A 144,179-nucleotide genomic window follows, 5' to 3' on the forward strand; every position below is an offset into this window, starting at 1 on the left:
GCTCCATTAGCTCCAACACACACCAACTTCTTGGGAATTGTCAAGTCATCCATACCAGCAATTTCATTCAAAGCTTTCTTAGCTTCCAAATATAATTTTTTTGCTATTGAATTGCCCCTCATTTTACGAACACAGAGTAGATGAGCTCGACGGACGTGTTCTTTTACGGTATACACATGCATACAAACCCAAGCAATGTTATCTACCACAGTAACTTCATCTATGGATAATGAAATGAAATTTGACTCTTTTACACTCTCTTATAAATTTTCCTTTTCCACCTCAGCGAGACAGTTTTCCATTTCCCATCCAGCGTTTATCGACCAATGTGACATAGGATAGTGAGGAACATTCAAAAAAGATAATAAATTACTAAATTCTGGGAAATCTTTCATAGGACGCCCTCTCGACATAATATGAAAAATAACACTCATTTGAACAGTCTTTGCTAGGTTTGTATCTTTCGTTACATGTTCAAGCCTAGCCTTGATTGTATTTCCAAATCCACTATTATGAATCAGTGTCATTTTGTGGTTATGCTCTTCATATTCCATGACATACTTAACATGAAGACATTCTTCCTTTGATTTCCATCTTACTACTCGTGTTTCCTTTTCATCTATGATCTGTTTTTCATAAACCTTACCAATATGCTTTTCTATGGTGTCAAGCTTTAGCTGCATCTTCTTCTCTCTCTTAGTTTTCCAGCTACAAATCTTACACCTGCATTCTATTGGTTGTTCATCATTGTTTGGGACCGGTTCAATGAATGGGTACTTTTCTACCCAATCAATCTTAAAACTCCTTGTCATCTCCCACTCTCACCCCAGTTTTACTTTCCTTTTTCTTTTCTTCCTACCAACATCATCTTCAGTACTAGCATTTTCATTCACCAATGGTATCTCATTGTGTGTATCCCTTAGAACATCTTCTGCCGTGTCAGTATTGCCATCCTCATTTGATGCATTTAACTCAATGACAATCCCACCTTGTGGTACTGGTGGTGGTGAGCTACTGTGAATGGGTTCTGCAACTGTAGAGGTTGATGGACCAAAAACTTTGCCAATTCCAAAAAAGACTTTATGGTACTATCTTTAAGTTTAAGTTTTGGGCATTTTGATGGCCTCCCAATCCCTTCAGTTTCACTGCCCTGAGGAGTCTTACCCTTGTCTGACATCCCAATCCCTTCTCACCACCTTGAGGAGTCTCACCCATGTCTGACTATGACATCTTGAGTCTTGACCTCTCACTACTAATTAAACATTAAAACTAATACTATCAACTATCAAGTATGAAGAAATGATTACTCACCTTTATGCCTTCTCAATTCTCTGAATCGGGAATCAGGAATGAATGCTTGGGCCTGTGTTGTAGGATTGTAACTCTGGCCCTTCGCCCTACAATGAACTTTGACTTTCCAACTCAATTTGTAGAATGCGAATCGAGACTCGAGACTCTGAGAGCTCCCAATTTACTAATCAGACATGAACAAATTGTAAGAAAGAGTGTAAGAAATAGTGTATTTATAGCAATCCATGATTGCATTTTTGGCGAATTGCGTGGGGCCCGGGCATCACAATTGCTAATAAACATTTAATTTAATTGCATTTTTGGTGAATTGCGCGGGCATGCAATGAACATTTAATTTAAGCGGAGCGAAATGGGTCCTCGAATGCTTATAATGTTTTATTTGATATTAGCGAATTTGGCCGATGCATGCAATGAACATGTAATTTACCATTGGCAAATTAGGTCCTGGGTACGTGGTCGTTTAACTATTGCTGGCGAATAGCAGAGGTGATCTAATACCCATGTCCAAGTGATTCTAGGCGAATATTACGGGCATGCACGTTGATGGGGTGTGGTCATTGGCGAAGCCAGTTTCAACAGTGTGTCGTTAACCCCAAAATTTCGGGCGATTTGACCATGATGGTGCCCAAGACTATTCATGCAAAATTCGCCAATTGGTGAAGATTCACCACTAAAAAAATCTCTGGAAAATGGATGAGAACATGCTCCAAAAGATCGAAGACCCCTTGGAGTTGGCCAACAAACTTGTGGAGCATGAATTGGAAATACTTGAGGGAGTCCTGCCTCATGTTTTTAGGGACTACATTGATATTATTAGGAATACAGAGCCTTTGGCTCATATGTCTCATGCTTCCACATCTAGCATCATTCCATTCACTCCTTGAGAGGATTATCCCTGGTTATGAAGAGGATACACCGATATACTTGGCAATAGGACAACTGAATGTCTGAGAAGTGGCTGACATTAGATTCCGGGAGCATGAGGATTTCATTACTGATAGTGACTTCATTGATTCCAAGGAGTTCATTGCATTCCTCCATCAACATAAAGGATCTCAAATTAGGAATAACATGAGAAATAGTGAAGAAGAGTAGCAACTTCAAAAGTTACAAGAGGAGATGGATCTTGTGATGAGAGAAATGACATCTGAGAAGGGAAGACAATTGCTTAAGGAAGCTGGTGTGCTATTATACTTTGGATGGGACATGAACTCTGTCTTGTTGTTTAATGGATTCCTCAAGAAACAGGACCCAATTAGGCAAATGATGCCAAAAGAGATTGATAAACTCTTTAGAGGATCAGGATATGATCCAGATCAGAAGGCTCTTCTACAGTGGGCTATCTATCCCAAAGATAAAAGACCTATATTGGTTGATAAAGAAGAAGCTTTTGGACATTTGATGGTGCAACAAGTTGGAAAGACTAACCCTAGAACAATTGCCAAACTAAATTTGGATGTCTCTAAATTGAACCAATAGAGTTTCTGGTCCGAGAAAATTCTACATACAAAAGCCTATGTGAGAAAACTAATGAAGAAAAATAGAGGCTGCAGGCAAGATTGCTTTAGATTGATATAGGTACCAGTCAAACAGGGATGACATACGGTGTTGAAAAAGATGCCATGGATGCCTTGACAGATGCTATGTATTGGAGGAACAGGGCCGAAAAGACATCTCGGCAAGTAGAAAAGGTACAACAAAAGATGGATAAGTTGATTCTGGAGATCATTGAACATAGGTTCAGAAGTATGATACAAGTTGCAGAAATCTATTGGAAAACATACACTGGAATAGTCAGAGCTTTGAAAGAGCATGAAAGGCTCAGGTCTCGGTTGGAAGACATGATGAATGACAACAGTCCGATTAATCTAGGTGAGAAAATTGAAGCCGAGGCTTACTTGAAGTCCCATGATGAATTGACAAATCAATTAAGGAAAGAGCTTCAGAGGCTGGACGATGGGAATACCCCTAGGGTGCCCTCTTTTTACAGTAATGGTGATTTAGTATTGTTGGAACAATGGAAACAAGAGTTCAGTGATGAGAAGAATCGAGTAGTAGCAGAGTTGGATCAGGACAAAGAATTGTCACTCTATGTTGACCATATTCTATCCAATCATTTCCAGACAAAAAGTGTCATGAGGACACTAAACAATGACATTCTAATGTATAAAGATGATAAGAACATTGAACACATAGGAATGCTGAACTTTTTTATCTCCCACTTTGTTAACAAAAGTGTTAATTAATAGTTATGTGCTAAAAAGCCACGATGCTTGGTGACAATGTATACCCTCATTTATACCCTCATATAAATGAGGGAAATTTTGTAAAAATAAGGATCATTAGAGAATAAGTAGAATATAGCTTCAGACTTACTATTGTACCATTTTGCGAACATACATAATATAATCAGTATCTTTCCTTTGTGTATATGCTATGGATTACTGCATCTTTCTGCAGGCAGTTGCTTGTGATATTATCTAAAGGGGATAAGGTTACTTGCGTTCTTCTAGTAAAACTCCGTGTTTCATATTGTGGATTTGAATAAAAGTTTTACTTGCGAATATAGTTTTTTATATAGTGTGTCTGCATATTATCTCAATCATGGTGCACCTGCATATGTATATAGTGTTGTTTATAGGTGGAAAGCCTAAGGTTCAATGTCAAACTTGGTTTCTCTGATACCATATGTAATATTTCATTAATTCTATACTTAAAGAAAATAAATTGTGATCTATATTAAGATAAAAAATTGAGCATTTCAAAATAAAACATAACTACTTCAGTTGAAGGAGAAAACTAACTAAATGTTCTTCAACATAATAAGAATCTAACTAATTTATCTAAAAGGAAGGTAATCTTTCAACGATAAAAAAATTGAACAAATATTATTAAGCTAATCAATATGAGAAAGGAATTCGAATGGCTAGTTTCATCACTTAGATAAAGAATCACCATCTTGGCCAAGGTTTTAACATTGCAAGCACCAATGCGTTGTTAGTGTTCACCTCCCTTGCTTGACTTGTACATCCAATTCTTGAGCTCAACAAACTCACTAGTTACCAACCATCTAAACAAGCCATCTGCTTAATGTGTACTAACAATAATGGTTATTAATGACCATCATATGATAAATAGCATACACTTGAGCCAACTAACTCACTGGTTTACTAACCAACTATCTAGTGAACTGCTTAATGTCTACTAAGAATAACGGTCATAAATGACCATCATAAGATAATTAACATACACTTGAGTCAGTTGATTCATTGGTTACAAAACTTCTAGGTTTAGCTGATCCAATTCATTACATAACAGTCTCATGTCTATTGACATTAACAGTTTACAAGGACCTTCATGGGATTGTGACATAACCTAACAAGCCAACTACTACAAATCCCCTATCTCTAACAAGCTTCAACTATCATCATGGAATTAAACCTAATACAACATTGGTTCCCTTATTTAGCTAAATTAACACATCATATTATGACTCAACAAAAAATACGGTTCTAATATATTTTTTTGTCTTTCTATATTCCCAAAAGTATGCATCTAATTGATGATAAGAATCCTTCTTCAGGTCTTGCAACCATGGAGACTGGTTATAATCTGATTATAACTGATGTGCATTGATTCCAAGATGAACCATATTCGGTTGAACTATGAGTTAAGAGTGGAAAACAAATAAACATAGAATAGCTACAAATTATAGCAAGGTATTGTGACTATAAGATAGAAACCATCCTAGGAGCCTCCAATATATCAAAAGTTGATAAAGTAGCAAGCTTACTGGACAAAGACAGTGATCACTATAAAGTTGCAGTCAAGTTCAAAGCATTGATTTGTGGGAACAAAGGGTTTCATATGGGGATAGAGCAGTCTCATGAAATATCATGATAGTCATAATCATAATCTAAAGAGTAGTCAAATCTTCAAGATCGATTGGTGATAGTGCAGTCATTCTATTGAGCATCAAATCTGAATTAAGTAAAATATCTTGATTTGAGAAATTAAATCATAGAAGCCATCTCTCTTTAGAAGAAATCATCATTTTCATTGATACCATAATAACCCATAAGTTATCGAACAAGTCTAAAAGCATTCTATCAAAGTATTTGAGATTCAAACAGTATCGATGAGACCCAGTGATGTCTCATCGATATAAAAGGGGCATCGAAGAAAGCAAACGCCGATCAACTTCAGAAAGGACTCATCGAAGACAGTAACTCCATCGATAAAAGATATCGAGGAAAGTGGAGATGGTTCTCATCGACAAGAAAAGGTCTTAAAAGATATAACACTATCAGTGCAAAAAGACTCACCAAAAGAGATGGTCCCACCAACAAAAGGTATCAAAGAAAGTAGAGGTGGCCCCCACCGATGAGAAAAGGCTTGTGAAGAAACAATATCATCGATGCAAGATAAAGAAGATTCACCGAAAGAAGCATTCTCATCGAAAAAGTGATATCGATAAAACAAAAGAAAACTACATCAATGAATGATATAGATAAGGATATGAGTTTTGATGGGAGGACAAAAGAAGTCACCGAAGTCCAATGTCTCTTCAACATGAAACCCGACGGATAACAAAAAGATTTTGATGAGAATATGAGTTTCAAGGAGACTAAAAGGCATGTCTCTGATACACATGGTTTCATTGATAGAACTTTATTGGTGGAAGATGACAAAGAGAGGATAAAAGGGGCTTTGGTGAGACAACAGACCCATTCATCGAAGGAGCATAGTGATATCGATGGAAAAATCATTTCGATGGAAAACTAAAGGAAGTCACTGAAGCCCAGAGTTTCTTCAACATAGAAAGGGACCGATGGATACCAGATAGGTATCAGTGAGGAGATGACAATACTCAATTTGTTTATCTTCCAGTTTGTTAAACAAAAAATGTTGGTTACCGGTTATATGCCGAAAAGCCACAACGCTTGGTAATAATGTAACTGACAGACTCATCAAGAGGTGGTGGGTTTAAAAATTGTCTCATAAGTTTACACAATAAGTCCTAAAGAAATATAAAGACTTTGTAGCCCAAACAGCGAAGAAAGGCACTAGTCATCTATAGAATACAATTCATCAGTTCACATTTCATTTTAAAGCAATAGGAGTAGCTGAGTAGGAAATATAGAGTAGACTATAAATAGTGTATATACATAAATTTCAAGCACAGAAATCGAATAATTTCTACAACAACAATCTTGAACTCATCTGCTATATCTCCATCTTGGCAATTTATGCCATTCTCAGATGCATTAGGTTAGTCTCAGTTGCTAGAACACAATTTGCAACATGCATTAAGAGTTGTCCTCCTTACAAATAGTGCAACATTAAAAAGGTATTATCAAAGCTACAACGACAATTCAAAGAGGAAGCTTACAAAGATAGGACAAAGCTAGGTACAGTCATAAGTCAAGGCAAATTCATAGTTGAAACTCAGTCCAAAATAGTGAAGAAGTGCAACAAATGACATGAGAAGTCTAAAGAAGTATTATAGCAATCATGAGTCAAGGATTAATGAAGAGATTTTTTGCATCCATGATACAATCCTTAAAAGCATCCATGATACATTCTCAAACACACTTTTTACTATTCTCTTTGTGATTGTGCCCAATTATGTATGTCTTGCTTATGTATGAAAATGGCATTTTGCAGCTTTCCACTGACCATGTATTTGAGATGTCTTTGATTTAGATATGGCATGAGCTTAGTCGTAGAGTGAGACTAGGGAGTTGGACTGTCTCAACCATGGTGTGCTTGCATATGTATATAGTTTTGTGTATTCATTAAAGATTTTCATTTAATTTTAATCAACTAAAGAGCAATATTCATGACTTACAAGTAATAAAAAAACTTACAAGGATGAGGCATAATCATTACTTACAAGTAATAAAAAAACTTACAAGGATGAGGTATATTCATAAATTTTGCAGTCCTACCTTGGATATCAACACCAGAAACAACTCATATTGTTCGTGTACAAACAAGACAATATGGGAGTTCATTATACCCAGCAACTTGTGGTGTTGTTGTTCATGTTGGCTCCGTTGGACCCTCCAATTAAGATTCAATATACATTATTCAATAAGATTAATTGTGCAACATAATGAAATATTGAAAAGTGTGTTACCTTGTTGAGCTTCACTTGGTTTCAAGAATAGTTTAATATTCTCTACTTAACAGGGCCAACCACGTGAAGGTGGAAGCTCATTTGGACCCTCCCCCCCCAACATCACTCTAAATTCCCCGTTAACATCTTATAACATTTATTTTATTAATTCTTTCTACCATTAATAAAATATAGCATTCATTCATTAATATCACATAACGTTCATTAACACATAACATTGATTAACATTAATTAACACACAACATTCATCAATATTAATTAACACATATCATCCATAACCATTAATTAGCACATAATTACATTCACTAACACATAAAAATCAGTCATTATCAAATAAGTTAGATTACAATCATTTCTTTCTTTGTATTTTCTTTGAAGCTATGAAAAGAGTAAGTGGAACATCAGTTTCTTCATCATTTCCCCCCTCTGCAGATGTTCCGCCAACTGCTCGTGATCTCAATGTATGCCTAGTCTTATACTAAGGACGAGGACACTGAAGCGAAGGGGGGTCCTCTGCAATAACAAAGAAATGGGTTAAATTCAAAAAAAAAAAATTATTGTTACAAGTATTTCATTAATTTAGAGAACATAATTGTTGTGCTCTTTACCTGATGGGGCCACATCATTTTGTGTAGCCTCAACCTCAACATGTTGAACACCCTCTAGATTTGTTGGAGTTGAAATACTAAAGGTTAAATTAATGCTGAACACCAATTGCAATTATATTTGTTTAAAGCAATAATAGTGGTCCTCTTTACTTGAGTAGGGAACATCACGTTCTTGAGGTTGTGTACCCAGATCATGCTCCAGTTGCTCACCACCGACTACATGCTCTAAAATATTAACAAAAAAGGTTACATTAATTACTACTCTAATTACAAATTAAGATGTTTAATTGTATTAATAGCTAAATAAATAAATTTGAATAGCAAATGAATACCTCCACTACTGGGATGCACATTTGAACCTTCATGTGCAGGTGGTGTTTCATAATTAGCAGGCTGCATTCCAATGACATGCACATTGTTATCATTGCATGCTTATTTAAAACAAATTTTAGTCACTTTATGTTGGAACTCAACATCAATTAGATTATTGGTAAAGTATTTAATTTGAAACAACTTCCATTTACCATATTTACCTATGTGACGGATGCACTCGAATGTTGTGTATGCCCACTCAATTCTCATAGCCGATCAACCACGACTGAATAGCCTTGCTGGTAGGCAATTATCTTGTCATCTTCTGTGGGCGCTCTATTGAATTCAGAGCCCTGCATTTTTGCTTGGTACCATGAATTTTTCTTGCATTGTTTGATAAAAAAAAAATGTTTGCAATATTTTGATGCAATATTTCGTTTACATGAGATACTTACAATTCATGCAGCAAGTTTCATGTAGCCACTAGAGCTGAGTTTGTGTTGCCCATGCTTTTCTTGCCTTGCCTTGGTTGCCTTTGACATGTCACTCAGTCTATAAAAAGTTTGAAATATGTTAGATTATATAAATATAAAGAGTAATTAATTAGTACATAATTACATTCTTAATAGTATCCCGTACCTTCTTCTGGCGTCTAGTGGTGTATTTCCTTTTTTCCTTTCAATTCTCTCCTTGGCATCCAAAATCAGGTCCTTCCACTCCCTCTTTGGAATCATGGGGGGATGCTCGTACTTTAGGTTCCTCTCCAAATGGGTCCTGTATTGGTCCCTCACATACTTTAGATATGTGCCAGCTTTTTCAAGGAGCTTGGTTTTGTCAAAGGTGTCATTTCCAAACCACTCAACCATTTGGTTTGTCAATTCATCTTTTAACCTTTTTTCTTGGTCATTCCACCTTTTAAAGCAAAAACAAACCTATTAGATTCAGAAATGAACTGAAGCTACATTTATTACACTTCAAGAAATGGATCAAATGAAAACTATTCCAGCAATGATATGAAATCAAAAGTGGATAAGGGTTAGTTCACATATGATGTACCACCTTTTACGTATGGTGGGCCCAAATATTTGCAATGCAATGTCACTAAGATGTTTATAGAAAATATCATTTGCCTGCAAAAAATTCATGGGATCATTAGTCCAAAATGAGTGATCATAAAGTAAATTACAATTAGAGTATATATAATAATAATTTTAAAGTACCTGGAACCTTTTGTATCTTTAAGGGAAGCATTTCTTCATCGCTCACCACCAATGTGGCCTGCAACGTTCCCGTACTAGCAATACGAGAAGATCTAGGAAATGATGGTATGTTATCAGCAGTAGTCACCTCTTGCACATTCTCATGTGAATCTCCTCCTGCAAAAAATGAATCGACTATGAATGGCATTAGAATTCAAGAAAGAACGCTTGAAGGGAAATAAACACATGATAGAAGATAGAGAAAAAGAGGGATCCACCAATAGTGGGTCGGCCAATATGACGTGCACTAGAGGATGTCTGCATGCTACATGTTGCCGACATTGCAGTTGGCTGATAACTCAATGATGAATGGATAGTACTAACCTGGTACTAAGAGAGGGGGGTGAATCAGTACAGACAAAAATACAGTCCTAAACCAGTTTGACAACAGACACTTTCAAATGACTAGCAAACAGTGACATCGGTTTAAAACAGAGTACAACTGGTAAAGCTAAGAATGACTGAGACAAGCATTAACCGGTTACTCACTTAGCTTTTCACTCAACTCAAGACTACACTACCATTTCACCCTTATGCATAAATAGGTAATCTATCATTAGATCATAATAATAGCTAGTTCAACATGTTTTATTGATAGACATAAAACACCGAACCATCATATGCTTGACAGACAATAGGAAAGAATCACAAGATAAAAGCATCACACATGACACACATATTTTTCACGTGGAAACCCAACTGGGAAAAACCACGGTGGGGATGAGTACCCACAAGTTGTTTTTGAACACTTTAGAAGTACGCTATGTTAGGAGCCTTGTCCAATTAGAGACATTACAATAGGTTCTGCTAGGAACTGATCCTGTTAGGGATCACCTGGTTAAGGGATGGCTACAATACCCGGTTAATGGTTAAACCCTGTTAAAGGTTACCTTGTTAGAGGATTTCAAGAACTCAATAGCAAAAGGATTTCAAACTCAATAGCTTTGAATTACCCTGTTAAAGGATTTATAGCAAGCTGGTTAAGGCTACCCTGTTAAGGGATTTTCTAACTATTGAGGTGGTTAGAGATCAGCAGGTATTACAATGATTTGGTAATAACACTCAATGCTAATGTAGATCTTCTTAAGCTCCTCTTCACCTTCTGCACTTACACTCTATAGGTATCACTTCTCTCCTTTTGGTCTGGCAAGAATCACATATCCCTTCTCTTGGATACACACACATAACTTTTGCCAACAACCTCAGAAAGAGACACAACATCGACCTTATAGGAAAACAGATAGGTCAGTAGCATAAACCCTAAACCCTAAAACCTGTTAGGTTAAGGAATTCAAACGGTTCAATCCTGACCATTGAGAACACTCCATTAATTGCAATAGTCTTGATCCAATCTCAAGACATTCTCCATCGTCCATTTTCACCGATTTCATGGCGGCTGATAACCCATCACACGTTATCACCATTTTACAGACTTCACACATTCCCGAGGTAGATAGGAACAATCTCCTTCATGCAAGATCCTTCACGCCCACAAGGCTGACATGGCAACATGATCTGTTCTTCATTACAATGCTAACTCATCACATAATGTCACCGGTTGAGCCACACAGGCTTGAAGCACTTAAATCAAAAACCTTGAAGTTGAGACTACCAACTGGTAGTCATACAACACTTCCATGTGTCGGTTCCCATAACCATATGTTGGTTCACCTTGAACAAGCACACTGCTTCACTTTGGCACAAATGCCGGTTCACAGTGTTCTACCGGTTCTCTCATATGCTGATTCTCACTTCTTCAACATATTGACATCAATGACAACATACAATATCATTATGTCCACATACCGGTTCACATAATGCCAACAATCTCCCCCTTTGGCATTGATGGCAATAAACAAAGATATCTTCTCCACTTCACATCTTCTCCCTATTTTTTGCAGATATCTTCTCCACTTCACATTTTCTCCCCCTTTGACAACAATGTCAAAGTGGAGGCACAAGCTTCCCTATTCCATTATGCTACTCCCCTTGAGGAGTAGCATCCTTCAACACATCAATCCAAAAGAAATTTGACTATGCACTACCTGACTGATGTGGAGCATATGCTTTTAGTTTACCTCTTGAAGGGGCAACACCCCTAATTCACCTCTTAAGTGCATAAATGCAGTCTTTGGGAGAGGCTTGGTGAATATGTCTGCTAACTGCTCCTTACTGGAAACATGTTCCAGTGCAATCTCTTTGTTTTGAACCTTTTCCCTTAAGAAATGATACTTAAGCTCAAAGTGCTTTGTTCTAGAATGTAAAACTGGATTATTGGAGATATAAATTGCACTAGTATTGTCACAAAATATACTTACCGGTTCAGATACAAGAACTTTGAAGCCATTTAACACATGCTTCATCCAAATTGTCTGAGTGCAGTTCATGAAAGCTGTAACATACTCTGCTTCTGCTGTAGACTGAGAGATACAACTCTGCTTCTTACTCATCCATGAGACCAGTCTACCACCAAGAAAGAATGCACCATCGATTGTGCTTTTCCGGTCATGTATATTGCCTGCCCAATCAACATCTGTGTATACTTTCAAGTTGAAATCCTTGCTATAAGGATACCACAATCCATAGTCAAGAGTTCCCTTCAGATACCTTGTTGTTTTCAAAATCTGATTCACCTCAACATCCTTATAATAAAATGATTAAACTCTATGCAGAAGAGATATTAAAGGGAAGGAAACTCTTAGGACAACACATGACAAGGTTTGATTTAACCTTCTACACTTCGGACTTACTCAGAGTCCAGGCGGGTATACCTTTGTGAACTAAATTCACACTTTCAAAAGATAAATCCACAACAAACTAGTCCAGAAAACCAGTGGATCTAATCACCTTGAAACCAATTGAAATAAAGGAATGAAAATTATACTCATATTTAGTATTTTGATTTAGAAAACATGCAATAGACAACCTTGATCTATACCAGTGCCTTATCCAAGATCACAAAGTCATCTAAATTCAAACAATACTCCCCAAACAGAATATCTCGACACATCCCATTGGCTCAGCTTCTGTTAATCCCTATATATGCCTGACATACATGAGAATTTATGTGCACCAAATCAAACTATGCTCATCAAGATTCAAAATATCCTATGAAGAATTTACTGGTAGAGGCGATCCCTGCATATTTAATTTCCCTCCTAAAGAGAAAAGCTAGCGAGCACATCTACTGAAAATTGCCTTACAATCCCCATTCAAACAAAATAACCCTGGATTATTCAAAATGAAACAATAAACAACTACAATCACATTCAAAGATGATACAAAGTTTTACTCAAAACCGATGGTCTGTATATTGATATATTTTCAAGAAAGTATTACAAAAACTTTCGAATATTCTCCATTAAACTTAGAAAAGCTCAGATAAATTTCTGCAGCGTTTTCTTACAATTCTTTGTGATCCTTTTTTTCTTAGTCCTGGTATCCATTTATAACAATATGGATGCACATAGCTTCGGACTTTCCTAGGAGAATTTGTTACAATCATTTGTTGTTCAAGAAGAAGTTACAAAACTTTTTGCAAAAATGGTTACAAGTCCTTTTCGACCTCTGCAGCTTCTTCTACTTGCTGTTCGGTTGCAACCTCTTCTAACTATTCAGGAGTGCCCTCTAACTGCTCTGCATCTTGGATGGCATATTTTGTTGTCCATTCATTGTACACATCATCAATTGGCCATGCGAAATCAATCACTTTTGTCTTAGCCTTGGTCAACCTTTTCCAAGAATTTCTCATCTTGTTGACTTCTGAATTGAGAAAACCATAATGAGATTTAATTTTCTCTATCTCCTAAATTGTCACAACAAAGAAGGAAGCATCATCTAGATCAATAATTTCTTTAATTCTGCCTGATAGTTTGGCCTCTAATTCCTTGAGCCACACTTGTTTGTCCTTCAGTTGATCTAGGCTAGCAAAAACTCCTAGGAGCAACTCAAAAACCTGATCAACATACTCCTTTTTGTATAAGTTAATTTTCCTATCAGCATTATCCACCCCTTCTTCTAATTTTACTAGGTCTTTGGTGGTGTCACAAGTGGATTTGATGATAGGATCGGCCCCTGCTTCATCATAAGATGCACAAATAGACTCCAAGTCCTGCTCTTTGGGATTTCATTTGTCAAAAATAGGTGTCAAAATGGCCTTATCTCCATTGAGCTCATTCCTCATATCCAAAATCTTGCTTATGTTATTATATAGCAATGAGGCACTCATTGTATCTGCAAAACTTGAAACAGTAGCGCTTACTTTATCCTCATATTTCTTGGCATACAAGGCCTGAGCCTGTTTCAAATTCTCTAGCTCTTGAGGAGTAATCTCAATCATCTGGGAGCTGGAAGGTGTTGGATATGGAGGGAAATCAATGATGGGGCTGCTAGGTGGAGGTCTTGCAGGAGAGGAGGAAATCATTAGTGTTGAAGACTCACCTTGGTGGTACTGTCCTGCCAACTGGCTTTGCAGCTTAGCAATGATGCTATCCCTACCTCTTACCTCCTCCTTAACACTATTATAGGCCTTCAAAATTGTCTCCAACTTGACTTGGAGGTCTTCTTTCTCCTTGGCTTCCTTTTCTACTACTGTAACACTAAATTTTGTAGTCTCTAGCATAGTGCTAGCAGCTTCTACCACCCCTGTGTTCTGTACTCTCTTTACTATCATCCCACCAAGGTAGCTTGACCCTGGGGTGTCTTTACTTCTCTTACTCTCATCTCTCTTGAGAGACCACATGATGAGTGTAGCATTATCCTTGCTGAAAGTGATTCCCTCCATGGGCTTAGTTTCTTTCCTCACTGCCTCCAGTACTAGGGCATCTGCTATGTCCCACTCTGGGAGAATAAGTACTCCAGCTTGTGCCATCATATCTCTTCCTTGCTCAAGAGTGATGGTATTAAATTCTTCCCTCATTTCCTATTTTATTTTTTCCTCTACCAGAGCTAGATCTCTATTAGGTTGCTCACCTTTTCTCTTCTCACATTTTGCATTGTATTTATCTATATTTTGTTTCCATACAAACTGCATAAATGCTCCTAAGGTAACAAAATTGTTGTTGGCGAAAAAGTCGTCACTGACTTTCTTTATCTCAGGATCCAACTCCTGGCCTTTAAGTTTAGTGGTAGTGATGTTCATTTCAGCAGCAAGGGGTTCTTCTGGCATACCCTCCTCTACTTCATCATATGTATAGGCAATTTCTCCTAGACTGCCTAATTGTAAAAGTTGCTCAGCTGCTGCTTGCTCATCTCCTATGTGGATAGAGGATTGGGATGGGGAGTAAAAAGGTGTATCAAATTGTACTTCTTTTCCTACTCTCTACCTTTTAGGGCTCTCTTGGATGTCAATGAAATCTTGTATCTTCCTCTTTCCTTTGGAGGTAGAGGGCTCCCTTGTTGTAGGCATCAGCACACTATAACTAGATTTCTTGTGTAGTGTGTAATCACCAGGAGGGATTGCTTTGGTGGAGGTAGACCTACTTAGAATCATTCTTTCTTTTTTAGGGTTTCTTTTAACCACAACTTCCCTCTTCTCCTTTAGGGTCTGCATCACATCCTCAAAGCAAACAATTAAAAACTTTATTTTCTCCTCCAGAGGGAAAAAGATAGACAATGGGTCATAGCTGGCATCAAACTGATGCACAAAGTCTAAGGCTTTCTTATAAGCCACCCATTTTTCTTTCCTCAGTTCCTGTTCATCCAAATCAAACTCATTTCTAATGAGGTCCTTAGGAAACTGAAATTGATGGGGTCTACCTTTGCACACTGCCCTCTTTCTAAACATGCCATTGAAGAAGTCTTCTAGATCAGTACACCTGGATATTGCAGTTGACAAATGATAGGGTTTGAGAAAATCTTCAAAACAATTCCAACCTCCCTTGGTTATTATAAATTGATGGGCTATGGTAACTGTAAGGAAAATAGTCCCTTTACCCCTACCTGTCAGCTCTGCCTCTTGTACACTACCAATCTGTCTGAGGACTTCTGCGATTCCCACTTTGAGAGGGACCTAATAGGGTAACAAGAATGGAGTGCCTTTAAAACCAAAAAATTTGAAAACTGTTGAGACTGGGTATAGATAAATGTCACCCCAATTATGAACAATCTTTATGCTCTCTGCAAATTCTTTTGGTCTAACAAACTCCAAAAGAACCTTGGGGATTCTTGGGTTCTCTGAGCAGAGGAGAGTCCTAATCTTGGATGCAAAATATTTATCAAATATGAAGAAACTGACATCCTCTCTGTCCCATGACAAGACAGTACTCCATAGTTGCACTAGCATCTTTTCTCCTTCCTTCTCTTTGATGAGGTCCAATCCACTGGCAAAGTAATCACCACGTTTGAATAGAAATAGATGCATAAGGAGTGAATACCATCCGAAAGGCCTATCCACCTTCCCATTTTTTATTCCTACTAACCCTCCATGGATAGCATCAGCAATGAAAGAAGCATAATCAAATGTTACTGCAAGGGAAGGATTTAAAATTTGAGTAATCATTAGCAAATAGTGATTGGGCATATTTTCTTCAGCATTTTCTCCCAAAACTTGGCAGAGTGACCAATACATTCCCTTAGCCCTGAGGGTGAACAGATTCAATGAGAAGGGCTCTTCTGTGTTGGGTCCTACAACTATCAACCCACCTATCTTCACAAAAAATTCCTTAAGAGGCCCATTCCTAAGATGATTCCTTTGTGCACCGTATACTTGAGCTAATGATTTGAAGTTTATGGGTTCCAGAAAGTTTGTAAACTTGTTGAGCCCAAAAGCACTTCTAAACTCTTCATTATTAATTTCAATAAGGGCTTTTCCATTTATGTCCCTAATGCTTCTTGTAACTGGATCATAATTATGTGCAATTTGAGTCAATAGATCCATGTCCATGAATACCCTTGGAACTACCAACTTCCCTACATCTAATTCCCATATGCTATTTTGTGGGACCGGAGAATTCTATTGGCATATGGACACTCCAATGAGACATTGTGTGTGATTGAAGGTTTTGTCATTGATGGAAACCTTGCAATCCTATGGCACCGACAAGACATCATACCGGCAAAGCATTATTCAAGCAAGACAGTGCACCGGCATCAACAAGATCACTCTACACCGGCATTGGCACCAGCGCAAAAGAAAAGATGTATACTGGCACAGAGGCCAACATGATTTTTGATATGTAATATTTTGATTATTATTGCAAGCCGACTTGGCAAATTGTAAAATGACTCTTGTATATAAAAGAGATCATTGTAGACATTTGAAAAAAGTAAGGAAGCGGAAAAAAAAAAGGGGAAAATTATTAGGTAGACCTAATGTGCGAATTATAGGTCAAGGGTATATGTAAAGAATAGAGTTAGAACCGATACTAAATCTAGCATTGGAGATGCTATTATAAAGCAGTATAGATCATTGGATTAGTATAATCCTCATTGTAAGTCAGTGTGACTTCTCATTGAGCAGTGAGCTCTAGGCAATTGGCCTTCCTACATGTGCAGGCCCCTATTGTAAGTAATATTCTCTTATTGGCCAGTAAGTGAATATTGTGGGTCACAAATCCCATCGAGGTTTTTCCCACATCAGGTTTCCTTGTTAAGAATCTTGTGTTATGGTGTTCTTTTCATGTGGATGCTTTTGATTCTATTTATTACATTAATTCTTGCATACCGGTACACTGCTACTTTATGTTTTGCATGTTTTAACTTAAGAAAATTTGAATACCAATCAGATACTGATTCACCCCCCCCTCTCAGTATCTATGAGAACCCTAACAATTGGTATCAGAGCCTGGTCCTCTATTTTTAGAAGCCTAACAACTTGAGGAAGATCTTGACACCGGTAAAGATGGAAAATCTGATGAAGCAACTTGAAGGATCTCTTACTGACTATGATGCAAAGAAGTAGAAAAATATCAAATTAGAAGATGATTTAAGAGTATCTTAGGATATCATTCAGGCACTTCAAGAAAATATTACTATTACAAGAAATAAGAGAAGGGAACTTTGTGAAAAATTACAAAATGAGAATGATGAAAAGGAATCACTTGATGATATGATAAGCAAGTTGAAACAAGAGATCATGACAACAAAAAATGAAATACAGGATATGACTATGAGATTTTACAAAGAGATTGAGGACAGAAAGAAGAATGAAGAAGAATTGACCAGAAGACTAAGTGATGCAGCAAATGAGAACACAAGACTTAGCTATGAAAATGACATGTTGAAGACAGATCTGATGCATACTCAGAATGACTCAAATGAACTAATGAGACAAAAAGAAATCTTGGAAAGGGAATTGGAAACTGCAAATCAACATAAAGAAAAATTCAAGAAAAGCTCAGAAGAACTTGGTACTTTATTGAAGAATCAAAAACCCAAAGGTGACACTTCTGGAATTGGATTTGAAGTTGGAGAAAGCTCCGGTACAGCAAATACTCAAGATCACAACAAACCAGTAAGACCACCTAATACTTATAAATTCAATGGAAAATGCTTTAACTGTAATAAATATGGTCATAGGGCAAATGAATGTAGATCTAGGAATTATCAGAATATCAATCCACCCACCGGTCAATGCTCCAAATGCAACAAAGTTGGTCATAACTCTGAAAACTGCAGAATGAATGTAAGATGTTATGTTTGTGGAAGATTTGGACATCTATCAAACCAATGTAGAACACAAACCGGCATAGGTTATGGGAAAGCTATTCAGAAAAATAATATAACTTGTTATGCATGTAACAAGATTGGGCATATTGCTAAATTTTGTAGAAGTAAAGGTACACCGATAGACAACAAAAGTGCTAGCTTGAAAGGTAAAGAAAAAGTTGAAGAGGTTAAGCAAGAATTCTCAAAGCAATGGATTAGAAAAGCTGATCTAAATATTGGGAATACTCCTCCACCAGTAGAACCAACAAATACTCCACCGGCAGGACAGAGTGATGCTCCATCGGCAGGACAGAGCAGTGCTCCATCGGCAAGAAGTTCTTCATCTAATTGAAGAAAATTGTCTTGAGGGTTTGGCAATCTAATGACACATGTGCTATTATTCCCTCGGTTAGAGAAAAGAAGTTGAAAATCACTTATTACCGGCAAATAAAGTTAAGTGAATACATAACCAACATGCAATTAATGTGGTAGGTAGCGAAAAAGACTTTATAAAATAAGGTTTTGGCTCCATTTCATTTCACCATGATTTCAAACTTTTAGAGAGCGTGAAGATTTCTGAGCTAAGGCATTTCGAGCAAGAAGAAAGCACACTCCAAGCAATCATCCATCCAAGATAGAAAAACATATTTTATTATGGCATCCACCTCTGCAATTGAATACATAGCGAACCCTACTGTTGTGGAAGTAATTAAAAGACCTAGGCCCGTATTTCAGTTGGTCCCCGAAATAGCAAAGAAGGATGATACCTTAGGTGCATTTTCTCAAATCCCTAAAGGTGTTGTATATGTGGAAGACCCTAGAATGCATATTCACTACAATATTGAAGAGCTAGGAGATGAGGAAATCAAAACCATGTACAAAACCAAGATATGTGATGATATTGGCAATATCAAAGCTAACACAAAATCATTGAAACCCTAGGATTCACAGAAATCCTTAGCATTCTTGAATTTCCTAAGGATGTGATTAGGATAGTGTTAAGAAGAGTTCATGGAGAATTTTTCTAGCTTGATGCAATTCATAAGATCACCAAGCAAGCGGTAAAGGCTGTCACAGGGTTACCGGCCACCGGTAAAAGACCAGACCAAAACAAGAAAGTTTCAAATGATTTAGTCATAGACCTAATAGGTGCAACATTTGATAAAAGATCTTTAAGGGTTAATGATGTAAAGGATACAAATGTAAGATTCATAAGCATGATATTAGGTTACAAAGCCACTCATGCCAATAGACTTTGATGAATACTAAGAGGGGGGGTGAATTAGTATGCCAAAAATCTTTGCACTAAAACACTTACACAGTCTAGAGATAAACCGGTAAAGCAGTCTGACAATCAAACCGGTTATCACACATACAAACCAAAATGTGAATAAACCATTCACCCACAAAAGCAATGCAACCATAACACAAGATATTTGATGTGGAAACCCAACTGGGAAAATCCACGGTGAGATGGAACTGACAAGTCACTATCTGCAGAATAGAAACCAGACCGGTTAAGGTCTTACAATGTTCTTCACCAGAACAGATCCTGTTAAGAATCTCAATCTCTGTTAGGAGATAAGTCTGATTAAAGACTACCTTGTTAGAGGATTTTAGATTCACATGTGTGAACCACCTTGTTAGAGGATTTTACAAAGGCTTTGAGGCCTACCCGGTTAAGGGCTACAAACTTGTCAAAGATGTGAGTAATCAACAAGTGTTTGATCTATCTACTAGAACAAACTGCTTGGTTAGATCCAGTATTGCTCATAGCTAATGCATTCCAGCATTACTTCAGTCTTCTCTATCTCTCTCAGTTACAACTCGATCTTCTCAGATAAGATCACTCTTCACTTCTACCTTAAACCCTAGCTCAACATAAACCCTATTCGCAACTTCTTTAACAACACAAAAACCCTAGACATGATGTCCTTTTAAAGGAATCTAATTTCATGTCGGTCCAATAGGATTACATTACATTTTCCTAGGTTTAGTGAATCTAGACATACTCAGTAACACAACACAAGAATCACCATCAATGTGTCGGCACCGTCAAACAATCGGTGGATTGGTAACTCATCACAAAATGCCGGTTGGTAACTCATCATAGAGTGTTACTGGTTCATACAAAATGCCGGTTGCCGGTTTGACAAAAATGAAGACTGGTAAGAATGTGTTGTGCTGCTATGCTTCCTCATACCGCTTGTGATCTGCGAATTACTTGGGGTCGACATGCCGCTTCAGACTGGGAAAACACATTTTGCAAAATCACTACTAGTCTAAAGACTAGAGTACAACATACCGGTTGGAACAAATACTGGTTGAGCATGAGCTCATACATATAAAGGGGATCTCAATACAAGTGTGTGTCCATCAACGACAATCATTGCATAAACATCAAAAATGCCAACAAACTCCCCCTTTGGCATTGATGGCAACACTTAGGAAAATAAAATTTTGACATCTAAGTGTTTTACAACAAAGACTTGCCATTACCAAAATTGCTCCCCTTAAGCATATACACTATCCCTTAATCAATAGAGTGTATAGCAATTTTGCATTCAGAGCATAATCATTAGAGCATATAGCATATATCACAGCATATATCAAAATTTCAAAACAGATACTTCTCCCTCTGATATACTTCTCCCCCTGATATATCAAAATTTAAAAAATTTAAGACCATCAAAATTTTAAAACCATATACTTCTCCCCCTTTGTCAACAATGACAAAGTACCACTGCAAAAACCTATTTCCATATATATATAGAAGAGTTTATGACAATAATGAATAATACTTGTCAAAAACCGCTTTGTAGTCCTACAAAAATTGTTTCATGGAGAGAGACTAGGACTCAAGTAGGGAGGTCGCCACTTCCTTCTCTGTCTGCATTTGTGATACCTGTTCCTCCATGGCATCTATGGTGCTCAGTTCTTGGGTGACTGTCAGTGCTTCTAGGTTCAGATAGCATTTTTGAAGAATTTGTAGTCATGGAAGTAATACTAGTTGGAGTTCCTGCAAATCCCTAGACCTTGTGCTGATCTCTTGCTCTATCTTGGCTGACTGGATCTGGAACCGGTGAACGGTTTGCCCATATGTCGCAAAGGAGTCGTAAAGAGTCTTGAATGTGCTTAAGTAGGACTGTAAGTCCGTTTGAAGCTGTTGCTTCTTAGCTAGCACATCATCACAAAATAGATGAGGTTGACAGATTTTGCTGAGTAGCAAGTTTCCCTCATCCAAAGCACTCCTTATGTCCTTTTGATCCTTTGATAGTTCAGTCCTAAGCTCATTCAGTTTCTTCACCAGAGCAACATTAAGAGCCTTTTGGTGCTCTTTCTTTACATTGGCCTCAACTACTTCTTCTAGGCTCTTGACCTGATCATCCACTATAGTACACAGAAGTTTGAGTTGTGCTAGTGATGAATCAGTGTCGGGAAGATTGGTACCGGGGATTAAACCGGTAAGAGTGTCTACAGCTGCCTGAATAATGTTTTGTTCCTTTTTCCTGCGAATGATCTCAAGGCACTCTTGAGCAACCTTGATGCTCTGCATAAGCTCCGATTCACTTGCAGATTGGAGATCAATAGGACTAGAAAGATCAACCGGTGAGGATTGACTTTCGATTGCCTTCGGAGTCTCCAACTAAGAGCCTTTTGCCGCTTCGTGTTCCTTGGCTGCTTCAGCTTTCTTCTTTTTTGCTTCTCTTCTCTTCTCTTCTTCCTTGTCTTCTTCTACCTTTTTCTTCTCCTCTGCTCTCCTCTTCTGCTCTTCCTTTTCTTCTTCTTCCCTCTTCTTCTTCTCTTCCTCTTCCTTTTTCTTCTTTTCTTCCTCTTCCTTCTTCTTTTCTTCCTCTTCCTTCTTCCTCTTCTCCTCTTCTTTCTTCTTCTTTTCTTCCTCTTCCTTCTTCTTCTTTTCTTCTTCTTCTTCCTTTTTCTTCTTTTCTTCTATGTCCTCTTTTTCTTTCTTTTTCCTTTCTTCTTCTTGTTTCTTCTTCTCTTCATCTTTTCTTTTCTCCTCTTCCTCTTTCTTTTTCTCTTCCTCCTTTTTCTTTTTCTCATCTTCATCCTTCTTCTTTTTGTCTTCTTCCTTGTCTTTTGCCACTTGCTATGTGTCCACAGCTTGTGCACCACCCTGATCGGCCTACTGCCCCTGTTCAGTTCCCTCAGATGACATATCCTGAGTGACATCTTTTGTATCCAGGGCATCGACATCTATGGTGTCGATTGGTTCCTCCAACAGGTTTCCTTCCTCATCAAAGACTTCATCCGGTTTGGAAATAACCGGTTCCTTTTCCACTTAGAGGTTGGCCATTCGAGCTTTGTGTGAACTGATAGCATGGGCCATGTGTTGATGTGTATCCTTTTCTACATCATCAACTCTCCCTTCCAACAACCAGAGTCTTCTTCTCCTTGTGAAGAAGAGACCTTTATTTTGATCTAATACATCAAATAATTCTAAATTTGAGAGTTCGGGGAAGTAATGTGCAAAAACTTTCTCCCTAATCTCTTGTTCCTTTTCAATAGCAATGCTCCATTTGTTATCCAATGCTTTATACAATGAATCCGGTGTCTGAGATTTAATCTCTGATGGTGACCGGTCATTTCTACATAAATAAAGAATAATTTCCTGCAGTACTTCATCTTTTTCCTCACAATTGAAATCATCATAATAATCAATTAAATCATGAAGTAAATTTCTCCTAATATTCTTTACTATTCTTTGACAATGTGTCAAAGGTTTGTAAGAGGAGATATCTATATTTACCGGTGCGGATGTTGCCGGTTCATTCTTCTTCACCTTCTTGGTCTATCTAGCCTTCTTTGGCTATTCATCAGACTCAGTTTCTTCGGAGTTCGGTTCATTTGCCTTAGTCTTCCTCTTTCTTTTGAAGACTTTTGCCAGTGTTACCTCCAGTTTCTTCTTTGCCGGTGACCGCTTGGTCACTCTTGGAGTCTCAGTGGTAGCTGGTGCTGATGCCGTAGGCATTGCCTTAGCTTTCTTGGCTACCGGTTCTTTTCCCTTTTTCACCGATGGTTCTTCAACTGGTGCGATCCTCTCCAAGTAGGTTCTGGTTCGCTTCACCTTAGGATTAAGATGCAAGGCAATAAGGGTTGAAGCATACCCTTCTAGCATGTCAAACATGACCTCATAGCCCATAGGCTCCACTTCCTCCATTCTAGGCTCAACAGCCTGCATTAGACATTTGTCCACCTGAATAGTGAAATAGATGTCATCTTCATACTTCTTCACTACGTCACCTGAGATTTGCATCCTCTGACTCATTTTTCTTCTGAACTCATCAAAGTATTTGTTCAGGATCTTAGGGTAGCTGGTTCCAATGGCTTGCACACTTTCCTTTATCTGCTTGGTTACCGGTTGGTCAGGGGATCACTGGACATCTCCTACACCTAGAAAGTAGCCTTGGAAATAGAAAAACAATCCTACCAGTAGTTGTCCAAATTTACATCTCAGTGAATTGTCCTTTTTGATTGCCTTGAGATTTAACAGGAGTTGCCTCTGCATACCGGTGCATAAGTCAAATGATTTGTCCTCTATAATCATCTGGTAAGCAACATTTACCGCTGCAATAGATACATAATTAATTCTGCTGGCTGAGAATGTTCTGTAGCCTATCACCATGCAGGCATATTTTACCAGTTCATCCTTGATAGGATTAACTATCATACATTGTGAATCACTTGTCGAACTGGTGAGCTTGGTCATTTCCATTTTGCTTACCGTTCTCAAGGCTGGTACTTCCCCTGTGTTGCAGAAACTGGTGACTGCATGAATTGCCTCAGGCATGATATCATGCGTTCTCTCCAGGTACATCTTGTCACCATGGACTCTGCTTAGGATGATTTTGATGTGATCCTCTGTGAAATCTTCCAGAAAATACACCGCATTATGGAGTTTCTTCTTCTCTAAGATACTGAACTCCGGTTTGATCCTTTTATCCTTTCCGCAAAATAGACCTAATTGAGTATGAATGGCTAAGGACCCTAGGTCTTCTATCTTGCAATCAATATAGTCAGAAATTCCTTCTTCGACTATGACTCCAGCTGGGACTTATGACAAAGCATTATACTTGGACTTCCTTTGAATGAAATTTTCTAACTCAATGGATGTGCTTGAACTGGTATGAGATGTGGAAGCCATTGAAGAGTATTTCAAGAACATGAAAAATACCTTTCACATGTGAATTTAGGGCTTCCTGATTCTGCTTTGCTTCACTCTCCGTCAGATGCCAAATCACCGCTTTGAGTTCTCCACTGCCGATTGCAAACTATATTTGAATCTCTTTCAAATCTCTCCAATTCCTCGAAATCTAAGCTCAAATCGCCTTCTCTATGCTCTGCACTTGAAAACTTTTCTTCACTTGAAAAACAGATAGTGAGAAATGATTTGAAAATTGCATTTATACATGTCTCTCACCTACCATCATTAATGCTCCTATATTAGGCCGTAAACCCTAATTTGCCTTTTTTTTTTTACCATTTCCGGTCTTCTACCAAGCGACAGGTGTACCATACCGGTTAAGGTCTTTTACCGGTGTTTAACCGGGGGTTCGAAAGCAGTTTGCCATTTGCTCCCCCTAAGCCTTTGAGGCTTAGTTTGTCGGTTCAGATATTTCCACACTGGGTGTAGAAACCAGTTCCTCCTCCAATAATACTAGTTTCTTCTTCCATATTTTCTTCATGTCTTCTTGAACCTTTTCAACCTCTATTTCTCCTTCCTGAGTGACTGGTATATCATCAGGTATATTTTTTCTGCTTCTGCAGAATCTTGCAATGTGACCCGGTTTGTTACAGTGATAGCAAACAAGTCCAGGTGCTTTCCAAGGTCCATTGTACATGTTTCCATTCTTCCTTCTGCATGTTGCAGCAGTGTGACCATGATCATGATAGATCATACAACTTTCTCTCCATCCGGTTGCGGCTTGATGACCATCACTTCTTGACTGATGATTGAAGACATTAAACCGGTTGTGGTTCCGGTTCATAAAAGATTCAAGACCAGTTCCTTTGGTCCTCTGAGGATATCTTCCAGTGTTATCCATTACAGACCTGCATTCAAATGCTCTATGCCCAAACTTGTTGCATGCATAACAATGACCATTGAACTTATTGGATCTAGGTACATTGTTGATAAAATAAGGAAAATTATTGTAGGCTTTGCTCCTACATACATTGGCAGTGTGTCCTTCTTTAAAACAGTTAAAGCAAACAGGTTTGAATTTTTGCTTACCTTTTCCTTTGAGTGCCGGTTGCTTCTTTGATGCTTCAACATTTGTTCTTGAGGATTCTCCTTCCTCATGTCTAGAAAAACCAAGACCATTGGTATTCTTTGCCGGTCTAGATGACTCAAGCTTTTGCTCTAGCTTGACTATACTTTTGCCAAACTTAGCTAGTATTTCCTTTGATTCAAAGAGTTCTTTGGAAATAGCAGTGTTTGTCTCCATAAGACTTGTATTTTCAGAGATGATAATGTTCAGTTCTCCTTGCATGTCTTCTTTCTCCATTCTGCTCTCATGAAGGCGAGCAGTTAGTGCACTAATCTCTTGTTTCAACTTGGAGATCTCATGATCTCTATCTTTTACCAGATCTTCAGCCTTTCTCCAGTTCTCAAGCTCTTGGCTAAACTGAATAGTCAGTCCTTCCAACTCCTTTCTCAGATTGGAGTTTGAATCATTCAGCTTATTCACTTCAGCTATCATAGCTTCCATGTTAGCTTCATCTTCAGAACTACTTTCAGATAGTTCCATCAGCTTCTCTGCATGTTCTCTTCTTTTTGCTTGAGATGCCTTATATTTGACCATAAGATCATCATAGGCTTGCTCAGACTTAGTGAGCCGTTGAGTAAGTTCCCTCAATGTGTATTCTCCCATATCTCTTTCCAAGTGGTTAAACTTATAGAAAGGTTGGCTCTGATACCAATTGATGAATACTAAGAGGGGGGGGTGAATTAGTATGCCAAAAATATTTGCACTAAAACACTTACACAGTCTAGAGATAAACTGGTAAAGCAGTCTGACAATCAAACCGGTTATCACACATTCAAACCAAAATGTGAATAAATCATTCACCCACAAAAGCAATGCAACCATAACACAAGATATTTGATGTGGAAACCCAACTGGGAAAAACCACGGTGAGATGGAACTCATAAGTCACTATCTACAAAATAGAAACCAGACTGGTTAAGGTTAGACCGGTTAAGGTCTTACAATGTTCTTCACCAGAACAGATTCTGTTAAGAATCTCAATCTCTGTTAGGAGATAAGTTTGATTAAAGACTACCTTGTTAGAGGATTTTAGATTCACATGTGTGAACCACCTTGTTAGAGGATTTTACAAAGGCTTTGAGGCCTACCCGGTTAAGGGCTACAAACTTGTCAAAGATGTGAGTAATCAACAAGTGTTTGATCTATCTACTAGCACAAACTGCTTGGTTAGATCCAGTATTGCTCATAGCTAATGCATTCCAGCATTACTTTAGTCTTCTCTATCTCTCTCAGTTACAACTCGATCTTCTCAGATAAGATCACTCTTCACTTCTACCTTAAACCCTAGCTCAACATAAACCCTATTCACAACTTCTTCAACAACACAAAAACCCTAGACATGATGTCCTTTTAAAGGAATCTGATTTCATGTTGGTCTAATAGGATTACATTACATTTTCCTAGGTTTAGTGAATCTAGACATACTTAGTAACATGACACAAGAATCACCGTCAATGTGTCAACACCATCAAACAATCAGTGGATTGGTAACTAATCACAAAATGCCGGTTGGTAACTCATCACAGAGTGTTACCGTTTCATACAAAATGTTGGTTGCCAGTTTGACAAAAATGAAGACTGGTAAGAATGTGTTGTGCCGCTTTGCTTCCTCATATCGCTTGTGATCTACGGACCGCTTGGGGTCGACATGACGCTTCAGACCGGGAAAACACATTCTGCAAAATAACTACTAGTCTAAAGACTAGAGTACAACATACCGGTTGGAACAAATACCAGTTGAGCATGAGCTCATATATATAAAGGGGATCTCAATACAAGTGTGTGTCCATCAATGACAATCACAACATAAACATCAAAAATGCCAACAGACTTAACTCAGTTTCAAGTTTATGCATTAAGAGTGCTTATGACATGATAACTGACAATGCAAAAATTGACATCTGTGAATGGTTAAAGGATGAACTGATAGACAACCTTGGAAAGATAAAGAAGGATAAGAAAGGAACCTTTAGATTTGGAAATCTGTTAGTGTGTCTAATGCTTCATATAAAAAAACAAGTTCCCGGTATAGGATATAAAAAATTTGGATATGACATACCGGTAGGAAAACAACTAACAGAACTGTTCAATACCATGGGTGAGAATAAGGAAAACAACATTCATGACTTTTTCCAAGCACTAAAGACAAAAATGAAGAAAAGGACAAGGTTATCTCAGGAAATTGTAGATAAATACAAAAGATGATATATGCTTTGTTATCAAAAAAGATGAAATATGGATGGAAGCAGTCATCCCAAGGACAATCTGGGTAACAGAAATGGGCTATGAGACAGATGACCACATAGTTGAAACTTATGCCAAAGCACTTCTGGAAGCCCCCAATGAACCTAAGGAGGAAGTATTTGGTAGTGCTGAAACAATAGAAAAACAAATACAGTCCAAGAAAAGAGTGAAGAAGGTAGAAGCATTTGTGAGAAAAGGATCCAGACAAGCAAAAGCCATTAAGAAAGATGTATTAAAGAAAACTGGCATAACTGAAGATGAGTTAGCAGCCCCACAACCTGAAGCTCATCTATCACTGGTAGGTACTTCTTTAGAAGGAGACATGCCAACAACCTTTAAAAGAGTTGTTAGGAAAAGAGATCCCTCACCGACAACCACTCCTTCACCTAGAAGGACAAGGCAGAAGCAACAAGCTGTGAGATCTTCGGTCAGAAAGGTCACACCTAAAAAGAAGCTGACCCCTAAGAAAAAGAAAAAGACAAAAACTGACTTGGCACCTCTAGACATTTTGTTAAATGAGATCACATAGGAAGGAAAACTGCAGAACATAGGGAAAATTTATGACACCCTATCGGCTGATGAGAAAGGTCAAGTTGAGGAGAGTGTAATATTACACATGGACATGTTCAAAAAGTTTTTGATGGAAGTCATAAATGAAATTCCTGATGACTTATACAAAAGAATTGAGGCTAGAAGGCAAGGAGTAATTGAACTGGACAAGAAAATAAAAATAGAAAAACTACTTGTTGTATATCCGGTAAACTCACCAAAAGAAATTGATGATCTGATAGCTCAAGCTAACCGGATAGTTTTTTCCACTACACACCATCATATTTCACTAATGGCAGGTAGAGTTACAGAAGTTTCAGAAGAAACAAAAGATGGTTGGGGCATATTTTTGGTTGAAAAAGAGAAACAAGAAGAATATAGGAATCCCAAGCCTATTAAGGTATATCAGAAGGATAAGGACAAAGGGAAAGGAAAAATTGGTGGATCTCCAAGCATAAAGGTTAAAGATAACCTACCTCCACCTATAAAAATTACAATTCCTGAAAACCAACCGACAGCTGAAAGCATGGATGCAGAGGATAGCAATACATATCTTGAAGTCCTATTCACTGTAAATGTTGATACCCAAAAGATCAACATAACAGTTGATAAAGACACAAGTGAAAAATCAGATATGGCTAAAGAGCCTCTGGTAACAAGAAATACAGAGCAACCGGTAGAGGATATAGGGAAAAAGATGGAATCTGAGGCACAAACAGAGAAACCGAAAGAGCTTAAGGCTCCAGAATAGATGCCACCGGTAAGCAATGAAGCAGGAAAACCAATGCTAAAGGAAATGCAGACACAAACTGACCTGCCAAAGGTCAATAAAAGCATGGTCACTTCCACCGGTACTCAGTTTGTTGGGTCACCATCAAAGTCAACAAATGTGACTGAGGTATTGCTTGAATCCATCAAGAAAATAATTGACTATAGTTCACAAGCTTACAAAGCAATAGATGATTCAATACCAATTTTGAAGATAATTGCTCCTGATTGTAATATAGATAATAAAGATTCTTTAGGACAGTTGGATACATTATGTAAATACATTTTTGGAAATATTGAGAAAGTAAAGGAAGAATCTGTAAAGGACATTGTAGGAAAAGAGAAACAAAAATTCTTTGAGGAAGAAATTAAGAAGTGTAACAGAGACTTTGACACACTTCTACCGGAACTGTGTAGTTTGTTAAAAGAGTATAAAAATTTGTATAAAGACACATGCAAAACAAACTTCTTGACTATAGATATTGACAAGAAAATAAGCAAGACACAGGAAGAGATAAACAAGCTTGCAGATGTTTTTGTCAACTCACCGGATTTACTATCTGTTTTTGAAGATAAGTTAGCAAATTTTGAGGCAGAATTACTTAAATAGGAGAAAGAGAAAGAGACAATAATAAATAAGGCAAAACACTTGAGATCTAAACTGAGTCCAAGATTGGACTATCTAGCATCTCTACGGAAGGAAATCTTAGAGGCATTAACACCGGAAAGTAAAACACTGGCAGAACAATTGCAACATCTCACCAGTACTATGAAGAGGACTGAAACAACAATAAAAGATAGCAAAAAGTTTATGGATAGTATAAACTTAATTTTGGGTGATCTTTTTCAGATAATAACTACCCAACTACAAGGTTGAGGATATGGACCGGTATAACTACAAACTCTACTAACATCTTGACAACCTTTGTCATTGATGCCAAAGGGGGAGTAGTAGGATGAGAAAGTTCAAAGATAGGAATCATATGCTCAGGGGGAGCCCTTCATATTTTTGGTAAATTTTTGGTCTAGACATTTTGGACACCTTTTTGAAATTTCTCATGAGTTTTGCCATCAATGCCAAAGGGGGAGATTGTTGGCATATGGACACTCCAATGAGACATTGTGTGTGATTGAAGGCTTTGTCATTAATGGCAACCTTGCAATCCTATGGCACCGGCAAGACATCATACTGGCAAAGCATTATTTAGGCAAGACAGTGCACCGACATCAACAAGATCACTCTACACCGGCACAAAAGAAAATATGTATACCGACACAGAGGCCGACATGATTTTTGATATGTAATATTTTGATTATTATTGCAAGCCGACTTGGAAAATTGTAAAATGACTCTTGTATATAAAACAGATCATTGTAGATATTTGAAAAAAGTAAGGAAGCGGAAAAAAAAGGGGAAAATTGTTAGGCAGACCTAATGTGCGAATTATAGGTCAAGGGTATATGTAAAGAACAGAGTTAGAACCGGTACTGAATCTGGCATTGGAGATGCTATTATAAAGCAATACGGATCATTGGATTAGTATAATCCTCATTGTAACTCAGTGTGACTTCTCATTGAGCAGTGAGCTCTAGGCAATTGGCCTTCCTACATGTGCAGGCCCCTATTGTAAGTAATATTCTCTTATTGGCCAGTAAGTGAATATTGTGGGTCGCAAATCCCATCGAGGTTTTTCCCACACCGGGTTTCCTCATTAAACATCTTGTGTTATGGTGTTCTTTTCATGTGGATGCTTTTGATTCTGTTTATTACATTAATTCTTGCATACCGGTACACTACTACTTTATGTTCTGCATGTTTTAACTTAAGAAAATTTGAATACCGGTCAGATACTGATTCACCCCCCCTCTCAGTATCAGTGGGAACCCTAACAAATTCCTCATTCCAAACCCAACCTTGAATAACCTCAACCCAGACAATCCAACCTGTGGGTCTCTCAACCAGTTGCCCTTATCATATAGCCCTTCTCCAATCTTTAAACGAGGGGCTCTAGGCACTAACTCTTTTACTTTTGATGCCTGGTTAGTTGACAATGTCAACTGCTCAAGAAAATCATCACAAATGGCCCTCTCCTGATAATTAACTTTCCCAAAAAACTCTCTCTTAGGTACCATTTTGAAAAATGCAAGCAATCAAAATACTACCCCCAAATGGTTCAACGACAAATCAAGATCTTAATTAAAACACTACAAAGAAATTACCACACAGGAGTACAAGAAAACCTAATTTTAGCTCGAAGGAATCTTCTCTGCAACTGAATTGACTCGCTTTGTATCTAAAGACAAAAGCTCTGTATCTCTTCTTCTGCAACAATTCTTTTGAATGATACCTTTACTCAATTGATAGGAGATCATATATGGTACCCAGGGTCTTAACTGCAACATTGATTCTGCATGCTTCTGCCATCCCTTTAGAATTGAATTCATAAGAGAATTCATATTTTTCACTCCAACGGGCCACAACATTCCTGCAATTCTTTCCTTTCGCTCTTTCGTTGTTTTGCGTAGCATAACCTTCAGGCAATTCGTTAAACGAAATCACACCAACCGTCCGATCAAAAGAAACTTGATCAGCCGTTAAACTGACTTAACAGTCTTGCCTTTGCACTGGGCCCCACCTCCTTTTCACCATTTCACAGACTTTATCTTTCAAGAACTTCTCCTTTGTGAAATAATGCTAGAAGTTAGATGGATTTCTAACTGCTCAACATTTAACTCTCACCGGGAGCACCAACATCTTTATTAACTGCTCTTTTACCTTGACTGCTAGCGGTCTTTCGCTATTTCGTGGAGCTTAAACATTTGTCAACTTCGGGCTATGAAACAACGCGAAACATTGGATCAGATTGGAGATGACCATCCTTTAAGGGAAGCCCTTTATTCTTGCTTTGCTTACGCCACCTTTTATTGGTTATTGATTACCACATGGCGCTCAACCATCAGTTTTAGAAAACTGTTCAAGCCCAGTTCAACATTAGCCACGTGTCTCTCCCTTTTACCATCGGTTACACCTTGGCGGGCCCTCAACTTCTTCTAAAACCATGTGTCCACGAACACATCACCATCTATCTTGACACCTGGATGAACCCTTTTTACTTTCGCTATTTCGTGAAGCATATCTTTCAAGCATCTCGCAACCACAAAATAGTGCCAGCCATTGGATCAAAATGAAGTTGATTTGGCTTTAACCTTATGTTTTATTTGCCTTTGGGGATGAAAAACCTTTTCACCATTTTGCAGGGCATAAAGAACAAGCACCTTACCCTTGCGAATTCACGTGGGCCGTTAGATTATTTTTTACTTGCTTGATGCTTAACCATCTGAATAGACTCCGAGAGACGTGGGCCCTCCGACTCGACCTCAAACACCTGGCATCTAGTCGCTTTTAAAGCTGACATGTTAGTCTTTCATTTGCTGAGAGAAAACACTGGGTTCCACCTCATCCTTACCACCTGTATCTGCCAGGTCACCTCTTATTCCGCGGCATGACTCACTTCTAGGACCCACCTTCTTTTAACCCTTTGGACCCGCCTCGCTAACTATTGTAGCCTCTGCCATGTGCAACCATCTCACTCACTTTCTAGACCAGCTAGACTATCTACTTGGAATGCCACGTCATTTCGCCACTTTGTGAAAGATAACTGTCGAGCATTTTCCTCCTGTGAAACAACGCGAACCGTCGGATCAAATGGGACTTGATCACCTTTTAGTCACTTAGGAAATCCTTGCATGCAGGGTCCTCCCAAATGCTTTCACCATTTCACGAAAGGTATTTCACTTGCAAGTTCATGCTGCGAAATAACGCCAACCATTAGATCTTGGACAAGATGAGACCTCTTTAAATCGGGCCAAAATCACCATTTAGAACACATTTCCTTTTTGCCATTTCATGGGTCTTAAACCACGTGCAACTTCGCCTAACGAAATAGCGAAAACCATAGATCTTCCTAAGAGATGCGCACCACTTACTGGGCCCGACAACATTAGGAGGAAAATATATAAGGCATAAAATTTTATGATTTAATTCAAAAGACCACCTAGGCAAATGACAAGGGGGGACACTTCTGACGAACCTGGGACCCATTACTTAAGTGGATAAAGTAATGAAGAAATAGAACCAGAGGGTTTTTGATACAACATTGAATGATTTGAAACTAAAAACCCTAAACCCTTAAGACCTAACGCAGAGCTTGAAGCAATTGATAGCACGTCTAATTCAAAAAATTGAAAATCATAGCCAATTATGGAAAAGGAAAACCCATTTTTTAAACAGTGATAACATACCTAAGAATCCGCTTGACTGCAACCAAGTAAGATTCTCTTGGGCTTTTCTGGAATCTTGCAGTAATGCTAACTACATGTGCAATATCCGGTCTACTATGCACTACATAATGCAACTTACCAATCATTGATCGGTATTCCTTCTCATCAACCAATTCTGAGTCATCTTCTTTAGATAGTTTACAACCGATCACCATCGGAGTACCAACCGGTTTGGTATCTTCCATGCCAAAGGTCTTCAACACCTCTTTGACATACTTGGACTGAGTGATAAAGATTCCACCGTTCATCTATTGGATCTGTAGTCCAATGAAGAATTCAATCTCCCCTATGAGTGACATTTCAAACTCTTTCTTCATCACATCTGCAAACTCATGACTCATCTTGTTATCTCCACCAAAGATAATGTCATCAACAAATACCTCATAGATCAGGATCTGATCTCCTTCAGACTTCAAGTAGATATTACTATCTTCACTTATTCTCTCAAATCCAATCTTCACAAGATGGGAATGCAGACGTTCATACCATACTCTAAGTGCCTGCTTTAGTCCATATAAGGCTTTATGTAGCCTACATACCATGTTACTGTCTTCAGATAGGGCAAACCCATCTGGTTGCTCAATATACACCTCCTCTTCAAGTACACCATTTAGGAATGCAGATTTTACATCCATTTGATAAACTTTGAAACCTTTAAAAGCTACATATGCAAGAAGCATACAGACTCCTTCCAATCTGGCTACAAGAGCAAAGGTTTCTCCATAGTCTTCTCCTTCTTCTTGAGCATATCCTTTGCACACTAATTTGGCTTTGTTCCTAATCACTATGCCATTCTCATTCAGCTTATTTATGAAAACCCATTTAGTACCAATGACATTTTTGTGCTCCGGTCAGGGTACCAAAGACCATGTACCATTTTTCTCTTTCTGGTTGAGTTCCTCTTCCATTGCCTTGATCCAGTCTTCACCCTTATGTGCCTCTTTGAATGATTTAGGCTCAAATTTAGAGATCATACATGAGTTTTCTCTGACCTTTCTTCTTGTAAGGATTCCTGCATCCTTATCTCCTATGATCTACCTAGGATCATGATTCAACTTGACATACCAAGGAATAGTCTTGATAGACTCCTCTTGCTTTTCTTCTTCATCCTCATCTCCATCAGTATCAACATCAACATTTGCCGGTGTAGGAACATTATTACTGGTACTTGGTTAGCTGTCAACCGGTTCCCAAAAGGTTGCAATCGGTTTGTTCACCACTTGCTCACTGCCGGTTTCCTCAGTTTTCTTAGAGGTTTCATCAACTCTTACATTGATGCTTTCCATAATTCTCTGAGTCCTATTGTTGAAACACGTGAGAGCTTTTCTTTTGGTGGAATATCTTAAGAATATTCCCTCATCACATTTTGCATCAAATTTGCTCTGGTGTTCACTCCTCTTGATGTAACATTTTCTACCAAACACTCTAAAGTAGCTGACCACAGGTTTCTTACCAGTCCAATACTCATAAGTAGTTTTATCCTTACCTTTCTTGATGAGTACCCGGTTCATTGTGTAGACTGCAGTGCTCACCGCTTCTCTCCAAAAGGTGTGAGCTACCTTTCCTTGAATCAACATGGTTCTAGCTGCTTCAACCACAGTCTGGTTATTCCTCTCTGCTAGGCCATTCTGTTGTGGAGTCCGAGGGGTAGACAATTGCCTCTTGATGTCATGTTCTTCATAGTACTTCTTGAATTCACCGGAAGTGTATTCCCCTCCTTGATCAGTTCTCAGACACTTGATCCTTTTATCGCTTTCCTTCTCCACTAATGCTCTGAAAGCTTTGAACTTTACAAAGGCTTCAGACTTGTCTTTCAAGAATGTGACCCACATCATTCTTGAGAAGTCATAAGTGAGAATCATGAAGTACCTATCACCTTGCACACTTCTAGTTTTCATAGGACCACACAAATTAGTATGCACAAGATCAAGCAAGTTGTCAGCAGTGAAATATTTACCTTTAAAGGTTGAGGAAGACATTTTCCCCAATTGACATTCTTTGCACAAGGTATTATCCGGTTTGCTTAGCACCAACAACCCTCTAACTGCCTTGATCTTACTAGCCTTCACAATGTTGTCAAATTTTACATGGCAGAGTCTCCTATGCCATATCCAGCTATCATCAAATTAAGCCATAAGATATGTACTTATATTTGCATTCATCTGAAATAGGTTACCTTTGGTCTGCATGCTGGTGGCCACCAATTCACCATTCTTTCCTTTGATTTTGCAAACTCCATTCTTGAATTCTAGAGTGAGGCCACTATCATTCAGCTGGGCAACACTTAGAAGGTTGTGTCTAAGACCATCAACCCAATACACATTGTCAGCACTACTCTTTCCATTCAGAGAGATGTACCCTCTGCCTTTGACCATGCATGGTGCATCATTGCCAAAGCGAACCACACCACCATCATACTCCTCCAATGATAGAAACTTTCTCCGGTCACCAATCATATGGTGAGAACAACCACTGTCAATGATCTACTCATTGGAATTATCAAACCAGGAGACAAGAGTCTTCTTTTCTGACACATCTTCCTTGATAGCAACAAACATAATATCTTTATTTTCTTCATCCTTTGATTCTTCATCTGTGACACCTTCATCAACTGCCACAAAAAAGTTTCTCCGGTTTCCTCCTTTGAATTCTTGAACCTTTCCGGTTTGTCCTTGTTGTCACCATTAGGACATTTTACAGCAATATGTCCTAACTGGTTACAAGAGAAGCATTTCAAAGATAGATTACCTTTGTATTTTCCGGTTCCTTTAGGAAGTTTTCTGGAAAGGAGAGCTTCAAATGCCATCAGAATCTCCTCATCATCCATTTCTCTGCCCTGTCTTGGTTCACCACTAGTGCTAGCTTCTTTTCCTTTTCCAGATGGTACTGCAGAAGCTTTAAAAGCTCATTCAATCTTTTGAACACTGCCATCGAAACTATTTAGCTCATAGGCTGTCAACTTTTCTATGATGGAGTCCAGGGATACCTTAGTCTTGTCTATTGATCTCAGCTCCTGAATAGTAGCAACCCTTATTGCATAGATCGGCAATAGGGATCTCAGGACTTTGTTTACCAGAGTGGAATCTTCTATTTTACCACCTACACTCTTGATATCTCCAACAATTGTTTTGATTCTTATTCCATACTATTGAATGGTCTCACCTTCAACCATCCGCATATCTTCAAACTTCCCTCTAAGACTTTCTTCCTTAGCCTATTTTACATGCTCATCACCGCCATAGATATTTTCAAGAGTATCCTATACCTCTTTGGGATTTACCTTGTCCTGAACATCAATAAACTCAATGTTAGATAAACTACTAATTAGGGCTTCTATAACTTGCCCATTCTCCTGCATCTCTCTCTTTTGGTCATCGGTAAGGGTATTGGTAGGAGCAACATAGGCAGTCTCAACATAGCTCCAGTGTTGAGCACCCATGCTTCTGATGTATATCTTCATTCTATCTTTCCATATACTAAAATTTTCTTTGTTAAACTTTGGACCTTCCCTCTTCATCATTAGACTAGGATCTTTACCTCAAGTGGTTAAGCCTATAGCACAGAGGTCCTGGAGGATGCTTTGATACCAATTGATAACTCAATGATGAACATATAGTACTAACCTGGTACTAAGAGGGGGGGGGGGTGAATCAGTACAGACAAAAATACAGTCCTAAACCGGTTTGACAACATACACTTTCAAATGACTGGCAAACAGTGACACCGGTTTAAAACAGAGTGCAACCGGTAAAGCTAAGAATGACTGAGACAAGCATTAACCGGTTACTCACTTAGCTTTTCACTCAACTCAAGACTACACTTCCATTTCACCCTTATGCACAAATAGGTAATCTATCATCAGATCATAATAACAGCTAGTTCAACATGTTTTATTGACAGGCATAAAACACCGAACCATCATATGCTTGACAGACAATAGGAAAGCATCACAAGATAAAAGCATCACACATGACACATATATTTTTCACATGGAAACCCAACTGGGAAAAACCATGGTGGGGATGAGTAGCCACAAGCTATTTTTGAACTCTTTAGAATTCCGCTCTGTTAGGAGCCTTGTCCGGTTAGAGACATTACAATAGGTTCTGCTAGGAACCGATCCTGTTAGGGATCACCCGGTTAAGGGATGGCTATAATACCTGGTTAAGGGTTAAACCCTATTAAAGGTTACCTTGTTAGAGTATTTCAAGAACTCAATAGCTAAAGGATTTCAAACTCAATAGCTTTGAATTACCCTATTAAAGGATTTACAGCAAGTCGGTTAAGGCTACCATGTTAAGGGATTTTCCAACTGTTGAGGTGGTTAGAGATCAATAGGTATTACAATGATCTGGTAACAACACTAAATGCCAATGCAGATCCACTTAAGCTCCTCTTCACCTTCTGCACTTACATTCTGTAGGTATCACTTCTCTCCTTTTGGTTTGGCAAGAATCACGTATCCCTTCTCTTGGATACACACACACAACTTTTGCCAACAACCTCAGATAGAGACACAGCATCGACCTTATAGGAAAACAGATAGGTCAGTAGCATAAACCCTAAACCCTAAAATCTATTAGGTTAAGGAATTCAAATGGTTCAATCCTGACCGTTGAGAACACTCCATTAATTGCAACAGTCTTGATCTAATCTCAAGACATTCTCCATCGTCCATTTTCACCGATTTCATGGCGGCTGATAACCCATCACACGTTATCACCATTTTATAGACTTCGCACATTCCTGAGGTAGATAGGAACAATCTCCTTTATGCAAGATCCTTCACACGCACAAGGCTGACATGGCAACATGATCAGTTCTTCATTACAATGCTAACTCATCACACAATGTCACCGGTTGAGCCACATAGGCTTGAAGCACTTAAACCAGAAACCCTGAAGTTGAGACTACCAACCAGTAGTCATACAATGCTTCCATGTGTTGGTTCCCATAACCATATGCTAGTTCACCTTGAACAAGCACACCGCTTCTCTTTGGCACAAATGCCAGTTCACAGTGTTCTATCGGTTCTCTCATATGTCGGTTCTCACTTCTTCAGCATATTGACATCAATGACAACATACAATATCATTATGTCCACATACCGATTCACATAATGCTGACATCGGCAATACAGGTGAGGGTGACCTCTGATGAGGGGGTGACAACATTTGCACAGTAACATTGACAACACCTAAAGAATAATACATTAAATATATCAAACATTAAATATATGAAAAGTGCAAGAATTGTAAACAAGGATGAACCTTTATTTTGAAAATTGACAGTATCAAGTATGATGTGTTTTGGGTACTCAGAGTGATAAGCCAAGCAAGTGATAATACAAGAAAATCATCATCACCTTAAGATCCGGCAACACCCTGATCATGGGAACGACTTTCATGAGGGCGGATAAATTGCTGTAAAAATAATATGTACATATTTTAGTTAATGACATAAAAGAGAATAAAATATAAACCATTATTGAACTTTTGTTATTGTTCATGGTGAAAATGGATAACAATAATAACAAAATTGAAAGGCTAAATGAATCCAACCACTAAACCCTAGCCTAACAATGAACAAAGATCCACCATAACATATGAAGATTACCTAAGACAATGCAAATAACTCAAAATCACAAAGATTATACCATCACATGTCCACTAGGGTTTTGATCTCCATTCTTCCTATCTCCATTGATCTTGCTTGATATATTTGCTCTCAGATTTTAATATGCACAAGAGCTCAACAAAGAACGGAATGTGGTTGCAAGTAGGATCGTAGTGTAGTCAATTGATCAAGTAGTTAGTGTTTGACAATGAAGAAAACATCTCCTTAAATAGAAGACACAATAAGAAATGTAGGGTTAAGATTGAGAGGTGTAAAAAGAGAGGTCGGCTAAGATTAGAGGGTAGGTATAAGAAATACCAAAATAATGAAAGAGGTAGGTAGTGTATGAATTAAGAGATGAATGACATGTGTCATGTGTAGAAAAAGATAATGAATTAATTAAATAAATAAAGATTTATTTAATAAATAGAAGAATAAGATAATTAAATAAATAAAAATATTTATTTAATTTAGGAAAGGGATAATTTAAATAAATAAATGTATTTATTTAAATGAGAAATAAGGCTAGAAGAGGATAAATGAATTAATTAAATAAATAAAGATTTATTTAATTAATAGAAGAATTAGGCTTAGATAATTAAATAAATAAAATATTTATTTAATTAGACATGACAATTTTAGGTGTCTACATTTTGCCCCTCTTTGAGACAATGTGGCTTGTCGCGTTGTTTCAAAGAAGATAAGATGAACTGATACAGAGTTGCCCCAGAATGGGAATGATATGCGCCCTCGAGAGATTGGATGAAAATGTCTGAAAAGATTGTAGACAATCTCTCGATAAGAAAGAAAGGCTAGAATGGACTGACCGGATAAAGTGACAAAGTCACGGGATAATGAAGACTGACTCGGGAAATGAAAGCGAGGGCTAGGGTAGGCTATAAGATAGACCACGGGAAAAAGACATCCTCATTGTCATCTACACCTTCACGAGATCACAGTGCAGAGCGGAAAAAGAGCAAGAGCAGTCAGCAGCGATGGCCTTTGTTCACAGATTCGACCGCGTTTGCCGATTCCAGAGGCCAGCAGAGGCAGGAGAGCTGGTAAGTACCACCAAACCTCCTCGTACTTTGATGCATTTATTGTTGTCATTAATGCATACTAGGTAATGTAATAAATGCGCATTTATGTCAGGAAAGCGCGTTTGCATTTGAAAAGTATGAATTTGCATCTTCTAGGTCAAATCGGCAGTTCTGTGATGAACATACGCTGTCAATTGGATAAGCTGCTGAGAGGATACACTCAAGTAGGTCCTCTAGGAAGACTAGGATAGATCAAGGCACTTTGTGATGAACAGTGAGTACCAAGATAAAGTACTTTGTGATGAACAGGGAGTACTAAAATAGGAGCAACACTTTGTGATGAACAGGGAGTGCAAATGTGAGTAACACTTTGTGATGAACAGGGAGTGTCACACACGTAGTACTTTGTGATGAACAGGGAGTACCACTAGGATAATCAGCAACACTTTGTGATGAACAGTGAGTGTCACTAGGGTAGATAGCCATATGCATTTGGATAGCGAGTAGCATTTTGTGATAAACAGTGAATGCCATGATAACTGACATGATTGAGTTGCTTGACTGCAGGAGTATCTGCCTATGCTGGAGTCACGGGAGAGATTCCCGTCGACATAGAGATTACGACCAAAGTTGTCGATTCAGGACAGGATTGCCATTGAGGAGATGGGCCTTAGACATGTGCTATATGTGCCCGAGTTTCGGGCAAACATGGGTTTGCTGACTGCACTGGCGGAGAGATGGCACTCCGAGACTTGCACGTTTCACTTACCTATGGGGGAGATGACAGTGACGCTCGAGGATGTCTATAGGATATTGCACATATCGATCGATGGAGAGCTGATTCCATATGATCGAGATGGAGACAGGGAGGCGCTGAGACGGGTATTCCAGGATCCCGGTTTGGAGATGAGAGCAGGGCACGTGGCATGGGATACCATGACCACGACAGGTTTAGCGCTACCAGCTGTTATTGGAGGAGCCATCAGTGGTTTCTTATGTCCAGACAGGGCTACACGGGGGTTGGCAGTGGGTTGGGGAGGAGCACTGGAGATACTGGTGACTGAGCACACCAGATATGCGTGGGGGCCATGTGTCCTGGCACACTTATATTATGAGCTGCATCAGTTTGTTTACCACGGATCAGTAGGACTGGGCTGCGGAGTGACTCTGTTACAGGTTTGGGCATATGAGCACCTTCCTATCACACAACCTATCCACTTCAGGGGGAGAGGACATGGACGGAGTTTTGTACATTTGTATGATATGATTACGTCACAGCCTCGGATTGGCCGGCTGGAGCACTGGAGGCGGGTTATAGATGACATTGACATGGTCATCTGGAGGCCGTACCTGGGGTGCGAGGAGTGGGAGGATGATGTCGTGGAGAGGAGTAGTGGGGGAGAGGCGGGTGGCACCTCGGAGGGAGGGAGGACAGGAGGGAGCAGCCCAGGTGGTGAGGGGTCGAGGTGGATTGCCCCTACAGGTACCAGCAGCACAGGGTCCTAGAGCACAGGGACCTAGACAGGGACAAGTGCAGGGACAGGCACATGTATAGAGACAGGTGCAGGTTCCCAGGCATGTTCAGAGATAGGTACCTATTCAGGCACCGAGATAGGTACAGGGGGAGGCACAGGTACAGGCACCCGCAGAGGGAGAGCCACAGGCAGAGGCCGAGGGTGGAGATACTGAGGAGGATGAGCTGCTAGAGCTGAGAGAGATCTGCCAGGGCTAGGCAGACGAGATCCAGGAGTTGGAGCGGGAGAGGGATCACCTCAGGATCAGGCTTCGAGATACAGAGCGAGAGAGGGACCAGGCCATCCAGCGATATACTGAGGCCGAGACAGCTCTGAGGGCAGGGAGGCAGGCGGTAGAGGACGTAGGGGCAGGCTACGCATATGTGCTGCGAGCCGAAGAGGAGATAGGTTATTGGAGGGACCTGTACTATGGTGCCGTGCCAGCGGATCAGCGGGTGAGGAGCTTCCATAGACCATCGCGTACAGCGATGGCTACGGGAGGGAGTCGGAGGAGGCAGGCATCCAGTGGTGGGGTCATGGGTCCTCCACCACCACCAGATAGGTAGGGTGATCTTGGAGCGGGTCCTTCTATAGCTCAGCGTCCGTCGAGGCCAGGCGGCTCCGAGGGAGGGAGTTCATCATAGCCATAGAGGGCTCCCCTTTGTATCAGTATATGTACCATTTTTGTATTGTAGACACCTGCGGGTGATTTTGTAGCCATATGATTTTTGACATCATTGTATCATGACACATTTTGATTATATATGAGAGATGATTCATCATTTTTGCGGCAGCTATATGCATGTGTACCTTATGTGATGAGATGTTCTTATGTGATACATGTTTTATGATATGGATGCTTATATGTATATGATGCATTGCAATATTTTTGTTCTTTTATGTTTTATATGTAATGCATGATGCAAATGTGAATGTATGTAATGCAGATGAATATGATAATGCAGATGTAAATTGTGCTAACAGGTGTTGTGTGCAGGATGTGATGCAGTTGTGATATCTATATGTATGTATGAAATGCTTATATGTGGTAATGTAGGTGCAACTATATGAAATGCAAATGTTTTTAGTGTGTCATTATACTCAGTCATGTGATAGCGGGCTACGCGGACTCGAGAAGGATGATGGAAGTCAATCAAGAAAGGGGGGATGAAAGACAGAAGATATGAAAGTGAAAGAGCTTCTTGTGCGTTATCATCATTGAGCTTTATTATGGCAAAATAGGTTATGACAATCGAGGCATTTGTTCGACCCAAAAAGTCATTGTACCTGTTTGCATGGAGATAAGACAGTCACAAACAAGGAATGCCCCAGTTCACACTAGACTCACAGTGTCCTCATATCCTTGGACAAGTCATAGCATTACGAAGAGACAATCCACAGACAACAAATACAAATAGATGACGATACCCCATCCTCGCCTTTCTAGTCAAAGACATCCTGGAGATAGAATCTCTAGTCAGAGACATCCCGGAAAAGCTAAAAGACATGTCACCAAAAGATAAAATCAAAAGAAAACCAAGACTCGACACCAACATCCACTGTAGTCCTCAAGTTTAGTGTCTCTTGTCACTTGTATAAGTCTTGTTTGATTATGGTCACAATGTTTACTTTCACAAAAAGGATAGATAGCACTGAACCATATGTTGTCTGAGTCTGTTGAAAGATTTGATTTGTTGAAGCCCATTGTTGCTGCTGTCTCATCTGAAACTAATTGAATCCATGAAACTGATACTTTATTGCGGAGAAGACGAAACTTTATTGCGGATTTGTGATGCAAATGCTGCTTTATTGCGGATTGTGCGCGGATAGACTGAAGAAAGCTGGAAGAAACTATACTCCTCAAAACATGTGATGTTCTCAATTCCACACCCATCACTAGACGTAGGATTTTGCCTTAGCCACAGATAGGATCGGATTTATTATGGATGGAAAGGGATGTGAAAAGGGAGATTTATTATGAATGGCTAACCAATCTTAGGTAGATCAATAACAAGCCATGATGGGACAAGGTAAGTTTATTATGGATGAATAGGTTGTGAGTGTGTGCGAAGTGAAAGGATGAAAGAGAATCTTGAAGGAGGGAGGAGCAATGTCTCTACGCATGGCGCTGGTGACCCAGTTTTCACCATGGTACTTGCCCAGGGCGCCACCGAAGTGGTTTTCACTGTTGGACGAAATTATTTCTCTTTACTTTTTTCAATTTTTCAATGTTTTTTGTGTCACAAGGTGCCTGTTTGTCAGGTTTTCACCAAGTAACGATTTTTTTGTTTTATAATTTTTTTTGTATTTTTGAAATTTTTTGATTTTTTTTTTTTTGTATTTTTGAAATTTTTGATTTTTTTATATTTTTGAAATTTTTAATTTTTTTGTATTTTTTAATTTTTTTGGATATTCTGAAGAGCTATGTGTAGAACTTGCGAAGGTGCATGCTGTTGATAGGATCCTCCAAAATTTCACCTTCTGTAGTTGAGAGCTGATATGCCCCAGATCCATATGCTACTGTGATGATGTAAGGACCAAGCCAATTTGGTTCAAACTTGCCCTTCTTCTCTCTGTCTTGTTGATGTTTGGGATTTTCTTTGAGAACTAAGTCTCCTACCTCAAATGTGTGAGGCTTGACTTTATGATTGTAGATGCACTGTTCCTTGACTGAATGATGTGTAGCTTGAGTGTCTGTCTTCCTTGATAAGGGAACTGAGATAGAATTACTAGTGTGTGGACTACACAGGCCTGCATGCGTGTCACCTGAAGAAGTTTGGGCATCCTTGATAGTAAAGTCCTTCGAGGAAGCTCCATTAAAGGTCCATGATGTATCGCCAGAAGGTAAAGGATGTGTGGAACAAGTGGATGATTGATGAAGGCTTATGATTGTGAAAAGAAGTGAAAGTAGGATAGCATGATGGAGACTTAGGATCAACAAGTATGCTTTTTGACTTACAATTGTAGAATTTTTGCCCCCAGTTATTTTGATATTAGGGGAGATCAACTCTTGCTCTTTTTGCTTCATATGAGTTTTATCCTTAACTTTGATTTTTGTAGAGTCCAATAGCTTTTGATTTTGATTTGGACTGAAGCACTTTTCTTTATTTTTGACTTTTAAATTTTTCTTTTCAAAGCTTGATTTTTGATCCCTAATGAGTAAGGGCTTTTGTGATTCTTGTTGATCCAAGTCTGGGAGTGGAGTGGAAATGGAATGAGCGGATGATATGGTAAGGCTATGTGAGTTCTCAAGAGGGCTGGCAATACGCTCAATAGATTCTTTGTTGGAACCACTCTTAGGACTATTGATATCAAGAGTTGCTTGCACCGCTGGAGGAGATTTGCATTCGGACTTAGTAGCCACAACACTAGGTGGTTCACACCCAATTCCTTGGTCTTGCATATTGCTTGTAGATTGTTCTTGTCGATTGAATGTCTTAGGAGATAGTGGGAGTTGATCAACATGAAAGATGACCACGTCCCATGTCTTTAATCTTTAACTTTTCTTTTAGCTCTGTTTGCTTTGATGTAGAAGCTTTTAAGGATTCTGGATCCACATATGCTGAAGATGGAACAACTTCTCGATTAGCTGGAATTGTTATTTCTGATCTAGGTCGCAAATTGTTGCAATATATGAATGAATTTGGATCTGCTTTGACAGTCACTTCAACTCCATTGTGTGGAAACTTGATACATCGATGATATGTAGATGGTATTGCTCTCATCTCATGAATCCATGGACGCCCTAGCAATATGTTGTATGTGAGATCCAAGTCTAGGACTTGACAAACCACATCTTTTGTAACTGGCCCAACTCTGAGAGGTAAGGTGACTGTGCCCTTGGATGAGCGCTCTTCATCATCATAAGCCTTGACGGTGATTTGGTTTGTAGAATTCACAGCTTTATCAGAATATCCCATTTGTCTGATGGTGCTCAATGTACAAATATTTAGACCTGCTCCTCCATCTATCAGGACTCACTTTATTCGATGTTTATGTATGAAGGCTTCAACGTGTAAAGGTGCATTATGAGGCTGACTTATGGAGGCGTCATCGGCTTCTGTGAATGTGAGGGAGTGTGGAATGGATAAGTATCCCACCATGGCTTGAAACTGGTCCACGTTTAGATCAGTAGGGACAGCAGTGTCTCTCAAGATTTTGTCAAGGATGGCTTTATGTGCAGGGGATATACGTAAGAGCTCAAGAATGGAGATGAGCTCGGGTGTCTTCCCTAATTGTTCTACAAGGTCGTACTCAGGCTTGATTGATAAAGGATTGGTATTCTTAGTGGAGGCACCTGGCAATGTGATCTTACCTCGACGGGTTGTAACATGACATTCAGAAGTAGACTCGGAGGAAGATCCCACACCCTTTAGGACAATCTTGGGTCTCTGAGAAGGATTCTCAGGATTTTTGTTCTTGATAGTAATAGTAGAAATATGATTGTCCATCGAGATGTGATTGATAGTAGAATCATAATTGTAAGGTGCTCTAGTGTAATTGGCTTGATCATCTGTGACTTTGCCTTTTCCTTTGTCGTGTTTTGGGAATGGTTCCTTAAACATCTCATGCTCTTGATTAGATGAATGTCCCTCAATCTCAATGTCGCCTCTATCAATGAGATCTTGCACAATGTTCTTCAATCGATGGCAATTACTTGTCTTATGACCCTTGCTCTTATGAAATTCGCAATACTCATCATCATTCCACCAATTTGGTTTGACCTTTGGCTCATATGGAGGAAAATCTGGAACTGTGATTACCTTGTTTGCCACAAGCTTTTTGAACACTGATTCAAGTGGTTCTCCCAATGGAGTGTACTTCCTTCGTGATCTAGAAGTTGTTTGAGTATTCACTTGATTGTTGGTAGAACTTGATCCAGAAAAGATGAACTTTGGTCTCACTGTATTGGCATCAACAACGCCATCATTAACTGTGTTCTTGTTCTTGTTCCAAAATTTTGGTTTGTCTTTTCCTTTAAAGTCATCTTTGTTTTCCTTGAATATCTTAATGACTCCTTGTTCAATTAAGACCTTTTCTGTTGCTAAGCCCTTTTCGATAACGTCCTTGAAGGTAGACAAACAAGCTTTCCTTAAGTCATAACCAATCTCTTTGTTAACATTTTGGGTGAACATCTCTACCATTTGTTTTTGTGGAATCTCACAAGAGCATCTACTGGCTAGATTTCTCCATCTTTGTAAAAATGATGCAAAAGATTCTCCCTCTTTTTGCTTGGTGTTGCACAAAGTAGTGACTGATATGTCTGTCTCTATATTGTAGGAGAAATGTTGAATAAATGCTTCTGCTAGGTCACCCCATGACTTAATACCAGGTGGAAGTTGGGAGAACCATTCCATAGCTTGATCACCTAAGCTTTGTGAGAATAATCTCATCAAATATGTTTCTTCTGCTGCTACCTCAATGCAAGCTATGAAAAATTGTCTTATGTGTGCCTTAGGATCCCCTTTTCCTCTATACTTATCAAATTTAGGCGTCACAAAATGTGTAGGAAATGGAGGCATTGGAATGCTCTTATCAAATGGATAAGGACATATGTCTCTCATTGTGTATGTTGGCTTCGGTTTATTTATGTCCTCCATTTTCTTTTGTAAGTCCCTGATTTGTTGTTCCAAATTGCTCTTAGGTGGAGATCGACTTCTTGGAGCATACCCCATGTTTGAGGCACCCATTGTAGGAGGAGCATATTGCATGTATGGATGATATTGATCATACACATGTTCATATGGAGGAGGTCTATATTGATGCGGCATATATGGAGCACTTGGTATAGCTTCATGTTGAGGAACCCCATATCTATTTTGCGCATGTATACCATATTCTACAGGCATGTCATGTTCTAATGTGTTGCCCCCAAATTTGACATGAGGTTTCCTTGTGTCCAAATTTTGAGCATGCCTTGGAAGATCCCATTGCTTTGGTGGTTGATCCTTAGCATTGATATGTGATTGAGCATATTTTTCTCCATAAGACTTCCATAATGGTCTGCGAAGGTGAGTATCATATGTTTGACCATGTGTATGTGGGACCTCTGGTTTTTGAAGCAAAGCTGATGGTGATTCAGGTACCATGTGTGGTCCTCTATTTCCTCCACTATTAGGTCTCCTTTGATCCATATTGGAGTGAGGTTGTTGCAAGGGTCGACTTTCTATAAGTTGAGATAAGTCAAAATCATGCGGTATTTTAGCTCCACTTTGTGCCATCGTGTGTAAAAAGTACTGTCGATCTCTCCTCATTATCTCTTCAACCAATCTATTGAAATGAGGATTCATTATGGATTCTTCTATGTCTGCTGATAGTATTGAAGAGTTGTCCACATTGTCATTGTGTGTAGCATTGTTGTTTATAGTGTTTGTGCTTTCCACATTTGGATTATGTCTATAAACATTCATGTTTGGTAATATGTTATGATCAGTATTGAAAAAGGCATCATTGTCATACTCATAAGAACTGATGTTTGCGGACTCTTGAGCCTCTTTAGCTTCTCTCCTAGATTTTTGAAGACGGGTTTCAACCATGAACTAGGTATTAACCGAGATGTGCGAGGCTAGATGAAAATGGAAAAAGTATGGAAGACCAAGAGTTGAATGGAATGTAAATGAGTCTGAAGTGTACTTGCAATGTCCAAAGTGTAAGACCAAGTATGTATGTAGTAGAGTAGGTGTGACTTCCAAAGAGAGGATAGTTTCTCTTGATGAGGTAAGTTGACCTTGACTCTAAGTAAAACCAAATGAGGGACCACTTAGCAAAGTGTAGTTGTATGTAGTGTGTTGACAAAGTATGATGAGGACAAGCAAGTGACCTTTTGACTCAAGTTTAGACAAGTATGAATGTAAAATGAGATGTGAAGCAATGATGGACTGTGTGAAACCTTAGAACAGGCTGAATGCTAGATGAAACCTGAAGAGACAACCTAGGAAGCTCAAGTATGCCGAAACTGATTTTCTCTGTTTGCTGGACTGTTAAAGTTTTCAATTCCTGACACAGACGCCTCTGTATACTTCACAGACGCGATTCCCAGACACAGACGCTTCTCTGTTTGACGCAGACGCTGTTAAAAACACAGACGCTATTATGCCCTTCACAGACGCGATTATATGACGCAGACGCGGTTAAAACAGACACAGACGCGTTTCTGTAACCTTAATGCAATTTTTCCAATATGTGAAGTTGTTTTGTTGTGACCAAATCCGACTGTTTGACTATTTTTCGTGACAAGAGGACACAATGTTGATGAGGACTCAATGTTTGCAAGTGTTTAGACTTCAAAATGACTCCAAGAAAGTGTGTTGTTTGATGTAAAATTGTTTTGCATACACTTGAAAACACAAAAGACACAATGTTTTGTTGTTTTGTCTTGAATGTTTGAGTGTTTAGCATAAGACAAGCACAATTCTTATGGCTGGCCAAGACAATAGTTGTTGATCCCACATGGGGTTTTACCCCCGAGGCTACGCTATTCAGAGCGGATACTTAGATGCTTGACCTCACTGGCTCCACCCTCAGCACTCACTTCTCAGGTCAGCCAAGCATCAGTCCCCATGAAAACTCCCCATGGCGAACTTTGTATCTCTACTAAGAACCGTATGTGTGTGGGCCGCTACCAGAGGTCCGACCTCCTGCCCCAACAACTAGAAGGATTTGGGCCTCTAAAACAAAATGGTGCTAGTAAGGGCATCCGCTTGTGTGGCCATACATGCGGCACTTTCAGCTCTGTAAATACAGAAGGCTCCCAACCGGTAGGGGTTACGCCCTACAAATGATCAAATAAATTTGATCAAACGGGTTTATGGGGAGACATAGTGTCGGTATGAACTAATCAGCACACGTTATTCATAGTTTTCACCATGAATACATTTGATTATAGTGGTTTGGATGAGGTGGGTTTTCCTCGCTACCACTTGGGTCGTTCTCTTCTCACTAGTAGTCCTAATGACCACACGGGAAGACAGGCCCTCTAAAGATTAAACAAAAAGAGCCTATTGCTCAAGACACAAAAGACAATGATTCAATTTTAGTGCACCAATTGAAGTGTTTGCTAGTCTATGAAAACAAGGCACACAATAAAAATTACAAAACCCTAGCTAAGGCCCTGCAACAAAATTGTTAGTAGTTTGGGTTGTTTCAAATGATAACCCCTTCCTGCAAGCACACAAGTTAGGTAAATTTTAGAAAAACCCAAAAAGACTTTGTGAAAAGGGGCCTTCAACAAAAACGTTTTTGCCTCCAAAGCAAGCCGCACAAACTTGGTTAGCTAGATCTGCAAGGGTTAGCCGAAAATAAACCAAATCTGAAACCCTAAGTACAAAATCCGAAAACCCGAATTAAAGAAAATTGAAAAATTTGCAAAACAGAAAACACAGACGCAGTTATACCAGACACAGACGCGTCTGTATGACACAGACGTGGTTCTGTAATGCACAGACGCGCTTGGATACCGCAGACGCTTTTCCAGAACACAGACGCGATAAGATCAATTACAGACGCGATTTTAATTCACAGACGCGGTTCCAAAAACCTGCAAAAATAAACTCTGGCAAAAACACAGACGTGATTCATGATATTGCAGACGCTTCTGAAACACAAAAACGTGATCCGAACGCTCGCAGACGCGGAAAAACCTAAAATGTCGTCGAAAATTGTCCGATCTGCAACTTCAAAACTGCGAAATCTACAACAAAAATGTTAAATGCAAAGGGACAAGTGTCCCACCGGGCGTGCCAAAATGTTCATGGTGAAAATGGATAACAATAATAACAAAATTGAAAGGCTAAATGAATCCAACCACTAAACCCTAGCCTAACAATGAACAAAGATCCACCATAACATATGAAGATTACTTAAGACAATGCAAATAACTCAAAATCACAAAGATTATACCATCACATGTCCACTAGGGTTTTGATCTCCATTCCTCCTATCTCCATTGATCTTGATTGATATATTTGCTCTCAGATTTTAATATGCACAAGAGCTCAACAAAGAACGGAATGTGGTTGCAAGTAGGATCGTAGTGTAGTCAATTGATCAAGTAGTTAGTGTTTGACAATGAAGAAAGCATCTCCTTAAATAGAAAACACAATAAGAAATGTAGGGTTAAGATTGAGAGGTGTAAAAAGAGAGGTCGGCTAAGATTAGAGGGTAGGTATAAGAAATACCAAAATAATGAAAGAGGTAGGTAGTGTATGAATTAAGAGATGAATGACATGTGTCATGTGTAGAAAAAGATAATGAATTAATTAAATAAATAAAGATTTATTTAATAAATAGAAGAATAAGATAATTAAATAAATAAAAATATTTATTTAATTTAGGAAAGGGATAATTTAAATAAATAAATGTATTTATTTAAATGAGAAATAAGGCTAGAAGAGGATAAATGAATTAATTAAATAAATAAAGATTTATTTAATTAATAGAAGAATTAGGCTTAGATAATTAAATAAATAAAATATTTATTTAATTAGACATGACAATTTTAGGTGTCTACAGTTATAATTAAAGCTTTCATTACTACTTACTTGCAAGTTTTCTACTATCTTAAACAATAATTCCACCCTCTGTCGTATCTCATCAGTGGTAGGATGCATGGCTGCCAAAGAAACAATCTCTTTTCTAATTTTTATAAGAGGCATTTTAAAGAATTTCACAAGGTCTGTGGGATCTTCAGGGTCATCATTGCTTAACCCTAATGATTCCACATCCATAGAAAGGTTCTCAGGTATTGCAACTCCCTTTCCCTTTCCCCAAACATCTGTCTGTGTCAAGAATATCATTAATAATTACAAAATTAGTATAAATCACTAAAAAAAAGAACATAATAATGTAACAGTTTGCTTCTATCTAATTTGTACAATTACAATGAGGTTTACCTGCTCGGTAGAAGTGTCGCAAGCTACATCTTTGTCTGCAATATGTGATGGATCCATGTCGGCTTGTGATAAAGAAAAAATATTAAAAACGTTAGCAAAATTACATAGTACACAACATGAACAACATGAACTTTGTAGACAAAAAGAGTATTAAATAATAAAAAGATGTTGTCATCAAAATCATTGTAAATTTTTTAATTCCTTACCTTTACTTTATGTAGACTATGCAGGATCCTCAACTAAATGGTTGATGATGTTTGTAGTCAATGACCTATTCCCACCAAGGGTGACAACATCACATAGGGACTATACCTGAAATCAACACCATCAATTGAGCATCATAAGCATTACTACATTTGTAAGTTGATAAACAATAAATACATACGTATCATAAGCATCAAAAGCATCACATGATGTGTCATCATATATGTAATTGAGCATCACAATTACCATCACATATCATGTGTCATCATAAACATGTAATCCATCACATATGTATCATAAATCACCATCCATCACATAGGTAATGTCACAAAGTTCAAAAAATGTCACATGCATCATCATAAACATGTGATCCATCACGTATGTATTTTAAATCAACATCCATCACATAGCTAATAAAAATCCAATTTCCATAAATAAACACAGTTTAAAAATTGTCACATAAATAGTCACTCTCACTATCTCCATCTCCATATTAAAAGGTGCATCATGAATTAATTATGTAATGGCATTAGAATTCAAAACATAATGAATTAATTATGTAAAAACAATTCTATCAAGAAGTCAATATTAAATAGATAATATACTAATCGCATACCTCATACATTTTATTCTTCATCATCATGAACATCAAGGTCATCTTCACTATCATCATCATCATCATCATCATCACCATCACTGTCACCGTCATCATCATCATCATCATCTTCTTCTTCTTTTTCTTGTTCTTCTTCCTTGTCATTGAGAAACTGTCGATCGTGATCATCATCCACTTCATCTTCTACTTCTTCGGTATCTTCTTCTTCCATCACATTATACTTTATTGGCCTTCCTCTTGGATCATGTCTAACAACAAATGACCAACCCGATTTATGTGGAACCTCTGAGTAAAATACTTGCTCACATTGGCTAGGAAGAACATAGGGCTCATCCCCAACTGGTTCAAATGACCTTGTATTTAGCATTATAAAACCATTATCATGTTCAATAACAGTTCTATCAAGATCATTTTTATTCAATCGTAGCCTGTACCATTTGATGATGAACAAAACTAATTTGAAGGAATTAAAGTCACACTCAAGTATATCATCCAAAATGCCATAGTATCAATTTTGAGACTATTGAGGATGAATGTCATTTCTCGATGAAATATTTGTCACCTCAAAGACTGTAGTGATGCCAGAATCACAAGTTTTCTTCGTGTCATCCAACTTTTTATGCAAAATTTATGACCATTGCAGCACATATCATTGTGGTGTTTGACCTGCGATATGTCAAACATGTAAAATTTATTGTATTGTGAGTTGATAAACATATGGGTGATTAATAAATTTATACGTACCTGTTTATCTCTTAAACCATATGCTAAATCAATTTCCCTTTGCATAACATTGGAATCTCCATTACGATGTGCTTCTTTAACCAATGAAGCCACACCTTCCCATGTTAATGTGTGTCCATAATGTTGACAACATTTAATCCATACCATCATCCAATCAAGATTGTTTGCAATATACAAATGTAGTGCATCCTACTCTTGACCAACTGTACAAAAAATATATAGACATCTTAAAATTGATTTATTTTGAAGATTAAGAATTAATTAACTACAATAACATCTTATAATTACCTCTCACTTTCCTCAATCTACCTTTCCCCGTCAATTAATCCCCTTCAAATTTGTTAACGGTGTTGGGATCCCAAATGTGATCCACATGAATCTTTGCTGCAAACTTAGGAAGATATTCAGAAATGTACACCATAGTCTGGTATACCATATATCCCTCCACCATAGAACCCTCAGGATGTGCTCTTTGTCGAACCAAAGCCTTCAAAAATTTCAAGTGCCTCTCAACCATCCACATTGACCTAGTGCGTACAGGTCCACACGATTCAATCTCTTCAACTTGGTGCATAAGGTTGTTCTTGTACATTGAAAAAAGCTGGAGGTAGACACTTTTGCATTTCACACATTAAATGAGGAATTTTTCTCTTCCAATATTTTATATTGTCTTTAAGGATTTCTTTACATGACAACCACCTACAAGGTATTCAAGACGCAAAAAAAATATATTACATAAGAAGTAAAACAAATCGCAAATATAATATCTATACAACGAACTAAACAAATATCACTACTTACCTCATGTATTTTCCAAGATCATATATGACTTGCTTGACATTATTGTCGAAGTCGTCTGGGAGAGATAGAGGTAGAACGTACTGCAACAATTATAAAATTATCTTTTCATTTTTTTGTAACATAATGAAAAGTACACGTACGCGCAGTACTTAAATACATACTAAAAAGACAAGAACATGAATTACCTTAATGAAGGTATGCCAATCATGCCTTTTCATCCCTGGCCCAAATTCACTTTTCTTTGATATGAGATTGTTTATGTTCGCAACAAATCCTGTGGGAAATCGAATTTTTTGTATGACTTCTTTTATAACATTGCTTTGTTGGTCCGTTAATAACCAAGGAAGCTTACTTATATTAATCTGGTCTCCATGGCTATTTGATTGAATGACATTTATCATTGTATTATTGGAATCTTGAATGTCACTACATATTTTGACAATTTTTTCTTTGTCACACCTTCCATCCAATATTTTCCATACTGTCTCTGTTATATTCTTTCCAATATGCATACTATCAAACAAATGAATAATTTGTAACTGCTCGTAGTAAGGCAACCTACTAAATTGTCAGGGATAACTTTTTATTCCCTTAGGAAGGTGGTCATTTATGCCTTCATGACCTTCATGATCATCAATCACATCATCAGTAAACAAAACAAAATAGAAAAGACGTTTTATGACAAACCAATAGATGGAATGACATTACCTTGATGATTAATTCTATTATATTCCAACTTCCATAGGTGAGGTGTCATTCTTCGTGGCTTTGATGTATTCTCTTCTTTCCCATTGAAAAGATGTTTTTCAATATTTCGATACTTATGATTTTTGTGGAGAAAGTGCCTATACTCATCAAACACCTGCTTTCCTAAACTTTTTGAATGACGAGATTTCATCTTTGGAGCACAAACAGGACATGCAAATTTTCCCTTTGTTTGAAGACCTACAAGATAATGTATAATTGGATTAAATATGATTATTTTTTGAATTATAATGTTCATGCACAACTTAAACACTATAACATACCACAAAAATGTGTTAGCCCCGGGGCATCGTGCATTGTCCATAGAAGCATCGCATGAAATTGAAATTGTCTTTGTCCTATTGGTCTAGAGACGTCATATATAGTGACACCATTCCATAACTACAACAACTCATTGATAAGAGGCTCAATATATACATTCATATCTTTACCTTGGTACTTACCTAATCGAATGAACAAAAACATTACATAATTATTATGACCATTTTACTGCAATATTTATAATTAAATTTAGACGACTATATTTAAATGATAAAATACTTGGAACAATCATTGCCAACATTATGTGCTCCCTCTTTATTGACATCCATGGAGGAATGTTATTGTTGATAACAAAAACAGGCCACACTGAGTAAACAAATCTCATCTCTCCAAATGGATTGACACTGTCTGCTGCCAATGAAAGCCTGAGATTACGAGGTTCTTCTCTAAAGTGTGGCCACTTTTCCTCTATGTCCATAAATGCTGAACCATCCATAGGCATTCAAATAATGTCATCTCGACTTCTATTGTGTGCATGGTAATCCATAAATTGTACCAAGCTAGTGCACTTGAATAATCGTTGCATATGTGGAATAATGGGAATATAGCGAAGAACCTTGCAAGGAACCCTTTTTGTTATTTGATCTGTTCGATATCTACTGATATGACATTTAGAACATTTAGTTTGAAATTCATGTTGTTTGTGATATATAATATGATCATTGGGACAAGCATCTATTGCTTGATACTCCATTCCAATATCTTTCATAATGACAGATAATTCTCGGTATGAGCGAGGTAGAATATTTGATGGTGGTAACAAAAACTCACCTATCAATCTACAACGAAAAAATATAATTTGTTATAATAAAGAATATTAATGGTACAACATGACTCACAGTTTATTATGACATATATGACATACATTAACATACGTGACATTGTTATGTTGGATAAACCATTCATAACCTTCAAGTTCACCAACAACGATACAATAGAGAGAAGAGTTGCCTGTGAGCCTTCATAAAGGGCCTCAGATGCCTTCTCAAGTAGAGGGACATCATGAACAACATCAAGGTCATCTTCATCATCATGATCAGCTGCATGAGTACTAAATGAGTCATGGATCAATGTATTTGTACCATCATCTTCAATTGTGTTTTCTGGCTCATGATCGCCATCTTCCATGGGATCATTATCTTCAACTTTGATATTCACACCTCCATGTTTGTCCACTTTGAAAACCATATTCTAAAGGTTGTGTTGATCCATACCATGTTCTTTGGGGTACTCGAGCTATATAAAATTGATAAACATGAATAAATCGTGGTCATGATCTCATCATAATGTGATTTATTATGTATATAAATTGTCAAAATGATATAATGAGAAACTTACCAATGGATGATAATCATGTCCACCTTCAATGTGACCATGCAGCCTACAATGTTTCTTCGTCATTTTGATTAGAAGTCTTCTAGTCTTTAACCCCTTACAAATTTTGCATGGACAATAACATTTTCCATCACCTTTTCTTTTCAAGTTAGACCACAATCTAGCAATTGTCTCCTTATTTTGTTGTTCATTGATATTGTCTGACATGGTCTTTCTTCACAAGCAAGAAAATAGAAATTATCATCATTGAACAAAGCATCTTATTGAATCTAGATTTCTAGTTTGCTTATGGTACATCACACAACATGGAAAACAAGAAATACTCAATAAATAATAGGATTCATTGATCTAGTATTATCACAATCTACACCAAGTAAGTGGGCAAAAAACTTTGCAACATTACATAGTTTATTTGTTTCTAGTTTGTGTATCATAGAATACTATTGTACAAAACACTTATCAAAAAATTCCTCATAAATTTTATTGATCATACAGAAGCTTTTCCCAAGAAGACCATAATAATGAAGTTATGTTCTCTCTTGACCAGGTTCAAGCTTGATCTTTAGTAGCTTATGACCAACTTCCTCAAAATCAACACTTGACATGATTGTCAAATAAATTGTATGTCTTAAATTGACCAAGTTTGTCTCTGTCTCATCCTATATTCTCAATGCTTCCTCACCTTCCTCTTCATCATCATCATCATCATCATCATCATCATCATCATCATCATCATCATCATCATCATCATCATCATCATCATCATCTGAATCATCATCTGAATCATCATCATCACCTGAATCATTCTCCCCTTCTGCTTCATTTGAAGAAGCATCTCCAAGGATATCTTTCTTCAGTTTTTCATAGGTTGCCTCATGCTCTAAGAAATCAGGATTTGGCTTGAAAACATCCAAACCAGCTTCTTGATCAAGTTCATCTTCCAGGAAAACTTCATGTTTTAACTGATCTGGACGCACAGCTGGATGACCCTTGAACTTAGCTTTGCGAAATGCAAAAAGGCCTTCGATTAAAAACTGTACTCATTTGTCAATTTTCCCCTCATGGAGAATACCTCTAAATCTTTCAAAAATCCCATAGAGACCTTTGGGTGAAAGGTCTTGCAACAAAGAACCACATTCTTTCACTAACCCAACAACAACCTCTACACTTTCATCTATGGGGTTCTCTAGTAAAAGGGTGAGAAGTTCCAAGGAAATGATCTCATGTGCAACTTGTTGATTCACTAAATGAGCTATGAATTTGGCTACTGCTATCAACATGTGCTTGTCATTGCATTTGTATGGCCTCTTAAGATGCAAAATAATTCTTTGCAAAAGCAGATTGCCAACTTCAGGAAATTTTGTATTTACCACAACAACCAATGCAGCAAAAACATTTGTAAATCTAGGGGATGCCATTTGGGATTTCATACAAGACCTACAAAATAGACCCCTCCCATAGGTGAGATTCTTTGCAAACAACTCTGGAATGATGTTCTTGATGTTAGATGCATTTACCTTGTTTACTAACCCATTGATACTCTTCCAAAGGGCATCCCATGTCATGCGCTGGTATTCCACACTGCTCTTCTCTTCCACATCTTTCATCATTTGATCCAGCTTAAATGGGGGAATTTAAACACCCCCACTTCTTCCAACACCCTTCTTAGCTCCTTTTACAACACCTTCTCTATTCCCATTCTGAGATGGAGCAGACACAACACCAGAAGTTTTCACTTCCACTGCCTCTCTGTCCCTCTTGTTTCCAGAATCCCCTTTGCCACTTAATTCGTGCTTCTTTCTGTACATAAACCCATTAGGAAGCATGAGTTTTTGCATATAAGCTCGCCCAAATATTTTACAGTTATTTTTCATCAAGATTCACTTAGGAGCTGGCAGATCCTGCTTCCATACTTTAATTCTGTTTTCTCACAGGACAATCCTAAAAATCCATGCATTGCAAACAACTTTTTACACCTTTGTTGGTTGTGGTGGCGTCACAGAGAGTTTACATCAATAAATGAAGAACATGCCAATGCTTTTAATGCAGCAGTAGAAGTCTATCTCTTATTCAATATCTCTAGTGAAAACCCCATGATCTTTTGTTGGAGTAGAATTTGTTATATTCTAGAAAGGGTCTTATCCTTTGTTGATGGGATATTCATCTACCTCAAGAAATAATTGTTCTTTTCTCCAACAAGAAGTGGAACTAAATGAAGATCTAGCACCATGAAATGAAACCTCAAAAGGATTACTATAGTTAGTTTTGGTAGATAATGATCTAGGTAAAATACTAATGTGGCTTTAGGAAACATTATGTACTAGCTTAGCATACTCTAACAACTTTGGTGCGACATGCTACATCCAATTAAGTCTCCATCGGTATCTCTATTGTGTTTATGGATTGGGACTCAATGTACTCTTTTTATACACAGATTTTACTTTCAACTGAGGAGGTTTGTATGTACTTACTTGTCTTTCGATTGTATCCGTATTTCAAAAATTTCTTCTATCAACAAATCATTTGTTGTAAGTTGTACAAGTGGAAGCTTGAACATGCCTTCCATGCTAGCCTTGTTGATACGTTCAACACCATCTTGTGCAACAAATCTTTAGAACTCCACTATTTCATTTAAGAGTGAGTAGTAGGGACAATCTAGGACACTTACAGAGGTTTTGCAAGAGAGATAAATAGACCTAAATATTATGGCTTAATAATGATCAATAGGTAAACAGTTAAGAAACTCTCAATATCAAAATGACTTTCTCAATTGTCTTTACTAGAAATGGATAGATCTACTAATAATGGCTTTATGACTGTATGTCAACTTTAGACTCAATCCAAGAAGAACTAGAACTAATATGCGATATCTAGATTTATGATCTCTATAATATAACAATCCCATAATTATGTTTCCATGCATCTATACCACAACACAAACATCATGCTAGTGTTCAGCCATAGCAATTGATATCCTAATTATAGAATGTGAAATATGCACATAACTATGAATAAAGATAAGAAAAACAAAGAAAGATGCTTATTGCAAACATAAATGACTAATGGACAAGAATTGAATTCATTGTAGATAGTTTTGAATATCAAATTCACTTATTTGTGTGCATTTAGTAACTCATGTACTTGTGGCCAACCATTTATCTCTTTCATAAATTAAACACTTATTAATAACATTAAATGGCTGAGTAATTATGTTTTAGTTGAAATTGAAATTGAAAATAAAATATTTTATTTCAGGACAGCTCACACTATTCCCTATCATATTTTAGACTCTCGGTTTTGTTAGTAGTGGTTTGATGTCTTTGGAGCTGATCATTGCATTTCTTTAGTTACATTTGTCAGCGTACTCCCAGCTTGTACCAAAATGGGAGCTTTGGAATAGGGTATGGACGTCCATCAAAGCATAAAAGATAGAGGAATTTTGTCAGATGTAGTTGCAACTGCTCTGTTAGCATGTATGCAAAATGTGGAAGCATAGACAAGGCATGGGAACTGTTTGACGGATTGCCTCAAAGAAATGTGGTTTCTTAGATTGCAATGATTACCGGATATGCACAAAATGGATTTGTTGAGAAGGCTTTAGAAAATTTCAAGCAAATGCAATCGGCAAGTGTAAAGCCAAATTCCATGACCATTGCTACTATCCTCCCTGCCTGTGCCAAAATGGGAGATTTGGAACAAGGTATGGACATTCATCGAAGCATAAAGGATAGAGGAATTTTGTCAGATGTTGTAGTTGCAACTGCCCTGGTAGACATGTATGCAAAATGTGGAAGCATAGACAAGGCACATGAACTGTTTGATAGAATGCTTGAAAGAAATGTTGTCTCATGGACTACAACGATTGCTGGATATGCACAAAATGGATTTGTCAAAAAGGCTTTAGACACTTTCAAGCAAATGAAATTGGAAGGCATAAAGCCAAATTCCACAACCTTTGCCAACATCCTCCCTTCCTGTGCAAAAATGGGAGCTTTGGAACAGGGTATGGACATCCATCAAAGCATAACGGATAAAGGAATTTTGTTAGGTGTTGTACTTGCAAATGCCCTGCTTGACATGAATGCAAAATGTGGAAACATGGAAAAGGCTCGTGAATTGTTTGATACAATGCCGCAAAGAGATGCGATCTATGTGAATAATCAACATGTGCATATACGAGAGGAAGGGATTGCTTCTATAAAATTGAACGCTCACTCCTCAATCATGGTTCTATGGTTTTACAAGATTAAACTAGGGCAATTAACCACCACATGTATATTTTTTGCAACATGAAATTAAAAACTAGGGCAATTTGAATCTACCTCCTACGTGGGATTGCAAGCAAAGCCACAAATGCCTTCGACGCAGGTTTGATGTTCTTGGGGGTCAAAGTCACCACGGACCCGTACATGGGAAATTTGCAATACAAATGAATTCCCCTCTTCTTCTTTTTTTAAGATAATGGCCGTTGTCGTCGGAATTACGACGAACTCGAGCACTTTTTTGGAAAAAAGAAAATTCTCATTGCTAATGCCTTCTTCGTCGAAACCAAATGGGAAATTTTCATCGGAATTACGACGAATGCGGGCATTTTTGCAAAAAAAATCAAATTTGGCCACAATATACCTTCTCCGTTAGAAACCTCGGTTGAAAATCTAGTCCAAATGTATTAGTGAAGGGAGAGAGAAAGAGTGGGGAGGGAGATAGGAAGAGAGATAGAGGATGGGAAAGGAAGGGAGATAGAGAGGGGAGGGAGAGAGAAAGAGTGGGGAGGGAGATAAGAAGAGAGAGAGAGAGGGATGGGGTATGGAGGAAGGGAGAGAGGGGGAGCATGTTGATTTGTTATTTTTGTAAGTAATATTGGTACTCGCTTTTTATATTGTAATAATGGTTCATCTTGCCACCTTAGGACATCATATGACCCCTTAGGATATCATGTGCTCCTAAAGGGTTATGTGGTGTTCTAAGGGGTTACATGATGTCATTAGGTGTTATGTTGGGTCCTAAGGGAGAGAGAGAGAGAGAGAGAGAGAGAGAGAGAGAGAGAGAGAGAGAGAGGGGGGGGGAGGGAGAGAAGAAGAGAGAGAGAGGGATGGGGTATGGAGGAAGGGAGAGATGGGGAGCATACTGATTTGTTATTTTTGTAAGCAGTATTAGTACTTCTTTTTATAGTGTAATAATGGTTCATCTTGCCACCTTAGGACACCATATGACCCCTTAGGACATCATATGCTCCTAAAGGGTCATGTGGTGTGCTAAGGGGTCACATGATGTCATTTGGTGTTATGTGGGGTCCTAAGGGAGAGAGAGAGAGAGGGGGAGAGAGAGAGGGTTGGAAAGGAAGGGAGATAGAGGGGGGATGGAGAGAAGAAGAGAGAGAAAGGGATGGGGTATGGAGGAAGGGAGAGAGGGGGAGCATGCTGGTTTGTTATTTTTGTGAGTAGTATCAATACTATTTTTTTCTATTGTAATAATGGTTCATCTTGCCACCTTAGGACAACATATGACCCCTTAGGAAACCATAAAACCCCTTAGGATATCATATGGTCCTACTTGGAGTTGTATGGTGTGCTAAGGGGTCATATGGTATCGTTAGGGGTCATGTGGGGTCCTAAGGGGTCGTGTGGGGTCCTAAGGGGTCGTATATCATAATAATGGTTCACATTGCCCCCTTAGGACACCATATTACCTCTTAGGACACCATATCACTCCTTAGGACACCATATGATGCCTTAGGACATTTTATGGTCCTAAGGGGTCATGCAGTGTGCTAAGGGGTCTTATGGTGTCGTTAGGGGTCATGTGGGGTCCTAGTGGTGCAACACATGTATTACAACACCATATGACCCATTAGGACATTATATGACCCCTTAGGACATCATATGCTCCTAAAGAGTCATGTGGTCTGTCAAGGGGTCACATGATGCCATTAGGTTTTATGTGGGGTCCCAAGGGAGAGAGAGAGAGAGAGAGAGAGAGAGAGAGAGAGAGAGAGAGAGAGAGAGAGAGAGAGAGAGAGAGAGAGAGAGAAGGGGGGATAAAGGGAGAGAGAGAGAGAGAGAGAGAGAGAGAGAGAGAGAGAGAGAGGAATAAAAAAGGGAGGGAGGGAGATGGGGGGAGAGGAAGAGATGTCACATGATGTCATTAGGGGGTCACATGGGGTTCTAATTGAGCCACACATGTGTTACAACACCATATGACCCCTTAAGACACCATTTGACCCCTTATGATATCATACATGGTCTGAAGGGGTCATATGGCATCATTGGGGGTCATGTGGGGTCCTAATGAGGCCCCACATGTGTTAGAACATCATATGACCCCTTAGGACATCATACAATATTAAGGGGTCATATGTGTGCTAAGGGACCTTACATGATGTCATTAGGCGTTATGTGGGAACCACAGAGAGAGAGAGAGTAGGAATACAATGTAATAAGATATCAAAAGACAATATATATTTTGTATTATATATATATGTATATATATACATACGTGCATACACATATTATATACATATATATACATATTATTGTGATGGTGGGAAAATTATGAGTGATAGATCAAGAGGAAAACTAACCCTTTCCCTCAAAGAGAGATGGGAGTTTCACTATTGATTATCCTTCAAGCACTTTTCACCATTACATTAGGGAGATGAGGGGTAATTCACTAGATCCAATTTACAAAAAAAGATGAGAGATTAAATTTTGAATGAATTAAGATTGTTATGATGATCTCCTTATTCCTTTTTGTTTGATTTGGAATGGAAATTGATTAAATTATGTAATGCAAAAGTGACAAAGAATCAATTATAACTTGAGATTTGAATATAGGATGAAGTTGTGCACCTAGATTTAGCAGTAAAATGTCGAGACAAAGTCGCCCTACAAATTTGATGAAAAATTACTCAGACTGTGGCAGAAATGTACACAGTACTCCGAAAAAATGCGAAATGAAAATGGTTTATTCACCTCCGCAAATGAAGCCCGAATCTGAAAGTACAATTGCACACCTGCAACCTCAAGGGAGGTTGTAGTAGCAATGTTGATAGAAATGCTTGTGTGGAATTGAATGTTGAAAGGGATCTCCTCTTCAATGGTTGAATCCTTGACTTGAATGCAACACCTAGCCTTGAAGGGAGGCTTGAGAATGCTCAATGCTGGAAAAGAATGCTTGAATGCTTGATCACTTATGCAACTCGAATCTCTGCAATTTTTAACTCTCCCACTTATTGAACCTCTCAACCTATGAAAATGAGAGAGTGCATGCCCCCTTAAATACATGTTTGAAGGATTTGAATTTCATCATGGGTCGACATCAGGGAGATTTCCTGCTCACTATACAACCCACAATGCTTGCACTGGAAAGGTCCTTCCCCAAAATAGGGCACAGACAGAAGCGCCATGCCCTTGTCCTAGGAGGAAAAGGGTTCCACAACCCTATCCAAGGGGGGACAGGGGTGCCACGCCCCTGTTCTACCCCTTTCTCTAGGGCAAAGTGTGGACAGAGTGATGCAGAGGCCAAAGGAGAAGCAATTTTCACAAGCTGAGCACTCTCTGGTCTCCGATCAGGCTAGAGGATTCGATTTTGCATGCATAAGGACCCTAACACAGTCGTAAATTGCTAGGGTCAAAATTTTATGACACTACAATTATATATACACATATATATATATATACATATTGAACCAAGGGAAATATTTGCAAGGGTTAGAAGGTTAGTTCAAATCCAAATAAACATAAAACATTCAAATAAAAGCATGAAAATAACCTTATACCTAGCAATGAGAGCTCACTTGTTCCTCTGATAGAGCCTTTGATGAAGCCAAAGATGTGCCCCTCCTTAGCTTGTTTAGATTGACTCTTTGCTTGATCATGTATTTCTCTCCACACACAACAATATTAGTGGATTTGGATTGGATTTGAATGACGATGGATATGGATTAGATGAGGGAAGATTTTGATATTATGATGGATGATTTTGAATCTCAAATGAACAACATAAGATTAGATGAAAAGTGGATATGGAAATGAGGGGAAGAGACCCCAATTTATAGATTTGAGGAGGCCAAAATGAAGGGCCAAGATTTATTTGGGATGAAGGGCTAGGATTGAAAGAAAGAGTAGGAGAGGATTGAGAGGACAACGTGTGGGACTCATGAGATAAGCCATAGAGATATTTCTTGTCTCCACACTCCTCAAGGTACATGGGGAAGAGCTCCCAAGTACATTGGGGAGAGAAAAAGGAATAAAAAATTCCTTGGAGAAAGAGGAGAGGAATTAAAAATTCCAAAATAAGAGGATGCATGGGGATTCAAAGAATTTAAATTTCCTTGAAAGGATCAAAGTTGACCCATGATTAGGGATGTGCAAATTATTAAGGGGATTAATTAGGTGGGCTTAATGAGTGATTAGATTGCAAGTGGGAAAGTTAGGAGGATGCGACATGAGGAGAGAGAATGAGTGGAAGAATATGAAATAGGAGAATAACGATAAGCGTGATTCTAGAAGAATTAATTAGGCTAAGTGGGGATTAGGAAAAGTGATTTGTAGGAATCACTTAAGTTAATTAATTAGGAGTAATTAACTAAGAGGATTGTTATCCCAAGTATCCTCTCTGCTGTCACCAAAAACCTAGAGGACATCACCAAGGTCTTTGACCATACCCCTAAACCGGTTGTGGATCTTGACTTGGAGGAGGAGACCATCCAGACTGGAAGTGGTGATGCTACCCCGACAGGCGGGACTACAAAGAGAACCAGGGCCAGTATCATGAAAGCTGTGGCTGCTGCTGCTAAGGATCCACCCAACTTCAAAGACAACATCAAAGAGTTGCAAGAAATTAGCAACACCCTGGCTAAAGCCCTAGAAAAGATCTGATTCCTGGAAGGCCTGCTGGCTTTTCAGGGCTTTTGTGGGTTTTCTTCAATTTTCTGCTGTTTTTTCTTTTTGGTTCAGTTTCTCATGGCTTTGCTGTTTAAGTATTGCTTGTAAAGGGTTTCAGGGCCCCTTCAAAACCTACTTTTTCATTAATCAAAAACTAAGAGGATTGTGGAAATTAATAAATTTATTGATAAATTAATTATTGGAATATAGAGATAAGATTGATTTGATTTAATTAACCTTGAGACAAATGGAATTAACACAATTAAATTGGTTAATTATGTTGACAACATTAAATTAATTAAGTATTAATTTAATTAATTTTTGGTATCTACATTTTGCCTCTCTTTTATATAGCGTCATGAAGTGATGTTATATCAAATAAGAATAGAAAATAGTGGATGAAAAGGATAAGGACTAGTAGCATGATGCCCTGGTCATAAGTGAGATGAGGAAGGATGACAAGGAAGTAGTGGTATGTCCCCTCAAGAGGATATGCAGGTTCTAAGAACACGGGTGTACTCTCGAAATGGATAGAAGGACTAGATAATGAAAAGATGCAGATGATGAAGGGGGAATGAATGAATAAATTGGAGTCTCCAAGATAAATGGGTGAAATGGGATGAATGAATGAAATGGAGTGGATGATATTTCTTGTTGTGTAGAGGTGGAGAGCAAACCTAGTTTTGATATTGCCATAGATTATCCACACCACTGATTATAGGAAGGAAGATGTTGTGAATATTTGAGGCATGGACTAGACTCTCAAACAATAGGTATCTCCATGTACACAGGTTCGCAAACATCAATGATGATGTAAATGCAAGACTGTAGGATCGTACAAGATAAACCATCAAACACACCATACAACAAAAATAATGCCCCATTATACACCAACCAAGACATGCCGAGATATAGGATAATCAAGGCAACCCTGAACAGGTACAATCTTGGTAGACAAGATAAAAAATCAGAGCAAAAAGCTCAATCATGCAAACAACTTGCACATGGCCAACTGACATCTCTTGCCAAGAGTGGGACATGGATTTGGTTAGGATTCCAAAGATGGGAAGGATACATCCCGTGGATAGGAAGATGGATTTGGATAAACTACCAGACATGGGAAGGATGCATCTCGATGGGCAGGGACATGTGAAGTGATGAGCTGATAAATTACCTCTTTTATTCCTAGAACCGATATGTTTTTGCCATGTTTTAATTCATATAATGGGATAGTATTTGAGTCATATGATGTATTAGAGTTTGACTATGTGCATTCTAGATGTTAACTAAACCCATTAAATCTTGTTTTGTTTTGACCTATTATTCATGTTGCCATGTAGATTATCATAGGTAATATCATGTGTAAAATGTATAAGTGTTATGATTAATTAAAATAGATATATATGTGTGCTTGTATGTTATATCTTTTTAATTGCAGGAATAAGTGAGATGATGCAGAGGTGGTTATTGTGTCACGTCATAAAGGCAATTGAAGATGTTCAAGGGGCGGTTAAATATTCAAAACAACAAAGAGAATAATGGGCGTAAGAGGCGGCAAAGGAATAGTAGGGTGCACCAGACTCATTTATGTTTGTCTTCAACAAACATCAATATTGTAATACCACCATTCTATATTCCTGGTTGCGGTTTAGCAAAGATCCACGTTTCCAGTGGATTAACTCCTTCTGTTTTTTGTCATGAATGTTTTCTGCCTCATTTCATCGGCGTGACCTAGATTGTAGGAAGTTGCCATAGTTTTCTTTTAAATAAGAGCCCATGCCTCTTCTCATAGGTTAGAGACAAGAGGATTAGAAACAAAGTTGCAAAGTATTTTTACAATTAAAAGCATTTTCTTTCATTCTATGTGTTGTTTCAACCTTTGAAGAACAATGAATAAAATGATGCTATTTTGAGTATATAAAGTTATCTTTGAAATTTGGATACACTCATCCAAGGGGACCCACTTGGTGAGTATTCCTGTGCATTCATTAGATTCACTTTTCCTTTTCATTTTAGTAGATGTTCTAGCGATTGACTGTTCCTGTAGCCACTAGAAACAAATCCTATGACTGTTCCTGCAACCAAAACAAACAGAGTAATTCCTTTTTGTCAGCTTTGAACTTAGTTAACATTTATTTAATTAGATTTTTCTATTAATACCGAGTTTTCCTGTATCCATTCAGTTGTTATAATTATTGCTTGCTTATTTCAAATAGGTTTAGTTGCTGCAGTAATGCAGAATAGCTATCGCAGGAACTTAGTGCATATATAGTGCATACCCATTTCAAGTAATACGTCCCTGGGTTGACAAATAAATGAACTTCAGTTATGGAGATAATAACTTCATAGAGTTAATCTCCATACTTCGGGTTGAGAATTTAGCAATAGTTATTGTTTCTATTGGTGAGGCAAACATTTTTGGCATCGTTGTCGGGGATGGTATCAAACTAAGAACCTGTTATGGTTTTTAATTTTCAAGCTTTCAGTATAGTTATTTTTGATAATTTAGTTTGTTTAAAGTAATTCTCATGAATCTACATTCATAGAAGAAGGAGAGATGCTCAAGGTATATCCCTTCCTTACCATACTAATCATACAAGACTTAATCCATATCAACCCCCAGATGTAAACCCTTTTGCTGTACTATACCAAGCCCTAGATAATTTGAACCCTCTTGAATTTGAACTTTCTGAGAACAAACTTCATTTCCTCTTTGGACCTCCTGAAGAGGAACTTCATTTAGTAACTCCTCCTCAAATCCCAATGCAAGGAAATCCACCCCCTGGTGGGAATAACCCACCTCCACCTGTGAACCCAACGTTTGAGTTCCCTATTTCTGATCAGTGTGATAATGCTAGTCTCAAGAACATCCCAACTTCTTCCCTTCCTTAATTCTATGGATTAGTGATAGAGGATCTGACACTTTCCTATTTGAATTTGATGTCCTCTATAGGAGTTATGATTATACTACAGATGCCCATAGACTCAAAATATTCCCTGCCACTTTAAAAGAGTCAGCTTTGAGATGGTTTATGAGTCTAGGGAGTAGCACAATCACTACATGGGATGAGATGAAACAATTGTTTGTCGTGAAATACAAATATTATTGTAGAGGGACTGATTGCCATGGGGATGACATTTTTAGGATGACACAGAAATAAGATGTGAGTCTAGAAGATTATCTAGAGAGATTTCTATTCAATGTCAAGAAGTCCAAGCACAGTACTCTAAATGAAGATTCTCTTAAGTTAATATTTTTAAGAGGAACCGGTGATGAATGCACAGATGCTTTGGATCTTATGGGAGGAGGTGACATAACACAATCAACATGGAATGGCATTGGACAAATTTGTTAGAAGTATTCTAGATTTTCTTCTAAGAAGAGTATGCATTTCAAGCTGGGAATTTCTTCATTAACATCTAGTAATGGAGTCTCTCAAATGGAGCTAAGCCATCTATTGAAGGATTTTAAGGAGGATATCATAAAAAATATGGCTACTCAGTTAGACACACTTTCAACTAAGAAGAAACATGAGGAAGATGATGCAATTCTTGCAGAATTCTGCCCACTTTGTAGACAAAAGAAAAGAGATTGCAGATGTAAGATGGTTGTAAATCTTGAAGTTCTTGATTTCAAGACAATACAAGGAGATGATGAACAAGTTTTCTATATTGCTCAAAGGAGGCCAAATTTTCAAAGACAAGGTATGCCTCCCGGTCCACTTTCTTTTACTGGTTATAGTGGAAATTCCTACACACAAAATAATCAATAGTAATCTCCATATGCTCAAAGTTTTGGAAATTATCAAAATTAGTATAATTCTCAAGGCCAAGGGTAGAATTTTGCCAACCAAACTCCACAGTGGCAATAACCACAAGGAAATTATTCTCAACCTTAGGGACCATGGCAACAATTCCAAGGGAATTGGCAACCTTCCTCTCAATGGAGAGGAGGTCAACCATGGACAAATCACTCATCTGGTTATCAACAACTTATGCAGCAGCCACAACAACTTGATATAATGCCTCCTCCTACTGCCAATAAAATCTACATAGTTTCCCACTCAACCAATGCCAAATCCTAATAGCAAACCTCAAAAACAACAAGAAGTTTATTTAGCTGATCCTAATCAATACCCAACTTATTCTCTTTCTATAAGTGATATTCACCTCACATCTGGGACAACTTTACCTAGCCCATATCCTCTAGTTATAACTAAGATACAAAAGGAACATGAAATCTCTAGCCCAAAAACCCAAATACCTCAAAATCAGCAAATACCCCCATATTCTCAAAGGTTGGAAGCTAAAGAGATTCTACAGGAAGAGGAAGTAAATTTTGATATCATAGATCAGCTGAAACACATATGTGTTAAAATTTCGTTGTTTCAAGCTATTAAGGATGTCCTTATTTATGGTAAGGCAATTAAGGAGGCATGCTTAAAGAAATCTGGTAGAAATAAAAAGGATCTGCAAACAGTGCATGCAATGGGTCAATTGGCTGATATTATGTTAGGAAAGGTTTCAATTCCTAAATATGTTGATCCTGGTAGTCCTATTGTGAAAATAGTCATAAATGGCACTCAGATAAAGAATGATTTAATAGATTTGGGAGCACCCATCAATGTAATGACAAGAGATATTATGCAAAAACTTGACATAACCAGTCTCAGGCCTACACCTACAGTCCTGCAGCTTACTGACAATTTCATGGTTCGGTCCAATGGTATGATTGAAGATGTAGTTGTTACTTTGGATTCCTGGGAATATCCAGTAGATTTTATGATTCTATCTCCTAAAGCCACATTGGAAGGATTTCCAGTTATTTTGGGAAGACCTTGACTTGCTACAACCGATGCATATATTGGATGTCGTTCAAGGGATATGACTATTACAAATGGAAACACTACCAAAACTTTGGCTCTGTATTCTCCTGCTCAGCCCCAACTTGATCAATAGCAAGTCATTTGGCCTAACGTGAGAGAAGAATTTGAGGAAGGAGTCAACTCTATCAATCATCTTATGATGATTAATAGAGAACCATTCATACAACTTCAGGATGATGATTCAATCCTCTATAAAATTTTGGCAAATTAGTTAAGACAAGAGCAACAGTCGTATGAGTTAGTATCAAATATTACAACATCAAATTCTCTTGTAGCCACTGATATACTGCATACCCTATTGCTGTAGGAAGTCTGCACTTCTCATCTTTTTGAGGCATCTCAGGTTGATCTTACTGTCAAAGTGGAAGTTGATCTAAATAAGTTTTTGAATATCAACAATGAACTCACATAGACTCAAAGAATAACACTGGTTGACTTGCTTAAATGTTATCAACACGCTTTTGCATGGGATTATAAAGACATGCATGGAATTGATCCTATAGTTTGTACCCACTGTATCTACATAAGAGAGGACTGTAGACCACTTAGTCAACCACAAAGAAGAATTAATCCTGCATTAAGAGAAATAGTTAAAGAGGAATTGCAAAAATTATTAAATGCTGGATTTATCTATCATATATCAGATAGTCAATGGGTATCACCTCTAGTCATAGTTCCAAAGAAAGGAAGTAAATGTTGGGTATGTGTGGATTACAGAGCTTTGAACTTAGCAACCAGGAAGGATCATTTTCCATTACCATTTGTGGCTTAGGTATTAGATTCCTTGGCAGGGAAGTGATACTTTTCATTCTTGGATGGATTTAGTGGCTACAACCAGATTAAAATTGCTCCCAAGGATCAGGAAAAGACTACATTTACTTGTCCTTGGGGAACATATGCATATTTTGTTCTTCCTTTTGGGTTATGTAATGTTCCAGCTACTTTTCAAAGAGTAGTGATAAGCATATTTTTTCAGATATTTCCTAGGACAACATGGAGATCTATATGGACGATTTTACCACTTATGGTTCAAAATTTGAAAAGGCATTGAAGAATCTAAAGAAATTTTTGTAGCGGTGTGAAGACTACGTGAACAATGAAAAGTGCTTCATGATGATGTAGGAAGGCATAGTTCTTGGCCATCATATCTCTATAACTGGAATACAAGTTGACCCAGCCAAAATAGAAGTCATTCAAAACCTCCACGCACCTATAAAGAAAAAGGATGTCAGAAGTTTCCTTGGTCAAGGTGGATATTATAGAAGGTTCATCAAGGATTTCAGCAAAATTGTAGGACCTTTATATTGTCTTTTGACCAAGGATATGGAATTTAATTGGACTTCCTCATGCAATGAAGCTTTCTTGAAGCTCAACCATGCATTGACTCAAGCACCAATACTCAAGGGTCCGAACTGGTCCTTACCTTTTCGTATTCATATAGATGCATCAGATTATGCCATAGGAGCAGTTTTGGGACAAAAGGTTGACAATTTGGAGAATGCAATTTATTTCATCAGCAAGAACATGCAGGGACCTGAGCTTAATTATACTATCACCGAAAAGGAGATGTTAGCAGTTATATATGCACTCAACAAATTCAGACATTATATAATAGGATATCTAATATTTGTGCACATTGATCATACAACAATCAAATATCTCATGAACAAACCTTCAATTATAGGAAGATTGGCTCACTGGTTACTATTGATGCAGGAATTTGACATTATAGTTGTTGATAAACTAGGTAAATCCAATGTAGTTGCAGATTATCTTTCTAGGCTTCAATTGCAGGATGATCCTATAGCTATAGATGATGCTTTTCCAGATGAACATTTGTTCCTGATAAAAGAACACACTTCGTGGTATGCTGATATTGCAAATTATTTAGCTGCTAATAAGATGCCAACTCATTTTTCTCCTAAAGAAAGAAGATTGTTAGTTGAGAAAAAATTTCATTTCTCATTGATTGCTGATTGTTTATTTTATACTGGACTTGACCAAGTCATGAGAAGATGTGTAAGAGAGGATGAAACATATGATATCCTTCATGCATGTCATGATGAGCCATGTGGAGGACATTTTGTTGCTAAAAGAATAACACTTAAAATACTTGGCACGAGATATTATTGGCCAACATTGTATAAGGATGCAACATAATATACTAGAAAATATGATAGATGCTAGCGCATAGTTTTGGTCCTCACAACTGGAATGGCAACTAGGTAATAAAACACAATTCAGAGATTGAATATCCGTGAATAGATAACTTTCCTGTGGTAAAGGCTCATTTATTTATCAATCAGGGATGTAAAATTGAAATGGTCCAACACTGTATGTGCACCAGCTTCATATCACAACCATTCTATATTCCTATAGGAAGGGAAATTCTTCTAAAGTAAACATGTGGAATCTTAATGAACTAATACTTAATCTTACAACTGGAAATTACTTTAAACAACTACTGTTAAATGATAAAGTTTTGGCAAGCAACAAGAACTACTTTGTTGTTGTGGCTGTAGGAATAGACACAAGAACTATTTCCAGTGGTTGCAGGAATAAACAATTGCAGAAACAACTACTACTGAAGTAGTAAAACTAACTAGAACATATAAAGGATTACTCACCAAGTGGGCCCCCTTGAGTGAGTATCTCCAGAACTTCAGATTATAATTGTTTAAGCATTCAAAATCATATCGATCTCTTTATTTCATCTTGACTGTGAAAAATACATAAACTACCAGAAGATTGCGTATTACAAATATTATGGTCATTCTCTACTATCCCCGAGAGGAGAGAGATCCCTTTATTTGTAAGAAAACTTATAACAAAATTCTAACTGGTCGACCACACTCCTATGAAATAGGTGAACAAGATTTATTAACAAGAGAAGAAGAAGAAGTCAGAGCAGGAAAACAAAACAACATCTGTCCTGCAACTGAGAAAATATAGCATGACTTGCTTCCTAGATCTAAGTTCCACTAAGAATAGTTATAAATGTTTTCATAAATCAGTTTGCTAAAGAATCGGTCAAGTGGTTTCAATCATTACTACATTTCTCTGACTAGGTCTGCATTACGGTTATATACTTGATGCTCCTTTAAACTGCCATTTAGTCTTTACTTCACCTTTGATGACCCTGCCTCATGATATTAATGTGCACAACAAACATCTGTATATACTAATGCTAACATGATATAATGTAAACCATATTTATAATTGATTTTAGATATTTGCATAGATAGATCATTTAAAACCATTATATGACATCCTTAGGTATAAGTTAAACCAGTTTCAAAAACACTTAAAAGGTATCAACTTAGGAGAGTATTATAATCCAAATGTCATCTAATCACAAGACCTAGGTAGGAGTATAATATCAAAAATCTATCAAAATAGAGCCATTATTTAGGCTCATCATCTCCCCGTAACCTAGCTTCTTGCTGATCCTCTAGCAATAGGAAAATTTTGGATTTTGGCATTGATTCAAAAATTGCTTGGAGTAACCTGTCCAGAACTGCTTGTAGATAAGCTCCAATAGAATCCTTTCATTTTCTCCAATCTCTTCCACCTGGTACATTCTGCTACTTCACTGTATGGTGGATCACTGTCCCTACATCCCATCAGTGGCGATAGGAGGATTGGAGGTTGAAAACTGAGAGGCAGCCAATGTCATCCCTTTGTTCTTCCCAAGTGCATATACTTGGGTGCTCTATTTAAGGTTGCATGGTAGTTTTGCACAGAGTGTGGCTCAGATTCCTTTAACTCATCTGTTAGGTTATTCCAGTGTTGGACTATATGTCCTATTGCTACTTGTCCTTCCCTTGGAGCCATTTGTTCGTATTCCTTATACACTTCTTCCCTTAAGGGTAGGATATCCTTTGCATAATCTGGCTCATATACAATCTTTTGCCAATCAAAATAAAGTTGCCTAGGTTCCCTTGATTCAGCCCTCAAGGGTAGTGAAAGCTCAAGTTCTTCCTAGTTATGCACCCAAAACTTCTCTCCCCTTGATATTTCATTCTGCATCCATGACATAAGAGCTCTCAATTGGATATCTCCAATGTAGAGGAGAGGGTTCCAATCGACATCATTAGGAACATCGTAGTTATGTACATAATGTTCACAAAGTAGATTTTTAATTGCTATAGGAGATGTGTGATAAGAACTGTAGCATTATTCTGGTGTTTGCAATGAGGGACTTAAATCTCTAACAATTCTCATCATCTAGAAACTAATGTGTTGTTCTCTTAAATACAAAGAGTAAACACGAGGAGGAGCTCGACATTGCATTAGTTGTGGTACCATGGTGGCTACTATTTCCATCTTAGCTTTAAGCTGAGCTATTTCCTCATCCTTTTGTTCAATAATTTTCTTCTACCAGTCGATTATCATCTGCATTTTTACCTTTTCTAGTTCCCAATCCTCATAGAGAGCAAGTCCCACCGCATGAATAATAAGGGAAGTAGGTGGCCTATGAATACATGCCCTAGGTTTCTTGTTTTCAACTTTTCTCCCTGCTTCAATAACCTATTCTACAACAGATGCTAAGTTGTCCAGTCTTTCAAAACCTACTTCTTTATGAGGTTGCTCAATATTTTGGAGTTCCCCTCCTTCCTAAAGCTGTAGTTCCTATTCTTCCTCCATATTGTGAAGTTCTTCCTCCTTTTCTTGTTCCCTTTGGGGTTCATTAGGTGGAGAAGAAGGGATATCATTATGAAGTGGATTATGTTGTTCTTGTTCTGGGGAGTCAATTAGGATGATAATAGTTGGCTCTGTTGATCGGTCTTGGTTTTTAAGATTTTTACAAAGCCTACCACTACTTCTCCGAGATTTTTCTTTGTTGGCTGTAGGACTACTTCCTGTAGCCAACTCTTCAACCACTTCAATGGTTACTGGAGAAAAAGGTTTTACAACTTTCCTTTTCTTGGCCGCAGGAGGGGGTAAATTCTCACTTTTACCTTTCTCTTCCTTATGTTCTATGTCAACCTATTTTTCTTTGCCCTTTTCCTTTCGTGTGGTAGTCCTAGTTTTTCTTAGACTTTGAGAAGGAACCCTTGTTGTAACTTCTTCTTGTAAGGTTTCCTCTGTTGCAGGAATATTTTGTTCTGATGATATCATGGAGGATGAGGGTTCAAGAGGGGAACTAGGTTTTTCAAGGTTTTCCAAATTTTCTTGTTCTTGAGATGGAAGTGGCTCCTGTATCACCATGTTCTCTACTCTAATTTCAACAAATTTATTCCAAAGCATTGGAGAGACATCTCTCAAAGATATTTCAACTAATAGCTTAATTAGGCAATAACGAGAAACAGAGTGAGGCCTACCTATCTGGGTCTTTGTTTCACTTATGGAAAGAAGGTTGTACAATAGGCTTGGAATACTCATCCTTCTTCCATAGCGTAGACGACTTAGGAGCTTGAAGTGATGGTAATGTAGACACGAGAACCTTCCTTCATAGGTTAAATACTTTAAAATATACAATGCTACTGCTTTCCATTCAGGCGAAAGAGATTCTCGCCTAGTTCCTTGTCTATCTACTACTAATGGGGGGTTTCCCGGACGTGTAAATTTTGCTCTTGCACTACGTGCGTCCTTGGATTATGATTAATTCTCCCCATCTATTGGTAACCCAGTTACCTTTGCTATCTATTCATCTGTAACCACCACTCTCAAAACTTTTACCTAAGCTTCTCCATTTGAAAGTGTGCGGGTAAATTCCCTCGCAATTTCCTCATTAAACTCCATCAGCTTAAAAAAATAATCTAGCCATCCACTATTACAGAATATTGGTTCACAATCCTGGTCCTGAAGAAGAAATTCATGGACTCTCGGCTCATGACAAACAAGTGGACCAACCATTGCAGTGATAACACTTTCAACTCTATAATAGCATAAATCTACCCAATTTATGCACTAAGTTTTGCACTACAATATACTCAATGTGCCTTTACTTGGTCGGAACCTAGATGCAATCTAAAAATAGCTCTAAGCAAACAAAAAAGCAAAATACAAGATATCACCTCAAACTAGAATTTTGAAAAATAAAACATAATCCGAGAGGACATAAGAATTATCTGCTAGAGTCATTATCAGTGTACTCCCCCCCCCCCCCCCCCAACCTAAGGTTTGATAGGTGTCCACACACGCGGAGGAGGACCAGAAAAGGACAGTATGCAAAATATCATAATTATAGTTAATATAGTTTAATTATATACATGCAACAAAAATAAATACACACGAGCGTACCTGACATCACATGAGAATGACTGCAGCTTGAAGGTATTGAGCCACCATGCATGGAAAACAAGGCAAAAATGAATGAAGTGAAAGGAAAGAAATGAGTGATACAGAATCAAATATTTATTACGTAGAAAAGTACTTCCTCTAGATGTGGAAGTATTTATTATGATCATATAATAAATTTTTAAGATGGAATGGTGACGACAAAGCTGTCGGTAGTTGCTGCAGGAATCTCGGCATGCTTGGCAGTGGAAAACTACTATAGAAAGTCATCTTTGCTTAGAGGTTTATGGTATAAGCGTAGCCGATGACCATTGACTAACAATTTAAACTTAACATGATCCATTGTAGATAATCTGATAACACCATTAGAGAATGTTTTAACTATCTCATAAGGTCCTAACCACTATGTCTGTAATTTTTCCAAATTATCTTTATACTTGGAATCATAGAGAAGAGCCCAATCACCTAGCTTGAATGATTTATCTTTGATATAGCAATCACGCCACTTCATGCGCTGGTTTTGAACATATTCGATATGTTGCAGGGTGAACTTTCTTATCTCATCTAAGGCATTAAGCTATAGTAGCCTCACTTCTTGTGCTACAGAAAGAGTCATATCTAAGGAAATAGTTGTTCTCAAGGTTTTATGTTCAAACTCTACAGGCATCATTTATTTTGTCCCATATACCATTTTCAAATGGTGTAAACCCTGTTATAGTTTTCCAGGTGGTTCTATAAGCCCATACAACTTCAAATAATCTGCTAGACCAATCTTTTATGTTGAGTGCTACTATTTTGGTCAATATTGATTCAAGCTCCCTGTTAGTGATCTATGCTTGTCCATTATCCCTAGGATGATAAGGAGTGGATTTCCTATGCTTGACATTGTATTCATTAACCAAGGTTGTGATCGGAGTGGAAGTGAATTGTGCCCCTTGATTTGTTACTATTTCTCTAGGAACTCCATACCAAGTGAAGATTTCTTTATATAAAAATTATGCTACCTTATTATCTCTGGCATGCTTGAAGGCTTTGACCTCTACCCATTTAGTGACATAGTCGGTACAAACAAGAATGTAAGATCGATCATTTGATGATAGATCGATTGGCCCAATAAAGTCTAGGCCGCATTTGTCAAATGGTGTAACAACCACTTGGGGGTGTAGAGGCATTTCATTAGACCAAGTTGGTATTCCTATTCTTTGACATTTGTCACATTTCCTAGTGTATTTAACTGTATCCTTGTGCAAGGGTGGCCAATAGTACCCTATAGTTAATATCTTGAGAGTTGTTCTTTTGGCTGCAAAGTGACCTCCACAAGGCTCATCATGACAGGTGTGAAGTATATCATATGTCTCGTCTTCCATTACACAATGCCTCATAACTTGATTTGGCCCTGTATAAAAGAAGCAATCTGCTATCCATGAGAAGTTGAAACTCTTTTCTACCAACAATATTTTTTCTTTGGGTGATAAATGTGGGGGTATCTTGTTAGCTGCTAGGTAGTTAGCTATGTCAGCATACCATGGACTATTCATAGTGATGGAAAGCAAATTCTCATCTGGAAAAGAATCATCAATGACCTTAGCATTGTCTAGTGTTTGAATCCTTGATAGAAAATTTGCCACTACATTTGCTTTTCCTAGTTTATCTATGATAGTAATATCAAATTCTTGCATTAACAACAACCATCTTGCCAATCTACCTGTAATGGAGATTTTGTTCATGAGGTACCTGATGGCTGCATGATTAGTATGCACAAATATTTGATATCTAGTTATATAGTGTTTGAACTTATTGAGGGCATAGATGACAACTAACATTTCCTTTTCAATAACAGTATAATTCAGTTCTTGTTCTTGCAAATTTTTACTGATATAATAAATTGCATTTTCTAAAACTCCTTGCTTTTGCCCCAAAACTTGTCCTATTGCAAAATCGGATGCATCTGTATGAATGTGAAAAGGAATTGACCAATCAAGTCCTTTAAGCATGAGGGCCTGGGTTAAGGATCCTTTTAGTTTAGAAAATGTTTCTTCACATGCAACTGTCCATTCAAACTCATCATCCTTTATCATAAGAGAATACAATGGCCCTTCTATTTGACTAAAGTCCTTGATAAATATCCTATAGTACCCTACATGGCCTAGAAAACTTATTACATTCTTTTGTTTGATATGGGAAGGAAGAGAAAGTATTACTTCAATTTTAGCTGGATCTACTTGAATACCTGATTAAGAAATTTGATGCCCCAACATTATTCCTTCTTGCATCAACATAAAACATTTGTCACTGTTTAGGGATAAATTGTGATCTTCACACCACTACAACACTTTGGTCATATTTTGTAATGCCTCCTTAAATGTAGTCCCATAAGTAGTAAAGTCATCCATGTAAATTTCCATCCAATCATGGGATATGTCTAAAAATATACCGAGGACAACCCTTTGAAAGGTTGTAGGAGCATTACATAAACCAAAAGGAAGGACCAAATAGGCATATGTACCCCAGGGGCAGGTAAAGGTGGTCTTTTCCTGGTCTTCTGGAGCTATTCTGATCTGATTTCAACCACTAAACCCATCTAAAAATGAAAAGTATTGCTAACTTGCTAGAGAATCTAGCACTTGATCTATGAATGGAGGTGGGAAGTGATCCTTTTTGGTAGCAGTGTTGAGCTCCCTATAGTCCACACAAAATCTCCATTTCCCTCCTTTCTTTGAAACTATAACCAGAGGAGAAACTCATTGACTGTCTAAAATAGGGTAAATGAATCCTACATGAAACAACTTTTGTAGTTCCTCTTTAACTATTTCCCTTAAAGCAGGATTAATCCTTCGCTGAGGCTATCTAATTGGTTTACAATCTTCTCTGATATAAATTCTATGGGTACACAATCTAGGATTTAATCCTTTCATGTCATGATAATCCCATACAAAAGCTTGTTGTTGGGCTTTGAGTAATTCTATTAATGACAATCTTTGATCTACTACTAGTTGACTATTGATATTCAGATTTCTTCCTGCAACAACCTCTATTTGAGTTACTGACTCAACATTAGATATTTCAGACAGACAAGAGGTTTGAATCTCTTGTGGTAGCAAAGTGTGAAACTTGTCTGCGGCTGCAGGAAAATCTAAAAAGTTTGTAGATGGGAGAAGAGTATGTAGAGGACTTATTGGTATACCCTATGATGGTTGAGTTGCTCCATAATGATTTCTCATGATGTTAGAGAGTATTGTATCAATTTCCTGAAGTGTTATGAATGGTTCCCTTGCTAACATCATTAGTTGTTGAACAAAATTAATTTCCTGTGCTTCTTCTCCTATGTCTGGCCATACTACTTGCTCTTTATCAAGTTATGGTTGTGCTGGAGAATAGAGTGCAAGTGTTTTAGTAGTAATACCATATGAAATTGTCATATCTCCTGATCTGCAACCTATATATGCATCAACTGTTGTAAGCCAATGTCTTCCCAAAATAATTGGATATCCACCTAATGTTTCCATAGGAGAGAGGATTATAAAATCAGCCAAATATTTCCAAGAATCTAATGTGACAACAATATCTTCAACCATCCCTTCAGGCCGAACAATAGAGCTATGAGCAAGCTGTAGGACTGTTGGAGTTGATCTAAGACTAGTAATGTTGAGTTGCTACATGACATCCTTAGTCATCACATTTATGGCTGCTCCTAAGTATATCAAGGCATTTTTAATTGGAGTTCCATGAATAACTACCTTCACAATAGGACTATGTGGGTTAGAATATTTAGCGACAACAATTTTTCCTAACATAATATCAGCCAATTGTCCTACTACATGAACTATTTTTGGATCTTTTTTCTTTCTCCCAGGTTTCTTCAAACATGCCTCTTTAATAACTGTTCCATATATGGGAATGTCTTTAATAGCTTGAAACAGTGGAATCTTGACACATATGTTTTAGCTGATCTATAAGATTAGAAGCTATATCATCTTGCTGCCTAGACACTTCTACCTATAATCTTTGAGGAAACGAGGGAGTTATTATAGGTGTATTTGAAGTTTTAGACTGCTGAACCCGCTCAGGATTTCTGAGTTTATCAGGTATGGTTTCCTGAGCAACCTCCTCTGATGGTAACTCTGTTATAATTGGAGGAGATGGAGGAGGCAGTGTTGTCCCTGACCGCAAATGAATATCACTTATATTAAGAGAGTATGCAGGATAGTTATTAGGATCAATCAAAAAAACTTGTTGTTGTTGTTGTGGATTTTTATTTGGATTTAGCATAGGTTGAGTTGGTATTTGGGTTGGCTTGGATGGAGTGGCATTAGGAGCTAGTGGCATTAAAGCCGACTGTTGGGACTGTTGTTGTGGCTGCAGGAAACCTGATGACTGGTTTGCCCATTGTTGTCCTCCCCTCCATTGTGGTGACTGTTGCTAGTTACCCTAAGGGGGAGACCAATTCCCTTGTGGTTGTTGCCATTGAGATGAGGGACTCTGATAATTAGGCCAAGGGTTTTGAGAGTTATTCCAAGACTAAGGAGTATAATTTCTAAAATTTTAGGACTATGGAGGTTGCCACTGATTGTTTTGTGCACTAAAGTTCATATAAGGATCAGAAAATGACAATGGATCTTGTGGCATAACTTGTCTTGGAGGCCAAGGCCTTTGTTGTGCAACATAAAAAAGTTGTTCATCATCTCCATAAACATGCTTGAAATCTGGGGAACTCCGTTGGCTATCAATTTTAGCTAACAATTTGCATCTACAGTCCTTCTTCTTTTGTCGACAGTGAGGACAAAATTCAGCAAGCATAGCCTTTGCCTCCTCATGCTTCTTCTTTCCATGAAGTGTATCGAATTAGGTAGCCATATTATTAATTATATCCTCTTTAAAATCCTTCAAAAGATGAGTCTTTGCAATTGAAGAACTAGGCCTATAGTGTCTTCCCCTTTTGGCTGCAGCTCTTGAGTACTTTTGACAGATTTGTCTGATATCATCCCATTGAACTTGAGTAATATATCCTCCTCCAATTAGATATAAGGATTCAACACAATCATCATTGATGCCCCTTAGAAAAATCAACTTCATAGAGTCTTCACTTAGAGTACTATTCTTGGATTTCCTGACACTAAATAAAAACTTTTCCAAATAGTCTTCCAGGCTTTCATCTTCTTTTTGTGTCATCTTGAAGATATCATCACCATGTCGGTCCATTCCCCTACATTAGTCTTTATACTTATCCAAGAAGTTTGTCTTCATCTCCTCCCAGGTAGTGATTACATCTCTTCCTAAAATCATAAACCATCTCAAGGCAGCTTCTTTCAAAGTAGCAGGGAATAACTTGAGTTTATGAGCGTTAGTGGTATAATCATAACTTTTGCAAATGATATCAAATTCAAACAAAAAGGTATTTGGATCTTCTGTTACCAATCCATGAAATTTTGGAAGTGAAGAAGCTGGTATGTTTTTCAAATTTGCATTATCATGCTGGTCAGGAATGGGAAACTCAAATGTTGGGTTTATAGGCGGAGGTGGAGGATTTGCTGCCATAGGTCCCTGATAAATGACTAGAGGTAAAATGTTTTGTTCAGGGGGTTCATTTAGGAAGTCTAGGTTTCCCTTTGAAAAATTAAAGACACCTCTATTTAGCACATAAGTTTCTGCAAAAGGGTTTACTTCAGGTGCTTGATGTGATCTCATATCTTGACTAGAATGTGAGGGAAGAAATATTCCTAGTGCATCTCTTCTCCTCCTATGCATGTAGATTAATGAAGAAAATTCAAAGAGATAATTAAGAAGACTTAGAAACTAATGGTTTACAATAGGTTCTTAGCTTGGCACCATCCCCGACAACGACGCCAAAAATGTTGGTCCTCACAACTGGAATGACAACTAGGTAATAAAACACAATTCAGAGATTGGATATCCTTGAATAACTAAATTTCCTATGGCAAAGGCTCATTTATTTATCAACCAGGGATGTAAACTTGAAATTGGCCAACACTGTATGTGCACCAAGTTCATATCGTAACCATTCTATATTACTGCAGGAAAGGAAATTCTTCTAAAGTAAACACATGAAATCTTAATGAACCATTACTTAATCTTACAACTGGAAATTGCTTTAAACAACTACTGTTAAATGATAAAGTTCTGGCAAGCAACATGAACTACTCTACTACTATGGCTGCAGGAACAGACATAGGATTTGTTTCCAATGGCTGTAGGAACAAACAATTGCAGAAACCACAACTACAGAAGTATGAAAACTAACTGAAACATACAAAGGATTACTCATCAAGTGGTCCCCCTTGAGTGAGTATCTCCAGAACTTCATATTACAATTGTTTAAGCATTCAAAATCATATCGATCTCTTTTTCATCTTGACTATGAAAAATACATAAAATACCAGAAGACTGCGTATTACAAATATTATGGTCATTCTGTACTATCCCCGAGAGGAGAGAGATCCCTTTATTTATAAGAAAACTTATAAAAAAATTCTAACTGATCGACCACATTCCTACGGAATAGGTGAACATGATTTATTAACAATAGAAGAAGAAGTCAGCATAGGAAAACAAAACAACATTTGTTCTGCAACTGAGAAAATATAGCATGACTTGCTTCCTAGATATAAGTTCCACTAAGAACAGTTATAAATGTTTTCATAAATCAATCTGCTGAAGAACTGGTCAAGTGGTTTTGATCATTATTGGATTTCTTTGACTGGGTCTGCATTGCGGTTATATACTTGATGCTCCTTTAAATCGCCATTTATTCTTTACTTCACCTTTGCTGACCCTGCATCATGATATTAATGTGCACAACAAACATGTGTATATACTAATGCTAACATGATATAATGTAAACCATATTTATAATTGATTTTAGATATTTGCATAGATAGATCATTTAAAACCATTGTATGACATCCTTAGGTATAAGTTAAACCAGTTTCAAAAACAATTAAAAGGTATCAACTTAGGAGAGCATTATAATCCAAATGTCATCTAATCACAAGACCTAGGCAGGAGTATCATATAAAAAATCTATCAAAATAGAGCCATTATTTAGGCTCATCACATGGGTAGGCCTACCAGATCTGATGAAATGCTATTATATCCCCAGATATTGGTTTCACCATTTGATAAGTAGGGATTAGATTTTGTTGGGTCGATTGATCCTGCTTCAAATAGGAAATCTTATAGTCTAATATGCACTGATTATGTCACAAAATGGGTGGAAGCACGAGCTATGACACGTGCAAGAGATAATAAAGTAGCTGAATTCCTTTATGAGGAAATATTTACTAGGTATGGAGTTCCAAGAGAGATTGTTTCAGACCAAGGACCACAGTTTACTTCCACATTAATTGTAACATTGGTTAATTAATATAATAGTAGACATAGGAAGTCTACCCCATATCATCCATAGGCAAATGGTGAAGTAGAAGTCACAAACAGAGATTTAGAATCCATTCTTACCAACAATAGCTCTTCATAAGAAAGATTGGTCACATAGACTTCTTGAAGCCATTTGGGCATACAGAACAACATGGAAGACACCAATTGGTTTTACACCTTTTGAAATGGTGTATGGAAAAACATTAATGATGCCCATTGAGTTTGAGCATAAAACTCTTAGAATAGCTCTACAATTGAATATGACTCTCTCGGAAGCACAAAGAGACCACATTCTGCAATTGAATGCTTTGGATGAGCTGAGGAAGTTGGTTGTCCAAAATATAGAGCTTATTCAAAATTAGTGAATTAAATGGTATGATAAGTACATAAAGGAGAGAAAATTTAAATCAGATGATTGGGCATTGCTATATGATTCTAGATATAAGGATACTGTGGGAAGATGCAGACAAGATGGGTGGGCCCATATGAAATAGATGAAGTTTTTACAAATAGAGCAGTTTGCTTGACCACAATAGATCTATTTATATTTAAAATTCTAGTCAATGGTCATCGACTACGCTTGTATCATAAGCCAACAACTTGTAAAGAACAGTTCCTGCAGCAATTCGCCAGCCAAGATAAAAGAACAGTTCCTGCAGCAACTAGAGAAGTTCCTTCAACATCTGACGAATACACTCCTGTCATAATTCCTGTAGCAACTGGAAAAGACATTAGGGATGACGTTCCTACAACATCTGTAGGGAGCGTTCTTAGCAATCAACCTCAAATCCTTCATGCATGCTTTCATAATAATTATTGCCATGCCTTATGAAAATATTATTCTCCGATAATAATTTTTTTCGTACACATCATCCCATTTTCATATCTCTGTCTATGACTTCATTCATTTCACATAATCTCATTTCACCCTTTTTAATAGCTAATCGTTTCATGTAGCATTAATTAGTACGACTGCAGGTATGTACATTATTTTTTTTTATTATTTCGCTATGATTATTACCTATTTAATTTGCATAATCCGCGTACCCTTCCCTTTGTCCTTTACTGCATTTGTGGACACGTGTCATCATAAGTTGGGGGGGGGAGGTGTTTTATGGTTCGATTTCCAAGTTGAGTAATTATCCATCCTTGTCAGTAATTTGTTTTGATTTGCCTAGCATCATTTTTGAATAAGACATTCTGTGGCATGAGTTAGCAGTTCATCCTGCCGCCAAAATTAATGAAAGGGACTGAAAGTAAGTAAAGTATTTTGGAACAAGTATTTTAAGTTATGTAGGTTATTTTAGTCCCTCAGTCTAATGCAGAAATTATTTTGAGCCAAAATAGTCATGGGAGGAGCTTTTATTCGCCATGAACCTGTAATTCATGACATATTGCTATAGGATGTCTAGTGTGAGAATTACCTCCGTATGTATGGGTAGATTGATTATTTTATGAAAATAATGGATTTCAATAAAGAAACTGCATATGAATTCATGTGTACATACATTGAAGGAGAGGCCTTTGTCAAGGGGTTAAGAGTCATTTCCACAAAGAAATGGATAGCTGAAGTTACTGGGTTGCTGCAGGAAGGAGAACTATTTCCTGAATCTAAGGATGCAAGAAGCACTAGGGAAAATTTTACTCACCTAGTAGATGGACCCCTAAGTATGGACAAATAGGGAACTGAACGGATATCTCTTCCAGTGGAATGACCCTAGGTGGCATTGTATGTGATGAAATACATTACCTGTGAAGGAAGGTACTCAAATTTTCATTCGGTCCATTTTAAATTGCTTAGTCATTTACGACATGGCCGAAGGGTAAATGTTCCCATTTTTTTGTATCATCTTATTTCCATAAGTGCAAAGGAAACATAGAGGGGTGGAAATCATTCTGTTAGTCATCATGGTTTGATTAAATTGTTAGGAAAATGTTCTCTTAGAGATGTCTCTCAGATGGCATGGGGGGCATTCAAAGATATCCTTCAATTTAGGGAGGAAAATGTTCTTGCTAGAGAAGAAATAGTAGCCTAAGAGGAAAATATCAGAGAGCCCTCATCTCTTAGGGTTTCTGCAGAGATTGAACCTCTTGTTGCTAATGAAGCCTTGACTGTTGTAGAAGAAATGATGATTGAAATAAATATTGGGCAACCCTCCACTCATTTTTAAAGTGGAATGACATCTTCTAAACGGAAAGGGAAAGAAATAAAAATAATTGATGCAGAGAAAGAAACAACAGAACAACCTCAAGCAACACAGGTTTCTCCTGCAGCTAAAAGGTGTAAGGTAAAAGACCATTCTCCTGCAACAACACCTCTTGCAAAAACTATTCCTATAGCCACTCCAAAAATGTATGCAAGAAGAAGTCGAGGGGGTAAACAAAAAAATAGAGCAACAAGGGATGTGGTTGAAATCATTTCTATAGAAATGTCAGAAGAAGGGCATGAAAGTCAAATAGAGATTCAACCACAGGAAGAACATGGAGCCGATAGACTATCAAATTTGGCACATGTAACAAAACAGTTTGGAGAACCAGTTGAAGAAATCTCTCGTCCTCAGGTAACAGCTAACATGCCCCCTTCATCTATTGCACTTACATTTTATAAACAATGGGAGATAGAAAGGGTTAGGTTACATGGAGTTATTGATAAACACCAAAAAGAAATTGAAAAGAGGGATAATCAGATTGTGGAATTGCAAGCTAAGATAAACACAATTTCCAGTATGGTTTCTGAGTTGATGCAATGCAGGGCCCCTCCAAGGGTTTATGCTTTATATTTAAAAGAGCAGTATTTAAGTTTCAAGCTAAACCACATTGTGAGGGATCTTAGTCCTTCTCTAGATACCCCAGAGGAATTTTATAATGTTTATCAAAACTATCCTATAACTGTTGAGAATTTGTAATGTGAATTTTATTTTCATAATTATGTTGTGACTTCTGACAACGAGTGGAATCCCTTAATATACATTGATGACATTCAAATAAAAGCATTAATTTCATGGATACAAAAAGAAATCAGTATGGGGACTCAGGCTAAAACATATAGAAATCTGGAATTTGATTGTTCATTACCACTCAAAGTTGAAGCCAAAAATCCATGACTTCTTTATTATGACTGGCAGGAATTGTTAACAAGACCTGATGTCAGGAGCCACGTGTTACCGATAAGAGAGGAAACATTCTAGGAATATGAACACTTGGTTAAAAATAAAAATACAACTGCAATGAATGTTTGGTTCAACGCTAGAATAATCTCCCAGAAGACCTAAAACAAGGTGAACCCCATTCACTGCCTAATTTTCATACAGCTACACAAAGAGCTCCCAAGTACATCCATTTGGGTAAGGCAAAAAGCAACAACTAGCTACCCTTGATATTTCAACCACCTATCCTTACATGGCCATTAATGGGATGTAGGATTATAGGCAAACCATATGAGGAGGCCACAGAAGAAGCCAGATGGGCTAGATTAGAAAAGATGAAGGGGTTTTATTGGAACTTGGCTATAGGAGGAACAAGATAGGGAACCATTGGCAACTTACGAGTCAATGCCCGGATCAAAAATTTTCCTCTTGCTGGAGGATCAACAAGACACTAAGTTGGGGGGCATGATGAGTTGAGAAATTAGCTCTTTTATTCCTAGAAATGATAATTTTTTTCCATGCTTTAATTTGTATAATGGGATAGTATTTGATTCATATGATGTATTAGAGTTTGACTATGTTCATTCTAGATGTTAACTAAACCCATTAAATCTTATTTTGTTTTGACCTATTAATCCTGTTGCCATGTAGATTATCATAAGTGATATCATGTGTGAAATGTATAAGTGATGATTAATTAAAATAGATATATATGTGTTCTTTTATGTTCTATCTTTTTAATTGCAGGAATAAGTGAGATGCTGCAGAGGTGGTTATTGTGTCATATCATTAAGGCAATTGAAGATATTCAAGGGGCGGTTAAATATTCAAAACAACAAAGAGAATAATGCTTAAGAAGAAGCAAAGGAGTAATAGGGTGCACCAGACTCATTTATGTTTGTCTTCAACAAACATCAATCTTGTAATACCGCCATGTTATATTCTTGGCTACGGTTTAGCAGAGATCCACGTTTCCAGTGGATTAACTCTTGTTTTCTATCATAAATATTTTCCGCCTCATTTCATCGGTGTTACCTAGATTGTAGGAAGTTGTTATAGTTTTCTTTTAAATAAGAGACCGTGCCTCTTCTCAGAGGTTAGAGACAGGAGGATTAAAAACAGAGTTGTAGAGTATTTTTAGAATTAAAAGCATTTTCTTTCATTCTATGTGTTGTTTCGACCTTTGAAGAACAATGAATAAAATGATGTTATTATGAGTATATATAGTTATCTTTGAAGTTTGGATACACTCATCCAAGGGGGCCCACTTGGTGAGTATTCCTACACATTTGTTAGATTCAACTTTCCTTTTTTGCTGCAGTAGATGTTCTAGCGATTGGCTGTTCCTGCAGCCACTGGAAATAGATCCTGTGATTGTTCCTGCAGCCAAAACAAATAGAGTAATTCCTGTTTGTCAGCTTTGAACTTAGTTAAAAATTCTTTAATTATAATTTTATATTAATACCGAGCTTTCCTATAGCCATTTTGTTGTTATAATTATTGCTTTCTTATTTCAAATAGGTTCAGTTGCTGCAGTAATGTAGAATAGCTATTGCAGGAACTTAGTGCATATATAGTGTAGACCCATTTCAAGTAATACGTCCTTGGGTTGACAAATAAATGAACTTCAATTATGGAGATAATAACTTCATAGAGTTAATGTCCAAACTTCGGGTTGAGACTTTAGCTATAGTTATTGTTCCTATTGGTGAGGCAAACAGGAAGGATGTATCTTGATGGGCAGGGTACATATAGATGGATAGATGCAAGAGACAAGATGGTGTGCGAGATCTCTAGGTGAGAGGATTTCTTCTTGGATTTTATTAACACAATATGGATGGGTGTTTGGATTATGGGCGAGTCATTATAAGTTCAAATAGATAGGAAAATATCAGTGTGATGGGGGTCATAATGTTGGTATTTGAATGAAAATTGCATTAATGAAATGTTATGTTGTCATTGATGTCAATTATTTGATAATGATGTTGTAATGATGTTATAATGATGTTGTTATAATGTTGTCTTAAAACCAATAGGAAGAGATAGTAAAGGGAAATGCAACCGGTAGGAGAGTTTCTGGAGGAAACTGGTATTACTTATGAAACAGAGAGATGAACTAGTAACCCTACCTGTAGATGAGACCAAACCCTAATCGATGGAGCTTGGTGAATCGGTTGAAGCAAATTATGATCAAATGATGAACGGTAAAGATTATGACACGTATGCATGTTGAATGAGAAATTTTTTAAATGATTCAAGGCGCGTAGAGATAACGGTTTTTGTCTTGGGAATGAGCAAGTTCATTGCATGTAATGGAAAACGCGTGATGAGTTACAGAGTTCGATGAAGCGGTGATCAAGGAGCGGTCAAGGATATCTTGAATGACGTGCAAGTGATTTATATGTAATCCAATGATCATACTTAAACCAATTGGTTTGTAATATCTATGAGATGTTTAGGTTTGTGTTGTGTTATCAACCTATTGATTTGTTTATAAGGTTGATGAGTTGTTTTGTTTCAGAGTCGGCAATTTGTGGTTGAGACACAAAGAGAGTGGTTGCCGAACCTGATAATGTATCTGCAGTATGTGTAATGGCAGATAGGAGCATGAAAAGGATATGAACAAGCAAGTGTAGTGCTAAACAGATCAGCAAACCCCTGTTATTTTCTAACAATTACAATAGTCAAATCCCCTAACCGGGTAAGCTCTAACAAGCTTCATTGTACAAATCCTCTAACAAGGTGATCCATTAGCTTAGATTCTAAACCCTCTACCGAGGTTACTCTTAACAGGGTATTGCTTCTAATAGGGCATTATAGTCAATCCCTTAACTGGGTGGTCCCTAACAGGATCTGTTCTTAACAAGACTTTTTGTAAAGCTTTAACATGCTAGGCTCCTAAGAGGGAGAACTTCAGAAGAGTTCAGAATAATTGTGGGTATTCATCCCCACTGTGGTTTTTCCCATTTGGGTTTCCACGTCAAAAATATTATGTCAAGTGATGAATTCTTTTGTGGTTATGTTTACTATGGTTGAATTGCTTAACTGGTAAATCCACTTTGATATGTTATGACAATCAACAACAATCTAAAATATGTTTTAACTATTGTCAGTAAAGTATTTGAATGATTAAGTTAAAAGGTTTTGAGAGTTTCAATTTTTTTTACTGTCAGTTAGTTATAACAGTCAATCGGTTTAACTTGTCAGTATTATTGTAGTTGAAGTTCAGTGTTTAAACCAGTCAGTTTAGAGTTTGTCTTGAGATGTTGATTTTGAGTTTGGTGAAAGTCTATACAATTTTCTATCTACTGATTCACCCCCCCCCCCCTCTTAGTAGTTGACTGGATCCTTATTCTTTCATCATACCATCACATAAATGGATTGGATAAAATGGGAGGGGGATACACGATTGAATAAGATTGGATGGAATGGGGAAAATTATATGATATGATGGGATTGGTTTGTGGATATAGGATAAATGGAGAGGGACCAATGACAAGGGAGAACCAAGGCTTGGTAAGAGGATGTATGGATGGGGAGATTGCTTGGATAGAGGGTGAAGGGATTAAGTATGTGGATGGTGATAGGATATGAAGGACTAAAGGATGGATGATAAGTGGAATGGGGATCTAAGAACTATGTTGCAAAGGAGGAAAATGCCCCAGTTAAGGTTTGAAGGATGGTGAATAAAGATGTGTGAGATTGAAGGATAATGTGTGGTGGATATGAATGGAGGAGGAATTTGGGCTTGCATTTTGCCAAAGTATGCATACACATTATTCTTTCTCTAGCATGATCAAGACCAAAGGTACGAATGATATGAGATGGAGGATATGGACAAGATATTCAAGACCAAAGATAGGAAATGAGGATGGAATTAGATAGGATGTGGATAGAGGATAATGGAGATAGATAATGCAGATGGTAGGATAGAATGGATGAAGCTTGCCCCCAAGTATAGAGTGCAAAAAGATTGGGGGACTACACATGACGCTTGTTTTAGGCATCTAATTCTGTGGATAGTATATATGCTATAATAAACAAGAAGGATAAGAGTTGCAAGATGAATTGGGATTGACTTGGTAAATGGGTTGGGATGGGTGACATGGATAGGTGAAAGTTGGATAATTTTGAGGAATGCATGAGCTAGATGCGGATGGTTGATAGGGTGATCCATGAACTTCCATGAGAATTTTCTCATAACAAGCTTTGAAGTTTGGATGTGGATTTAAGGTAGCCATGTAATCTCAAAATGCTGAGAATGGGGGGATAAGTCAGGATTGGATAGACTTGATTGAAAAAAAGTAATGAGATGATGTTAGATGAAGATGAGGACTAGGACTTAGCAACTTTAGATTGGATTGATGGATTGATTTGATTTAATTTGATTTTCTTGGATTGGGTTGCATTTGATTAGATTGGATTGGTCCTTGGGTTAGGACAAGATTGATTTGGATTAAAATGAAACCTTAGCCCTTGGATTAGGATTTAAGTGAGGCATGAAATTTATGATGCAGACCACAAAGAAAGGTGACAACCAAGCTAGGTAAAATTTAGACTTTTGGATTAAGTCTTCTTCTACTTAGTGTGGACTTGTGTGCCTAAGAAAAATAGGTCAAAATGATCCAAATGATTAAACCTTCTTCTACTTAGGGTGGACTTACATGCCTAAGAAAAATAGGGCAAAAGGATCCAAATGATCAAGCCTTCTTTCACTTAGGGTGGACTTACATGCCTAAGAATAATAGGGCAAAATATTTAGGGTTTTGATCAACCCAAATGATTAAGAAAAGGTAATTGGGGAAGATTCTTTCCCAAGAACAAAAAGTCAATTGACTGATTGATTAAAGATAAAGGTCTAAATTAAACCTTCACAAAGTGTTGACCTTAGGATGATTTTGATTGATCGACTGATTGGATAATTTAATTGATTGGATTGATTAGGATTGATTGAGATTGAGTAGGCTGATGTGCTAAGTCCTCAAAGATGGAAGGAAAATGATTATTGAAGAATTAATTGATGATAAGATGGAGAAGGGGAAGATTACCCAAGATTGGATAGATATATTAGTTGGGGATTGATGACCATTTGGATGGATGGAAATTGATTGGGGGATTTAATTTGAATGAAGGGGTTTGATAGTTACAAAGTAAAGATTGAAATGTTTGGTTGAATGTTTGGTCAAATTTGGGATTGTTTTGGATGTTATCTACTCTTGGCAAGAGAAATCAAACAATGTCAAGCACATTGGCCAAGCCAACGCTTTATGACAAGCGTGAAAGTGAAGGGGGCCTAGATTAGCCCAAATAAAATTTCACTAGTTTTGTACAAGATGAAGACACACATTAGACATACAACTTAGGTTGGAAGATGGAAACCATTCAATAGGCCTTTTGCAAAAGAGATACCTCAAACAAGTGGATATATAGAGATTCTAGTAGCATTGGCTCCCCCTTATAGTGCACTCACTTCTCGGGCATACCAGATTCTCTTACCCCAAAGATCCAAGGATCTATTATATGGATAATTCTTGTCTCATCTTGAGTGGGTACATGAGAGGTAACTTCAGGGTATGATCTGCATCCTCTACACTATGAATGTGGGATTTTGGGCTACTATAAAAAGGTTCTTAGTGAAAATTTTGAGGGATCACAAATCCAACAACGGATTCTTGAAGCAAGCCACTTAAGGATTTAACTGAGCTTATAGATATAGGGAAGACCCCACATATGTCGAATTCACTTAGCACCTCAGTTATCTGACCAACATATTTATATAGCGGCTCGAAAAACTCACTCGAGATCGCGTCAAGAGATTCGATATCCCTGACGTGTCCCAATTTGAGATACCATTGTGAGGTGATCAAATCCCCATCAAGAATAGCCCTCTCTACAAAAAGAAAAAAGTCAGGCATTGTCAATCACTTTTCTCGTCACCTAAGGTCTATGAAGGCAAGGGGAGAGGATAATAAGTGTGACGGTGGGTCCACCCTACATGTGTGCAAGCGCACCAAAGATGGAAACACTTGTTTGTTTTAAACCTTAATTGCAAAATGTGAGTTCATTTTAGGAACTCAAAAAATGACAAGGTGATTTGTTCGTTTTATCCCAATATTGCAAAATGTGTTCTTCGTTTTAGACCAAGATTATAGCAAAATGACAATGTGAGTGTTCGTTTTAATCGAGATTACAAAAATGATAGTTTGTTTTAAACCAAGATTGTAAAAATGAAATTGTTTGTTTTAAACTAAGATAGCAATGTGATTGTTCATTTTAAACCAAATTGTGCAAAGCAAAAATTTCCTATCTTAGGATTGATCAGTTTTCCCAATTAAGATGTGTTAGGAAAAATTTACAAATTTGACACTTTTAGCACCTGCAACAAACAATGTGTTAAAATCCTTCACAAGATGCAAGCCCAATATTAGTTTCCAAAGTCAATTAAATTGAAATAACAAACTTTAATTTAACCAGCGAATCTAATCACACAAACAAAAATCACACTTAACTAACAAACAAAAATTAAATCTAAATTAGCAAAACTAATTTAAATCTAATCTAAAAATTAAATTAAAAACTAATTTAAAATCTAAATCAAAAACTAAATTAAAAATTTAAAAATTATTTTAAAAATCGTAATTTGAAGAACTAGTTTAAAAAAAATCTAATAAAAAAAACTATTTAAAAGAAAAAAGCTATTCTAAAAAATTAATTAAAAAAAAAAGTTCTAAAACTATTCTAAAAACAACCTTAACAAACTAATAAAAAGACTAATTAAAAAGGAAACTTTAAAGAACTTGTTAAAAAGTTATATAAATAACTAATTTAAAAGAAATGTCTTTACTCCTTGAGCCCTCACGCAGGTTTTGGAATAAGTTTTTTTTTTTTAAAAAAAACAAAAAACTTTCAAGCAATAGGGGAAGAGTACCAATAGCTGAAATAGTTCCATTAACCGTCACCTTAATACCAAGTTGACCCCCCAAAACATAAAAAAAAAATTGTGAGTACATAAATAAAAAAATACTAGTAAATATTTATTTTAACACCAATACATGTTCACAAATGAATTAGTAGTTGAAAACCAAAAAGTTAAAAAAAAAAAATCTACTAGTACATTTCCTATTTTAATACAAAACATCTTGCACAAATAATAAACATTTTTATTTTTTTAAAAACTTAATGTTTACATTTGCCACTTTATGCAAGTGGCTTAAGAGTACAAATGTACTCCAATTACAATTACATATGCACAGCTATTGGTGCATTACATGACAAAAAAAACAATCAATTGTAAACTTCTTAGAACTCAAGTGTACATCCTTGCAAATATCACTTCATAGCTTCATGCATTAAATTGATTTGCATTTGGTACCTGCATTTGCAACAACTAGTGTAAGGCTCCCCAATATCCAAGAATTTGCATAAAATCCAATTTAAAAAACCAAGTTTCATTCAAAGCAGGGAAGAAAATTGAACAATTCGAAGCAATGGAGGATTGCATATTTAATATGACATGACCAACTGTTTCCCACAAAAATTTAAATTTGAAAATAGCTAGCTACCACAATCGAATGCATTGCACATTCAAATTATATTATAAGACAGAATTTTTCATGTCACTTTCACTACAACCCAATTCATTGCATATTCCCGAGCTCTGCAAATACCCTCTGCACATTCCTTACTCGAGGGCGCACATTCAGGTTGGTACACATAAAGTAACTAAATTCCCTACTGTTAACTAAATGCTATAAATCTTTCAATTCAAATTATATTGTTTTCAATAAACCAACATTTCTTTCAATACAGTCACTGTAAATAATATAAACTAGCATTTCTTTCAATATAGTCACTGTAAATAATATTAACAACCATATTGAATGTCCAATGATGGTTTACCTCCTTCATAGCTGCATTATGCTTTGTCTATTGATGATTTCTTTGTATGCGGTTTACAATTTCATTTCAATACTCTCTTACAGTTTAATAATGCCAAAATCCTCACAAAGAATGTTTAATAACGCCAAAATCATCACAGAGAATGGCAAAACAACTGAATATCTTTTCGTTTTCTTTGAAACCCCTTCATTATTTATCATTTCCTTTTATGGGTGCGCTGTTAAATGGCGTCTCTCTATTTATAATGCCAAAATAATTACAATGAATGCAAAAAAAATGATTATTGTTCATAATTGTTCAAAACCCCTTCATTATTTATCATCACAATAATGTGTATGCCTGATACTATATATATACACACACACACACACATACACACATATATATACACCAGGCCAGACAACTTTTATTACAGAGTTTAAAATGGGTGGTCAAAAAATATGTTGAACACCCATAACATCCTTCCCACAGACACGTTATGGGCCCATGTTGCACAAACTCCCGCTATCTTTTTTGCCCTCAAAACATAGGGAAATGAAGATTTTTTGTGGCATTTTCATTGTTTGCTCTGCCTTCAATTTGTTAATATACTCACTGTAAATAATATTATCAGGCATATCATGTAGTACTTCCATTAAATTTCATATGATAAATACAACAACATCATTCAACCATTTACTCATTTGAGAAATGAATCTACATCTTCATACTATATCAACAATAACCACTTTTTAATCACACCACAGTTACATCTTCCACTCATGCATCTCGTGCTTGTAGTTTTTCTCCTTGTTATATAAGGTTTCAAGTTCTGTACCTATGTTTGTGTGTGTCTACACACACACACACACACACACACACACACACACACACACACACACACACACACACACATCACAGTTACATACTGAACTCCTGCATGGTTTTCTTGAGTTCTCTGGTTATATGGTTATTGTCTATATTTTCATGCATATAGAAATAGAGACACAATACCATTTTTTTTTGTTTCCCTTGATGTTCAATGATGAGTTACAGAAATAGATTTGTTTTCATCATTTATCTCAATGGCATTGAGGGTTTCATTTCAATGATCTATCTCTCTATATATATTTATACGATAGCATTTTTTTTTGTTGAATGATGTTCAATGATGAGTTACATAAATAGATTTGTTTTCCATCATTTATCTCAATGACATTGAGGGTTTCATTTCAATGATCTGTCTCTCTATATATATTTATACGGTAGCATTTTTTTTGTTGTTGAAAAATGTTCAATGATGAGTTACAAAAATAGATTTGTTTTTCATCATTTATCTCAATGGCATTGATGGTTTCATTTCAATGATCTGTCTCTCTAACCGGTAGCATTTTTTTTGTTGTTGAAGATGTTCAATGATGAGTTACAGAAATAGATTTGTTTTTCATCATTTATCTCAACGACATTGAGCGTTTTTGTTTCAATGATCTCTGTCTGCATATATATATTTATACAGTAGCATTTTTGTTGTTGTTGAAAGATGTTCAATGATGTAATTGTTCTCTATCTAGTAGAATATCAACAATATTCAATTTTAAATCACATCATAGTTCACTGTCTCATGTTTCTAGTTTCTCTCCTTGTTATATAATGTTTCAAGTTTTGTACCTATGTTTGTGTGTCTATATACACACACACACACACACACACACACACACGCACAACACAATTACATACTTATAACTCCTGCATGGCTCTTTTGAGTTCTCTGGCTACATGGTTAATGTTATATAATGTTTCAAGTTTTGTACCTATGTCTGTGTCTATATATATATATATATATATATATAGACACACATCACAGTTACATACTTACAACTCCTGCATGGCTTTTTTGAGTTATCCGTCTATATGGTTATTGTCTATATTATCATGCATACACAAATAGAGACACAATACCATTTTATTTTGTTGAAAGATGTTCAATGATGAGTTACAGAAATAGATTTGTTTTTCATCATTTTTCTCAATGGCATTGATGGTTTCATTTCAATGATCTGTCTCTCTATACGGTAGCATTTTTTTTGTTGTTGAAGATGTTCAATGATGAGTTACACAAATAGATTTATTTTTCATCATTTATCTCAATGGCATTGAGGGTTTCATGTAATGATCTGTTGCAGGTTCACTGAACATAATGGCATGAGGTAGAAAGGGAAACAGGTCTGTTAGATGTTGAATAGTTAGAGTCACTCGTGGGGTGCACTTCCCTGCTGAAGATAATTTTATCCAAAATGAAGACCCACTGACTCTTGTTGTAGATGACCACTCACCTAACAATGCAACTGATGTGGATACTGCTGCTGTACATGACCATCCTACTACAAATTCTAATCGTATTCCACAAACGCCACAAGTACAGGTGGCCTCAAAGGATCCTAAACCAAAATGGAGCATATCTGACATGAAAGAGGCAATTTCATGCATAGAAGGCAGACACATGTCTCTTAGAGGCACATCAATCAAATGTGGTATCCCCATTGCTTCTTTGAGGGCATGGCTTATGGGAACCACAACTACAACTATGAGGGGTCCACACACCATTTTATCAGCAGAGGAGAGGATGCAGTTGTTCAATGGTGCAAAGACATGGATGAAATTGGTCACGATCTCCAAATTAGTCAACTTCAATCAACTGTTGCACAAATTACTGAGAATAGGCCTAATCCATTCAAAAATGGGATTCCAAGGAGGTCATGGTGGGCAGGTTTTAGACGAAGGCACCCTGATATGATGATGAGAACAATAGAAGAAGTGGACTTTGATAGGGCTATTATGCTTCGACCTTCTATTGTTGCCTCTTTCTATGACAACTTGGAGTTAATGTACAACCTCAATCACTATGGTAGGAGTCAGATTTGGAATTGCGATGAGACTGGTGTGCAAGCTGGGAGGAATTGTGGAATGAGAGTGATAGCCAAATTGGGGCAGAGGTGTGTACCACACCTAATTTCGAAGAGTAGAGAGTGGATCACTATTTTGGCATGTGTTAGTGCATGCGGTTTCAACATTCATGGATTTTATTTGTTCAAGTCTAAGAGGCATATCTGAAACTACATAGCAAACTGCGAGCTAGGAGCATGCATGGCAGTCCAAGAACATGCATGGATGATGAAGGAGCTATTCTTAAATTGGTTGGAATATTTTGCATGTTCAGTCCCTGGTGGAGTTTCACCCTCACATAGGGCCCTACTGATCTTCGACGGTCATGGTAGCCATGTATCCTTCAAGACAATTGAAGAAGTAAGGCAGATAGGTATTGATTTGGTGACCCTTCGGGCTCATATAAGCCACAAACTATAGCCGTTTGATGTCTCTATATTCTCACCTTTCAAAAATTATTTCAAATAGCAAAGGAGTATATGGATGTCTAAGTTCCCACAAATTGAAATTGGAAGGAAAGAGTTGGCAACTCTTGCGAGCAAGGCGTTTGCCCAGGCATTGACATTGGCCAATATAATCAGTGGCTTCCATAGGACAAGGATTTGGCCACTTAACCAAAATGCATTACAAAATGATATGAGACCAAGTGAGGCATTTGAGGTTAGAACAGAACATGATGCTACTCCAAGGGATGAAGAACTAGAGTATATGGCAGTGGAAGCGTGCTTGCAATTGGCAGGTTATAATGAGGAAGAGATTCAACATTTTGTAGAGCTCCATAGCGGATCACAAGCAATAGTTCAGGGTACAAGTTTGACACCAGAAACTGTCAAAGCAGGTCTGCCCCCACATACCAACCAGCCAAATGAGGGTTTCAAAAATACATCAACAGGCATGTCTTTGCCAACACATGCTGACATACCAGAGTGGACCCAAGATGTAGCCAATGGTAATGATGAAATGCTTTCCATGCCTAGTCTACTAGAAATTGATCCAGCATATGTCATTCATTACTTCACCAATGGAGTAAAATGGGAGAAACAAGATGTTGCTGATGGTGAAGATGAAGTTCACATAAGTGAAGACGAACTTGAGTTTGTGCCATGCACACAAGAGGATGGGCAGCAATAGCCAAGGCAAATCAGCCAATTCTTAAGACTTCCAGTATAGAGAATGAACCAATCTTCACGTGGAGGTAAGAAAGGGGTTCTATGTCTTAGTAGCCAGTCATAGATCTTGACATTTGATGAGTACATTCAAAGGGAAAAAGATAAAGAGGCTGAAAGGAAAAGAGAAGAGGAATTGGCAGAGTGAAAGAAAGAGTAGATGAGACAGAGGAAGGCACAACGTGAAGTAGAAGCAATAGAAAAGGAGGCTATGAGGGTGGATAAATAGGCCAAAAAATTGCAGGATTCCCAAGACAAGTTTATTTGAAGACAAGACAAGGCAAAGAAATATGCATAAGAAAAGATTGAGAAGGAGAGGATGAAAGCTGAAAAGGTAGCCAAGCATGCACAGAGGACAAAAGATGTTGCCACAGTCGCAGAACCTCTACCCATCCGACACCCAATTCTCATGGAAATGATGAACCTCTTGTCCCCAGCCTTTGCAGCTATTAATACTATGCTGGTTGGGACTGCACCTGGACCCTTAGACATCGTGTAACTTACTTCAGGTGTAAACTAGGCATTCCTTGCTCAAATAGCAAGTTGCTTACAAACCCCTCACAACGAAGAAAAAAATTTTGGTGGGCCAAACCCTAGTAGGCCACAGTCCGTTGGGGTTGGATTTGTCACACCTCCTCCATTTAATACCCAAATGGAGAATTGATATAACCGTGATGTGATTAATACCCAAATGGAGAGCAAATTTTGAGTTTCGATATAACTGTGATGTGATTATAGAATGACATACTGCCATATTTTGTAATGTGTTCAGAACTCCCTTGTTTTCAGATATATCAAATCGATATTCCAATGAATTGATGGTGTTGTTGTAAATTTGACATGTTTGTTTTCTGTGATGTGATATTTCTCATATATATTAGTTGAATTGATCTCGTATATTTCTCATTATCAAAAAAGGCCACATAAGTGTTCAAATTACTCACTATCAAAAAGGCCATATCAATGGCATTTGATTATTCACATGCCACTGATATGTCCTCTTTTGATAGTGAGAAATTTGAACACTTATAAATATTCAAGTTGCAGTCATCATATTATAAGTATTCAAATTGCAGTCATCATATATAAATTGCAATGTGTAATATGTCTACTAGGTCATTGCCTCGAAATGATAAAAGGAAGTGTCCCATTTGTAAAAAGGCACTAGACAAAGAACTATTTTCCACTGCCTTAAAAGATACCTTGTTAGCTGCCAAGTTATCATTCTTGGCAGTATCTAACAAGACATCTTTTAAGGCAATATAAGACAATTCTTTGTCTGGTTCTTTTCCTCAAATAGGGCACTTCCATTTGATCATTGAAACACAAACAATTCAGAAATTGAAACAAATTGAAACACAAACAATAGGGCACTTCCTTTTTCTACTGCACTAAGTGAGGAATTTTAAAAAAATGAAACACAAGTTACAATTCAGAAATTGAAACATAAACAAATAAGAAATTGCATTGTCTACTAGATCATTGCCAAAGTACAGATAAAAAAAGAAGAAGATTGAAACATATGAACTAAGTGAGGAATTTAAACAAATTAAAAAAAAAACAAAATTCTAAATTTGAAACATAAACAAATCAAAAATTGCATTTTATACTAGATCATTGCGAAAGTACAATTCCAACAAATAGAAGATTGAAACATATGAACTAAGTGAGAAATTAAAACAAATTGAAACACAAACAATTCAGAAATTGAAACATAAACAATTCACAAATTGCATTGTCTACTAGATCATTGCCAAAGTAAAGTCATATGGACTTTACCTGAGAGGCATGCTTGTTGTCTTTGACATAGTGAGTCCTAGATCATTGCCTGCCATAACAATCATAACAAAATGCAAAACAAACTAAGGTGTGTTAAGAAACACATTTAATAAGAAATGCATAACTACCTAAGATATCTACATAAATTAATATAAAATGTAAACATTAAAGGCATAATCTCCAAAGAATTGAAGTGTGTTAATAAACACATTTACATTGATATGATGATCTTCCACAAGTACGGTTCTTCCCTCAATGCTCTAGCACGCCTGCAAAAAACAACAATATTCGAGGGTAGCGTAACGTTGTAACAACAAATCATCCATACATTATTGAATGCATAAGTACATACATATACATATCCAGCTACATACATATGCACATGTACATAGAATTACACATATACATACATATGCATATGCATATGTATAACATACATACATATTGCAAAGAAATAGTTACGTAAGGAATGTGCAAAGGGAATTTGCAGAACTTAGAAATATGCAATGAATTGGATTGTAATCAAAGTGACATGAAATTTTTTGTCTTATAATATAATTCGAATGTGCAATGCATTCAATTGTGGTAGCTACTAATTTTCAAATTCGAATTGTTCAGTTTAATTCTACAAACACACATGTATATGTGTGTGTATGTGTGTATGGACAATAACCATACATGTATGTGTGTGTGTGGATGACAAACATATAGGCACATTAAGCTGTAAGAGAGCATTGAAATGAAACTGTAAACCACATACAAAGAAATAGTCAATATACAAAGCATAATGCAGCTACGAAGGAGCATAAACCATCATTGGACATCCACCATGGCTGTTAATATTATTTACAGTGACTATATTGAAATAAATGCTGGTTTACTGAAAAAAGTATAATTTAAATTGAAAGATTTATAACATTTAACATTGATTGTAGAAGGAATTTACTTATTTAATGTGTACCAATCTAAATGACTGCCCTTGAATAAGGAAACTGTTGTTGATTACAACAAGTTTTGTGGCTATATGGTTATTGTCCATATACATATAAAAATATATATAGACAATAACCATATAGCCAGAGAACTCACATCAACCATCGTTATAGAATATATTATGCTATTGTGTGTTTCTTCATGTATACATATACATATACATATACATATACATATACATGTATATATATACATATACATGTATATGTACATACATGTACACATGTATATATATACATATACATATATATGTATATGTGTGTATATATATGTATGTGTATACATATATATGGACAATAACCATATACGTAGAGAACTTGAAAGTGTATATAACAAGGAGACAAACTAAAAGCATGAGATGCAGGAACAAAATATGTAACTGTGATGTGATTGAAAACTGGATATTGCTGATGTTCTATTAGATAGTGAACAATTCCATCATTGAACATGATTTTCAAAAAATAAATGGTACTGTATAAATATATAAAGAGAGACAGATCATTGAAATGAAACCCTCAATGCCATTGAGAGAAATGATGAAAAACAAATCTATTCTAGTAACTCATCATTGAACTTGCATCAACAAAATAAAATGGTATTGTGTCTCTATTTGTGTATGCATGATAATATAGACAATAACCATATAGCTGGATAACTCAAAAAAGCCATGCATGAGTTGTAAGTATGTAACTGTGATGTATATATATATATATATATATATATATATATATATATATATAGACACACAGACATAGGTACAAAACTTGAAACATTATATAACATTAACCATATAGCCAGAGAACTCAAAAGAGCCATGCAAGAGTTATAAGTATGTAATTGGGCTGTGTGTGTGTGTGTGTGTGTGTGTGTGTGTGTGTGTGTGTGTGTGTGTATAGACACACATACATAGGTACAAAACTTGAAACATTATATAACAAGGAGAGAAACTAGAAGCATGAGACAGTGAACTGTGATGTGATTGAAAATTGGATATTGTTGATATTCTACTAGATAGAGAACAATTACATCATTGAACATCTTTCAACAACAAAAAAATGCTACCGTATAAATATATATATAGACAAAGATCATTGAAATTAACCCCTCAATGCCATTGAGATAAATGATGAAAAATAAATCTATTTCTGTAACTCATCATTGAACATCTTTGAACAAAATAAAATGGTATTGTGTCTCTATTTCTGTATGCATGATAATATAGACAATAACCATATAGCTGAAAACAAAATGAGTAAATGGCTGAATGACGTTATTGTATTTCTCATATGAAATTTAATGGAAGTTACTACATGGTATGCCTGATAATATTATTTACAGTGAATATATTAACAAATTGAAGGCAGAGCAAACAATGAAAATGCCACAAAAATCTTCGTTTCCCTAAGTTTTTAGGGCGAAAAGGATAGCGGGAGTTCGTGCCACATGTACACACCCACACACACACACACACACGTGTGTGTGTGTATTTCTGTATATATGTAATGAAAAATAATGAAGGGTTTTCGAATAATTATGAACAATAATCAATCTTTTTTGCATTCTCTGTAATAATTTTGGCATTATAAACAGAGAGACAACATTTAACAACGCACCCATAAAATGAAATGATAAATAATGAAGGGGTTTCGAACAATTATGAACAATAATCATTTTTTTTTGCATTCACTGTAATGATTTCGACATTATAAATAGAGAGATGCCATTTAACAACACACCCATTAACCATTTAACAACACACACACACACACACACATGTGTGTGTGTGTGTATATATGTAATGGTAAATAATAAAGGGGTTTTGAATAATTATGAATAATAGTCCATTTATTTTCACATTCACTGTAATGATTTCGGCATTATAAACAGAGAGACACCATTTAACAGTGCACCCATAAAATGAAATGATAAATAATGAAGGGGTTTCAAACAATTATGAACAATAATCAATTATTTTCACATTCACTGTAATGATTTCAGCATTATAAATAGAGAGACACCATTTAACAGCGCACCCATAAAATGAAATGATAAATAATGAAGGGGTTTCAAACAATTATGAACAATAATCAATTATTTTCACATTCACTGTAATGATTTCGGCATTATAAACAAAGAGACACCATTTAACATCACACACACACACACACACGCATATATATATAGATATAGATATAGATATAGATATAGATATAGATATATATATATATATATATATATATATATATATATATATATATATATATATATATATATATATATATATATATATATATATATATATATATATATATATGCGTGTGTGTGTATATATGTAATGGTAAATAATAAAGGGGTTTTGAATAATTATGAACAATAGTACATTTTTTTCCGCATTCATTGTAATGATTTCGACAGTATAAACAGAGAGACACCAATTTAACAACGCACCCATACAAGGAAATGATAAATAATGAAGGGGTTTCGAACAATTTTGAACTATAATCAATTATTTTTGCATTCACTGTTTTGATTTCTGCATTACAAACAAAGACACATCATTTAACAATGCACCCATAAAAAGAAATGATAAAAAATGAAGGGGTTTCAAACAATTATAAACAACAATCAATTATTTGCGGAGTCACTGTAATGATTTCGACATTATAAACAGAGAGACACCATTTAACAACCCACCCATAAAAGGAAACAATAAATAATGAAGGGGTTTCGAATTATTATGAACAATAATCAATAATTTTCGTAGGCACTGTAATGATTTCGACATTATAAACAGAGAGACACCATTTAACAGCCCACCCATAAAAGGAAACGATAAATAATGAAGGGGTTTCAAACTATTATGAACAATAATCAATTTTTTTCTCATTCACTGTAATGATTTCGGCATTATCAACAGAGAGACACCATTTAACAGCCCACCCATAAAAGGAAATGATAAATAATGAAGGGATTTTGAACTATTATGAACAATAATCAATTTTTTTCGCATTCACTGTAATGATTTCGGCATTATAAACAGAGAGACACCATTTAACAGCGTACCCATAAAAGAAAATGATAAATAATGAAGGGGTTTCAAACTATTATGAACAATAATCAATTTTTTTTGCATTCACTATAATGATTATTGCATTATAAACAGAGAGACAACGTTTAACAATGCAGCCATAAAAGGAAATGATAAATAATGAAGGGGTTTCAAACAATTATGAACAATAATCAATTATTTTCGCATGCATTGTAATGATTTCGGCATTATAAATAGAGAGACACCATTTAACAGCATACCCATAAAAGAAATGATAAATAATGAAGGGGTTCCAAACAATTATAAACAATAATCAAACTTTTTTGCATTCACTGTAATGATTTCAGCATTATAAACAGAGAGACACCATTTAACAGCGCACCCATAAAAGGAAATGATAAATAATGAAGGGGTTTCAAACTATTATGAACAATAATCAATTTTTTTTGCATTAACTATAATGATTTCGACATTATAAACAGAGAAACACCATTTAACAACGCAACCAAAAAATGAAATGAAAAATAATGAAGGGGTTTTGAAGTAAACGAAGAGATATGCATTAACAGAGCATACAAAGAAATCATCAATAGACAAAGCATAATGCAGCTGAGAAGGAGCAAAACCGTCATTGGACATACAATATGCAATATGGATGAGTTATCGTTACCTGTGAGCCGAGGTTGCGGAGGAGGCCGCCGACGGAGGAGGCCACCGAAGGCCGAGGTTGCAAAGGAGGCCACCAACGAAGGTTGCAGAGGAGGCCGAGGCTGTGGAGGAGGGCACCGATGGAAACAATTTTCCTAACTTGCGAGTGCAAATGTTAGGGAAATAGCTTATTTCCCTAAGTTTTTAGGGCAAAAAAGATAGCGGGAGTTCGTGCCACGCGGGGCCACCATACCTCTGCGGGAAGGGGTTTATGGGTGGTCAACATGTTTTTTGACCACCCATTTTAAACCTGTTTACATTTTCCATTATTTTTAATTATATGCATGTCATAATTTGTTTAAGTTAATTATTTTTTATAAAAAGGTGAAAAATATATTAGTTTTTAGGTATTTTACAAATGGATAATGGTGTTTTGGTGTGCAGGTATTGGCGCAAAAGAGGTCAAGTATCGGTCGACACTTTGAAATGACCACTTTTTGACCTTTCGACGCATAACGACCCATAGAGATCAGACCGTTACTACCCAGAAGCCAGATCAATAGGTTTAAGAAGTTAAGTCACATACGAAGACAATAAAAAAAAAAAAATCAAAATTCGATATATCATTTAGGATTTGTGGGTGCGCGAAGTTAGCTATGACGACTACTGGTGCTCTTCCCCTAGCATGTGTGTAGAAGGAGATTTTAAACAAGGCATGAAAATTTATAAAAGTATTAAGGATAACAGACTGTAGAAACTTTCATACAAATGCAATTGGACAAGCATAAAACCAAGCTTTAAAAGTTTCTAGCAAGAGCAATAATGGGAGCATTGGGACTGGATTTGAGCATTGGTCAAAGCATAGATAATGCATATGTACTGTGCGACAAAATGCCTTAAAGATATGTCAAATTTATGCAGTGCTATAATAGCACGAGATGTACAAAATGGATTTGGTGCGAAGGTTATGGAAACTTTAAAGAAAATGTATGTTACAGATAAAAAGTCGTATTCCACGACATGTCCCTTCCTATGCATAAGATCTACAGATGCAAAACCCAATTTGACAATCGTTGTCAGTGTCCTCTTATGCCTGTGATAAGATGGAAGCTTTGAACACAAGTTAACATAGCACTACAGTCAGAAATGTTCTAACAAGCTTGCATGCAAATATGGAAGCATCAACGGTGCATTTAAATCATTTGGAACAATAGTCCAACAACACTCAAAGGGTGGGCATAGATCAATGCAATAGTGAATGGTGGATTTCTGTTAAATGTTGTATATACCTTGCAAAATGTAAGCACAAATGTTAGTCACAACCAGTAGTAGTATAAAGAATAGCGAATTCTGGTCAAATATTATAGTTACAAGTGCACTGGTAAACATGCAATAAAATGTGAAAGGTTCGAAGAAAAGTCACGGTTCTCAGTTGTTCTTGTTTGACAAAATGTTTCAAAGAGATGTTAGTGTATGATATGCAACAATTGTATGATTCACAGGAAACGAATTTGGTGAGCAAGTTTTAAAAAAAAATTCAAACCATTGCAATTGGCAAGTGTAACTCAAACTAAAAAAAAAAATTCCAAAAACATTTTCCAACATCTGTGCAAAATAGAAGCTATGGGACAGGTTATGAACACCCATCGAAGCAGAAGTGTGGAAAGATTTTTTTATTAGATATTATATCTAGAAATGCTATGGTAGGCATGCATGTAAAATTCTCTTCAAGAAAAATCAATGCACAGGTGTAAAGCCAAAGCCGCCACCAACGTAAACTGGTGTAGTTTGCTTAACATAATGCCTCAAAGAGATTTCATCTCATGTAACGCGATGATTGCGAGATAGGCACAAGATGGATCCACCCAACCATGGATTAGAGACTACTCTGCAAAATGTGATGATTTCGAGCTTTTAATTCAACATTGTCCACAAAATCTCAAAATTCATTTCACAACATGCAAAGATTGAATGATATGCACACAATGAATAATACGATGTGAGACGCCATTTCAATGAAATGCTATGATGGCAAGATAGGGATTTGTCAAAAGGGCTCTAAAAAACTTTTTAAGAAATTGCCATTGACAACAACGCCTTCATTATAGTATACGCACAAGAGAAGATTTATGAGAAAATACTATTAGAAAATTTTAAGCAAAGCAAAACAATGCACAAACCTATATAATTTAACAATCCTAGTTTGACATATAGCCAACATGATTAGTGCAACATACGCAAGATATAACATTTATTTGCGCCTCAAAGCATCAACATTGTGAAATATCGGGCGTGCCAAAATGAACCAAGGCAAATCTTTGCAAGGGTTAGAAGGTTAGTTCAAATCCAAATAAACATAAAACATAAAAATAAAAGCATGAAAATAACCTTATATCTAGCAATGAGAGCTTACTTGTTCCCCCAATAGAGTCTTTGATGAAGCCAATGATGTGCCCCTCCTTAGCTTGTTTGGATTGACTTTTTGTTTGATTATGGATTGCTCTCCACACACAACAAGATTAGTGGATTTGGATTGGATTTGAATGACAATGGATATGGATTAGATGAGGGAAAATTTTGGTATTATGATGGCGTGATGGATATTTTGGATCTCAAATGAACAACATAAGATTAGATGAAAAATGGATATAGAATTGAGGGGAAGAGACCCCAATTTATAGATTTGAGGAAACCAAAATGAAGGGCCAATATTGATTTGGGATGAAGGGCTAGGATTGAAAGAAAGAGTGGGAGAGGATTGAGAGGACAAGGTGTGGGATTCAAGAGATATGCCATAAAGACATTTCTTGCCTCTACACTCGTCAAAGTACATGGGGAAGAGCTCCCAAGTACATTGGGGAGAGAAAAAGAAATTAAAAATTCCTTGGAGAAAGGGGAGAGGAATTAAAAATTCCAAATTAAGAGGATGCATGGGGATTCAAAGAATTTGCATTTCCTCTAAAGGATCAAAGTTGACCCATGATTAGGGATGTGCAAATGATTAAGGGGATTGATTAGGTGGGCTTAATGAGTGATTAAAGTGCAAGTGGGAAAGTTAGGAAGATGCAACATGAGGAGAGAGAATGAGTGGAGGAATATGAAATTGGAGAATAATGATAAGCATGATTCTAGAAGAATTAATTAGGCTAAGTGGGGATTAGGAAAAGTGATTTGTAGGAATCACTTAAGTTAATTAATTAGGATTAATTAACTAAGAGGAATGTGGAAATTAATTAATATTGGACTATAGAGAAAACATTGATTTGATTTAATTAACCTTGAGACAAAGGGGATTAACACAATTAAATTGGTTAATTATGTTTATAGGCTTAAATTAATTAAGTATTAATTTAATTAATTTTGGGTGGCTACAGATATTATATATACATATATACATATTATACATATACATATATGTATGCATACACAAACACATTTTAAACATACATATGTATTTTTTGTGTTAGGTTGTGTTTATGTGGACATCACCCATACGGGGTTTGTCTCATACACGGTTTTATCTATTAAAACCCCATACACGCTTTATATTCAAAATAATCCATACACACTTTATTTTATTTAGGCTTGTGATTAGGCTTGGATGACAAAGTTACATGTTGGAAGTTTGATTTCCTTCCATTTGCCTCCTTTTTGACGTGTTTTATTTTATCAACTTGGTTTCTCGACTTTGCCATCATCAAGTTTACACTTCATCAACTGGGTATTTCTAAACTTGCCACCATATTTCCACCCATCTTCTGAGATTTCTAAGCATATAATGTTTTTTTAAATTTGAACAACAATAACATATTATTCTTGAATTTCTTTTACCATTGTCTCCATAGTTCTCAGAGACATATGTGTACCATTTTTTTAATAACTTTTGATCTACTTATCCAAATTTAAAAAACTTTATATATTATTTTAGTGCACTTGATTATTTACAATTTTAATTTTTTTTGCATTTTCGATTGTTTTGGTGCAAGTTATGCTCCGTGCACGAATAGGTACCCGATTTGCAAAATGTCCTTGATTCAAAAAATCATAAAAAAAAATACTCAACAAAAAATTACAAAAAAATATACAGCTTCTAGTGCTCACTCTTAACTATCTTTTTACCAAAGGATTTGTCAAAATACTAAATCTAACTATGACTTTTTTGATGCACACATCAGACACTATGTTATGTTTTTTCAAAAAAAATTAGGATCTATTTTTTATGCGTGAAGGATTTGACCCCCTTAATCTTATCCAATTTTGGAAAAAATTAGTAGTTTGGAAACTAGATTCAAAATAATACAATCTTTGTTCTTTGAGTATCTTCGTATCTTGAGTGGATGACTCTCAACTTTCTCATCCAAGATCAGATTTACCTGATTTCTGAAAAAAAGGGTCCACTTATACCCCCCCTTTTTGCACACCATCTTGGTGCACTTACCCCTTTATTCCAATATGGTGATTCATCCATATATTGATCTTTAATCTAGACAAATGTTTCTAGAGGGCACGATTGCATCAATTGGAGCAACCAAACCAACACATTTTGGAACTCCAATTTTATACTTTACAACTTCCTCACAAGTAAAAGATTAAAATAAAATGAAATATTTTAAAACCAAATAGTCTATCAAACCTAAGAGTTGAATCAAGAATAGATAGACTATATTACCAAACTTTTTTGAAATAAATTTCCTATTATGTTTACACCATGTTATATGTGATTGTGTGTTTTACTTAAACAATACACTCCAAACTTTGATTTACTTAAGTGACTCACATGAAATCAAAGCTTATAATGCACTATTTAAACCTCATGACATCATGAAATTGCATTTCACATTTATTCAAGATATTTTGTTAACAATTTGTATGCCATTACCTTGACTCCACCTTTTGCATAAATGACTGTCAAAGCACTTGTAACTAGAATATTTGACCAAATCCCCTTTCATTACATGTTAATGGATGTACAAACCTCTTCAAGCATGGAAAAGTTAGCAGAGGTATGTTGATTGTAGCCTTACACATGCCATTCACATTATTCTAAAATTTTCTATGATATTTTGAAAAAAATAAATTTGTACATACTTTGAGAACCATAGCTCCATGAGACCATAGTAATACAACAATTTTTTTAATTTTTAATTACTTAATAAATACTATCAAAGATACATCCTAAATACTCCATAAACATTTTGATATTTATGAAACAATTATCTCATCGGTTAATACTCCTTGTCGTGCCCTCACATTTCCACATTGCATACATTTCTGTCAGGTGATAAAAACACTTTGATAGTTGGCCATACAGAATTCACAACTTCCATCGCGACATAGGTGAAGATGATGGTTGCAAATATTTTGGTGAATTTGGCTTTACAAATACCATTTGCATTCACTCCAAAGTTCTCAAAAGATTTTTTTTCATAAATTCATTTTGTTTATTTCTTGCTAGCCATAACGTTTCAAATGATGTTTTTCATTCCTGCTAGCAATGGTTTGGGGCAGAGAAGTGCTTTGTCCAAACCTTGTTTTTGCAATCTAGGTCGACTAACTTGCAATTTTGGTATCAGAGAAAGAATTGAATTTTGTATATTGTAACTCTACTGGTAATGTGCTATCAACACCTGGAATCTAATTTGAATTTCAAAATTAAGAAAAGAACTGTTATTTGCATTTTGTATGAAGGTCGATAAGATGTATCAATTATTTGAGGGGGATAGGATTAATTAGACAATCAAATTTCTTATTTATATTATTAATGAAGGTCAATAAGATGTACCAGTTATTTGAGGAAGATAGGAATAACTAGATGACTGACTTCCTTGTCAAAATTTATAAAAGATGACCTGACTTCGAAAAGAGTCTGAAGATACATTAAGGATTAAAGACATCAACTTTACGCAATCCATCATGTTACTTGTTGTTGTTTTTGGATTTGATTGTGTATGTGTTTTTTTGCATCAACGTTTTGAATCACACTCTGTGACTCCTTATGCTTTCTATCATCCTGGTGATGAATCACAAAGTGTGATTCAAAATGTTGATGCAAAAAACACATACACAATCAAATCCAAAAACAACAAGTATACATTAAACATGTTTTTCTAAATCCCATAGACTGTTTAATCTCATGGACTTCATTAAATAATATTTCTTTCATTCATTCATTTAGAGGGAGTACACAAATTATTTCGTTGCATTTTATCACAAGCCTGAAAGTACCCTATTGAAACAAACAAGACATAATTAGAATGTCTAGTTTTTTTGTTCTAAACAACAAATTATATAGATGTTGGTATCTTTATCTTTATATAATAGGTTACAATAATATAAGTATGTATTTGAATAAAAAATCATCTTTCTTAAGCAATCATGTGTAAAGGGATCACGCTCATCAAAGTCATATAGTTGTTGAATGTGACTCCTATGCACCTTTGGTTTGAGCTTTGATTTGAACTACAACCTTGTGGTAGACTTGAGTTTTAAAATTTTAAAATTATATATATATATATATATTTGAATAAAAGGGATAAAAACTTTATTGAAAATCAGACATAATAATTACAAGGATGACCAGAGCCCCAAGGCCCCAAAAAAGAGCCTCAAGCCTAGTCCAAGATCAGCCAACATCATAGCTATCCATGTCCTCAACAAACATCTTTTGCAAAACCTGACAGTAATCCGAGGAGATGCTCCCAACCTTCAATTTTCCAATCAATATTATGTTTTGAGGCCCACTTAGCCAAACAATCAGCTGCTCTATTCCATTCACGAAGAATGTGGATGAAAGACACTTGCTTTATTAAAGAACTAAATTGAAGAATCTGATGAACAATCCCTGCCAGCTACCACTGAATCCCACTCACCTTCTGCTCTGTCAACAAATTAACAATAATTTGTGAATCCGATTCACATATAACCTTCCTTCGACCAAACTCCCAAGCCCGCTGCAAAGCATAGAGAATAGCAAGTCCCTCCATAAAATTATTAGATTTCCTCCCTTTATGCATTGAAAAGAAGAAAACCACCTCCCCCATACAATTCCTACCAACACCACCAACCCCTACAGGGCCTGGGTTGCACCTGGAGGAGCCATCGGTGTTAATCTTGATAAACTCATCCTGAGGGGGTCTCCACTTTCCCACCCTTTAGACCTTCTTCATAGCCCGTCTACCTCTCTTGACACAAGAAGAAGCAGGAGACAACTCCTACCAGCCAAACCTACTCACAATATCCGCCTCATCTCTATCCAAAGGAAAATTCACCTCACATTTAGCTTCCACATTCTCCCGAATCATAACCATGATTATATTCCACACTTGTTGCACTAACAGTCTGGCCCCATGAAAGATCCTCCTATTCCTCTCAAGCCAGATTTGCCAGAGTATGAAAATGGGCCCAATATACCAGACAGTCTGAAGGAAGGAGGACAAGGTAGGAGGTCTACCCAAACTGCTCCAAAACTCTACCATAGAATCAATGTGGACACAAGGATGCTTCCACACCCCCACCACTAATGCCAAATAAGCATAGAGAAGGGGCATCTGAAGAATAGATGCAAGGAATCTTCCTCCCCATAACCACACAAAGCACAAATAGAGGGCCCCAAGAATCCCCGCTTGCGAATATTGTCCCAAGTTAGGCATTTATTCAAGGCCAGAGTCCAAACAAAGCAATTGCACTTTGGCGAAGAAAGATTATTCCAAACCTGTTTCCACCAAAGCACCTCTCTTCCCTCCAATCTACGGTTCAGCAGTTCTCGATATCCACTAGCTACAGTAAAGACACCCTTAGGATTTGGAGCCCAGGCAAGTCCATCCCTAACCTTGAGGGCACTACAATGTCTACTCGCTAGAATGTCATGCAACTCAACACACTCTTTCTCCATCCCAACAACCGACCACTCATTAGAAGCCTTCCACCTCTCCAACTCCAACTTCCCACACCTATAAGCAACCTTGAAGTCACTCACCCTTGACCATCCAGCCTCCAAAAACCTCTGGCTAAGGTTCCCAAGATTAGGAAATTGATCCAAGATGGGGGGGTAACCATCCCAAGAGTCGTTCCAGAAAAGGACCTCTTCCTCCCTCCTGCAAATCCAAAAGAGTCCTTCCTTAATGAGAGAAGCCCCCATCTTGAGAGTATACCAAATCGTTGAGCCTTTTCCCTCGAGCGGATATCTTGGAACCTCCTGCATTGGGATCCTGTACATATATTTGTAGGCCAAAATCTTAGTCCAGCCTCGATCCTGCTCAACACACCACCTCCAGTATAGTTTCGCCGCCAAAGCCTCCCCGAATAAAATGGCTTGCCTTAAACCAAGCCCCCCTATCTGCTTCGGGCTACACACCAAGTCCCAATTGACAAGACTCCATTTGGAAGAGGATAGATTGCCTGCCTATAAGAATTGCCTTGCCAAAGAGTCCAAACCCCTCAAGAACCACTTAGGAGCCACTTGAAGCATACATTGTTAAATCGGAAGAGCTTGAACCATAGACTGAATCAGTTGAACCCTCCCAGCAAATGATAGCCATCTATGAGTCTAGTGATCAACCTTTGAATGAAATTTATCCAAGATACCCTGCCATGACTCCCGAGGAGGGTTACCAGGAGAAATAGGAATACCCAAATAAGTCAAGGGCAAAGAGCGAACTTGGAATCTCAAGATAAGGGCAATTCTCCTTTGAATAGATCCAAGAGTGTTGAAGAAAAGGATAGAAGATTTACCCTCATTGATCAATTGGCTTGAGGCCACCAGATAAACATCCAAAACCTTACGCAGATTAGTAGCTTCTCTGATCTGAGCAAGTCCCATCAAGGCCATGTCATCAACAAACTACAAATGAGATTGCGACTACAAGTCATTACCCCAACTCCAACACTGAATACTACCCAGACCCACATTATGCTTGATCAGCCTCCCCAAGCCCTCAGCCAGGAGAATGAATAAGTAAGGGGAAAGGGGGTCCCCCTAGAGAAGACCCCTAGACGCACCAAACAGTTCAGTATGATCACCATTGATTAGCACTGAGAAAGAAGTGGATGTAACACAACTCATAACATTGGATCCATTCCTCAGCAAAGCCAAAAGCCCTGAGGATCTTCTGGAGGAAGGACCAATGAACTCTATCATAAGCCTTAGCCATGTCCAACTTGATAAACATAGCTTTTTCCTTGGAGGTTGCCATAGAATGAATGGTCTTTGTAGCAATAACCACACCATCCAAAATTTGGTGCCCTTCCACAAACCCAATTTTGCTCCTCCAAGATAAGATCCCCCATGTCGGGATTCCCACAGATACTGAGAGTGGGGGTGAATCAGTATCTGACCTGTAATATGATTTTCTTAACTTAAAACATGTAGAGCATATTAATACTATGTACCGATAAGCAAGAAGTAATGCAATCAACAGAGATAAAAACAACCACATGAAAAACACACCATAACACAAGGATTTAACGAGGAAACCCGGTGTGGGAAAAACCTCGGTGGGATTTGTGACCCACAATATTCACTTACTGGCCAATAAGAGAATATTACTGCTACAAGAGGGGCCTGCACATGCAGGAAGGCCAAGTGCCTAGAGCTCACTGCTCAAATACAAAATAGGAAGTCTCACTGACTTACAAAATGGATTATATAAATCCAGTGTCTTGTACTGCTTCAAAGTAGCATCTATAATGCCAGATCTAGTACTGGTTTCTGCTCTGCTTCTTACATAAACCCTTAACCTATAATTTGCATAATAGGTCTGCCTTAATTCACCTAATTACATTCCTCTTACTTATACAAAATGTTCTACAATGATCTCTCTTATATTAGAGTCATTTTACAACTTGCCAAGTCAGCTTACAATGATTTTACAATAATAAACAAAATATATTACAACAAAAATCTTGTCGGCCTCTATGCTGGTATGCTTCCTTTCACTGTCAGTGCCAGTGATTTGAGTGCCGGTGTAGAGTCTGATCTTGCTAGTGCTGATGGAATGCCTTGCTGGTGTCATAGGATTGTAAGGTTGCCATCAATGACAAAACCTTCAATCACCTACAATGTCTCATTGGAGTGTGCATATGCCAACACCCCAGACACTTCTTCAACCTATCTGCTATCAGCTTAGAGATGATTTTATAAATCACATTGTAGAGAGAGATAGGGTAGAACTGGTCCAACCTATTGGCCCCATCACACTTGGGGATTAGTGCAATGAAAGTTGCATTCAGAACGTGAAGCATCTGTTTATTCCTCTGGGACTCCTGGACTACTTCTAGTAAGTCCACTTTGATGATATCCCATAACTCTTGAAAGAATTCAACTGGGAACCCATCCGGACTAGGAGCTTTTCCTTTCCTCATGTGAAAAATGATCCTCTTGAGTTCTTCCAGCAAAATAGGACCCATAAGCTGCTCATTCATCTCCCTAGTAACAAGAGGAGGAATGCAAGCGAGAATCTGATTCTCCCCCACCACTTCTCCCTGAGAATCATCACTGAAGAGGGATCAGAAATACTATAAGGCCTCCCTAGAGATCTCTTGCAAGGATAATAACACCTCACCTCTATCATTGACCAGAGCAGGAATGGAATTTCCATGCCTTCTTGCTTTCATAGAGTTGAAAAAGAAAGCGGTGTTCTTATCTCCCACTTGAAGCCAATCAATATGGGCTCTCTATTTCCAACATATTTCTTCTCTAAGCTCTCATTCCTCTAAATCCTTGACAACCTTGTCCTCCTCCCTAAGAAAGGCTTCAGACATACCATGCTCTCTGATTTCCCTAGTGATGTCATTCAACACTGTTTGGGTAGCTTTCTTAGTGTGAAAAATGTTTCTGAAACCCTGTCGGTTCCATTGATTAAGCTGAAACTTAACAAACTACAGCTGCTTGGCAAAAGTCTACATTGTTGTGCCAAAGGCTGACCTCCCTTTCCTCCACCACTATTCAACAAGAGCCTGCAAAGTAGGATCCCAAAGCCACATAAGTTGGAATTTGAAGGAAGGAGAGTGAGCAACCCGGGCAGAAGAAGAAACCAAATTGATAGGCTAGTGATCTGACCCTCTCTAGTCAAGAATCTCAGAACTTGTGGACCACCCCCCACCAACCCAAAAACTGGAAACCAGAAATCAATCTAGCCTCTCTGCAATCCAATACTTCCCCACTCTCCTATTGTTCCAAGTGAACAAACCATTACCAGACTTAATGTCAATTAGATGCAGCGAAGATATACTATCCTGAAAAAGGAAAGAAGAAGGTTCCAACCGCATGACACCCCCTTCTTCTCATGCAACTCAAGGATAGCATTGAAATCTCCTGCCATGATCCAAGGATGAAAAGGGATGAGCCTTCGCATACAAGAAATATGAGACCATAAGTTTTGCTTGCCTTGAAAATCAGTCGGGGCATAGATATTAGTAAACAAGATAAAATCCTCAGTCTCAAGACTAGAGGCAACCCCAAATAACGAAGATCTAGAAGCCACCAACTAGACAGGGCAAATCCTTATAGGGTTCCAAAGACACGCCACCCCTCTAGAGGAACCAACTGCCCCAATGCACTGATACTTGCCATTCCCCCAGAGCTTTGAAACCAGACCCATCATACTCTCCACTGAGAGTTTAGTTTCTTGCAAGAATAGGACATTGGGTGAATGATTCCTAATCAATTCCCGAACATCTTTTTGTCTAGGGCCACTATTCAGGCCCCTCACATTCTATGAAAGCACAATCATTTTGGAGGATTGGAAAGTGAGAATCCAAAGTCTTTACCGACTCTGACTTAACCAAATTCTCTCCCATCAATTTGATTTTATCCAAATCCTTCTTTCTGCCAACCTTTGAGTTCTTCTTCATAGCACTTTTCTTAATATCTTTCTGATGCACACCCAGGTGGATGGAGGACTTATTACTTTTATCCCTAGTCGGTTCCAGTTTCAGAGCTATCAGAGAACCCTCCCCCCAACCAAATTCACCTCCAAACCAGGAATGAGTCCCAACTGGATCCCTACTGTTTGATCCATCTCTATTTGCTGGCTTCCAACCACTTGTAGGGCTTGGGTAAAGTCCTCAATAACTCTTTTCGGACCCCCCCTAAAGGGGTTAACCCCAGATTCACTTCATATTGGCTAAGGTCATCCAAGGCCTCAAATCTGTTAAAGGTATCCTCCTCCTGTCTCTATTGTAAGGACCTTTTTTCTACTCGATTTTTGTTCCTTGTCTTAACTGAGACAAAACCATCATCACCCACTACCTCGTTTGACATAGCCGCTTTTCCTTTATCAGCCCTATCTTGGCTCTGGGCTGACTATTGAGGTTGACACACCACCAGTTTATATCTAGGGCACTTACGCTGTAAATGACCATACTCATGACACAGACGATAGCAAAAAGGTAAAGTCTCATAATCTAATGGTTGAACCCATGAGTAAGAGACCACACACATATCTATAGCATCTAGCAGGGGTTTACTAAGATCAATTTTGACACAGATACGCGCAAAGGTCATTACCTTTCTCCCTAGGGTTTGCGTTGAAGATCCCACTGGCCTCCCAAGCAGTCCAGCAAGCATCTGTAGCACATCCTCCTAACAACATTCCACTGGAAAATGTGGTAAACGAACCCACACTAGAACCCTATTTGGGAGCTCCTCGGAAGGATTAAACCCCACATGCCAAGGTTTGATGAACAATCCCACTTGGTTGTAAAAATACGGGCCTCCTTCAAAGACCCTATTGCGATCCTCCATACAATTGAAAGTAACCATGAAGTAGTTATTTTCCAATAGCATAATCTCCATTTCCCCTTTCGGTGCCCAAGTCCTCTGCACCCAGTTTTCTAGAAACTTAAAGGAAACCCTCATTCCCAAAAACTTGTAGTATAGCGAGTGTTTTGAAAAATATTCAACATCTTCAGCTATCACGTTAGGAGGAATAACTAGCTTCGGCCTCTAACTGCATCTCTCCAAACAACCATTAATCTTCATAATGTGAGAGCTACCAGCACTCTCAGACCCTGATTCTGATGAGAAAAGATTGTTGTTAAAGTCTTCATACTCTGAAGTGGGAGTTTTGAGCCCACCACAACATGAAAATCCATGGCAGGAGTAACCTGCGAGGCCTCACCACCAATATTCGACATCGGAGTGCAAAAAAATTAAACAAGAATGCCAAGGACCCACATTCCAATGGGCCACTCAAGAAATCTTGACACCCAAGTCACCACTCCTCCCAAGCACCACTGAAGGAAGGGGCTAGCCGAATCCCCCTGTCCCACAGGAAGAACTCAGGCTGCAGCAGCCCTGAACCCCACCCTCACGCAGCCTAAACCCCACTTGATGACCACCGCTTCTCCACCCACATCCACGACCCCTCTCTGCCCAGCACCGTCTGCCACAACTCTCCCCTGACGCCTTGCACTTCTCTCCCCTGACACACCTGCACCACTGCCTCCCATGAGCTAGGGCATCGAAACCCTAGCTCGACTGCCCGCGAACCCCTGCACGCAAGACGCCAACATTTTTTCCTTATATTTAAATTACAATACATGTTTCCTCAACTTCTTCATGGTATCAGAGCACAAGAATAACTATATCATCCCCCTGACACTGAATATATACTATGGGATCATAATGACAACGTGTAAAGAGTGTGGAGAGAAAGGAGTCCATCTTCTCATACCAGGCCCGAGGAGCCTATTTGAGACCATATAATGAACGTCGAAGTCTACAAACCAAAGAGGAATCCTGCACAAATCCTTGAGGCTACTCCATATAGATCTCCTCACGAAGCTCTCCATGCAAGAAAGCACTCTTCACATCCATCAGAAAAACTGTCCATCCTTGTGAAGCTGCTAGAGAAAGTACAAAGCGAATAGAATTCATCTTGGTGACAGGAGCAAAGGTCTTGGAGTAATCAATACCCTCCACATGAGAAAACCCCTTCACAACAAGATGAGTCTTATACTTATTAATAGAACCATCTGTAGCATACTTGGTATGGTACACCCACTTACACTAAACCAACTTTCTTCCTTTTGGAAGAGTACAAAGATCCCAAGTATGATTCTTCATCAAAGAAGAATACTCCTCATCCATGGCCCTATCCCACTCTGGATGACCTATCACCTCTGAAATTTTTTGAGGATCATCTGAAATGGCATTACTTAGAAGACTAGAACTAGATGTTTGTGCACAAGTACAATGAGTGTCAGAAGGATCACCTGCCATAGAACCAGCAACATCAACTGCAAACTGGGCCCACTTGGGCAAAGGCTGAGTTGCGGGTGGTGGTAGTGATGGTGGACCATCATCTGCATCATCCTCAAAGAATAAGAAATCCTCAAAAGATAAAGAGGGAGGAGGAGGCAGTGAGGGAGAAGCTGGTGATGGAGAATCCATCTGAGGAAGGCCTTCATTAGATTGGACTTCTTGCCTAAACAGGTCCTCTCTGTTTATTAGATTGTCATTCTGGCTCTGATAAAACAGTTGAGTTCTCACCACATGATATGGTTATTAGAGAGCTCCATGATCCTGATTTGGTTGTGGCTACTAGTAGTGTTGATCTTGATTCTCGGTTATACCAGTTTGATTGGTTTGAGAGTCTAGATGGTTCAGGTGTTTCTTTTGTAGCACATGCAGATTCAGTGAGCAGACTTTGGCAATGAGCATTTTGGTCATGTCAATTACATATACTTACAACAGATAAGCACACATGAACTTGTTATTGGGATCCCTCAAATATCATGTACTGATGGTGTATGTTTAGGTTGTGCACTTGGAAAGAATCACTGTGATCCTTTTCCTACAGGCAGAGCCACACATGCTAAGGCACCCTTGGATTTGATACACAATGATCTTATGTCATTTCCGACTCCATCTTTTTCAGGGTCCAAGTATGTGCTCACTTTCATTGATGACTTCTCCAAATGGACATGGGTGTAATTTCTTAAGTACAAGTTTGATGTCTTTCATTCCTTTCGAGTCTTTAAGACATTTGTAGAGAAGCAATCTATTTTTTTTTTTAATCCTATTTATGCCCTACAAGAGGGTTTTTTTTTCTTTTGGTCGTAACTTGGTCATACGGAGGTGCTTTTTCAAAAACCTTATATCTTCGGAAAGCTCTTTCTGAGCTCTATCCAGATCTAGAGGTTTGAACTTTTGATTTTTCTTTTTTGATGGCTTTTTTTTCTGTCAAAGCTAGAGGTTCCTTTTTCCACTCCGGGAGACATCACTTGAGCATCCAAACTCCATTTTTTGAGAACTTTATATTGTTGGAAAGCTTGTTCTATGTTCTTTCTATTAATATGAGTTTTATTTCTAGATTTTGCTTCAGGTATATTTTATTTAGTTTTTTCTTTTCAGCACTCTGGTAAATATCTTGGATGTTTCAAGTCTTGAGATCTCTTTCTTTGAGTAGGATGTCTCATCTTTGGCTGTTCTTTCTATTTCTAGTCTTCATGCATTGTATACTTGGAATATTGTACATCTTGTGTCTTATTGTACATGCACTACTTATAAAGTGCCATGGGGGGTGATTTTTGCCATGTTTTCCATCTACCTTTGTCAAGTGAGTGTTCCTTCCACGACACCATGTACTTTCTCTGCACCTTCGATGTTCCCGGTTCTTCATCATGCAGTTCTTGTTGGTTTTTTGTGAGAAAAATTTTCTGACACATTAGCAGGTACAATCGTATAGATTTTTGTGCCTCAAAAAATGTGCCAATAAAAAATCATGCCCCAGATGCCCCTGTCACCAAAAATAGGCAAATTATATATCAAAATTCATGGAATTAGCCTTCTGAATCCAATTGTGACGTCCTTTTGGCACCAAAATGTACCAAAAAATTAGCTACCCCAGAAATTGAAAAAAACAACCACACAAACCCTCGAATACACAGATTTGAAGAACAAGGCCCAAAATATCTCTTTCTATGACAGGTTTGCATGCAGGTGATCTTTGGCACTTTAGAAGATTCCTAAGATCCCAAGAGCACTTGCATTCTTGTTTGGAGGCTTAAGCATGGAGAAAAAAACTAAATAAAATGTACTTAGAGCAAAATCTGGAAAGAAAACTCATATTATTGGCTATTGTGAGGATGTTAAGGCGTACAAGTTGTTTGATCTTGATTCCCGAGAGGTCTTGTTTAGGCAGGATGTCTCGTATTTGGCCATTTTTTTTGTATTTCCAACCTTATGTCTCTTCTGATCATTGTAGACTATTTTTTTTGTAAGCGTTTTCTTTATGCAAACACACTGAGATAATGTGTCACTATGCATTGTATACTTGGGATCTTGCACATCTCTTGCCTTATTGTACATGCACTACATTATAAAGTGCCATGGGGGGGTTGATGTTTACCTTGTTTTCCATCTACCTTTGTCACCTGAGTGTTCCTTCCACGACATTAGCCTCATGGTGTGTGTCAAGTGAGTGTTCCTTCCACGACAAGTTATGTACTTCTTTGCACCTTCTATGTTCATGGTTCTTCGTCATGTAGTTCTTGTTGGTTGTCATTTTTAGTGAACCCATTCCTCACCCTTGTCCACATTATGGGGGGGTTTCTGCTATTGTTCTAATGCTTCCTTGGTTCATTGGATAATCTCTTTAGGCTTTGGTGTTTTATGCCATCTGTATGTCCAAGTTCAGTTGTTTGCCTTTGTTTGCCTTCTGATTCGAGTAGTGTTATTTGAGGGCACTTCTGTACCTGATCATCTTCTATTTCAGTGGAGGTTCTTCGGATTGACAGTTATTCTTTGACAGTGTTTGTAGGTTCCTCATGCTTCAGTAATTCTTCTGTTCTTCTCTTGTTCCTATCTTTTTGGAACATTCTTGTTTGGAGGTTTTTTCAGTCCTTCACTTGATTTTTCCATCTCTTTTTGGAGTAGAGTTTTTTTACCATGTGGTTTTCTCTATTTCTTTGGTTCATAGAGATTTGGTTGTGATTGGGTACCTCATCAGGCTTTGTTGCCAGGACCCAAATTTTTTGCCTTCATCATGTAGTTGCATTTTTTGCTTCATGCATTTAGTTTTTTAGCTACTCCCTAAGTTCATCTTATGGGGGCTGTTAGAGTTATCTTGTATTAGCTAATAATTATTTATTTAATTATTTGTCTATTATACTCTATGCTTAAGCTAAACTTAGGCATTTAATAATATTGTAATTATTAAATACACTTTATCCCTTTAGGGTTTCTTTAGGGTTGCTATTATCCTTTTATAAGGATTGTATTGTATTTTTCTAATTGATTCCCTCTCTAAATGATAATCTTTTTCTTTAGAGCCATTATTGCTTTTTGCCTCCATTCTTCTCTTGAGACAGGTATTTGCAGGCATGTGTTCTTGGGATCTCTGAAGTTGTATTTCCTCTAATCATCACATCATCAATATTAATTTTAAATCTAAAATAAATAAAAATTGAAAGTCAAAATTATACTTCTACTACAATTCTGATTGACCAATACAAAATAATAATAAAAGAAAAGAAAACTTGAATAAAAACACAAATAAAAACTAACCCAATTTCATATAATCTCCATTAAGATATCTTCCATCTTTAAAATATTTAAATAATAAAATAAAAAGTAACAATTACTATTACTATTACTTATATTAACATGTAGTCCACAATAATAATTAATGGCTACACAACCCTTACTCAAAAGAAAATATGGATAATTAAATACCACTTATTTTAAAATAAAAATATGACAAAATCAAAATCAAAATTATTTAACCTAGCAAAAGCCAAGAATAATATTGTTGACAATGCTAGTCTAATATAGATAGAAATGCCACACTAACACTTAAAAAAGTATGAAAAGTTTATAACATTCACAATTCAATGGCCAAAAAAATCTTGCTTGTGGTATAAACACATGTGTGTTTCTTTTGTGTAAATTTGAAGGTAAAGTCTTTTGTGTAAATTTGAAGGTAAAGTCATGGAGATAAATATTTCTTAAGGGACGATAACTAAAATAATTAATAGTAAAAAATTAAAACCAAACAAGTTGTTTTGATTAATTTAATAAATGTATTATATATAAATATATTTAAAAAATTGATTGTCAGGATTTGACATTTGATTAGTGAATTGAAATATGTAATATTAAAAAAAAAGGAAATTTTGATTTCTTTCTTTATTGTAATCAATAGGAACACAAAAAATGGTATTATTACTGTAGACACATAAATTTGTCCACTTAATTAAATAGATATTTTTATATTTATTTAATTATTTTACTAACATTCATCTATTAATTAAATTCATATTTAATTAATTCACTTAGCTTATACTCTTCTATTTAATTAAATAAATTTTACAATTTATTTAATTTAATTCTCTAGCTATATTCTAACTATTAGTTAAATAAATAAGCCTATTTATTTAATTAATCATATCCCCCTTCTTCTCATTTAATAAAATTAAAATTTATTTAAATAAATCTAAAATTTACATGCACTTTTAAATAAATAAACATTTATTTAAATCTCCTTTTGATGAATAATGATGAACAGTAAGTACCAAACCGGTACTGAGAGGGGGGGGGTGTGAATCAGTATAGGCAAAAACTTTCCCTCAACCAGTTTGACTGCAAAGACTGCACTTAACTGGTAAATCGTAACACCGGTCTAAATCAGGGCACTACCGGTTACACACAGTGAGAGTATGAATAGCATAAATAGGTAAACACTTAGATCTCTAAACAATCTAATATCTCATTCCCACTTCACCCTTATGCATAAACAGGTAATATATCATCAGAAATATAATGACTGCTGATTCAACATGCTTTACCACTTAACATAAAATATTAAAGCATCACATGAAAAGCATCACCCATGACACACAAATTTTTCATGTGGAAACCCAACTAGGAAAAACCACGGTGGGGATGAATACCCACAAGTTGTTCTTTGAACTCTTTTGAAGTCCACTCTGTTAGGAGCCTAGTCCGGTTAAAGACTTTAACAATAGGTTCTACTAGGAACCGATCCTGCTAGGGATCACCCAGTTAAGGGATGGCTAAATACCCAGTTAAAGGTTAGAACCCTGTTAAAGGTTACCTCGCAAGAGGATTTGAAGAACTCATTAAATTGAGTCACCATGTTAAAGGATTTACACAAAATCCTATTAAAGCTACCCGGTTAAGGGATTTTCCAACTGCTGAAATAGTTAGAAGTCAACAGGTAATACACTGATCTGATAACAACACTCAATGCCAAGGCATATCCAATTTAGCTCCTTTTCTTCTGCAATCACACTCTGCAGGTATCAATACACTTCTCCGGTCTGGCAAGAATCAAGTATCTCTTCACTTGGATACACACATAGCATTTGCCAACAAATTCAAAATGAAAAACATCAACGACCTTATAGGAAACAAATAGGTCGGTAGCATAAACCCTAAACCCTAAACATTTAGGTTTAACAATTCAGATGGTTCAATCCTAACTGTTAATCACACTGCATTGAATACAACAGTCTTGAACAGATCTCAAGATGTTCTCCAACGTTCATTCTTTGCCACTTCAGGAAGCTGATAACCCATCACGCACTCTCCACCATTTATAAAGACTTCACACATTCCCGAGGTAGATAGGATCAATCTCCATGCAAGATCCTCAAGGAAATCCTTCATGCACACAAGGCTGATGTGGCAACACTATCTGGTCTTCATTACAATGCTGACTCATCACGAGATGTCATCGGTTGAATTACACAAGCTATGCATAAACCAGAAACCCTGAAGCAAAGACTACCAATCGATAGTCATGCCAAATGAAACCCTGATACAAAACTTCCATATACCAGTTCTCATTCAAACATACCATTTCACCTTGAACAAACATACCGCTTCACTTTTTTTTACATATACTGGTTTACATCATCATACTAGTTCAATTGCCAGTTAGCTTACTACAATATACCGGTTCATACTTCAGCATATTGATATCAATGACAACATACAATATCATCATGTCATCATGCTCTGCACATATGCCAACAATCTCCCCCTTTGGCATTGATGGCAATATACAAAGATATCTATTTGCTTCGCATCTTCTTCTCCCCAGTACTGCAGATATCTTCTCCGCTTCACATCTTCTCCCCCTTTGACAACAATGCCAAAGTGGAGGCACAAACAATTATGTTCCACTATGTTGCTCCCCCTAAGGAGTAGCATCCTTCAACACACCAATCCTGAAAAAGATTTATCAATTGCAATACCTGACTGATGTGGAGCACACACCTTTAGTTCACCTCTTGAAGGGAAGCACCCCTAATTCACCTCTTAAATAGGTAAATGTAGCCTTTGGTAGAGGCTTGGTGAATATTTCTGCTAACTGCTCCTTATTGGAAACATGTTCCAGCACAACCTCTTTGTTCCGAACCTTCTCCCTCAAGAAATGATACTTGAGCTCGAAGTGCTTGGTTCTAGCATGTAAAACCAGATTCTTGGAAATGTTAATTGTACTTATGTTGTCACAAAATATACTTACTGGTTCAGATACAGGAACTTTGAAGCCACTTAATACATGCTTCATGCAAATTGTCTGGCTGTAGTTCATAAACGCTGCAACATATTCCGCTTCTGCAGTAGACTGAGAGATACAACTCTACTTTTTACTCATCCATGAGACCAGTCTACCACCAAGAAAGAATGCACCACCGGTTGTTCTTTTTCGGTCGTCCACATTACCAGCCCAATCAGAATCTGTAAACACTTTCAGGTTGAAATCATTACTGCATGGATACCATAATCCATAATCCATAGTCAACAGTTCCCTTCAGATATCTAAGAATCAGCTTGACTGCTACCAAGTGGGATTCTCTTGGACTTTTCTGGAACCATGCAGTAATGTCTACTGCATGTGCAATGTCCGGTCTTCTATGTACTATATAGTGCAACTTACCAATCATTGATCGGTATTCCTTCTCATTCACCAACGCTGAGTCATCCTCTTTTGATAATTTACAACTGGTCACCATCGGTGTACCAACTAGTTTGTTGTATTCCATGCCAAAGGTCTTCAACACCTCTTTGACATACTTGGACTGAGTGATAAAGATTCCATCTTTCATTTGTTGAATCTGTAGTCCAATGAAGAACTTAATCTCCCATATAAGTGACATCTCAAATTCCTTCTTCATCTCATCTACAAAATCATGACTCATCTTGTCATCTCCACCAAAATTTTTGTCATCAACAAATACCTCGCAGATTAGAATCTGATCTCCTTCCGACTTCAGATAGATATTTCTATCTTCACTTGTTCTCTCAAATCCAATCTTCACAAGATGGGAGTGTAAGCGTTCATACCATGCTCTCGATACTTGCTTCAATCCATACAGGGCTCTATGTAGCCTACACACCATTTCATTGTCTTCTGATAGGGAAAACCCATCTGGTTGCTCTATATACACCTCCTCTTCAAGTATTCCATTCAAAAATGCATATTTTACATCCATTTGATATACTTTGAATCTCTTGAAGGCTGCATATGCAAGAAGCATACGAACTCCTTCCAATCTAGCTACTGAAGCAAAGGTTTCTCCATAGTCTTCTCCTTCTTCTTGAGCATATCCTTTACACACCAGTCTGACTTTGTTTCTTACCATTGTGCCATCTTCATTCAACTTATTTATGAAAACCCATTTGGTGCCCACGACATTTTTATGCTTAGGTCTGGGTACCAAAGACCATGTACCATAATTTTCTATTTGGTCAAGTTCCTCTTCCATTGCCTTGATCCAAACTTCATCTTTATGTGGCTATTTAAATGTTTTAGGCTCAAATTCAGAGATCATGCAAGAATTTTCTCTAGCTTTTCTTCTTGTAAGAATTCCTGCATCCTTGTCTCCTATGATCTGCTTTGGATCATGATTCAGCTTAACATACCTAGGAATGATCTTAGTTGTTTCCTCTTTCTTTTCTTCTTCATCCTCATCTTCATCAGCATCAACATCTACCGGTGTAGGAGCACTGTTACTAGTACTAGGCTGTTTTGCAACCAGTTCCCAGAAGGTTACTACCGGTTCATCTCCTACTTGCTCGCTGTCAGTTTCCTCAGGTTTCTCAGAGGTTTCATCAACTCTGATATTAATACTTTCAACAATTTTTTGAGTCCTATTGTTGAAACACTTAAGAGCTTTACTCTTGGTGGAATATCCTAGGAATATTCCTTCATCACATTTTGCATCAAAATTGCTCTGATGTTCACTCCTCTTGATATAAAATTTGCTACCAAACACTCTAAAGTAGCTTACTACAGGTATCTTACTAGTCCAATACTCATAAGGAGTTTTATCCTTACCTTTCTTGATGAGTACCCAGTTCATTGTGTAGACTGCAGTGCCCACCGCTTCTCTCGAGAAAGTGTGAACAACCTTCCCTTGGATCAACATAGTTCTGGCTGCTTCAACTACAATCTAGTTGTTCCTCTCTACTAGGCCATTCTGTTGTGGAGTCTGGGGGGCAGACAGTTGCCTCTTGATGTTGTTCTCTTCATGGTACTTGTTGAATTCACTGAAAGTGAATTCTCCTCCTTGATCAATTCTTAGACACTTAATCCTCTTACCACTTTCTTTTTCAACCAATGCTCTGAAGGCTTTGAATTTTCCAAAAGCTTTAGACTTGTCTTTCAAGAATGTGACCCACATCATTCTTGAGAAATCATCAATAAGCATCATAAAATACCTATCTCCCTGCACACTCCTAGTTTTCATAGGACCACACAAATCAGTATGCACAAGATAAAGTAAATTGTTTGCAGTGAAAGATTTACCTTTGAAGGTTGAGGAAGACATTTTCCCTAGTTGACACTCTCTGCACAAAGGATTCTCTGATTTGCTCAGCACAGGCAATCCTCTAACTGCCTTGATCTTACTGGCCTTCACAATATTATCAAAGTTTACATGGCAGAGTCTCCTATGCCATATCCAACTATCATCAAACTTAGCCATTAGACATGTACTAATATTTTCATTCAGCTGAAATAAGTTACCTCTGGTCTGCATACCGGTGGCCATCAGTTCACCACTCTTTCCTTTTATTTTGCACACTCTATCTCTGAATTCTAGAGTGAGTCCATTATCATTTAGTTGGGCAACACTCAAAAGGTTGTGTCTGAGACCTTCTACCCAATACACATTATCAACACTGCTTTTTCCATTCAGAGAGATGGACCCTCTGCCTTTTACCATACATGGTGCATCATTACCAAATTAGACGACACCACCATCATACTCTTCCAGAGACAGAAACTTACTCCGGTCCCCAGTCATGTGGTGAGAACAACCACTGTCAATAATCCACTCATTGGAATTATCAAAGTAGGAGACAAGAGCCTTCTTGTCTGACACATCTTCCTTAACTGCTACAAACACAATGTCTTCACTTTCTTCATCTTCTGATTCCTCATCAATGACACCTTCATCAACTGCTACAAAACAGTTTCTCCTGTTTCCTCCTTTGAACTTCTTGAACTTCTTCGGTTTGTCTTTATTATCACCATTAGGATAGTTTACAATAATGTGTCCTATCCTATTCCAAGAAAAGTATTTCAAAGGGAGCTTACCTCTATATTTACTAGTTCCCTTAGGAAGTCTCTTGGAAATAAGAGCTTCTAATTCCATCAAGATCTCCTCATCATCCATTTCTCTGCTTTGTCTTGGTTCACAACTGGTACTAACTTCTTTACCCTTTCTAGATGGTGCAACAAATGCTCTAAAGGGTGATTCAATCTTCTCAATATTGCCATCATAATTATTTAGCTCATATGCGGTCAACTTTGCAATGATGGAGTCTAGGGATACATTTGTCTTGTCTATAGACCTCAACTCCTGAATAGCAGCAACCCTTATTGCATAGACTGATAATAAGGATCTCAAGACTTTGCTAACAACAATGGAATCATCTATTTTACCACTTGCACTCTTGATGTCTCCAACAACAATTTTGATTCTTATTCCATATTGTTGAATGGTCTCTCCTTCAACCATCCGCATGTCTTCAAACTTCCCTTAAGGCTCTCTTCCTTAGCTTGTTTCACATGCTCATCACCGCCATAGATATTATCCAGAGCATCCCATACTTCTTTGGGATTATCTTTATCCTGAACATCAATAAACTCAATATCAAATAGACTACTGATTAGGCCTTCCATGACTTGCCCATTCTCTTAAATCTCTCTTTTTTTTATCATTGATGAGAGTACCAGTAGGAATAACATAATCATTCTCAACATAGCTCTAGTGTTGAGCACCCATGCTTCTAATGTAGATCTTCATTCTATCCTTCCATATCTTAAAGTTATCTCTGTTGAACTTTGGACCTTCCCTCTTCATCATTAGAGTAGGATCTTTTCCCCAAGTGGTTAAGCTTACAACATAGAGGACCTGGAGGATGCTTTGATACCAATTGATGAATAATGATGAATAGTAAGTACCAAACCGATACTAAGAGGGGGGGGGGGTGAATCAGTACAGACAAAAACTTTCCCTCAAGCAGCTTGACTGCAAAGACTGCACTTAATTGATAAACTGTAACATTGGTCTAAATCAGGGCACTACCGGTTACACACAGTGAGAGTATGAATAGCATAAACTGGTAAATACTTAGATCTCTAAACAATCTAATATCTCATTTCCACTTCACCCTTATGCATAAATAGGTAATATATCATCAGAAATATAATGACTACCAGTTCAACATGCTTTACCACTTAACATAAAATATTAAAGAATCACATGAAAAGAATCACCCATGACACACATATTTTTCACATAGAAACCCAACTGGGAAAAACCATGGTGGGGATGAATACCCACAAGTTGTTCTTTGAACTCTTTTGAAGTCTGCTATGTTAGGAGCCTAGTCCTGTTAGAGTTTTACAATAGGTTCTGCTAGGAACCGATCCTGCTAGGGATCACTCAGTTAAGGGATGGCTAAATATCCAGTTAAAGGTTAGAACCCTATTAAAGGCTACCTCACAAGAGGATTTGAAGAACTCATTGAATTGAGTCACCCTGTTAATGGATTTACACAAAATCCTGTTAAAGCTATTGGGTTAAGGGATTTTCCAACTGCTGAAATGGTTAGAAGTCATCAGGTAATACACTGATCTGATAACAACACTCAATGCCAAGGCATATCCAATTTAGCTCCTTTTCTTCTGCAATCACACTCTGCGGGTATCAATACACTTCTCTGGTCTGGTAAGAATCAAGTATCTCTTCACTTGGATACACACATAGAATTTGCCAACAACTTCAAAATGAAAAACATCAATGAACTTATAAGAAATAGATAGGTTGGTAGCATAAACCCTAAACCCTAAACATTTAGGTTTAACAATTCAGTTAGTTCAATCCTGACTGTTAATCACACTTCATTGAATACAACAGTCTTGAACAGATCTCAAGATGTTCTCCAACATTCATTCTTTGCCGCTTCAGGAAGCTGATAACCCATCACGCACTCTCCATTGTTTACAGAGACTTCGCACATTCCCAAGGTAGATAGGATCAATCTCCATGAAAGATCCTTAAGGAAATTCTTCACGTGCACAAGGCTGATGAGGCAACACTATCTAGTCTTCATTACAATGCTAACTCATCACAAGATGTCATCGGTTGAATCACATAAGCTATGCATCAATCGGAAACCCTGAAGATGTGACTACCAACTGGTAGTCATGCCAAATGAAACCCCGATACAAAACTTCCATATACCGGTTCTCATTCAAACATACCGGTTCACCTTGAACAAACATACCGCTTCACTTTTTTCTACATATACTGGTTTACATCATCATACCATTTCAATTGTCAGTTAGCTTACTACAATATACCGGTTCATACTTCAACATATTGACATCAATGACAACATACAATATCATGATGTCATCATGCTCTGCACATATGCCAAAAATCTCCCCCTTTGGCATTGATGGCAATATACAAAGATATCTATCTGCTTTGCATCTTTTTCTCCCCAATACTGTAGATATCTTCTCCGCTTCACATCTTCTCCCCCTTTGACAACAATGCCAAAGTGGAGGCACAAACAACTATGTTCCACTATGCTGCTCCCCATAAGGAGTAGCATCCTTCAACACACCAATCCTGAAAAAGATTTATCAATTGCAATACCTGACTGATGTGGAGCACACACCTTTAGTTCACCTCTTGAATGGGGAGCACCCCTAATTCACCTCTTAAATAGGTAAATGTAGCCTTCGATAGAGGCTTGGTGAATATGTCTGCTAATTGCTCCTTACTAGAAACCTGTTCCAGTACAACCTCTTTGTTCTGAACCTTCTCCCTCAAGAAATGATACTTGAGCTCGAAGTGCTTGGTTCTAGCATGTAAAATCGGATTCTTAGAAATGTTAATTGCACGTGTTGTCACAAAATATACTTATCGGTTTAGATACAGAAACTTTTAAGCCACTTGCTTTTCTTCTTCATCCTCATCTTCATCAACATCAACATCTACCGGTGTAGGAGCACTGTTACTGGTACTAGGATTTTTTGCAACTGGTTCCGAGAAGGTTACTACCAGTTCATCTCCTAGTTGCTCACTGTCGGTTTCCTTAGGTTTCTCAGAGGTTTCATCAACTCTGACATTAATACTCTCAACAATTTTCTGAGTCCTATTGTTGAAACACTTAAGAGCTTTACTCTTGGTGGAATATCCCAGGAATATTCTTTCATCACATTTTGCATCAAACTTGCTCTAATGTTCACTCCTCTTGAGAATATCCCAAGAATATTCCTTCATCACATTTTGCATCAAACTTGCTCTAATGTTCACTCCTCTTGATATAACATTTGCTACCAAATACTCTAAAGTAGCTTACTACAGGTGTCTTATCGGTCCAATACTCAAGGAGTTTTATCATTACCTTTCTTGATGAGTACCCACTTCATTGTGTAGACTGCAGTACTGCTCACCGCTTCTCTCCAGAAAGTGTGAGCAACCTTCCCTTGGATCAACATAGTTATGGCTGCTTCAACTAAAATTTGGTTGTCCCTCTCTGCTAGGCCATTCTACTATGGAGTCTTGGGGGCAGACAGTTGCCTCTTGATGTCATTCTCTTCACAGTACTTGTTGAATTCACTGAAAGTGAATTCTCCTCCTTGATCAGTTCTTAGACACTTAATCCTCTTACCACTTTCTTTTTTAACTAGTGCTCTGAAGGCTTTGAATTTTCCAAAAGCTTCAGACTTGTCTTTCAAGAATGTGACCCACATCATTCTTGAGCAATCATCAGTAAGAATCATAAACTACCTATCTCCCTGCACACTCCTAGTTTTCATAGGACCACACAAATCAATATGCACAAGATAAAGAAAATTGTCTGCAGTGAAAGATTTACCTTTGAAGGTTGAGGAAGACATTTCCCCTAGTTGACACTCTCTACACAAAGGATTCTCTGATTTGCTTAGCACAGGCAATCCTCTAACTACCTTGATCTTACTGGTCTTCACAATATTATCAAAGTTTACATGGCAGAGTCTCATGTGCCATATCCATCTATCATCAAACTTAGCCATTAGACATGTACTTTATTTGCATTCATCTGAAATAAGTTACCTCTGGTCTGCATACTAGTGGCAATCAGTTCATCACTCTTTCCTTTTATTTTGCACACTCCATCTCTGAATTTTTGAGTGAGTCCATTATCATTTAGTTGGGCAACACTCAAAAGGTTGTGTCTGAGACCTTCTACCCAAGACACATTATCAACACTGTTTTTTCCATTAAGAGAGATGGACCCTCTGCCTTTTACCATACATGGTGCATCATTACCAAATTGGACCACACCACCATCATACTCTTCTAGAGACAAAAACTTACTCCAGTCACCAGCCATGTGGTGAGAACAACCACTGTCAATAATCCACTCATTAGAATTATCAAAGTAGGAGACAAGAGCCTTCTTGTCTGACATATCTTCCTTAACTACTACAAACACAATGTCTTCACTTTCTTCATCTTCTAATTCCTCATCAGTGACACCTTCATCAACTGCTACAAAATAGTTTCTCCTATTTCCTCCTTTGAACTTCTTGAACTTCTTTGGTTTGTCCTTATTATCACCATTAGGACAGTTTACAGCAATGTGTCCTATCCTGTTGAAAGAAAATCATTTCAAAGGGAGCTTACCTCTTTATTTACCAGTTCCCTATAAATGAGAACTATTGTTAAGGGTTGTAGACACCTAAATTTGACTAATTAATTTAATCAAATTTTAATCCCTTTCTTCCAAATAATTAAGTCCTAATTAATTAATTTCCCTATCCTATCCTAACCTAATTAATTAATCTAATTAATTAATTATCTTTGTTCTCCACCCATTTTGATTAATTACTTTAATTATTTAAGCTCCCCCCCTTTTCCAAGCACATTAATTATTTAATTTAATTAATTAATTACACTCAAATTCCTATTTGAGCACATGTCTCCTACCTTTTGACCAACTACCCTATCCTAGTCATCCTCCCTAACCATCCCTATCATTCCAACCCACTTCACTAGCCTAGCCAACCCCCAACTAACCTTATCCTATCCCTTCTAACCTCCCACACATGTGTGCACATCCTAACCAACTCCTTATTTTGGGAAAAATCTCCTATTTGTGGGTGGCCTTTCCCAAAATAGACCCTTATGGACACAAGTCATTCTTTCTATTTTTAGGTGGCTTTGTCCAAAATAGACACGTGTCCTTAGGGACACATGTCATTCCTTTTCTTTCTAGTTGATCCACTTGTCCTTTGTCTCCTTTTCACCTCCCCTCTCCTTCTCTCATCTCCTATTTAATCCCCCTCATTTTAGACCAAATCATCCACTTTTCACTCAATGCATCATTACTCTACTGAAATAGTCACTCATGCTCACAAATCCATTTTTCATCTCTCATTTTCACTTGCATCTACAATCATGGAGCACAAATCAAACATCCGTTGATGTCATGAGCACACATCCAATCGCGAAATAAACAAATTGAAGCAAGGATATTGGTTTGCATTGCTTGTCATTTGTGTTTTTGCTTTGATTTTATCATTTTGATCTTGAAGTGTTGAGTTTAATGGCTTGTTTCGGTTAATTAGTTTATCTTTTTATCCTTTAGGTTAAAATGCACATTTTCCCTCACACATTTCTGGCATGCCCTGTGGGACCCACTTCATGGGTCATTTAACTTTTTTTGTTGTTTGAGTGTGTTTATTGCAGATTTTGAGCACTTGTAGGCAAAAAAGGGGATCTACAAGCTAATTTTTGCCTAAGTAGAAGTCTATTTTCTCAATCCTGTGATTTTACAAAACTGCAGGTTTGTGCCCTAAAACCGCGGGTTTGCCATTATCACTTTTGTGCGGAAGGTAAAAATTTATTTAAGTTTTGGATTTTTATAATTGATAATTGCCTTGTGTCCGTGAAACAGAAAGTTTGCGCCTTGAAACAATGGGTGCATGCCCTGAACTAGCGGGTTCGTATCTTGAACGAGCGGGTTTGCTATCCCGCACCAACGAGTTTGCTATCTTGCACCTGCGGGTTCATGTAAAATAGCAGCATTGTGGCACATAGTAGTATGATTGCTCATTATCATTTATATTATTTTTTTGAATGTTATTTTTGGTACTAATCAGCTAACTTGTGTGTTATCATTTTAGACAGATAGTGGGAATGCATTTTAAACCAACAAGTTTGCACCCTAAAACAACGGGTTCGCTAAAAACAATAGGTTTGTGCCATACAGTAGCGAGATCGCTAATTACCATTTATATGATTTTCTATTATGCTATTTTAGTACTAATCAACTAATTTGTGTGTTGTTGGATGGTTTTACTAACATTTTTGTAGCATTTTGAGCTATAAGAAGACCCCTAAACACTTAAACAATAACATTTTGCATGTAGGACTGCTAAAGAAAGTGGGGTTTCATTGAAACAAAATTTGTTTCATTTTGTTCTTTATTTTGTGTCTTATTGCATAATTAAGCACACTTAAATTCAATTAAGGGAATGGACATGTTGTGTCTTTTGAGTAATTAGGCACACTTGAATTCAAGTAAATGAATGAACCCCATGTCTTTTGTGTCTTGCATGCTTGTGCATATGTAGAGTGGTCCTACTGCTAACACACACTATCCTCTCTCTCTGGCTCTTGTGGTCGTAGGTGAAAGAGAAAAGTGTTAGTGATGCTCGATTTTACTTTCTAAGTAGGAGAGCATGTCCCCCTGAGTAGCCTATAAGGTCGGGTGAGGGGAGAACGAACCAAGCGGTACTTTCTTTCAGTTTGCTATAGAAATATTTGTGATATTAGAGAAAGCTATAAACCAGCTCGTAACACTGTGTTATACCGATGGTTTCCCTTAGTATCATTATGCAAATACCTTTGTGGTCTTGACACAAGTCAAACTCCCTTGGTGCTTGTGTGGTAGATACGTAAAATTCATGTTCTACGGGCTAGGATATCTCTTAAATGAGCTAGCCACTGCATGTATGACTACCTAATTCACCCTGAAAGCTCCCCAGTATGAGCTAATTGTTCTTTAGCATCCAAAAATACTTCTATGTGTTAACTCAGATGTTGTGATACATGCATACCGAAGAAAATCCTCATGTACCCCCCAATTCGAGATAGAAAATTCACTAGGAAGTGATTACCCAGGAATTCGAAGCTTGACACGCCCTTGTAGTGGGTACCAAGGGTGGAGCTAGTGTTCTTAGGCTTCTATCTATCCCATTGGATGTGGTATTTTGGGCAAGGAGATTTAACACATACTGTCATTTGACTATCCATAGGGTTGTACTTAACCGATTTTATTATTTTATGGTCAAATCTTCATGATTTCTATGTTTGGTGTCAAGTCTTTTATTAAAGTATCAATTAGCGGGTTTGAAGTAAGTTCTAGTGGGTTTGTTTTAGCAGGTTTACAATCTCGTGTTAGTGCGAATGTTGTCACCTTTGAGCTAGAATTGACATACTTAGTGCAGTCACTGTCATTTTCTCAACCAGCGGGTTTGCTCTTTGTTCTAGTGGGTTTGCATCTTGTTTTAGCGGGTTCGCATCTTGTTGTTTTTAAGTCTTGTTCTAGAAGGTTCGCACTCTGTTCCAGCGGGTTTTCACCCTGAAACAACAGGGTTGTGCCCTGAAACAACGAGTTTGCATTTTTGGTGTTGTTATGTTGTCCAAGCATTTTTTGGTCTTGCTTGTCTTGTTTTAGCGGATTTGCATCTTGTTCTAGTGGGTTTACGTTTGGTTTTGATGAGTTTGTGGGCTATTATAGTAGGTTGGCTTTTATCTTGTCATGATTTGTCAGTTAGTCTTCTTATGCCGTCAAATTTCTCTTTCACTGATTTACAATCTTACGTTCCTCAGCATTTAGAGTCCATCTTTTGTGATTCCGGTCTACGACGTCATTGTGCTGTCGTTATGTTGTTTGCATTGCTGTATACATTTCTTGATCTATAGACAATTTACACCCATCTTTTATGATTTCAGTCTTAGACGTCATTACACTGTTGTTATGTTGTTTGTGTTGCCTTAGAAACTACTTAACTCTTTAGCTGTCAGCTATCTCTTTGATATTGGTTTTTAGACATCATCACGCTGCTGAAATTATGTCCGTTTAGCGTTAGAGTTTCCTTGACTCTTCACCTGTCAGTTATCTATTTGATATTGGTTTTAGACGTTGTCACGCTGCTCGAATTCTATTCGTTTAGCGTTAGAGTTTCCTTGACTCTTTATCTGTCAGTTATCTCTTTGATTTTGGTTTTAGACGTCATCAAGCTGTCAGAATTATGTCCGTTTAGCGTTAGTTTCCTTGATCTTCAACTGTCAGTTATCTCTTTGATTTTGATCTTAGACATTGTTACGCTGCCAAAATTCTGCTTGTTTAGCATTAGAGTTTCCCTGACTCTTCAGCTATTAGAATCTATCTTAGTGATCTTGGTCTTTGAAGTTGTCACATTGTCAAAGTGTTTTGATTAATATGAAAAATAGGTTTTAAGGACCTGAAAAATTTAACATAGGATCATAAGGTAGTTCAACATGGAGCATTCAGACCAGCGTAGAAACAACTTACAAAAGACTGGCAAAAAGGCCAACAAACTGAATGAACAACAAAAGAAAGGAACAAAAAAGCAAAAAAACCAGAGTAAAGACTTGAATAACAAACAACAACTATAAATACTTAAGGAGATCAATCGCTATATTGACCAGTTGGTCAGAGTTTATCGAAACAACTTTGAGTTCTTCCATTTCCTTGTTTGACTTCTTCTCCTTCCTTTTGCCTCTAGTCCTCATTCTAGGTCCTTGCACCTCTCCCATACCTTCAGTGTCAGGTTCCATCTCCAGGGAATCCTTCTCGTTCTCTAGTTTGCTGATGAGAATTTTGGTATTGTCAGCCAAAACCTTCAGAATGATATAGCTTTGTTCAGCAATGCTTTTGAGGCATTTTTCAGTTTTGTTGAATTTGTTGTCATTTTCTGCCATTCTTTGGTCCGTAGCATTGTCATTGGTTTTTATCTCTTCCAAGGCCTTCTCAATTTGCTTAAACCTAGGGTTGAAGGAATCTCTAATCTCTTTGGCTCTGGTAATAGTTTTACTCAAATCCTCAACATAATCCACCATAGATTTGCTTTCTCCAAAACTGATTGTCTCCAGAATTTGGACCCTGTGGGTCAGCTTCTTATTATCCTCCACAACTTTCTTGTGACTTGTTATTAACCATTCAAGGGTGTCCACAAACCCTTTCAAACCCTCCATAGGAGGATTTGAAGGGGGGTTTTTCTCACCAGGATTGTCCTGTTCATTATTAGGGACATCGCCACTAGTGATCTGATGGAAATTTCCACCAACCCTCTGATCAAAACCTTCCCCTATGATCTCCTCCTCCACTTTTTGGTCGACATCAGGATCCCTTCTCTACACTTTATCCTCTACTTCCATTTCATAATCGTACTGCCTTTTCTATTTGTTCCTTGTCTGAATGGAAGTTTTAGTTTTTTTTTTCTGAGGGGGTTGGGGTTCATCCTTCTCAGAGTCCTCAAAAACCTCTGAGGAGGAGGAGGAGCAAACTTGGAAAACCTTTTCTTTAGTTTTTTTCTTACCCTTATAAGAGGATGGCTTGGTACTCACCTATTTTATTTTCTTACCAAGCTCAGCTTCAGAGTCTTCCAGACTCTCATCTGACTCACTTATCGAATCACTATCAGACTCATCAACCATTGAAAAACCAGAATCCGACCCTTCCTCCTCAGACTCAGAGATAGAAGGCTAGGGATGGGCAATTTGGTTAGCTTTTAAATGGTCGTATATTAAAACCATAAGACCTTGGTGCATGGTTGTATCACCCTTAGGGTTCTCTCTATGGGCATTAATAGTAGCATTCATTGAACAAATAAGGAAATATGGAATACTAACTTTTTCATCATACTTAAAATGGTTGAGCAATACAAAATTATAGCCATACACTTTAGTGAATCTGCCATCCAAGGTAATGTATCGCATAATAGAAAACAAGACCTCCCTCCATGACTTAACAAATGCCCTAGGTGGGTAGTAGGTCTTACTTAGCTTCACCGGGTGCTTTTTCTCCTTTGTCATTTCAGGGTATCGCTCAATGGCCTCCTTGCTAAGTTTTTTTGTCTTTGTAGTAATTGCTTCCTTCCCTATGAAGACCCGTGAACTGAGCAATGAGGTCTTCATCAATGGAGATAGTTTGATCTCCCATCTTCAGGGTGCCCTTCCTCCAATTTTTGTAGAAAAAATTGGTGCTTGTGGCATCCCTCCCATGGAGTCTCTCCATAAATTTCATAAACCCGCCCTTCTGCAAGATGCTCCAAATTACCTCCTTTTGCTTCCACTCCTTACAATTGTTGGGTTCATAGCGGTGTCCATTTCCTCCCATTTTTTCGCTATTCAAAATAGAAGGCCAAGAGTTGCAGAAAGCTACAAGAAAGAAATTTCTTGAAGTGACCCCATATACCTAGAAAGCATGGGAAAAGGTGGCGTTTGTCTTGTCATAAATGGTACTGACATAATGATGATTAGTCATAGCCCTCCTATTAATCCATTTAATCATTATTTTATTCATTTATGATCTTTGGGGTGCAGTTATATCGATCCATGAAAATGATCGATCTGATGTCATTGAGGAGACCCTCTTCACCCTTCCAGGTAACCATATTATTGTGATTGACCGCCACGTTGGCTTCCAAGTCAGCTGGACCATTAGCTTCACGATAAATGTGGGAAATAAAAAATTTATCGAAGGTGTTGATGAGATCTCTAGCAGCCTTTATAATGTTGTTGATAGTCCATGAAGGCTTAGAAGTTCCTTTTAGGCATTTGATGATGTTGTTAGAGTCCCCCTCAATCCATAGATCGGAATAGTTCCATCTTTTAGCCAAGAGAATGCCTTGGAGAGAAGCCATAGCTTCCGCCATGTGGTTAGTTTGGCAACCTATAGGAACAATAATCATTTCCTTACAACTGCCATTTTCATCTATGATAATTGCACCACATCCCACTGGGCTAGGATTGCCTTTGGCAGCTCCGTCAAAGTTGATTTTGAGCCAACCATGAGCGGGAGAGTGCCATCTGGCTTCAAGTCTCTTGCTTTGTTTAGAATCAGTACTAACAACACTCTTCAAATTCCAGGAGTTGAAAATGTGAGTTTCTATGGGGTTGGCAGAATTGTATGGTTCTCCAAAGATCTTAATGTTCTCCACAATAGCCTTTTGAATCTTTTGGAAAACAACAACCTGGGTGAGAGAAGTGTCCCTGAAGATGCGGTTATTTCTTTCTTTCCAGATCCCCCACAGGTTGTGAGGGAGAGAGAGCTACCACAAAGATCTCAAAGTGGGGTTAGACCAATGATAACTCCAAGAATGGAACAAATCTCGGATAGAGTTAGGAAACACCCATTCCATACAAAAATTCTTAAGAAATATTTCCCAAATTGAAGCAGTGAAGGAATAGTGGATAGCCAAATGGTCCACAGACTCTTCCTCCTCAAGACATAAAGCACACCTATTTGGGAAGATAAAACCTCTAACCTTAAGATTTTCTAAGGTCAAAATTTTGTTTTGAAGAATTGTCCAGTATAATAAATTGATCTTTGGGATAAGACCCTTTATCTAGGCTTTAGAACAGAAGGGGCTCTCAGGGGGGGCTAGGGAAAGATCTCCATACATTGAAGAAATAGTAATGTTTCCTTTGGGTTCATATTTCCAAATACGAGTATCTTCCTCATTGTTCAACCAGGCAGAAGACAAGTGTTTCTTGAGATTGATAAGGTCGTGGTGAATACCTTCTATGTTTTGCCATTTATCACCTATCCAATACCCCTCAACCAAGGAGTCGAAGACTCTAATACAGGGGGTAGAAAAAGGGGCCCAATCAGGGATTTCCAGCAAAGGCTTATCAAATAACCAGGGATCCTCCCAAAATCTGACTTTCCTACCATTACCCACTCTCCATTTCACCCCTTTAGCAATGATGTCTTTACACTTAAAGGCATGATTCCAAATGTGGGACCCATTAATATTGAAATTAGAATTGATGAAAGAGAGAAGAGAAGAAGACAGAAGACTTCTCCAAATTTTACACCACTCATTGTTAGAGTGGAACAATCTCCAAACCTGTTTAGACAAAAGAGCTTCATTGAGGGTCCAGATTCTCCTCAGGCCTAGACCACCTTTACTTTTCAATCTGCAAACCTTGTCCCAAGCCACTAAAGCCATTCTTTTCTTTTCCTCTACCCCAGACTAGAGAATTTTTTTTTGAATTTTTTCAATAGCATCAGCATACTTAACTGGAATTCTAAAGAGGTTGAGGGTATAAATAGGAATTCTTTGAAGAGATGCTTTAAGAAGTTGAAGCTTGCCAGCCTGACTTAGGAGAGAACCTTTCCAACCAGCAAGCTTTCTTTGAAATTTATCCACCAAAGAACTCCAAAAGGAATTAGGTGGAGCAATGCCTAGGGGGAGACCTAGGTAAGTAGCAGGAAGATCAACAATCTGACATTCCAGAATTATGTTGATTCTATGTTGTCTTCTCCTAGGAGTGTTGATAAAAAACACTTCACTTTTAACCCAGTTGATAAGCTGGCCTGAAGCAAAAGCAAACTTACAAAGGGTGTCCTTCAGGATTCTTGCTTCTGAAATGCTTGAGTCCCCCATAAAAATGGTGTCATCCACAAATTGTTGGTGGGAGAAAGTATGATCTACAGAGGAAGGTTGGAGACCTTTAAAAATACCTCTAGTCACCATGCTTTCCATGGACCTACCAAAACATTCAGCCATAATTATGAAGAGGATAGGGGAGATGGGGTCCCCTTGCCTCAGTCCTATGGAGGCTTTAAAGAAGGAGGAGGGAGATCCGTTAATAAGAGCAACGAAGGAGGCAGAGGAGATGAGCTACTTGAAGAGGTCCACACATTTGTTAGAGAAGCCAAAAGCCAAAAGGACCTTCATGAGGAAGGACCAATCAACCCGGTCATAGGCCTTAGAAATATCAAGCTTGAGAATAAAACCCTGTTTCTTAGCCATAACGAGGGAGTGGATGTTCTTATGGACAATTATGATGGAATCTAGAATTTGCCTTCCTGGCATAAAACCATTTTGCTGGTGACTTATCAAAGAAGGAAGGACTTTCAAGAGTCTGGAGGTTAGGACCTTGGAAATTATCTTATAAAAAGAGTTGCATAAGCTGATTGGCCTGAACTATCCATGGAGTCAGCACCTTGAATTTTGGGGATTAAAGCAATGAAGGTGCCATTAATCTTTTTCAGAAGTTTTCTAGCCCCAAAAAATTCTTTAACCACATTGGAGACATCTTTCCCAACAATATCCTAGAACTCTTGGAAAAAGAACATGGGGAAGCCATCAGGTCTAGGGGCTTTGTTACCTTCAAAAGAAAAGAAAGCATTTCTGATCTCCAAATTCGAAGGGATAGAAGTAAGGAAGGCATTCTTCTACTCATCAATTAGGCAAGGAATGTTTCTAAAGGAAGGAATTTTGAACATCAACATCCAGGCTTTGATCCCTACAAAGAAGATCAATGAAGAAGCATTTGGCCTTATTTCTTATCTCCTCCTCCTTAACTAGCTCCCCGTTGTCCACCATCAGTTTTTTGATCCTATTAGCCGCTTTATGTTTGATAGTCAACATATGGAAGAATTTGGTATTCTTATCTCCTTCCTTTAGCCAAATACATCTAGACCTTTGCTTCCAAAAAGCTTCTTCTTTAGCAATGATTTCATGGTATCTTTTGAGGATCTCATTTTCTTCACCAATAGTCACAGTGGAGAATCCATCCTTATGGATTTGGACCTATATTTTATTGAGGTCTTCTTGAATTTTTCCTTTGGCCTCAAAAATATTCCCAAAGATGGATTTATTCCAAGTCCTTATGTTGTCTTTTATGCTTTTAAGTTTCTTCACAACTCTATACATGGCAGTACCCTCAACTTGAATGTTCCACCACTCCTGAATTTTATGGGTGAGATCTGGATGAAGAGTCCACATTTTTTCAAATCTAAAAGGAAAGTGTCTTCTTCTATTTATGGGGTCAGCAAAAAGAGTTATGGGATAGTGGTCAAACCCAACACGAATGTGAGCAGAGAGAGAACACAAATAATGTATGTACCAATCATCAGAAATAAGATCCCTACCAAGGCAAACTTGAATAAGGTCATTTCCAGCCCTCCTGTTAGTCCAAGTGTAATTGCATCCCTACATCTCCACATCATTAAGAGCATGAGTGTTTATAAAATCCATCAGGGTCAGTCTGCTATCCAATTGAGAAGAGATTCCACCAAATTTTTCCTCCTCTCTCAAAGGGGTGTTGAAGTCTCCCATGACCAACCAACTGAGGTTCTTGAAACTGTCCCTTATTTCCATAAGTTTTTTCCAAAAATTGCTTCTAGCTTTCAAGGTGTTAGGAGCATAAATGTTAGTGAGGACCCAATAGGTTCCATCTTTTAAATGCTCAAATTTAATACAAGAAAAATTGCTTTCTTCAATAAGAACATGACCTTTAACACTATTGAGATTCCAAATTGTTGCAATGCCTCCAGAGGCACCTTCCGAGCTACCACCACAGATACTCCCAGATTTAAAGAAATTCAAAGCTTCAACCTTATCTCTACTCATCTTAGTTTCTTGAATAAGAAAAATATCAGGTTTTCTATCCCTAATCATATTCCTAATAATATCATTGGGGATTATTAAGTCCCCTAATGTTCCAAGAAACAATCTTCATAATTACTTACCAATTCCTAACTCCTTCAGAGTCTTCTGAGTCCCATCTACTATGTTCTTGCTGGCCTCCTTATCTCTGACTTTATGGATTGAAGGTTGTCCTGGGGATGAGGAGACATACCCTACATCAACTTGAGCAATTCTACTAGACTTCCTTAATTGGACGGCTGAGGGAGTGGATCCTTTTTTATTCCTATGTTTTGGAATTTTCCAATCGACTTCTTTCTCAAAAACCACTTCAGGATTAATAAGTATTGTATAAATTTCTTCTTCATTACCCCAATTAGGTGATTTGGATTCATGTGAAGAGCTATTGACTATTTTAGAGGCTTGATCAAAATCCAAAAGGTTCATACCCAATATAGCACATTTCTAGGCCTCTTGCAAATCAGACCTGATTGTGAGAGGGGAAGAGTCAGTCTTTTCTTCTTGTGAGCCAGTGATCTCCCCTTCCTTAGACTGTTCCACTTCCTTAGTATCCCTTTCCTTCTGATCCTCTTCATTGGGAGCTTCGTTACTGGCCAAGGTGTTAGCAACTACCGTCTCGGTATTTTCTTTAGAAGATTCATTCTGATCTTTTATTACC

This window comes from Cryptomeria japonica, chromosome 3 (genome assembly GCF_030272615.1).
Source record: "Cryptomeria japonica chromosome 3, Sugi_1.0, whole genome shotgun sequence".
Lineage (NCBI taxonomy): Eukaryota > Viridiplantae > Streptophyta > Pinopsida > Cupressales > Cupressaceae > Cryptomeria > Cryptomeria japonica.